The sequence below is a fragment of the Stegodyphus dumicola genome, chromosome 11 (assembly GCF_044657685.1).
Source record: "Stegodyphus dumicola isolate Sdum_Otavi_A_Nest chromosome 11, ASM4465768v1".
NCBI classification, from domain to species: Eukaryota; Metazoa; Arthropoda; class Arachnida; order Araneae; family Eresidae; genus Stegodyphus; species Stegodyphus dumicola.
This window is the reverse complement of record NC_140778.1, coordinates 65,696,432-65,840,610: the sequence shown is the minus strand read 5'-3', so window position 1 is coordinate 65,840,610 and position 144,179 is coordinate 65,696,432. Positions and strand designations below refer to the sequence as shown.

At 31.6% G+C, this 144,179-nt stretch overlaps 2 protein-coding genes across 2 annotated transcripts; both read right to left on the bottom strand.

Moving 5' to 3' along the window:
• Positions 1 to 81,923: 81,923 nt before the first annotated feature.
• Positions 81,924 to 137,104, bottom strand: LOC146994057 (uncharacterized). Its single transcript, XM_085826299.1, has 7 exons — positions 136,153 to 137,104; positions 131,845 to 132,278; positions 131,407 to 131,615; positions 126,898 to 127,225; positions 126,460 to 126,668; positions 121,951 to 122,278; positions 81,924 to 92,504 (listed from the first exon to the last, which is right to left on the bottom strand). The coding sequence occupies exons 1-7, from the start codon at positions 137,067 to 137,069 to the stop codon at positions 91,462 to 91,464; spliced, it is 3,468 nt and encodes a 1,155-aa protein (XP_085682425.1). The 5' UTR covers positions 137,070 to 137,104; the 3' UTR covers positions 81,924 to 91,461.
• On the bottom strand, positions 96,748 to 111,502 carry LOC146994058 (uncharacterized). Its single transcript, XM_085826783.1, has 5 exons — positions 111,459 to 111,502; positions 109,436 to 109,753; positions 105,852 to 106,026; positions 99,925 to 100,014; positions 96,748 to 96,927 (listed from the first exon to the last, which is right to left on the bottom strand). Exons 1-5 carry the CDS (start codon positions 111,463 to 111,465, stop codon positions 96,909 to 96,911), a joined length of 609 nt encoding a protein of 202 aa, XP_085682909.1. The 5' UTR covers positions 111,466 to 111,502; the 3' UTR covers positions 96,748 to 96,908.
• Positions 137,105 to 144,179: the final 7,075 nt, after the last annotated feature.

Sequence of the window (144,179 nt, the reverse complement as noted above, 5' to 3'; positions counted from 1 at the left end):
TGAGATATTGCTGAAACATTTCATGTTATTTCCGATTTTCTGTATTTTTGTCATTAATTAAAAATCTTTAAAACCTTCAGCATTTTCCTATATTCTTCAACTGCATGCAACTAATAATTATTTTAATAATTTCTTTTTTCCTTAATTATTACGTAGTTTTAACAGAGTAATAAGCGAAACATTTGGGTGTTTTTTAACCCACCGGGCGGCTCGCATTCAAATCTATTTACGTCTCGAAAACTGCAGTAAAAATTAACCATGTTTACAATTTTTTTTTTTTTTTTTTTTTCATTTAGAGTTAACCAAAATTGTCCTGAAAACGGCCTTTGTTAGATTTTCTTCCCCCCTCCTTGAAGGGCGATCAACAAGTCGTTTCACTTAAGTGATGGTTTCCTACTGTCCTTTGATTACCGCCTAGAGGGGATTAAGCAGATGGGCTGCTTTTGCCCTTACGGAGGAAGGAATACGTTTTGTGTCCATGGTTTGGTTAGACGAAAAAAGATATTTTTTTCTGGAAATACAAAACAGAAAAGGAAGTTTTGTATTGCCTTGTTACTAATTTTGTGCATATTTCTAATCTTAATTGCTTATCAGAGCCGTGCCAAGATAATTTTTCACCTGAGACAGAAAGGTCAATGCGCGTCCATATAAATATAAAAATAGCTACACTTGTATTAAGCAAAAGTAATTGTATTAAATCAAAATGTCATAACTCTTATAGCATAATTATACCATAATTCTTAAAGTATTTTTAATCGTAGTTTTATAAATTCAGAGAAATAATGTAGTCAATTATTTATAATTTTCAAATGAAAACGTTAAAAAATTCGTTTTTGATAAATAAGAAACAACACTGAAATGCATATTGCATTAATTTCCAGGTTTTCTAGCAATTTTTTTTTTTTTTTTTTTTTTATTGATTTAAGTTTGACGAAGCCTATTTCCCCTAATAATTAAAGTAATTTTCGAATTCGTATAGCCAATTTGGCGCCTCTTCTAGTGATTCACGTGAGCCCGGCTTTGTTGCTTTTTAAGTATAAATTTTATCGATTTTTATTGCGTTTCGTTATTTTAATGTACGTTTATAGAATGTTAATTTGTTTTTATATGCATATTTCAGTAATTTATTTCGTTTATCTTGTTTCATATTTATAAAAGCGGAGTTTACCTTTATCGCATTTATTGGTTGATAGAAGTTATGAAATATTGAATATTTTGAAACAAGTTTCAGTCATAATAACCTTATTAAAAATTTTCTATTTATAGACAAGATGTCACAGATACCTCTCAGTTTCTGAACTAAATTACATGGTACTGAAATTCGGTGATTCGGTGAATTTTCATATGATTATTTTTGACAGAAAGAGTTACCTTACATAAATCACAAAAGAACATTGTTTTAATTCTTAATTAAATATAGCACTTGTATTAAATTGCTAAAATTCATTGTTAGGAAAATCTCGCTCTAAAAAATTAGACACTTTTACCTTTAAAGTGGAATTTTTGTGGTTTTCTCTGTGCATAATGTGGGCGCGAGTAAGTTTCTCTTAGAATGTCCTCCACTGAGGCATTCCTCCCTTTAGGCAGATAGCTCTCGCGTGCTTTGAAGGAAAAATAAAGCAAACCAAAACAAAAGCTTCAAAATTGGTGTTTAACATTTTTTTGGGTTCAAATACGCAAATTACTTAGAGATCTCAATTCACATTATCAAATGTTATTATTTAAATAAATAAAAGCAAGCTGAGGATTTCCATTTAAATTGTTTGTTTTAAAATAAAAAATAAGAACGGTAAGTTTTGAATAAATCTTGTCAACATCAAGCAGGGACAGGAACATACCAATGTAAAATTTAATATTAAGCCAAAAAGAAACGCTTTGAAGTAGATTTTGGATAAAACTTAACCAAATTAGTCAAAGACAGGCCTTTCTTCAGTAGAAAGAAAAAAATGTTTCTGAAGTATTTGTGTATTTATTACATAAATGTTTTAATGCTTCCATAGCACTGCTAATCGATAAAATTTATTTGATGAAAAGTAGGAAGTTTGCTTTTAAAATTCCGATTTTTCAACCTTTTTCAGTGACATATGTGGCATTGAAAAACACGTCTGGCCAGAAGGCAGATTAATGGCTGAAAAATTCTTAGAATTTAAAGAGGCATCGAACAAGAAAATTTAGGTAAGGCGAATTTCTAAGAATTTGGCACTTGACAACGGCAAAAGTTTTAGAATGTAGAGAGCTACAGAATTTAGGCAGGGCAAAATATTTTAAATTTATAGAACATCGATCAGTAGAATTAAGATCCCACAGCGATTGCACTGAAACAAATTGACCTGCTTCTCGATTATGCGGATGGACGTAGATTAACTTCCGAAAGCTCAGTGAAGCAAGAGCTATACATAATGCAGCTATTTACGATTTCTGCTATAATAAACTGAAATTTAATATAATAATTTAGCACTATATATCAGTTTACGAAAACATGATGATACTTTTGAGAAATTTTCTTTAATTCCCCAGTACACTAAAAAAAAAAAAAAAAAAAGTACAATAGATTATATAATGATATTACTAACAAAATGATGCCGATGACGCATTTAATTTTTATCTTTTTATTAATCTAAATAAATATGTCATTGAGTTTTCCATAACTTATAGTTTTGCAAATTAAAAATGTTCAATAATATAATATGTGATTATGGTATTATTGGTATGGTACTATTTAAGGCAAAGCACACGAGGGTTATCTGCCTAAATGGAGGGATGCCTTCGTGGATGACTTTCTAAGGGAAACTGGCTCGAATACACGTTACACATGCGGAAAACCACGAAAACGACCATGCAGCCAGCCCGTTCGCGGGATTCGAACCTCGGACCGAACTACCAGTGTTCAGCGTCTTTACCGCTCTGCCGCTGGTGGGTAATATGTGATTATGAAAGCTGTGTAAAAGAAGAAAAATTCTTGCACATTCGTCAGACAGCATACGATGGGCACCTGCTTGAGGAAAAGGATGCGTTTGTAGATGACTTTTTCAGGGAAACTGGTTTGGTATATTCAACCTAAAATTCACCAAAATACCAAGCAACGAACGCATTCGCCGGAATTCAAACTTAGGCAAAACTGCCAGTGTTCAGTTGCAAAAGAGAGTTAACAACATAAACAGCCAACATGTCTGAAATTAGTATTTATTGCATCCAACAGTGATATGATTTTCTGATATAATTTAATGGAATATCACTGTAAAAGAATGGGAATCTTTTTTTTTTTTTTTTCCTTTTGTAAGGAGATTTTTTTCCGCTTTGTTTTTAACATTTGGTTGAAATGCAAATTAAATAAATATTTACAAATGCAGAATATTGGATAGTTATTGATGATTTCGAGATTCAGTTTCTGAAATCCATTTCATGTGTCATTTCCTTAAAAAGGTGATACTGAAACCAACTTTCGAGGAGTAAAATGATTACTAGAAAAGAGTTTCCGATTTCTTTCATTCTTTTATTTTCATTATAAATTTATCCCGTAGTTCTTAGAACATTCTTCTATCCGTAAGTAATGATTTGCTTTCCGAGAAAATTTTCTGAAAGGAATAAATTACTTAGTCTTCAAACCATGGGAAAATCTTGCCATCGCCGGTACTTAATTCCCTTCATTTACTGAGATAACCTGCTTTGTTATAAGTATGGTACTTGTTTTCTGATTTTTACTGAATTTGCATGCTCAAAGCTATCTAAATAAAGAAACGCTATTTTGAATATCAGGGTATGAGTACATATATGAAAGGGTTATATATTTTTCAGAATTCCCCTATGATGAGCTGTTTATTCTTAGGGCAGAAAGAGGAAAAAGCTTGCATACATCGCCATTCCCGGAAACTAGACAGTACCGAAAACATTACTAGACAGTCCGGTTTACAATAGAGTTTATCTGATTCCTAGTTGTAAAAGCTGACAGTTATAAATTGTTATGTTCATGGCGACCTTCAGAAGGCATCAAATTACTTCAAAAGTTCCGCTGCTATAAATTTTCAGACTGCAATATTGTTCCTTTAAATTTTCGAAAACACCTATTTTTTTTAAGTATTTTTCGGTACTTATATTAATATTGATACAAATAATATAGAAAGCCCCAAACGTAGCTATGATGTATTTCAATTTGTCCTTAGTATTTTCTCACATATAGTATTAACACTTTGTCTACACGTTTCTAATGTTTCACCATAGTAAGCCTTCTCTTTCCGAATGTATTGAGTTCCTTTTCGCTTTCGTTTTCTGCTTCTTCTTTTTTTAAAAATTTTATTTATTTATTTATTTATTTAATGTTCCCATATCCTGAGTTTTACTCTAGCTATTAGCTACAGTAGCTACTAGGTAGCATTTATTATAGTACCTTCATTATATTCATATAGCTACTAGCTAGCATTCATTATAGTACAAAAACTAATATAGCTTGTCAATATCAACACATTTTTATCTTCAATAAAATCCACTAATTCGATTGATGCTGTAAGAATTACAATTTAATACTTTAACCAATTATTCTGATTATAGTGATTTAAATTCGATTTTAGGCAACATATGCATTCTTTCAGAAAACGCGATATATTGAGCACCGCTGTTACAAGTAAATACTGTACATTCAACCATTTCATAATGTGTAATTGTAGCATAACTTCTTTTCGAGTGCTTGCACTGAGAATCTCCTTCAAGTAAACCTTAATGGAATTTTATTTCATGAAAATTTAGTAGAAAATTTAGTAGATTTAGAAGTATTATAAAAGCCTCAGAATTATTTCCACTGCAAACATTTATGAATTATGCAGAAAAATATATAAGAAAAACATCAATGAGAAACTATTATCGAATATACATTTCATGACAGTAGTAAAACATTTTTTTCAGTACCGACGGTATTAAAAAGCTCAATATTGTGATAAGCTAAATAAAATAAAACGGTATTAAAAGTTTAATATTGTGATAAGTAAAAGTATATTAATCTATAACACTCATTTGATATTTTTGCCATTAGAACTATAATGTAATTCTAACCGTTGAAGTAACATTATATTTGTATTAACTAGAATTATAATTATAATTTCAATTAAATTTATCAGTACTCGTTGTTTCCTGCACCTTGAGGGAGACGCATTTTTTTTTTTTTTTTTTTTTTCTATTATATAAAATACTGTCCTCAGAAAAAAATTGTCTCTAGACATGAATCTGTCTCCAAAATTAATGGATGAGGTGAACAGAAATAATCTTGGAACAGCCTTTGGGCAAGTGCTGCGAGTATGCGAAATGTAAGACTGTAATTAAACTTCGACCATCCTGGAGACTACACTTTCTTAGAATATTGCCATTCGACAAATTATAAGACCTTCCATTTATCTTTAAAGTTTAAGCTATCTGTTATTGACTGAGAAAAGCTGGTAATTCATTGTAGTTACTTTGTAGTTAAAACTACAACTAATGCAGTTATAATTGTAATTGTGCCGCCCAGATGGTATAGTGGTTAGGGAAGCCTGACTGCGATACCGAAGGACCTGGGTTCAAATCCCGGAGAAAGCATGGCTTTAACTGTTCGTCCTTTCATAGGAGGCGATAATGGCCCACATATTAGATGCCTCCATAATAAAGTGACTGCAACGTATGGCCTTGTATAGACTAATGGACTGTGTTGCACTGTAACTGTTCCCAATCTGCCATTGGGGAAAAAATAAAATAATAATAATAATAATAATAACAATAATTGTAATACAATGATTGTTCGAATTACAATATAACTTCAAAAGCAATTAGATTTTTCGCTCAGCAGAGTAATAAGTCGTCTTTTGAATACTACTAGTTCAAATCGGATGCCCATTTTGGCAAACAATCTAAATGTTTAGATAGCTCCGTGGATTTCCTTATGTGTAACATGAATACAAATCATTTTATTTTAGAAAGTTCTCTATGAGTGCATCATTCTTCTTAAACGTTTCGTTGCATTCAATTAAATAAAGATCTTTTCCTGCTTTTATTAACGGGTGATGTGAACATGAGCCAGTTTCCCTTAGAAAGTCCTCCACAGAAGCATCTTTGCAGTCTTTACCGTGATCCAAATAATATGACAATCACAGGTGCATAAGAAAATTGTACTTTTATTTGTTCTTACGTGAAACAATGATGGAAAATAGTTCATGCAAGTACTTTCACTTGTAACTGAATAATGCATTTTAACTGTTTAAGGAAAATGTGTGTTATGTTGAATAAAAGACCAATTCGTATTTTTTTTTCCAATGGCAGGTAGTAGCCGTTTATAGACATTGATCACTACTAAGGCCAGTCATGTTATTAAGGAGGGAACTAATACGTGGGCCACCGTTGCCACCTATGAAGAGGACGAACAAATTACATTCATGCCCTATCCGGGATTCGAACCCAGGCTCTTCGGTACGACAACCAGAGTCACGAACCGCTTTACCGTCTGGGCGGTAATTCATAATAAATCGATTTAGTAAAATGTCTAATACACACAGCAATTAAGCATACTGATTGCTGATCAGAATCCTTTTTTACCAGCTAAAGCAATAGGTTGGATAAACTTATGAGACTTAGTTTAGTCCTTGATGATCTCCTTTCTGAAAAGAAAAGGATAAATGTAATTTTTATGATTTATTTCTTGTGTAATGTAATCAAGACAAGCGTCCCGTAACAAATCCTTTGCGAAAACATCCCTTTGCACTGGCATAAACTCTTTGCTTGCTTTCCCTTAATCTTGTAATTTAAGTTCACATGTATATCGTAGATCATAGACATACATATTTGCTTACTAACGTTATGTGCATTTCGGTCTATATAAAATATTTCCTTTAAATAAACTCCTATTTATGCTGGTACCACAAACTACAATATATGTAAGATGATTCAGAAGACATGACAGAAAATATTAATATTTTTCTTATAGGAGATTATCCCGTTGTATTATTTAAAAACTCATTATCCAAAATGCAGAAACATTTCGAATATAATATTATTGATGGTAATTTTCAAATATTATCACGATTTCCTTAGCCTATGTCACTGAAATTATAAGGGCCAGTTGTTTTTCTGATTAAATAGTTACAATCATCTGCTGCGCAATTTTAATTAAGAGGTCATCACAATTGCATTGTAATTTTTATTAGATTATATAATTACAGTTATACTGTTTATTCAATTAGATTTCACAATTAAAATGCAATTATAATTAAAATGCATTTGAGTAAATTGTATATGTAATTAAAAATTGTTACATTGTAATTACAAGATAATTGCATAATATTATTCCAATTACTATGTGTTTTCAATTGCATTCTGCAATTACATTTGCAATTAAGATCATGATTTTCCTGGGCTACGTAACTGCTTTTATCAGAAACAATCGCTATCCTAATTACATTATTATAATTACTTACTGGAGTTACAATGACAGTGTAATTGTAATTAGATTATATGATTGCAGTTGCATTGAATATGAAATTGGATTTCACAAATATAGAGTAATTGTAATTTAAATGAAATTACGTAAATTGTAATTGTAATTAAAAAAGCAGCTACTTTTTAACTATAACTACTTAGTAATTGCATAAGTTTATTACAATTTCATACTACACTTAGAATTACAATTATGATCATAATTTCACTATGTTAAGTAATTCTAATTATCAGAGACAATTACTTTCCTAATTACGTAGTTATAATTACCTACTGCAATTGCAGTTAAAATTACGTTGTAATTAGCTAATATTACCGTAGTTGTGATTAGATGCAATAAAATTTGTAATTGTAATTAGATTATATAATTATAATGTTTGTGATTATCATTGCATTGTAATTGTAAGACTTAAGAATTAAAATGCAATTACATACATTATTGTTGCATTTAAAAAGTACTTACTTTCTAATTATAATTGCGAAGCTAATTGCAATTGCAATATAATTGAAATCACATATTTCAAAATATTGTTGCAGTTTCTTGCAATTTTAATTTTAATTCCAATTACATTTTGCCAAACTGCATCTAAAATTTGGAGAATAATTAGGCTGGAAAATGAAAATTCTCTTTACGAACATAAACATTTAAGTTTACAATAGCTGGTATAAGCACAGAACAGCTGGAAGTTTTGAACGAGCTATTTATTCCGAGGTGTTATTCAAAACCTAAAGATAAAACCCATTTGCCCCTAGCGAATAGATAGTTTCCTCTCCTCAATTACCTCCCGCAGAGAAAAATTATCACCTGTCAGTTTACATTAAGAGCAGAGAGGGGAGAGCACTCTGAGACAGGCCGTATATATGCTGCTTTGCCGTTTCGTGCCAAAATTTAAGTTTACGTATATATGCTGCCTTGCCGCCATGAGGACCAAAATATTTGGACGCATATATGCTGCCTTGCCGCTATGAGAGCCATTATTTTCGAACGCATATATACGGCCTGGCCGCCTGGAATGTTAAGGGTGATAATATTAATATTAAATTTGCATTTTACTTTTTCATATACATTCAAGATATTCAAAAAGGGAATTATAACTTGAAACCGTTTTCAGTGTATCATAAATTTATTGATTCAAATTAAAAATTCTTGCTTTCCTATCCAAGAAACACTAGTAAATTTCATCTGAAATAGGAAAGATGAGACATAGTAATAACAAACAAAGAAATTAATTTGGAAGTCAAAGAACAAAAATCAGCGTTATATTTTCAAATTTTCACAGGACTAGTTTCGATGGTTTTACCGAACCATCATCTTCAGCTGCAAAAGCGCAAATGAACGAGATAAGATATAATGAAAATTAGATTGTGAAAATTTGAAAATATAACGCTGATTTTTGTTGTTTGATTTCCAATTTAATGTTTGTTCGGCTTGTTATTGTATCTTAATTAAACAAAGCAATATTCTTACTTATTAGCTTACAATATAATTTATTCAGTGTGTATGTGTGTGTGAGTATGGCAAAGCCTCGAGGGCTATCTGCCTAAGAGGAGGGATGCCTTCGTGGTGGACTTTCTAAGGGATACAGGCTCGTATACACGTTACACATGGGGAAAACCACGAAAACGCCCATGCAGCCAGCCAGTTCTCGGGATTCGAACCTCGGACCGAACTACCAGTGTTCAGCGACTTTACCGCTCGGCCGCTGGTGGGCCCTATAATTTATTCAATATGGTATTTTTGTAAAGAAAGAGTGTTGCTGTACATTTGGTAAAGTATAAATAAGCATTTCATTTAATAATTATAAAATTTATTAATTATATAATAATTAATCATAAGAATATGAATAATTAAATATTTTTTCGGAGATATATTTTCCGGCGATATTTTTTTTCTAGGGATCCCAGCATACATTTTTGAAGCATTATGCTCTAAATAAATGTCTTGTTTGAACATAGCATTTATTGTTGACAAATTTCCAACCAAAGGAAATACCTTACTAGGGAGGCTATTAAAACAAAAATTTTTATTAGAATAAATATTTTCGTTATTTTAATACTACTAATAATATACAAACATTAGTTTAAGTTCACTATAGTTGAGTGAATAAGATTGCTGGATCTTGGTAGTTTGTTGTTGGCAACCGAACAGTTTAGCTGCTTGTGGTCTTTATGATTTTCCCGATGCGTAACGTGAATTCAAGCTAATTTTATTTAGAAAATTGCCCACGAAGGTGTTCTCTTAAAGCAGATAACCCATGACTTCTTAAAAACTGCAAAATATAATCTGTGGATATTTTCCGTTATACGATAACACGAAGAAGATGATTTCCTATACGAAACATATGATCAGCGCTGTTATTGCGCGCCGTTTAATTAAATGCATCCATCTTATTCCTTACAATTAATTTTCCTTTTTCAAAGAAAGATTGATTTCAGTAAAATGTACTATTTACAATGCGTCATTTTATTTTGCTCGTTTTTTATGCAAATATTCAAATTCAGATAGATATTGCGTAAGTTCAGAAAGCCAACTAGTCTCCAAGCGGTAAGATAGCTGAGCATCGGTAAATTCTAGCGGCTGCATGGGAGGCTTAGGGGTTTTCCATAAGTACAATTGATTGTGAATTAACAGTTTGTTTCCCACAAAAAAAAAAAAAAATCTACACTGAAGACTTCCTTTCCCTTAGACAAATAGGTCCTGTGTGCTTTATCATAATCCAAAATCTTAAGCGTATAAATCTTTTATCTTAGCCGATGATGACCATAAAATATTTTCTATCTGATGTGTCAAGTTAGCACAATTGTATATTTCTAACGAAAATTGTTTGGCTCATGTTACCCTATAATGAAAAAAGATTCAAACCGGTTTTTAGCTTAAACAGTATTTTCATTATTAATTATATCACGAATTTTATCAATAGTATTCTTAGTATTAATTGCAGGCATGTATTCAAGAATATAATATACACAAAGCTGTGTCTAATGATTACGGCTATTTTTATATAAAATTTTATAGTATAAAAATTTAGGTTCATAGGTCAGCCATATTTGAAAGAGTACTTGTGTATTATAAGAAAAGAGAGAGAGAAATTTAAGAATAAAAAAATTTACCACGAAGTAATATAAAAATGCAATAGAATACAAAAGAGTACAATTCTATTTCATGTTTTGTGGATATACTTGAAGACAGAAACATGTTTCAGCTGTATTCGTTCATCGGCAAAAAACTTTTCATATGAATCTATTTTTTTCAAATCTTTCACTATACAAGTAATACAAAAGCAGTATAGGAATTTCTTTTCTTAATACCCAACCGAAGAGCTGAGGGGACGTACAATGATTAACATACAATGGGTGCCTTGAATTATTTTGTTTTACATGCAATTTCCTTATATATGTAAAACAAAATAAATTTTCACCCATTCCAAGATTTCAGGAACTCATAGAGAGAGAGAGAGAAATATCTACAACAAATTTTATTGCTGTCTGACTGATTGCTTCGGGAACAATATATCTTCCAACTCAAGCTTTCAATCTTCAAGCTATTCAAATACGAACGCTTCTCAGCAAAGCCATTTGGACCGAATCTGCTTTGTTAAAGAAAACCTTTTGGGGTAAAATCATCCACTTCATCGGGTTTTTCAAACAAAGCAGTCAGTGGTCCTATTACTACCTGCTGACCTAGAGAAATTTCTCAGAAACTTTTGTTCGAAAAAAACGAGTTTTATATTTTAAGAATTTCCATTCTGACAGCAAGATTTTGTTATTTTTCATATATAGATGAAAAGAAACTAATTTGTTTTTAATAAAGAAGAAAAAAATTAATAAGCTTATTTAAATTTTTTACACAGCACCGAGTAAGGAGACAAAATTTAATTTTCTTTATAAATATTTTTCTCAGACAATACTTTAGTCTTCTTCAAATTACGAGTATAGCGCGTTAGTGCATGCATTTTCAAATCAGATTTATTTAATTAATATATATGGATATGCCGAACAAGCACACTTTCGCACACATACACTGTATACTAGTACATACAGAAAAATGAAATAAAATTTGAAAACAAGCAACTTAAAAACTACTGTATTGAAAAATTATTGAAAATTTGTTTTTACCTTAATTTTGTTTTCGTTATACACATTTACTTAATTTTATTTTCTTATATGCATCTTTTAGTCTTTTTGAAAAATTTTTAGATTTCTTGAGTATGGCGAAGGAAACGAGATATATCAGCTGAAGGCAATGAATGTCTTCATGGACGACTTTCTAAGTAAAACGTACTCATGTTCATGTTACACATAGGAGAAATCACAAAATTCAACCAGTTCGTTTGTTTGGGTTCGAACATGAGTCGAAATAGCGATAATCAGATATCTTAGCCAGGAGGCCATTGATTGGGTTTGACAGATTTGGAAACCTAATAAATAGTATTTAATAAATATAATATTATTAAACGAATCGGCTTTATATAAACCAAAGAAAATTCTTATATCGAACACAACTAAAACTCGATATAACTTGCACTGATAAACTGATGTGTAATAACACTGATAAATTAAAATACTAAACGGAATATACATTAATTCTACATAGATAATTTTTTGTAATGTATTTCGCTGGGAATGTCTGGCTGCAAAATCCTGATTATATATACCCTTATTTTAAGGTTCTCACATATCTGATGGTTTGACTTTTACCTCAAAACACAAAGAATCCACAAAATTCAGTAAAATTAATAACTTTATTTCCCTGTTGAAAATTCTCTGAATCTTTTCAAATATAAAACACACGCGCCAAGCAGTTTGCTTTAAATAAGTATATGCAGCAACGAGAAGATGCGCTTTTGACAGCAACTCGTTTCGAAAATCGAAAATTTTTCTAAATGTAAGAGATGTGTCGCTTAAATTAATTTTTCATTAAACAAAAAAACAAAATGGAATCGCATATTATTAAAAGAATTTTATTGATAATTCAGATTCTGAAAACAAGAACATTGTTGTTATAAAAAACAAAGAAAAAATAAACAACATATTTCATTCAACGGGGCCAAATCTGGCGCATGAACTTTTCAACATACAAATATTTGAAGCATGTTATGGATAAAGGTTTATTTGATTATGGCAAAGTACTCGATGGTTATTTGCCTAAGGTGAAGGATGCCTTCGTTCGTGGACTCCCTAACGGAAATTGGCTTGCATACATGTTACACATATGGAAAACTAAGAATATCATCCTGGCAACCAGCCCGTTTGCCGGGATTCGAACCCCGGACAGAAATACCAGTTGTTCCGTTAGACTCCGCTCAGTCGCTGGTGGGCTGTCCGATAACGGAAAAGTTCAAAATTTCATATTAGATGAAAAGTGGTAGCATAGTATATAATTCGAAGTTATTGCCATTTCAGTGATGTGAAGAGATTTCAAGAATGTTTTATTATTTTATTTAGCTTATGACATACTAAATAAAATAATTAAACATTCTTAAAATCGCTTCTCTTAACATACTGGTAGTTTCACCTGCATTCAAACCCCCGTGAACAAGCTGATTGCATGGGCGTTTTTATGGTTTTAACTTTTTGTAGTGCGAGATTGTTTCCTTTAGAAAATCTGTCACGAAAGCTTACCTCCCCTTAGACAGATCGCCTTTACGTGCTTAATAATCTAACAAGCCAAACCAAACACAACCCGAGCGAGTAAAACAACCAAGCGTAGTCAAGGCACGTTATCATGAAAAGCTAACTAAAATTGGCTCATATTCACATTAAACATGGGCAGCAAAATTTCGCTAAAACTGGTATGCAGGCAATCCATTCGTCAGGATTTGAACCCGCTTCAAACTATTAGTATCCAACGATTTTACCGCTACTTCGTTGGCGGCCTTTTGTAGTATCTATAAGAAAAGTAATCGCAAAGACACAATCATTGCGTACCGACGGATGAATTAAGTTCGGAATTTAAAGAATAACTTTCATTCGTGCTATTGCTGTTAGCACTGACATTTGGACAGATGTTAATTTATTTTAAATTCTTTTAATTTAATTAATTTATATCTTTAAATAATTGATCTTCTGACTGTAATTTTTTGTGCGCAGTATATCTAACCCTTCCGTACACTAACTGTTTTAATTAATTTACACTCCGTTAATTTTAAGGGATTTTATATCGATAGATTTCTTTCCAAAAATGTTTCAAGGATTACATATTTTATTTTTTAGATTTCAAAACATTTTGTATTTAAAATCTTAATAATAAAATTTTTTAAAAAAATATTTCCAGAAATTCCTTCGTCGTATTCATTTATTCCATTTAGTTGAAGTTTCGAGTAGAATATCTTCCTTTCAACATTCACATAATTTTTATATGTCAGTTCGCCATTTCTACGGAGCATAGAACCACACATACGAGTACAAAACTCAGACATGCTGAAAGCACAGTTTTAACATTTAAGAATGTAAAAAAGAAGAATATACCATTATAATAACGCGCATTTGAAATACGAAGGCAAACAAGAAAGCTGGTTGCAACATTTTATATTTTTTCCTGACGAATCAGAAATTGTAATCATTTTTCAATACAAAAATAAAATATTTGATTCTATAACATATAGGCATAAAGGCGTCCTCCGTTACAATTCTTATTTTTTCTTGTTTCTACTAAAATTCGGCAATGTATTATAACAACCTCGGATCCTGTTTGACTTTCATTTGTATAAAGTACCACTAGGCAAACAGTTGTAAAACGATTTATCTTCTTTCGCAAACTTTTAGTCGGCACACAGATAATACATACCTGCTGTCTGACAAAGATACTTCACTCTAAGGACTTTTTCCTAAAGTACTCTTTTCAAAGAGACTTCACACCCTATTAAGACCTTTGTGTCAACTGACAGCCGCCTGCAGAAAGGTAGGGGAAGGAAGACCAGATCGCGTCGTCTAAACACGTCTTAAGCAATCTTCGCGACTATGCGTAATGTATGCTTTACGCATGCACGCATTGAAAGAAATGCGTGCATGCGTAAATTTATGCATGCCATCTTACCAGATTTAAACTGATGATTTATAATCCGGAAAAATCGATAATCCGGAATCGCCGAAGTCCCGACGAGTCCGGATTAACGACTTTTGACTGTATATATATAACCTTCTTCAATTTTTATATGTAATTTATCTTATGAGAAATACGATATTCTAAATATGCTTCATTAAAAAAAAAATCTTGAGGATAAGTAAAAGAGCCTGTATATAATATTTTTCCATTTTGCAGGTGTGAAAGCAGTTACGTGGAAAACAGTACTTACCATACATTACTTTTTTTTTCTAATTTTCAATCAAAAGGAACATGTTTCTGTGCTTAACACTCCTTATTCACTGTCACTGTCAATCACTACAGTAGTTGGCTGCACTACCAGTATCAATTATCACTAGTACTAGCATCCCACAACTGGTCACCATGACCAGCAACCACAACTAGTACAATACTATGAAACGTTCCCCGAAAAATGTATTTTATGCTCAATCATTAAATACATTTTACTGTGTTGCCAGCTGTTTGTATGCATCTATTTCTAATCATTTGTATGTATAAGCCACGTCCCTGAATTTCATATGCTTTTTCTGAAAAAAAAAAGGGAGTTTACGCTCGAGAGACTACAGTACATAGTAAACACTAACTTTCAGGAATTTTTGTGGATAATTCTGCAAACAGTTATGTTTATATCACACGAATAATTCAAATTAAACTCTGCTCTGCTTTGAGATGTCATAGATGCAAATTTTATCCATGTCTATTGTCAGGAGTAATTACTTTTAATGATTTTTCATTTGCTGACAGATTATACCAATTCTTCACTTGCTGGCAAACATGCATATTAAAGAAAAAAAAAAAAAGCTTAATTTCAACATATGCTGTCATTTCTATTTACAACCAATATCTCGAAAGTAATTTCAAATTGACAAATTTTAGGTACCTAAGTCTTCAAATACAACAGAATTATAAACATTCATACTTTATCCAGGAATTTCTACCAGAGAAATAGCATGAATTTAATTATCAAAAGTCCATTCAAATGATATTAATAAAGAATGGATAATAATAATAAATACTATTCATTAAATTATTATCCATGTTATGATTAAGATTTAAAGATTAATTAAGATTTAAACTAATTAAAAGATTAATTAAGATTAAAGATTAATTAAGATTTAAAGATTAATTTTTTATTACTTATACAAAGCTTACGCCATTCAATTGACTATTGTTACTATTTTTAAATAAGTGAAAATAATTTTTTCTTTTTTTTTTAAAGTAATATTTTTACTGGGCCCCTCCCCCTGCAAAAAAAAAGCAGATTCTTGATATTGATTTGATGGTTTCGTAAAATTAATTCGTGAAGTTTGTTTGGAAAGAAAATCAGCATTTGAAGTAAATAGCAATACAATATTTCCAGCTTTTTCAATAAATTTATTCTTAAACACAAAAACAATTAACAGGAAGAAAATGATAGTAATAATTATACAAAAATAATAAACAGAAAGAAATTAATAATTTACACAGAAAAAATAAAATTTTTGCAAGCATGCATTTTAAGAATTTTTACAATAAAATGAAAAATAATGGATGGGATCAATCATCTACAGGATCATACATAGCGTGCATGATCCTGAGCTTAATTTTCACTTTACGAGTTTCATCCATATTTTTCAATTTATTTTGCAAACTCATTAAAAAATGCATGTCATCAATGTAGATTTCTTGCGGGATCAACTCATTATTTCGTTCAGATACGATGTGCTCCATAGTAAAAAAAAAAGTTGCCTTCGATGTACAACGAAATTGTCTGCAGAAAGCCGCTTCGCTCTTACTGGTCAATGCTTATCCCAAACTCGCCATAATGTTGAAAACTTACAACCTTATGCTGCGAGCCTAAACCAGATTTTGTGACTTAGCACAGACTGGTTGGCTTTGGCAATGGAGCTTGGCTTTAACAACTTATGCCCTTTATGCCCCCGTCTCAACGCAGCCTTACAGGCCACACATTAAACAAAAGCTTTTAATGAATGGCAGTTCAACCTGAAGAAAGAAATTAAATCACCATTTAAAAATTAATGATCACAGTAACAATATAAAGGTTTAGCACCCAGCTTATAAATAATCCTGCTCTTTCAGAAAAAATTGTCATGACAATAGATTTAGGTATATAATTTATTTCTGTAAAAAAAATGTTACGCCTTTCTAGCAAAAACATGAACACACATATTTACCGGTTCCCAGACAAAACCCACTGGACGAAAGCGCACGTGACAAAAGCCCACAAATGAAAGCCCACTATGATAATTGCCCACGCGACAAACACCCACAGCGATGAAAGTGCACATTGATTAAAGCCCACATTGATAAAAGCTCGCATAAATATAAACCCACGCTGATAAAAGCCCACACTGATAAAAGCGCACATAATCAAAAGGCACTTATGCTTTTTTAATTATTTTTATATATTTCTAATTTTAATTATAATAAATGGAGTATTCAGATCTGAATTTTAATGTCTCTATGTCTGTATATTCTATCACTACTTTATTTGTTTAATTTATTAGTTTGAAAGCAAACTTTCTACTCTCTGATTAAGTGATTAGCTATAACGTTTCGATGATAAATCTGAAATTGCATTTTATTATTTATTTACTTATGTAACTTTGGTATGTGTATGTAAAAATGAAAAATATCATTGTGGAGTTTCTCACATGCTATTTTTAAGGTAATATGGCTATGTTTCATTATTAAAACTATTAACTTTTTCATTAAAAACACTCGAATTTTATTTTATTTGTTTTTAGTTTTTCCTTTAGTTTCTTTTTAGTTTAGGAATATTAAAACAATTAAACATAATGAAAACTTGGCTAGGAGATATTTTATTCTTTACTTTAGACTGAGCTTAGTATCAAAGTTTAAACATATTTCTCATTGAAAGCTGTTTTGAATGTAACAATTATTCGGTTCACGGTTTTAAAGGATATTGGTTGTAGATATGGTGGCCTTAGAAATGTGATATTCGCTGGCAATTTTCGTTTATGTTCACAAAAAATGCAGGTCTCTTTCAAAAGGTGACGTCTTAGAAATGTCGTCAATAGATATAATTCACTATAATTATTTTCTAATGGATAATGGAATTAACTTAATCTAATGTCAATTAGAGAATGGCTATTTACAATAGGGAAATTTAAAAGCACTATAACTGTAATTTTTCTTTCACACTCAGCTGTTATATAAGATTAGCTGCTTTCTGTGTATTTTTCATGTTATATAACTGATATCCATGCGTCTTGAACAAATATACAGCAAATGCCAGACAAATTATTAAAAAATTTCAATTTGATCTTGATTAGGAGGGATTAAAAAATTGCTGGTATGATACAAAGTGTTTGTCAGCGAGATAGCAGTAAAAATGTTGCACACTGGTAGTTCGTCTTGGAGTTCGACTAACAGATTTCCGCCATTTTAAGCAAATAACCCGCGAGTGCTTTTCTCATTCTAAATAATTCATGTTAGGAATACAATTAATTTATTTTAGAAATTAATTCCAGTTTGTTAAGGCTAGATAAATAACACCCATATACTTAAATATTAAGTAAATAATTTTAAAAATGTGCCCATGCGAACAATACGTTAGAAAAAGATCATACGTTATCTACTTTGTTGTTCTAATTATAAGGGTAATTAATTCATAAGTTCTTTAAGTTATTTAGAAAATAATTTATAAGGTAATTAAACGGCAACTGGGAGCGCAGTATTAATATTATTTAAATAATTATGAATTAATTTGGTAATACTTAGTTATTTAATTTTTAAATCATTAATAATTTTAATAGTAATTTTATTTTCTAAAATGTTTTTAGTATAGCGAAAATAGCATATGGTTTATGGCAACCTGAAGCCCGTCTCCGGTAATTAAATAATTATGATTTTAATAGTATTTAGATGTCTAATAGATTTTAATAGTCTAATAAATAATAATATTTTGTTCTAATAAATAATTAAACAGCGAATGATCATACGGAACAACAAACAGCATATGAGCGTACGCACCACGTCTGCTGACAAAGTTACGTGATCAGCACGACGAATCATTTGCAAAGTCACATGACAGCCAAAGCAAAGTATTTACATATAGAAAGAAAACGTCTTTTCGCTTTTCCCTTTCTCCCTAGCGTAGTGAAGATCTAAACTAGCAACCTAAACTCTCCTCCCACTTTATGGCGCGTATCGCCCAAGTTGGCGAACTCGATTTCAGAAAGTTGGCCAAGTGCAGGTTATCTAAGTATCCCCCCAAAAGCCAATAAATTTGTAAACAGACATTAATTTAAAAATTTACTTTACTATCATGGTTCAACATCCTGATTCGCCGGTTCGTATCACGTGACCCCAAGTTATCTCATCTCACGTAAACTATGCTACAAAAATATAATTCTCTCAGTAATTATCTACATTAATTTCGAGTTAAATCTTAATTTGGAACACAAGTTTAATGCAACAATTATTTCAATTCGTACAAATAACTTACTCAGAAATTATGTAGAACAGCAGTGCTTTACTTCACTAGAGCATTCTCATTAGAACAGTGGCGTAGCAAGGGGGGGCAAGGGGGTGTATGATGCCCCGGACGCCGCTCTCAGAGGGGCGCCAAATGGTCTCCCAACAAGATTTTCATATCACTGTGGTTTTTTTGGGAGAAAAGGGGGCATCAAAAAGGTATTTTGCCCTGGTCACCAGTTATGCTCGCTACTCCACTGCATTAGAATTGATGAATTTAACCGATGATTTTGCCTTTTCTATATTTTCGCCTTTGGGTGAGCGGTGTCATTGCATTTTAATTGACTTAATTACGGCGAATGGTCTTAAGGCATAAAATTTAATTATCTTTAAATATTTTACGTAATTCTATGCCAATATTCAAGAAAAGAATTAATCTGGTAAGAAATGGCTGCAACTTGTTTTGAAAATGAGTAAAAGGTTACTAGCAAAGATATTCCATTTGGCATCAGTTGTATCATAATTAACGACTTTATTGTTTGCACCGGCAAAATGGAAAAGTACCCAAAAAACATAGAAAAGTTTTACATATGGATTTCTTACCTGCATTAAATTTATTTTTCAATGATTCATTCTTCCGAATGTCTTCCTACATACTTTATATGCATGGACGTGTCCCCAATTTCAATGAGAACATTTTAGATCTCATTTTTCTTTTGCAATGCAACATGAGGAAACCCTGTATTATATTTCCAATGTAGCATCAGGCAACCCTTTTGTGAACGTTACGCTCTGCAGCATGGATATGCTACTGTAGCTAGGTAATCATGGTCTTCAGGATATTTACAACAAAAATAAAAGTACCTAATACACTATTTCATCACATGCCCAATCCATCACACTTAAATCAATAAACAGAAAGCTGTGGTAGGTATCTGCATTACATTCAGAAAGTTGTGATAGGTATCTGCATTAAATTCAGAAAGCTGTGATAGGTACTTGCATTAAATTCAGAAAGCAAATTTAACACAAAGCATACATAAGTTACAGTACATATATGGGTGAGTTATTTACCCATGCTTCAGGCAGGATTTCCTTATTAGAAGCATTTTAAAGCAGTAATAAGGATATGATGATATTCTGCATTTTACTAGGTGACAAATATAAAGACTGAACACCTACGAATAAGCAAAAATGTACTGAAATCTATATGCGTACAGCTGTCATAAAGCAAATAGAAAACTTATATGCTCAAGAAACTCTAGTTTTACGTGAAAAGTAAATGCTGCTTCAAATTAGTAGTTACTTAAAATCACTTTGGATTTATTTTGCATATACAAAGTTGTTTTTCTTGTGGAAACAAACAGATGGGCTCTAGTGTAGAAATGGGTGCCCTTCGATCGTCCACAATTTCTTGTAAAATTTTGGCGATAAAATCTCATTCCTGCTTACCATGATAGTTTAACTTTGTTTTAGCCTCCTGATTTTTAAAAATAAAAATAGATTGATGGACAAATTTAAGGCAGTGCGCAATGCCTAGTTTGTGCAATTCTAGGATGTTTCTTTAAGTGAAAACAGATTGATGTGTATATGGACACAAAGTTTGTGCAATTCTTTGTTTTCTTATTTTGGTTTTGTGTAGCGGCCATCTTAAAATTGTCTTCCTGGCGCCGATCTTGGCGTCAAAAAAGAATCGCCAAAAACCAAGGGGCACCCAATTGTAAATTTTTACCAACAGATGGTTTAGTATTTACACTGATCAAATTACAAGTTACCCTCCCTCACACAGGGTCAACTTTATGCCATTTTATTTAATTAATTTAGGATTTGCATATGTATACTGGTTGCCAACTTTATGCCAACCAGTATACATATGCAAATCCTAAATTATCCCACTCAGCACCATTGAAATCTCTATGAATGTTACCAACCCTAAAGTCTGCTCTAGAAGCCTGCCTTGTAGGAATGAACCAAACTTGACTTCACATAAAGAGGCTTCGGTGCTGCATGGACAATTCCTTCCTGCCCTAGTAATTAAAGACTGCTACTAATTTAATACCTCAAAACACACAAGACATCTTCAATACAGAAAAATTGGTTTGTATAAATTCTTTTACCCATATGAGTCTAAGACTTCTCTCCTCTACGGTTATAGATGTTTAAATTACCATTTAGAATAAATAAATCTTTACACACATAAACGGGTTCTCTAAAATATGAGTATGAATATGCTTTTCTTATTATTCTTTCCTCTAAATCACTTGTTAAGATAGGTGACACAGATGTAACTTCTGTCTTACATATAAGCATAAAATACTGCAAAGTATCTTTTTGACTAAATAACTTTTTACATACTTCATATGTATGAAGTTTCTCTTAACTCCAAAACAGCAACTTATTCCGTGATTTCTATGGACAAAAAAGAAACATAGCAAAATTAGCCCATCATGCAATAAAGACGGGTATTCATTTTTTCTTTATGAAAAAAGCATACCAAACTGCTTCAATGTTTAGCTATTAGTAATATATTTTGTGCAGTGTTTAGACTTTAAATTACAATTTCTGTTACAATGAGACTGAGTGCCCCCAAATTTCTAATATTAGCATAAAGCTTGCAAACTTGTATGTGGATTTCAGATATCAAATAAATAATGTACAATTTTTGAAGTGATTTTGTTAAAAAAATTGAGTAGTCAGAGAGTTACCTGTAAAAGCATAAGCTCATTTAAACGATGCTTAACACTACATGAATTTTTAGATGCTACACACACCTAAAGTTTCTCTCCTGTGTGAGTAATTATATGCCTGTTTAAATTATTCTTACAACTAAATGATTTCTTACGTAGTTCACACACATAAGGTTTCTCTCCTGTGTGAATAATCATATGGCTCTTTAAGTTATAATTATGACTAAACGACTTCTTACATACTTTTCACACATAAAGGTTTTTCTCCTGTGTGACAGAGCCTATGGCTGTTTAAATGAGACTTTCAACTAAATGACTTGTTACATATTTCATAAGCATAAGATCTCTCTCTGGTGTGAATAATCATATGCTTGTTTAAACTATCCTTAAGTCTGAATGCCTTCTTACATACTTCACACACATAAAATTTCTCTCCTGTGTGAATACTCAAATGCCTCTTTAATTTATCTGTACGACTAAATGACTTCTTACATACTTCACAAACATAAGGTTTCTTTCCTGTGTGAATGAGCATATGGTTGTTTAAACTACTCTTTTGACTAAATGACTTCTTACATACTTCACATTCATAAGGTTTCTCGCCTGTGTGACTAAGCAAATGCTTATTAAAATTACTCTTGTAACAAAATGACTTCTTACATATTTCACACACATAAGGTTTTTCTCCTGTGTGACAGAGCATATGGCTGTTTAAATGAGACTTTCGACTGAATGACTTGTTACATACTTCACATTCATGAGGTTTCTTGCCTGTGTGAATAAGCAAATGCTTATTACAATTACTCTTGTCACGAAACGACTTCTTACATATTTCACACACATAAGGTTTCTCTCCTGTGTGAATAACTATATGATTGTTTAAATTATGCTTTTGACTAAATGACTTCTTACATACTTCACATTCATAAGGTTTCTCTCCTGTGTGAATGAGTACATGGCTTTTTAAATTAGACTTTTGTCTAAATGACTTCTTACATACTTCACACTCATAAGGTTTCTCTTCTGTGTGATGAAGCATATGTTTGTTTAAACTGTCCTTATATCTAAATGGTCTCTTACATACTTCACACACGCAAACGCAAGGTTTCTCTCCTGTGCAAATGAGCCTATGGTTGTTTAAACTACACTTTTTTGTAAATGACGTCTTACATACTTCACACTCATAAGGTTTCTCTCCTGTGTGTACATGCATATGCCTGTTTAAATGCTGCTTAACATTAAATGATTTCTTACATACTTCACAAACATAAGGTTTCTCTCCTGCGTGAATTGCCATACGGTTGTTAAGCTACACTGTTCAGTAAACATTTTCTTACATACGTCACACAATGCTTCTGTTTTGTATCGAAAACTGCATGCTTGTTTAAAACGGAGTCTCGCCTGAACAACTGATTCAATACCTCATACAGACCAGGTTTTTTTTTTTCCTGTTCCCGATATGCTATGTTGTCAGACGGACACACAAAGTAGACAGATGTCTTTTTTTGCACCCGCTAAGTCTTTCTGCACAGATGGGCGAAAAACCAAGCATAGGTGCAAAGAAAAGGTATATAGAAAGGGGGCAATTTGAGGAGAGTAAAAAGGAACTTCGTACATTTTTTACGAGTTCAAAAGGCCAGAAAGAAAAGATGCGTCAAAATAAAATTTAAAATAAATGGCCCAAAAATAATAAAAAGGGAAAAAAAGGGGGCCTATAGAAAGAAAAGGAAAAGAAGTAGAAAATATCCTAAAATACGATTGTGTCCATGACAGTAGTTAAGGAGTCCATCTGCAAAAATTAGTGTCTTTAAGAAGCAAACTTTAGCTAAGTTTAATAAAAAAATAATAATAAATAAATGAATAAATTCCTACATGGTAATGTGTATGCCCTTATCTTGAGACCTAACTAGAAAAAACATATATCATCACAGAGACAGAGATGTACATAACATTTTAACTAAAGTAACATTAAATATTACCGTTCCCAAAAAATTCATGCATATTTCAGAAAAACACTAATTGACAAAATCATAAATCCATACACAGTGTGAGAGCATTTCAGCAAAAATAAATTATACAGTTTATTTTTCTTAAATATTAGTTAAATATAAAATTAATTTATTAATTTAACCGTTGTAATTTATTATAGTACAAGTTTAACAAATTCCGTCACACTGTATTTTTATTTGCTCATAATTATAAGTTTGAGACCTGAACAAAAAAAAAAAAGTCGGTGATCTTAGTTACAAAAATCACAATCTATAATTATCGATGGTCAAGAGATCCCCATTTTTCCCTCGCAAGAAATTCCTAAGGACGAAAAGGGGGGGGGGCTTCGAAGGGTGTGAGTTGCTGATAAGAACGGACTACTGATAAGTAAGGCTCCTCTAAACCAGGCTGAATCACCAACTTTTCTCTCTTGGCGAGGGAGTGAACGCGCTGCCAATTTTTGCGCGTTTATCGCACACGCTGGCTGAATGTCTGCTATTTTTTTAAAGATTTATTTTATAGACGCGCGGCATTCAGCGCATATAAACTTTTCGGATAATTTATTAATTCTCGAATAGTATATAGACGTTTTCACCTAAATAAAAATTTCGCGTATATTTTGTAAACATATTCAAAATAACTTATTCTTTAGATGTTTCAGTTTCGTTAGCAGACTATAATAAATAAGATATGAATAAAAACTTTCAATAGTGTCAAATGGGGAAATAGTTAAAGCGTAGAGTGTGCAAATAACTTTATCTTAATGACATTTTAACAAAAATATCCATAAAAACACTGTAAATTCATACTAAAAAAATAACTTAAGAATATGTTGTCATTTAAGTCTGAGGTATATGGAAATAATTGTGCAAGATTCTGAAGAAACACTTTCTTTTAAATGTGTGAAATATTTCATAACATATATGGAAGAAGAAAGTACAGCATTCTGTGTTTTGGATGCTTTTCATCAAATGTAATATAAATACGAACTAGAAACCGTAATAAAAAGTCCTTCCTCTTCAATCAGATCACCTTTGTGTTGCATTGTATTTGTAATATTTCTAAAAATCCAATTTTTACCTAAATTAAAAAACAGTTATTCCATAAAAGATAATAACTTTGATCGTATATAGAATGAATTTTGTAATTTGAGTTATGTTACAAAATAATTCATAGTTTATATATTTTATAATTTAGATAAAACCTGTCCAATTTAAGAATGTGTGTTAATCACATTCTTAAATTGTAAAAGGACGACTTAACCACATGTAATTCATTTCAAAGCATAAAAGAAAGCTTATTTTTTATTTTACACAGCAACAGCATTTTCATGCAGTCAAGTGTTTTTAACTGCTAGTTATTATACATAATACTTAATTTTAAATCCATTCTTATTAGAAAGCATAACTAAGAAACTTTTTTTTAAAGCACCACAGTGATTGCAAAGAATGTCGTTAAATTTACAAAAGTATTGAAAATATATTGAACAGCATTATAACAAGAAAGTACTGTACAAAATATGTAAATTTAGCATAACTTCTTTTTTAGTATTTGCATAGTTTCCTCCAAATGAACCTTAATGGGAAGTTATCTTGCGAAAATTTAAAAGTATTAAAATGGCCTCTATTTAAGATGTAACTGCATTTATAATTATTTTGTAATTGTGAATAGATTATATTATTGCAATTAGATTATGCACTTACAATATAATTGCATAAAGTAATGAAATTAAGAGTTCACAGATACAATGTAATATAATTACAATGCAATTACCTAAATTGTAATTATAACCACTTATTTAATACCACAATATTATTACAATCACAATGTAATTTAAATTGGGTACTATATTTGCATACCCTCCACTCAAAAGGAGGTACTGATAAGCCTGGAAGTTATTATCAACAAAAAGCCTGTTCAGGACAGTTTGATGACAATTTCCACCGGGCGAAAAGTACATTCTTAAGCCCAGGCAAATCATGACAATAAAAATCATTTAGTCTTATGATTGACTATATTTTAAACCCTAAATCTGAATTCTGCATTAAATTATTTACCTATATTTTAACATACTTTATGAATTATTAGAAGCGATATGGCAAATATCTTCTAAAAATAACTGTAAAATATCTGTATCCATTAATTGATTCAGATACACACTTTTATTATTTAAGTATATCAAAATAACAGTTTCATGTTCCTGAAATACAAAAATTATGGAAAAAGTTAAAGTAATATTCTTAGAAGCATATGATATTAGTCACCAGATGCAAAATTATAGTTAATTTTTTGTCCTAAATACAATTTTATTACACAGTAGTCAAATGTGTAACTTAATAACATGTTATATAAAAAATTAATGATAATAAGTTTATCAGAAATGAATTAATTCTGCAAATAAACTTTCTGCACTTGAAAATTTTCTACACCTGAGGGGAGGGAGAGATCTAGTAAAATTAGATTTATTATAACTTCAGTTGGACCAAACACCTTCTCTCTATATATATGCATCACTAAAGAAATAAATAAAATTATCATGCTTAAAAAACAGATATACCATACCAGTTTTTTTCCCCTTATTACCCTTTACATTGAGAAATAACAAACAGTACAACACTGAAAAATACTATCCTTGAAATTTTGTTTAAATGAAGAAACACACACCATCTTTTTATTTAAGCATTACACTTCAAAAACAGATACACATACCAATTTATTTTCACTAGCCTTTATACTGATAACATGCCATATAAAAATGAAAAGAATTATCCTTGAAATTTAGATTGAAGTAACGCAATGGGAAAATTTATGCACACGGACATCTTTTTTCTATTGCATGTTGTCTGACATGATCCACAAGTGCCTAAAAATGTACCCAAAGAAACGCATTTCAATATTAACAAAAAATTGTTTACAGATTAAAATTCATTCATTTCATACCAGTATTATAAAGATCATGCATGAAACAAATCTGCTTTCCCATACTTTTAAGTAAAACTTTTATACTGGAAAATAGACTATATTTCTATATATTAGAAACAAGAAAATACTAATTTGAATGTTCTGCATTCATTTCTAAATCTTTACTCCATTGCCAAATTGTATAATACTGTGATTATAAATAAACTTGCACAATCCTTGCAATTATTGAAGTCAGATTATATATATATTGTCTCACACTATTCAATTTATTCTATTGACTTCAGATGTCAATGTCAAAATTCTGGAAGTTATTTTAACCAAGAAACAGTAGTGGGCACCGTGCATAAACAACTCATCTAACTTTTTAACAATAGTGATTATAAAATAAAGAAAAAATTATATATCATTCCAACGATATTGCAACTATAGTATAATGTTACATATATCTTTAGCAAACATTCAGATTTTATCTTGACTTTCCAAATTATTATTTATTTTTTAATAAATTTCAATATGCTAATGATTTTCATGTTACATTAGTATAAATTCCACAATTAGCACAGGAAAACAAAATCCGCGCTTTATATTAGAAGAGAAATTTCTTTTCCACATTCAAAACATCTACATTGGCGATGTTTGGCGACGGGTACATTAACCCTAGACTAATTTAATTATAGCTATTATTACAGAAATTAGCAGATACTCAGGTTATTGTACACAAGAATTTCACTTTACTTGCACATTATAAACATCAGAGAAGATATAAACTCTAAATGAAGGCGTAATTAACATTATACTTACTTCAGCGCCTGGACCAGGTTTCCAATTGTCTCTTCGGCAATTATTTACCCATATTTTTCTTCTTTCTTCATTTTTAGGAAATTTTACCAATGTATGACCTTTCCGTGAATGATTTGAACAAGTAATAGCTGTACATCCGCCCATTTTACACAAAAAAAACACAAAAAATTGTTGCACCGTAACTACAGAGCCGCCATTAAATCTCCCATTTGGGAGCGCGAATGCCTGATGATTCAGCCTGGTATATAGGAGCCTTACTGATAAGGAATGTGGCGTCTCTACGGAATAGTTATGAAGAAAAGAACCACATGACTTGCTACTATTACTAACTATTGTATAATGCTAGAATCTTATGAAAATAATAAATAAAGAAATTTAATGGCACTTTAGTGATAGAGAATAAGATATTGTATAGAGAACAGAATGTTACTTATCTGAATATTCCGTGTCAGGGTTTCTTTTGGATTTCTCGTGTTGATAGTTGTTTCACATGGTTGTGGCTGTGTGCAACAACAAACTATGAGTATTGGAATTTGCCAGTACTTTTAAGGATGAATTCATAACATGCCATAACAGCCAATTTTTAGATAACAAAAACATTTAATCACATCACAATAGTAAAACTTAATTAGTACAGTTGACAGACAATCACGTTAAAGTAAAACGAGCGACCAACCTCACCGACGAGACAGACAGACAAAGTAGACAGATATCTTGTTTTGCACCCGCTAAGTCTTTCTGCACAGATGGGCAAAAAATCAAGCATAGGTGCGAAGGAAAAGTATATAGAAAGAGGGGCAATTTCGTATTTGAGGAGAGTAAAACGAACTTCGTACATCTTGTACGAGTTCAAAAGGTCAGGAAGAAAAGATGGGACAAAATAAAATTTAAAATAAATGGTCCAAAAATAATAGAGGCGGAAAAAGGGCCTATAGAAAGAAAAGGAAAAGAAGTAGAAAATATCCTAAAAACGATTGTGTCCATGAGTGTAGTTAAAAGGAGAAGTAACTGTCTTCATTTACAATAAATATTTACGGTGTTAAAATGCTTCGTATCAAGGTATTTAGCATGGTATAAAGTAATATGTATGCTTGCATCCTGAGATATCAACAAAAGTCATCAAACAAAAGTATATATTAATTTAACCAAAGTAAGTTATGCTACTTTCATTCTCAACATTTTCATACATTTTTCAAAAAACAGCAGCAGACTAACAACATAGAACCATATACAATACAAGACCACAACCGCACACACACACACAATATATATATATATATATATATGTGTGTGTGTGTGTGTGTGTGTGTAAATTACTGAGTATATGTATTAAAAACATAAATTAAACAGTATTTATTAATTTAACTATCATAATTTATTACAAGATTAATTATTTTACTATCATAATTTATTACTAGTTAATTAATGTTAGTATAACACAATGATGAGGCACACTGTTATTTATATAAGCTTATAGTTCTAAGAATTCATTTAAGGCGGTGAAGAATAAACCATCCCTTACATATGAACATTTAACAGATAGCAAAGAACAGTATGAGAAAAAATCAGTGAGGTATAATATTATTTAAAGGCGAAACTATATTCAAGCGATCTAAAAAGAAAAGAGAATCCAGAAGATCCGAGAGGGAAATAGCGCGATGCCCAAATTTTCCCTCTCACGAGATTCCTTAAGGGCTCTGTAAGTGTTGACAGACGTGAACTGATAACGTTGGCGTCTATTTGGAGTTGATACACAAAGGAAGCCACAAGCAATGAGCAATTTCAAGTATTTTTTAATGCTTTAAACTGATGAAAAATTTAGATTTATTGATTTTAAGGCACTTATTTATAGAAATTTGATTTAGTTTAGATTAAAGAAAAGTACTTATCTTAAAATTCCAGGCTTTTGGAGTATATCCTTACATTGTCCGCTGTTTTATTCTCGTCAACATCGGACCCGAAATTCATTGGAATGATATAGGTGTTGTAGAAAAAAACATTATTTCAAATTAATTTAATTGATAATCACCCAAGAGGAAAGAAAACTTTTTTACTTTTTTACGGAGCGCAGCGATCGTGCTGCCGCTTGCCTCGGTGATCACAGCCACCCCTCCCGCACCGACGAGACGAGACGTGTCACCTTCGGTAACAGTTAGTGATAACGGCGCGCAGTTGGCGAGTACAACAGATATTTACAGAGTCGCCACACTACTCCCCCTCCAGTGGCAACGAATTAAAAGTACCGAGGGTTAAATCGGACTCTACGCCCGGAACGTGTATGCTGAGGAGCACTTGTTTTCTGGGATCCGGGCACAAGAACTGACGTAGTAGCAGATGTTGATGTAGACCCAATAGATGAAGGTATCTTCGAAGGAGGTGGGACTGATGTACCAGTCTCGACAGTTTGTGGTGCTAAGATAAAGGCTGGTTTGAGACGATTAAGGCTCACCACTGTCTCTTTGTCGCCGATTAGTATTCGATAGTTCTTGGATGTGCGACTTAGAACTAGGTGTGGGCTTGTATAGGTAGGCTCCAAGCACGTTTTTGATGCATCCCACCCTAAGAACACATGTGAGGATGTAGCGAGTTCTTTAGGAACAAACACAGGTCTTGAAGAATGTATGCTTGTGGGCTTAGGGTATATAGCAGCCATGGTTTCACGAAATTGTTTGAGGAATGCATGGGGATGAACATTGGGTGAGTTTTTTGCGGGATTTATAAAATCTCCCGGTAAACGTAAATTGGTACTATAAACCATTTCAGCACTTGAAGAACCCAGGTCCTCTTTGATAGCCGTTCTAAGTCCTAACAACACAGTAGGAAGGCCATCAACCCAGTGAATAGCAGTATGGCATCTAATGGCCTGTTTAAGAGAGCGACGGAACCTCTCGACAAGTCCATTGGAATTCGGGTGGTACGGTGATGTACGAATCTTTTTAGTTCCCAAGAATTTTGTTAGTGCAGTAAATAATTGAGATTCGAACTGAAGTCCTTGGTCCGTGGTAACGTACTCGGGTACCCCAATCCATACAGAAATCCATACAGAAAAAAGGTTTTTGCCACAGTATCGGCTGACATACCTACAATAGGGATAGCCTCTGGCCAACGTGTGTATCTGTCGACACACGTAAGAAGATATGTATAACTTAGTGATTGGGGTAAGGGTCCAACCAAATCGATATGTACGTGGCTAAAGCGAGCAGATGGTAACTCAAAGCGTTGACATGGAGTTCGAGTGTGCCTGTGAATTTTTGATTTTTGACAGTCTGTACATGACTTTGCCCATGCAGCGATGTCCTTCTGCATACCAGGTCATACAAAACGCTGTTGAATTAACGTGCGAGAAGCACGGATGCCAAAATGGGATAAATTATGGAGGCCGCTGTGTTGTATTTTATACGTGTTGGGTACGTGCTCAGTGATGATTACAAGATGTACACAAACATCGTTTATTCTACATTACTCATCTACTATTCTATATTACAGTTATAGTTAAAGATAATAATAGATACAATTACAGTTACATGTATAACATCTCCCTTTTTTATAAAAAATAATAATAGTAGTAAAATTAAACATATTCTTTTAAATAATAAGGTTTCTTAACAGTCCTACCAGATCGAGTGACGTAGTTATGTCCATTTGAAAAATTTGATGATACTATACCTCTTTCACTATTTGGTGACACAACACTTCTGTTAGATTTTGAAGGACTTACAGGCACATATAAATTTGTAGTGCTCCTACTATTTTCATGTATCTCGGGTTCATCTATAACTTCATTCTCATAGTTGTTTTGTATTGCAAACTCTTCCTGATTAGTTCCTTTAAGAAGGTCTCTTCTGTTCCTTTCTACAATTCTTCCATCTGTTCTTATAATCCTATATGAACGTGGTCTTTCTGCTTCTTCTATAATTTTCCCTCTTTCATTTAGTTTTTTCCCTTTCCTTTTATGTAAACATGATCTCCTGTTTTCAGTGGTTTTAATGGTCTTGCATTCCTATCATAATAACTTTTTTGTAAGGTTTGTCTCTTCAGTAAATGTTGTTTATGGTCTTCATATCGTTTAGCTTGGACAAAATTCTCTTTTATAGGCATCAATCCATTTACTTTTCTTCCAAACATCAATTCTGCAGGTGACTTAATTTCATCTGAAATAGGAGAGTTACGATATTCCAGTAAAACTAAATATGGATCCTTGTTGTCAACTACAGCTTTTTCTAACATTCGCTTGACAGTTTGAATATGTCTTTCAACCATTCCATTAGATTGTGGGTATTTTGGACTTGAAGTTCTGGTTTCAAAATTCCATCTTCTTGCAAAATCTTTAAATTTTCTTCAATTATATTGTGGACCATTATCCGAATATACTATTTTCGGAATACCATGTCTTGCAAAAATTGATTTCAATTGCTTTATCACTGCTACACTTGACAAATCTTCCAAATGTCCAATTTCAACATATTTGCTAAAATAATCTATAACTATTAGATAATCTCTTCCTTGAAAGTAAAAGAGGTCTGTTCCCAATACTTCCCATGGACCATTAGGTATTTCTTTAGATATCATTGGTTCTTTAGTATTAGCTTTTTGTAAACTTAAACATGTTTGACAATTCAGTACCAAATCTTCAATTTCTTTGGACATTCCTGGCCAATATAATATTTCTCTTGCTTTGATCTTGCATTTTACTACTCCTAAATGACCATAATGAATTCTGCTTAACATATCTTTTCGTAAACTTCTTGGTACAACAACACAGGAATTTTTAAATATTAATCCATTTGCTTCTGATAGTTCTTCTCTGAAGTTAAAATATGGTTTTGCCAGTTCTGGAACCATACATTTTTCATCTGGCCATCCAGTTTTAATTAATTTTCTTAAAACTTGTAGTTCTTCATCTTTTTCTGTTTCCAGTTGAAAAACTTCCATTTTACCATTAGACATTGGTATACATTCTACAACTAATCCAACATGAGCTTCTATTTCTCCTTCAAAGAAATCAGATCCTTCATCAGTGAATGATCTTGATAATGCATCCGCTATAAAAAGTTCTTTTCCTGGTTTATATTTTATCTCAAACTGATATGGATGTAATCTTATACGCATTCTTTGTAGTCTTACAGGGCATTTATTTAATGGCTTTTTAAAAATTGATTCCAGTGGTTTATGATCACTTTCCACAGTAATATTTTTTCCAAATATATACTGGTGAAATTTCTCACACGCAAATAAAATAGCTAAAGTTTCCTTTTCAATTTGAGCATAATTCTTCTGTGTATCTGTTAATGCCTTAGATGCATATGCCACTGGTAAATTATTCTGCAGTAAGACTGCTCCTAGTCCTTCTTGAGATGCATCTACAGATAAAACTACTGGTATGTTTATATCATAATACTGTAAAATTGGTTTATTTACCAAGACATCTTTTAGTCTTCTAAATGCTTTTTCATGTGTTGCATTCCAGTTCCAGATAACTTGTTTTTTCAACAAATCTCTTAAACATGATGTCAATTCTGATACATTAGGTATAAATCTAGAAACATATGTAATCATTCCTAGGAAAGTTTCTAATTCTTTCACATTTTTTGGTGGTTTTATATCTAGAATAGCCTTAATTTTGTCTTCATCTGGTTTTAAAGCATCTTTAGAAAATATTTGTCCCATATATTTCACTTCATTCAGCCCAAATTTACATTTATTTAAATTAATTTTTCTCAATTTTTCTCTGGCTCTGTCCAACAACTTCTTTAATCTTGAATCGTGTTCTTTTTTATCATTACCCCAAACTAATAAGTCATCTATATATATTTGAACTCCTTTTAAATCACTAAAAATTTCAGAAAAACTTCTGTGGAAAACTTCTGGTGATGAACTCAGTCCATATGGCAACCTCAAAAAACAATATCTACCAAACGGAGTGTTAAATGTAGTAAATTCACAACTTGAATCTGACAGTTTAATTTGCCAAAATGCTTTGTTTGCTAAAATACTAAAGACCTTTGCATTTGTCATTTGAGATGAAATTTCTTCAAAGGTTGGTATGTGATAATGTTCTCTCAGTGTATTTTGGTTAAGGTGCTGAGGATCTAAACACACTCTTAAATTTCCATCCTTTTTCCTTACTACCACTAATGAATTCACGAATTCTGTTGGTTGGTTAACTTTCTTTATAATACCATCTTTTTCCATTCTTGCTAATTCCTTTTTTAATGGATTTAATAAGCTAAGTGGAATTTTCCTACAAGGTTCTATTTTACCAACAGCTCCTGGTTTTAATTTAATATGATATGTATATCCAGTTAAATTCCCAGTTCCTTTAAACAAATCTTGATATCCTTTTAAAAGTTCTGGTAACCTTTCATTAGAATCAGGATTTACTGTACAAATCCTTTGTATTAGGCTTAATTTTTGCAATGTAGGTAAACCTAAAATAGCTGGAACAGTTTTATCACATGCTACGACTTGAAATTCTACTTCATCCTTGTCCCCTTTTGATGTTTCACATAATAATTTACATTTTCCAACTACATCAATCGTAGTACCATTGTAATTATTTAAAGTGACTTTTGATTTAGTCAAACATTTCTCTCTTAAATTTAGGCAATGGTAGCACATTACACTGAGCTCCAGTATCCAACTTAACAAATAAATATTTAGATATGTTTACTTTTAGTTTTTCAAACCATTCGGTTTTATTTTTAGAAAATGGCTTTATATCTTCTACTGACCCTAAAATATATTCATTACCATTATTATGTAACTCATGCTCTAAATTATTCTGTACAACATTAACATTTTTAAAAGTGCACATTTTAGAAAAGTGATTTTTCTTTTTACAGTACAAGCAAATCTTATTATAAGCAGGACAGTTGTATAACTTATGAAAAGTTCCACATTTTCTACATGGTTTTGGATTATTGTACTTATTTCCTTGATAGTTTGAAGAAGATTTAGTACTTTGTTTTACATGATAGTCTTTCTTACAAGGCTGACTTTTTTCCTCTGAAGGTCGAAATTTATTACGTTTGATAGCTTCTATTTTATTTTCTTCAGTTAAAGTTTTCAGCTGAAGTTCTGCTAATTCAGAAGCTTTACACATTTTAATACATTTCTCCAATGTTAACTGATCTTCCCTTAATAATCTATCTTTGAGATTTTTATTTAGAATTCCACTTACTATTCTATCCCTTATTAAACTATCTTTTAATTCTGCAAATCCACAGTTGCTACTTAATTTCTTTAAATCGGTTAAGAAATCATCAAACGATTCACCTACATGTTGTGTTCGACAGAAAAATATATGTCTATCAACACTTTCGTTTGCTTTCGGTATGCAAAAATTTTCGAAAGCTTCAATTACTTTGTCAACATCCTTCTTATCTTCTTCACTTAAATTAAAAGTATTAAATTTTTGAAGTGCTTTTTCACCAATTATATGCAATAAAATAGCTACTTTAATTTCAGGTGATTTAGTAATACCACCAGACGCTAACATATAAATTTGGAATTTTTGTTTCCATTTCTTCCAATTTTCGCTTAAATTTCCTTCGAAACTTAGATTACTTGGTGGCTTTAATCCATCCATATTTAATTTAGGACTTTAAATACTTTATATATACGTATTTTTAGCCACTTCCAATAATAATAAACAACTCACTTACCAGCGATATAAGTTTCGATTTCACAGTAAACAACTTCCCATGATGTTTTTGTTTAGAACATCTTTACCGAGGCTGCATGGTTCTTCAAAAAAAAATTTTCTTTTTTAATCAACGACGAGCTGCGCCATGTGTTGTATTTTATATGTGTTGGGTACGTGCTCAGTGATGATTACAAGATGTACACAAACATCGATTATTCTACATTGCTCATCTACTATTCTATATTACAGTTATAGTTAAAGACAATAATAGATACATTTACAGTTACATATATAACAGCCGCTAAAAATACCATGCCGGAATTTCAGTGAAATGTATGGCCGCACGACATTACCTTGCACATCGCAGTACAGTGAAAGATATGGTTCTAACTGCATAGGTACTAAATTAAGTCCATGAAAAGACTTGTCAGACAAAACATATTGCAATTCTGGGTCCTGTTTCTGACATTCAGCAATGGCGGAGAAATCTGTTGTTGATGGCAACTGAACCTCTTCAATTCTGGACAGAGCATCAGCAACTGTATATTGAGGGCCTTCCACATGCCTAAAATCGGTTGTAATCAAGATGATGCATTTGCCTGGGAGAAGCCTTGTCAGGCTTTTGTCGAAAAGCGAAAATTAGTGGCTTGTGGTCGGTATAGATAGAAAACACACGACCTTCTATCATGTGACGAAAATGTTTAACAGCCTCATATGCACTAAGAAGTTCGCAGTCGTACGTGCTGTATTTTGATTGCGCTGCAGAAAATTTTTTCGAGAAGAAAGCCAGAGGCTTCCATGCTCCGTCTACCAGTTGCTGCAAAACCGCACCCATAGCCGTATTAGATGCGTCAACCATTAATGCTAAAGAGTGCTTAGGAGGATAGCTAAGAGCTGTTGCCGACGCTAAGTCATTCTTGCATTGTACAAAGGCTGTACTGGCATCATCAGACCAAATAATTGGCCGTGTAGCTTTCTTTTTACTCCCAACCAAATATGTGTGCAAAGGTGCCTGCTTTTCAGCGGCATGAGGAAGAAAGCGACGATAAAAATTTAACATGGCCAGAAAACGACGCAGCTCCTGAACAGTTTTTAGCTCTGGGAAATTTTGAATTGCAGTGATTCTGCACTAAGTGGGCGAACGCCCTCCGAAGAAACTTCGTGACCAAGAAATGACACTTTAAATTTCCCGAGAACACATTTTGATGGATTAATGACACCATAAGACTGAAATCGGCCAAGGACTATGCAAAGGTGTTCAAGGTGCTGGTTTTCAGTTGTCGAGGCTACCAGAATGTCATCGAAATATGGGACACAAAAATCTAAATCTCGAAGGATTTCATTAATAAAGCGCTGAAACGTTTGCGCAGCGTTACATAACCTGAAAGTCATGACAGGAAATTCGAATAATCCAAAAGGTGTTATTACAGCAGTTTCTTGTATATCAGGTGGATTGACAGGGATCTGGTGCTAAGCACGAGTCAAATCTAACGTAGAAAAAATATTTTTGCCTTCCAAGACTTGCATGCAGTCCTGAATATGAGGAACCGGATATCTATCAGGCAAAGTAACTGAATTAAGACCGTTAGGCTATTGCTCAAGTAGTTTGTGGAAAGGAGAATTACCGGAAATTAATTTAATTCCAAAATTAGTGGCATTTCCAAAGCTACCTACCGCGGACAATTGTGTGATGAAATCTGGCCTTAAGCCACGACTACTAAGGGCATGCTTCCCCTAGAGTCGGTGTCCTAGCTCTAGTGTAGAATTGGATGCCCCTTCGATTAGCGACAAATTTTTTTTAATTTTGGCGATGAAACCTCACTTCTGGTATCATGATAGTTTTAACTTCCTGATTTTAATTAAATAAAAATAGATTGATGTGTACATGGACAAATTTAAGGCAGTGCGCAATGCCTAGTTTGTGGAATTCTAGGATGTTTTTTTAAGTGAAAACAGATCGATGTGTACATGGACGCAGAGTTTGTGCAATTCTTTAACTTCTTACTTTGGTTTTGTGTAGCGGCCATCTTGAAATTGTGCTTTCCTGACGTCAAAAAAGAATCGCCAAAAAACAAGGGGCACCAAATTGTAAACTTTTCCCAACGATTTAATGTTTGTTTCGGAATATTAAGGATTACTCTAATGTTTCAATACAAAATTTGATCTAGTCGGATATAAGTTACTGATGACTGGAAGATGCATGTAAAGTGCGGTTTACAAATTATTCTGCATATTGATAATCAGAAACTTTTAAGTGATTATGACTTAAATCATCTAATATATAAAATGTACTCGCGGGAATTAAACCGAGTGAAGTTAATGTTAGGTTAGTGAAACCAAGTGCTAATTTGTGTCAGTAATTAATGTAGTAAATATTTTTAATCAAAATGCCACCAACTACCATTTCAATGGATTAACATAGTGTGTGTCAAGAAATCCTTAAAATACACGTCATATATATCTATCCGAATATTTACAGCATTGTTAACTGTGATTTGATTTCTTTACTGGATTCAATATGCTTTCTTAAATAAACTTCACTTTATTATTAGAACGTAAAGAGTATAAAGATGAAAAAGTGTGTCCAATCTAATGAACATATTGAAATGTAATTTAGCTGTGAAACTACTGAAGTTAAATGATGAAAACCTTATTTAATAAGAATTGAATATATTTAAGATATGTTACCAGCTCTGATATTTCAAGATTATTCGATATGCTTATCTATGAAGATTAAATCACTATTAACTGACAATTATGCTTCTGGTAAAGCATATATCTGGAATTTTCATTGTTCAGTATGCATTCTTAGAAAAAAGTTCATTGTTTTCCTGAAATATAAAGAAAATAGTACTGAATAACTGTAAGTGCTTAGTGTAATAGACCTACTGAAATTTAATTTAGCTATAAAACTGCAAATGCTAAATGATGCTGAACATGATTTAGCTAGAACTGAATTTAGTAAGATATGTTACCAGTTATGATATTTCAAGACTATTGAAAATGCCTAACAATGAGATATCATTACCAGTTCTAAGGTGTAATGTTGAATTGAATCCAATAAGTATACTTTTATTTCCAGGAAACATACTTTCAAGTGAATTGCTTGAATGTGTGTTTATAGTTCTTTACATCTAGTTAAATACAGTAAAACTTACATAAGCCAAAATTGAACAGATTAAGAAAAAAATTTAACTTAAAGCAACATTTCAAATTTTACATTTTGACATAATGAAGACTGATTACCCAGAGTTCCACTGATGATTGGACTCTATAAAATATGTCTTGAACCGACAATTATATATATATATATATATATATATATATATATATTTCTTTTTGAAAAAAAGCATTTAATAATTATTTTCTTACATTAGTATGTATTTTTAACTGTTAAGTTTGTGCATTTCAAAAATCTAATCACATGCAGATTATTATATTTCCAGTTATTTCCAAATTCATTAAAAGTATTTTTTTACAATTTACTGCCTGATTTTGTACTTTAATTATTGTAAATATGCTATGTAACTTATATTATGATCTTTATTGGCAATTGAAATTAAATTATTAGTAAGAAATTAATGATAAGATGCATTACTGATGTATCTAATAAGATATATTATTGATGACAGTACATAAAAATAATCAAAACTGTAAGATATATGGTTAAAAGGTACTATTCTATTTTCGGGACTAGATTCAGAAATGTATGTATGTATGCATGTATTGTACATGTGGGTATACATTCACACTTACTTATACACACATGCATAGGCTCACCAGTGGCCGAGTGGCAAAATCTCTGAACACTGAGTTCAAATCCAAGTAAATTGTCTGGCTTCATAGGCGTTTTCGTGGTTTTCCCCATTTGTAAAGTATATACCAACCAGTTTCATTTGGAAAGTTCTCCCTTTCTACAGGCAGTTAGCCCTAGTGTGCTTTGCTATACTAAACTAAAATGAAGCCAAAACCACTCATAGATACATACATTACATCTCTGAATCCTCTCCCAATAACAGAAGAGTACCAGTTAAAATTGGGCTTTTAAAGATATGTGAAAAGAGTTTTGAATTAAAATCCAGACTACATTTCATTATCTTGTAATAAATATATTGGACTTAAGATCACATTGTAACTATTTAAAATTAGTTCCACTAAGCTGTCAGTAATGCTCTATATTTACATTAAATACTGAAATCAAGATCAGAATGTTATGAATTAGTATTATTGTTGTTCACATAATTGCTTCACAGAAGTCCATTCTATTATCCGTAATTGGTTAGAGTTGACTTTAAAGTACCCCTTGTATTATCGCGAAGTTGTTGTTTCGTTTATCGCCAAGTTGTTGTATTATTTATGGTAACCTGAGGAGTTGGATGTTATGGAAACCCTGTTATGACGTAATCATTTGTATTATTCTGGGAAATTTTGAATCATGGGATGTTTCGCAAGGGCTTTTGTGGTATGTGTTGCTTAGGAAGTACATTGCTTGTTTCATTGTTTAGACGGTACAATGGCTGAATGTAGTAGGATTAATTTGAAGTTTCTGTACGATTTGGAACGAAAGGGGAAAAGTGCATTAATTGACTGGTGTGGAACATGAAGGTTTACTTAATAGCCATAGTCTGGAACTACGTAGTATATTTTTATGAATTTCTGTGGCGACGCCGATATACAGATTGTAGTTCAGATAATTTTAGGAAGTTTTTGGATGCTGTTAAGGAATTTTGTGTGCCACAGACTGAAGATAAACGAATTTCTAAATAAGGTAAGGGAATATTTGCTTTGTGTAGTGCTAAAATACATAATAGGTTTTTCCTTTTTTGTGTTATTTTATTGTTTGGTTTAAAATGTAGTTTATTCGATTATGTATTTTTGTTTGCCTCTACTGTAGAAGTATTTTTGTTTGCCTCTACTGTAGAATTGGGTGCTTCTTTGACTTTTTAAGTGAAAAATCTATCAATGTGTACATGAACAAACTCAAGGGATTGCGTAAAGCATAGTTTTTGCAATTCTCTGATTTTTTTTAAGTGAAAATAGGTTGATGTGTACATGGATAAAGTCAAGGGAGTGCACAATGTCATTTTTGTGCAATTCGGGGATTTTTTTTAAAGTGGAAATAGGTCAATGTGTACATGGATACTGAGTTTATGCAATTCTTTGACTTGTTATTTTGGTTTGTGTAGTGGCAATTTTTGCGCCAAAAATCACCACTATGCAGGCCAAAATAACAAGTCAAAGAATTGCACAAACTCGGTATCCATGTACCGCCAAAAATCGCCAAGGCGTACCCAAAATATACTTTTATCCCGTAATTTAATATCCGTTCTTAACAAATAAGAACAATGAGATACTAATTATCACATTTATTTATTTACAAGTTATATGAATTGCAATAATTTCCTTTTCCGATATCTTCTTTTACAAAATACTTTCAGTCTATAATTCATTTTTTAAATGATAATTTCACTTCATCATAAGTAAAATATAAGCACACATTATTGATGAAAAATTATTTAATTAAAATGTTCAAAGTGTATGTTACAGAAAACATATTGACATTTATTAAAACTTATTTATTTATTATAGTGAAATCATCAAATTCCCAGATTAATAGTTTTGCTGAGTTTGAAAAGCAGAGGTCTAAGATATCATGTAACATTTATTTACATAAGAATGACTGGTACTTTTCCTTTCGCCAACGCAGATCTCGCCAAGCAGACTTTATTGGCGACAACACACAGTATACACATAAAAAATGTTAACAAATGTTAGTTTTAAGAAATTTTTATTTTGAAGGCATAAACATTTTAATATCGTTTAAAATTTTGTAAAAAGACATTACCGTAATTTCCGGAAGAAAGGCCGCATCAGCTTAAACGCCGCACTCGAGAAAAATGGCGGGAAAAAAAATTAAAATTACACAGAAACGCCGCAATAGATTAAATTGCGCGTGACATCGTCGTGGGCCGTATAGATGCAAACTCAACCTAAGTCCTGATATATGATATACCAGTTAAGAAAAGTGCATGAAATGAAACCATAACTGAAAAAGAAATTAAAGGTAAGAAATGTTTAGCTTCTGTGCCGTTTAGAGACATTTTCAAAAATTTCCCGCTCCCTTCTTACTTAAAAACTATTCAACAAGTACTTGTACCCAAACTGATGGGATCTGTATTTGGCAGAATGCCAAGATAAATCCATTCATGCTGAAGGGGAAATACGTCAGAGTTCGTTATTGCGAGGCAGGTGAAGTCGTGTCCGCCTTTGAAAAAAATTGCAGAAAAGGCAGGGGTGGGGAGAGGATGGGTCCTGGAATCGAATGGCAGAGGAGAGAGACTATTCAAACTGATGAGAATGTTGATTTGAAAGGGGGAAGAATGTTATTGTTCTGAGATCTCGTTTAGGGTGAATAAGGGATGCAGGTCCGTTCAAGGGAAAGAACGTAAACAAAATAACGTTCGCAAAAAGCAACTGAGAGGTCTTTTGTGTGGGAACAGCACCAGTCTATGCACAATGACAAGGCCATCCAAACTATGTACAATGACCATCATAGGAAATATTTTATTTTTAGTGCACCTAAACGCCGCATGGGTAGAAACGCCGCACCCGCTGAAAATTTAAGTTTTAAACACGTAAACGCCGCGACGTTTCTTCCGGAAATTACGGTAATTTAAGAATTTACTATGTTTTCATGGTACTTCATCCTGATTCGCGATCTCATCTCATGTAAACTATGCTACAAAAATATAATTCTCACAGTAATTATTTACATTAATTTCAAGTTAAATCTTAATTTGAATTACAAATTTAAATGCAAGAATTATTTCAATTTGTACGAATAGCTTATTCAAGAATTATGTGAAACCGCAGTGCTTTACTTCGCCAGTGCATTCTCATTAGAATTGATGAATTATCCTTCAGGTGAGCGGTGTGATTGCATTCTAATTGACTTAATTACTGCGAATGACCTTAGGGCATAAAATTGACCTATCTGGTAAAAATTCTATGTAACTGTATGCTAGTATTGAAAGAAACAATCAATTTGATAAGGAATGGCTGCGACTTGTTTTGAAAATGAGGCGTAAAAGGTTACCAGTGAGGAAATTCCATTTGGCATCAGTTGTACCATTTTTAGTGACTTTATCGCTTTCGCAGGCAAAATGGAAAAGTACCCAATGACTGTATGTACATAATGATTACAAGTTATCTTTTACTCAGACATTTCATGCTAACCTGCTTTTATTGCATTGGAGTTTTAAAAATAAGTATTTTTAATGATTTTTCTACTACTGTTTCGAAATTCTGATTTTTATGCCATTCAGAAATGATTTTCTTCCAGTATACAGAATTAAATTATTTATTTCTGGAATCATCATCGAGTAATTTAAAACATAATATTTAGTACTATTACAAAATTTAAGAACCCCAAAATATTCGTTTTAAAGTTTTTAACGTGCTGCTTTTCATCACGTTAAAAAAAAAAAAAAAAATTCCAAAACGTAAGCTTGTAATATTGAAAAATTTCTATCTTAAGTAAATTTATTGTCACTACATAATTTCTGCACAAACTAAATATTACAGTATATAAAAGAATACAGTATACTGCATGTAAAATTAATGGTACGTATTAGCACAACCACCCTGGCTTAATTTGGATTTAACATATGAAAAGGTAAAAGTTACTGATGATGGTTTTCTCAACTTTTCTTAAACAGATACTCAAATTATTGATATTTATCATAAGTTGGCTTACCAAATGCATTTCCTTTTAGAAATTTTTTGGCAAAATTTTGTATTCCTGTAGAATTTTCACTGTAGTTTTTTCCATTGTTGGCAAATTCCAAAGTGCATATTTTAAAATTAAATTTGTTCATAAAAATTGTTGAAACTTGGAATACAACACAAAGAATGTATACAAAAGCGGCGACATTGCCCTATTTAAAGGATTATGAGCATGATTGCCAGAGTTTGGCATATTTAAAAAATTTGACGAGTTCTACCAAGTTGGTTGCGAGTAATGAATTAATAACTTTGAAATATGTGCATTTTTACTGTTAGGAATATAAAATTTTGGTACTTACGTATTATCGCAACCAGGTTGGCGCTATTTCTAAGTTTGAGTAAAAAAGTATGAATAGAAAGAAAATGTACATTTATTAATTACAGATAATTTTTAATACAGTTTTTTATATTATTTTGTTTTAAAATATAAAATAGCAATTAAACCCTTCCGGTTTCGAATTTGAATAAGTTGCAGAATTATTTTTTCGGCGGAAATCTTTTGGCTGTTGCTTTTAGCACTGATTGAAAACCGTATTCGCCATAACCATGTACACGTCGACTTATTTTTACTTAAAAAAACATTCCAGAATTGAACAAAAATGGCATTGCGCACGCTCTTGACTTTATCCATGTACACTGCTATTTTCTCATAAATTACAAATTTTGCACGAAAATGCAGGAAAATTTTGCGAATCTCCACATGCTCTTTTTACAAAACTACGTATAACACGTAGGGTTGTCGTAAGTAGAGTCGCCAAATTTCGCAATTTTTGCGAATTTTGGCCTGGTTGCGTTAATACGTAAGTACCAAAATTTTTACTTGTAATTAAAATCTGAATATGCTAATTATTTATTTGCCCTCTTATGTAATTTTGATAAATTAGCCACTATTTATTTTACATCAGTAATCTTCAGACTAATTTTAAATTTAGTTTCAGTGTAAATTTCTTTTGTTCTCTGCTTTCTTATGTTTAAATTGACATCATGTAAAGCAAAACTGTTAAAAAATATATGAAAAGCAAACAAATGAAAGAGACAGATATGAAAATTTATAAGTTCAGTTTCATATATATTCTGTACAGTAATACCCTTAAATTAATTAATAGGTGAGACTAATGAAAAGTGCAACTTCACTTACAGGATGTGTGAGAAAAATACATACAAACTTTCACAAATGATATCTATATATTGGTTTCAAAGTTGAATTATCTTTATAATATATAGTATATTTCCTTATCATGTTGGTACTCTCACATATATGTGACACATGACAGTGAACCAAAATGGATTTGGAGGACTTTGACGGATGTTGTGTAGTACAGAAAATGGGTTAGGCTAGAGGTCCTTCATCAAAAAATTATGGCAGAATGTGCTAAACATTGTTCAAATAACTGCTCAGTATTGTGCTATGTGTCTAGCTGTTAATGGCTACCGCTGTAACACTTTGAGCAATTTAAGTAACTGTACAGGTTCATATTCAGGAATATTATATTAAACTTTTCTCATGGTTTTCCTCAAGTGTAATGTGTATAAGAGCCAGTTTCTCTTTGAAAGGCCTCCACGAAAGCATCCCTCCTGTTAAGCCTATGTATTATTCCACCTATGCATTATCCGAATGTATTACGAATTACGCCAAAGCTCTGAACAACACCCAGTACACCTTACCCACAGCACAGAGTGAGGCTGAGTTAGACGCATTAGTAGAAGAGTTCACTGACACCTTAAAAACTGCTCTATCTAATAACAGTAAAGAAGTTCCTCATAGGAAACGTCCCAGAGATCCTCAAATCCAAGCTCTGATTATACGAAGAAATAGAGCGAGGAAGGAATGGCAAAGATCGCGTTGCCCTAATGACAGAAGGATCCTTAATCAAATAAATCAGGAGGTCAGGTCCCTTACTAATTCACATGCACAAATAGACTGGTTTAATTGTTTGGATTCTCTTTCCACTGATGACCAATCAATTTCGAAAGCAGTTTCCAAATTTAAAAGATGCTACACCACCATTCCGCACCTTAACAGCCGTAACGGAATCGCCTACACCAAAACTGAGAAATCTGAGTCACTAGCTGATAATTATGCATCTCAGATTTGCACTCATAACATCTCTAACCCACATACAGAACTCACAGTTAGCTTTACAAACAATCAGTACTTCTCAAAAACAAACACAGACAACATTTGTCTAGTTAAACATTTGGAAGTTATTAGATATATCGAGAAAAGAAAAGTTAGAAAAAGCCCAGGCTTGGATAGCATTAGTACGAAGATGATTCGCCAGATGGGTCATGTGATGCCGTTCAAGTTCACCAACATCCTAAATCATATGCTGACTCTAAACTACTTCCCCAAAAGATGGAAAACTGCTGTGATAGTTTCGATGGAGTTTGGCTAGACGGTTTAATCTACAAACTTATCACCATGGGCTTCCCAGGATACATCATAAACATCACTAAATCTTATCTCTATGAGAGAAACTTTGTAAATGAACTACAAATATGCATTCATGCACCTGAGGCTTGGCTTAAAAAGTGGAAAATTCTAATCAACGTGGACAAGTTGGAAGCCGTCCCGTTTACGAAGAAAAGAATAATCACAAAAGATAACTATGTATGGAACTGTTATCCTGTGGGCTAAGATGCTTAGTTGAGATGCTTAACTGTGCTAGCTTATACGAGTAAATAGTGGGAATTAGTTAATCTCTTGGTCTTTTTGCGCTTTTCATTGTTTTTTTCGCCTAGCTTTGGATTTTTGCTGCGTGTACTCTTCTTGTTACAAATATGTCGTAGTCGGCTTTTTCGTAGTTGGCATTTCTTCGCCCTCTTTTCAGTTAATGAAGTAAGCACTATTATATTATGGTATTACTACTGGAGATGTTTTATGTACCAAACAAAAAAAAAGTAATGACAGCTGCCGTTATTTTCCAAATTCGAGAGACAGCCCCTATACTTTTCTTTTTTGAGTATGTTTGACTTTTTGTCCCACACTTACCATAAGAGAGATGTTGAATGTTGTTAATGAAGGCTGTCAAAATGCACAGGAATACAAATTTTTTAGGTACCAGGAGGGATTCTACTGTGGCGGACTTCATACAATCAATATGGAGCAAAGTCTGACGAGAATTGATAAATAAACAGTCTTTTGAAAATGTATCCAGGACTCCTGCTTCTTTTCCTATTATTGGACAGCTCACCATGACATGGCAAATAGCATGATCCTACCTTGGGTAAGCCACTGTACTACTGAAGTATTCTCTTAACACGCACCACGTTAATGACCCCACAAAATTTCCTACTCAGACCAATCCTTAAAATTGAATTATGATTCTAGGCTATAAACTGTTTGCAAATATTACTGAATAAAATTTCCAATTCAATCTGTAAATCTAGTTAATTAAAATTTTTCTTTTATGCAATCATTTTTTAGATGTTATGCAATAGATAATGATATATGAATACTCTGATACTATATCCAACTTTCGAATACAGTCAAAAGTCGTTAATTCGGACACCCATAATCCGGAATAATCTATAATCCGGACCTCAAAACTAAAAAATTTCTGCGCATGCGCCGCGTTGGCACATGCGCACAGGCGTTTTACCAACACCGACTCTACTACAAGCCAGATGGCGGTTTTGTGACGTCACAATTTGTGGTCATCGGGGATTTGATGCGTCGTCCGTTGTAACGAACGAAGCATGCTTGTTGCTATCGCTATTTTACAGTGTCCTTTTGTTGACATATTTGTTGGTCGATTCCGACTTAATTTTGACAAATATGGGTGGATGTGTTGCATCAAATTGTTCCAATCATTCAAAAAATAAGTTTAGGACGTTTCGCCAAAAATGAAGAAAGATGAAGAAAATGGATAATTAATTCTCGTCAAAATCAATGGATTCCGGTCTCAAAAGCATGTTTTTGAGGTAAGTTCAGCTTCGAATTCTCTCATAGAATGTTAGAATAAATTACTGTTCGTATTTCTTTAAAACGTGCATTTTCGTTTAACTATCATTTATTAATGATCAAATGATTTTATAAATACAAAATAAACTGCGGAATGTGTGTGTGTTTGTGCAGTAAATTATAGCCGATACTGTTTGTGATGTTTCTTTTATTATCGTTTGTAAAATTGTACACTACATTTCATGTAAATTTTGTGCTTGGTTAGAAATGTGATACGACTTTTCGTGTTTCAATTTTACTCTACGATTGGTAATTTAAAGTCGCATGCTATATTTTGATGTATTGTCACCAAACCTATTGGTTTGCACCTTTGTTAAAAATTGGATACATAGTTATGATCTAAATTATAAATTATTTAGGTTTTTCGTTATATTAAGATAAATAAATAGTGTATTTGTCTAGGCATTTTGAAGAAGTATTAATTTAAATATTCTATGCATCATTTTGATCCTATTATCATGCTTTTATGTTATAGTAAACCTTCATGTTGTATTTCTAACTATAGTTACTTTAAATTTATTTTCAATGTGTGAACAGGAAATATGTTTTAATTAGCAGTATTAATTAATTAATTTTGCAAATTTAGGGGGGATTTAAAAGTCCTCCTGAAATTTTTAAATTATGCTTTCTATGTGAAAAAATAATTCAAAATTTTCGAGACAAAATAATATGTGGAAATATAACTATGGATGAAAAATTTATAAATATGCAAAAGCAGAGGAGGTAAATATTCCCTCCTGTTACAATATCAAAACAAAGATCACAAAATGTTTGACTGCATGTGGAATTTTTTTTTTTTTTCAAGAAGCTTATTCAAAATAAAAAGCAGCATGAGGAAAGTTTTGAAGCTCCTGCTTTTAAAAGGAAGAAACTAAATTAGAATCTGAATCGGCAGTTTAAGAAGTTTTTACTGTTCAGTTCTGTCTGTGAAAAAGTACATTAGTTATTGCTGAAAAATTGTTGCTTATCTCTTAGAACAATAGTTAGACCCACGAGTAGCTGAATGGTTAAGGTTACTGAATGCTAAGAGTACATTTTCTGTTCTTTTTCTGAACATGTTGGCTGCATGGTTTTTTTTTTTTTTTTAGTTTTTTTTACGTATAATGTGAATACAAGCCAGTTCTCATTAGAAAGTCCTTCACCATGAGCAGATAGCACTTTTGAGCTTTGTGATAGTCAACTAACCAAACTGTTATGAATATTAGATAATAAGCTTAACATTGGTGAAGATCTTTCTCGTAAATTTGACATGGAATATCTCTTGGTCTGCTAAATCAAATTTACTTTTGTGTGACCTTAAATTAGAGGCACCAATCGTGAATCTGTTTTGGCATGTTTTTAAGAATTATAAATGAAAAATTATTGCTACTGTGGAAGAATGCTCAACTAATGTTACTTACTTTAATCAATTCTTATAGTATTGTAATAGCTTGCTCTGTTGCAAATTTTTCGCTAACCAGAAACTTTCAGTAGTGCATTTCCTTTAATTGTGTTTTTGTTTATGCCCTTTCAGTTATAATTCTTATAATCATAGGGACAATGAAAGTATTTAATTACTTTATATTTAAGAAATAATTAAGTTTTTTTTATTTATGGTAATATTTTGCACAGATTATAAAGTAAACATTTCACACAAGAGAGCATATATTTTCGGGAATATTGTTTAAAGTAAAAATGATTTCAGTTTTTAAACATTATATATATATATATTAAGAAAATAAAATCAGGCTTTAGTGTAGAATTGGGTGCCCCTTTGATTAGCGACAGTTTTTTTTTTTTTTTTTTGGCGATGAAACCTCGTTTCAGGTTACCATGATAGTTTTAACTTTGTTTTAGCTTCCTTATTTAAATGAAAATAGATTGATGTGTACATGGACAAATGTAAGGCAGTGCACAATGCCCAGTCTGTGCAATTCTAGGATGCTTTTTTAAGTGAAAACATATCGATGTGTACATGGACACAGAGTTCGTGCAATTCTTTTTTCTTCCTTTTACTTACTACATGCTCCGCCTTTAGGCACTACAGGAAAAGGAGGAATGCCCCGTGGAGGTCTTGGTAAAATCCTAGTATATGGTGCAGCCTTGGTGCAATTTTGAAAATTATCGCCAACACCAAAATGACCCGTTTAACTACTCATCGTATATGTCCCGTTTACTGCTCATCATAAAGTGGGCAAAAGTAGCCAAATCCCTTGTGCACGAGATACTAGGATTAAACTGGTAAAATCCTAGTATACGGTGCAGCCTTGGTGCGATTTTGAAACTTATCGCCAACACCAAAAATGACCCAAAGAACGTCTATGTATATACTATACACTATATACATAGTATATGCTATGTATAACTATATATATTCTTTGAATGACCCATTTACTACTCATCACATATGTCCCGTTTTTACTGCTCATCATAAAGTCGCCAGAAGTAGCCAAATCCTGTGTGCACCGGATACTAGGATTAAACCGAGGTCTTTTTAAGGTAAACTGGCTCATATCTACGTTACACATGGGGAAAGCCATGAAAACGCTCATGCAGCCAGCCCATTTGCCGGGATTCGAACCCTGGACCGAACTACCAGTGTTCAGCGGCTTTTACCGCTTGCCCACTGGTGGGCTTGTGCGATTCTTTGACTTGTTATTTTGGTTTTGTATAGCGGCCATTTTGAAATTGTGCCTTCCTGACGCCGATCTTGGCGTCAAAAATGAAGCGCCAAAATACAAGGGACACCCAGTTGTAAACTTTTACCTAAAATCACTACTCATCATGACACCAAATTTTTTAAAATGAATTTAGATCAGTAAAATATTCAAGACTATGCAAATTGTAAACAAAAACCAATGCACGTATAAAGAATTCTTTATTTGATTGCAGTCTTAATGTGACATGTCAGAATACTTTTCATATTTCACATTTTATTTATTCATTAAAAATTAAGTTTGTTTTCATTTTAAACTTAGTTTTGGAAAGGCATAATAAATTATTATCCAGAATATAATATCTGTTGTAATGTCCATAGATGGATTTATATTAAAATATAAAATTTTATTTGTTAGAAAATAATACAAATTTTCATAAATTCAACTGCTAAAGAAAAATACACAACAGTACATTTATAACAAATTTTATTACAGCATCTTTACACCTATCATTATAACTGAAATCCGACACAATTTATTGTGTGTTGACACAAAAGAAATACAATGCAAGAATATAAAACTCGATCATTATAAGAAATGAACATTCGTAATATGAATCATTTATTATCTTCATAATAAATGGTTTTCTCTCCTTTTAATGCAATATTCAGATATAGAATCCCGTACAGTTCTGTTATGGAGAAGCCATCGGCAAATTTTTTGCTAAACTCGCCATGAGACTGGTTCATATGAAGTCGCCAATGTTTACTTCTAAAGTCATTATAATGTTAACTGTGTTGTATTTTATATGTGTTGGGTACTGCTCAGTTATGATTACAAGTTGTACACAAACATCGTTTATTCTACATTACTCATCAACTATTCTATATTACAGTTATAATTAAGATAATAATAGATACAGTTACAGTTACATATATAACATCTCCCTTTTTTATAAAAAATAATAATAGTAGTAAAATTAAACATATTCTTTTAAATAATAAGGTTTCTTAACAGTCCTACCAGATCGAGTGACGTAGTTATGTCCATTTGAAAAATTTGATGATACTATACTTCTTTTGCTATTTGGTGACACAACACTTCTGTTAGATTTTGAAGGACTTACAGGCACATCTAAATTTGAAGTGCTTCTACTATTTTCATGTATCTCGGGCTCATCTATAACTTCATTCTCATAGTTGTTTTGTATTGCAAACTCTTCCTGATTAGTTCCTTTAAGAAGGTCTCTTCTGTTCCTTTCTACAATTCTTCCATCTGTTCTTATAATCCTATATGAACGTGGTCTTTCTGCTTCTTCTATAATTTTCCCTCTTTCATTTAGTTTTTTCCCTTTCTCTTTTATGTAAACATGATCTCCTGTTTTCAGTCGTTTTAATGGTCTTGCATTCCTATCATAATAACTTTTTTGTAAGATTTGTCTCTTCAGTAAATGTTGTTTATGGTCTTCATATCGTTTAGCTTGGACAAAATTCTCTTTTATAGGCATCAATCCATTTACTTTTCTTCCAAACATCAATTCTGAAGGTGACTTAATTTCATCTGAAATAGGAGAGTTACGATATTCCAGTAAAACTAAATATGGATCCTTGTTGTCAACTACAGCTTTTTCTAACATTCGCTTGACAGTTTGAATATGTCTTTCAACCATTCCATTAGACTGTGGGTATTTTGGACTTGAAGTTCTGGTTTCAAAATTCCATCTTCTTGCAAAATCTTTATATTTCCTGCAATTATATTGTGGACCATTATCCGAATATACTATTTTCGGAATACCATGTCTTGCAAAAATTGATTTCAATTGCTTTATCACTGCTACACTTGACAAATCTTCCAAATGTCCAATTTCAACATATTTGCTAAAATAATCTATAACTATTAGATAATCCCTTCCTTGAAAGTAAAAGAGGTCTGTTCCCAATACTTCCCATGGACCATTAGGTATTTCTTTAGATATCATTGGTTCTTTAGTATTAGCTTTTTGTAAACTTAAACATGTTTGACAATTCAGTACCAAATCTTCAATTTCTTTGGACATTCCTGGCCAATATAATATTTCTCTTGCTTTGATCTTGCATTTTACTACTCCTAAATGACCATAATGAATTCTGCTTAACATATCTTTTCGTAAACTTCTTGGTACAACAACACAGGAATTTTTAAATATTAATCCATTTGCTTCTGATAGTTCTTCTCTGAAGTTAAAATATGGTTTTGCCAGTTCTGGAACCATACATTTTTCATCTGGCCATCCAGTTTTAATTAATTTTCTTAAAACTTGTAGTTCTTCATCTTTTTCTGTTTCCAGTTGAAAAACTTCCATTTTACCATTAGACATTGGTATACATTCTACAACTAATCCAACATGAGCTTCTATTTCTCCTTCAAAGAAATCAGATCCTTTATCAGTGAATGATCTTGATAATGCATCCGCTATAAAAAGTTCTTTTCCTGGTTTATATTTTATCTCAAACTGATATGGCTGTAATCTTATACGCATTCTTTGTAGTCTTACAGGGCATTTATTTAATGGCTTTTTAAAAATTGATTCCAGTGGTTTATGATCACTTTCCACAGTAATATTTTTTCCAAATATATACTGGTGAAATTTCTCACACGCAAATACAATAGCTAAAGTTTCCTTTTCAATTTGAGCATAATTCTTCTGTGTATCTGTTAATGCCTTAGATGCATATGCCACTGGTAAATTATTCTGCAGTAAGACTGCTCCTAGTCCTTCTTGAGATGCATCTACAGATAAAACTACTGGCATGTTTATATCATAATACTGTAAAACTGGTTTATTTACCAAGACATCTTTTAGTCTTCTAAATGCTTTTTCATGTGTTGCATTCCAGTTCCAGATAACTTGTTTTTTCAACAAATCTCTTAAACATGATGTCAATTCTGATACATTAGGTATAAATCTAGAAACATATGTAATCATTCCTAGGAAAGTTTCTAATTCTTTCACATTTTTTGGTGGTTTTATATCTAGAATAGCCTTAATTTTGTCTTCATCTGGTTTTAAACCATCTTTAGAAAATATATGTCCCATATATTTCACTTCATTCAGCCCAAATTTACATTTATTTAAATTAAATTTAACATTCTTTTCTCTGGCTCTGTCCAACAACTTCTTTAATCTTGAATCATGTTCTTTTTTATCTTTACCCCAAACTAATAAGTCATCTATATATATTTGAACTCCTTCTAAATCACTAAAAATTTCAGAAAAACTTCTGTGGAAAACTTCTGGTGATGAACTCAGTCCATATGGCAACCTTAAAAAACAATATCTACCAAACGGAGTGTTAAATGTAGTAAATTCACAACTTGAATCTGACAGTTTAATTTGCCAAAATGCTTTGTTTGCATCTAAAATACTAAAGACCTTTGCATTTGTCATTTGAGATGAAATTTCTTCAAAGGTTGGTATGTGATAATGTTCTCTGAGTATATTTTGATTAAGGTGCTGAGGATCTAAACACACTCTTAAATTTCCATCCTTTTTCCTTACTACCACTAATGAATTCACGAATTCTGTTGGTTGGTTAACTTTCTTTATAATACCATCTTTTTCCATTCTTGCTAATTCCTTTTTTAATGGATTTAATAAGCTAAGTGGAATTTTCCTACAGGGTTCTATTTTACCAACAGCTCCTGGTTTTAATTTAATATGATATGTATATCCAGTTAAATTCCCAGTTCCTTTAAACAAATCTTGATATCCTTTTAAAAGTTCTGGTAACTTTTCATTAGAATCAGGATTTACTGTACAAATCCTTTGTATTAGGTTTAATTTTTGCAATGTAGGTAACCCTAAAATAGCTGGAACATTTTTATCACATGCTACGACTTGAAATTCTATTTCATCCTTGTTCCCTTTTGATGTTTCACATAATAATTTACATTTTCCAACTACATCAATTGTAGTACCATTGTAATTATTTAAAGTGACTTTTGATTTAGTCAAACATTTCTCTCTTAAATTTAATTGTTTAAATTTAGGCAATGGTAGCACATTACACTGAGCTCCAGTATCCAACTTAACAAATAAATATTTAGATATGTTTACTTTTAGTTTTTCAAACCATTCGGTTTTATTTTTAGAAAATGGCTTTATATCTTCTACTGACCCTAAAATATATTCATTACCATTATTATGTAACTCATGCTCTAAATTATTCTGTACAACATTAACATTTTTAAAAGTGCACATTTTAGAAAAGTGATTTTTCTTTTTACAGTACAAGCAAATCTTATTATAAGCAGGACAGTTGTATAACTTATGAAAAGTTCCACATTTTCTACATGGTTTTGGATTATTGTACTTATTTCCTTGATAGTTTGAAGAAGATTTAGTACTTTGTTTTACATGATAGTCTTTCTTACAAGGCTGACTTTTTTCTTCTGAAGGTCGAAATTTATTACGTTTGATAGCTTCTATTTTATTTTCTTCAGTTAAAGTTTTCAGCTGAAGTTCTGCTAATTCAGAAGCTTTACACATTTTAATACATTTCTCCAATGTTAACTGATCTTCCCTTAATAATCTGTCTTTGAGATTTTTATTTAGAATTCCACTTACTATTCTATCCCTTATTAAACTATCTTTTAATTCTGCAAATCCACAGTTGCTACTTAATTTCTTTAAATTGGTTAAGAAATCATCAAACGATTCACCTACATGTTGTGTTCGACAGAAAAATATATGTCTATCAACACTTTCGTTTGCTTTCGGTATGCAAAAATTTTCGAAAGCTTCAATTACTTTGTCAACATCCTTCTTATCTTCTTCACTTAAATTAAAAGTATTAAATTTTTCAAGTGCTTCTTCACCAATTATATGCAATAAAATAGCTACTTTAATTTCAGGTGATTTAGTAATACCACCAGACGCTAACATATAAATTTGGAATTTTTGTTTCCATTTCTTCCAATTTTCGCTTAAATTTCCTTCGAAACTTAGATTACTTGGTGGCTTTAATCCATCCATATTTAATTTAGGACATTAAATAGTTTATATATACGTATTTTTAGCCACTTCCAATAAAAATAAACAACTCACTTACCAGCGATATAAGTTTCGATTTCACAGTAAACAACTTCCCATGATGTTTTTGTTTAGAACATCTTTACCGAGGCTGCATGGTTCTTGAAAAAAGATTTTCTTTTTTAATCAACGACGGGCTGCGCCATGTGTTGTATTTTATATGTGTTGGGTACTGCTCAGTTATGATTACAAGTTGTACACAAACATCGTTTATTCTACATTACTCATCAACTATTCTATATTACAGTTATAATTAAGATAATAATAGATACAGTTACAGTTACATATATAACATTAACTTTTTTAAGAAAATGTAAAAGAATGTCTTTTCAAAATTGGCAATGAGAATGCAAATTCCAAAGACGTAATGGTCACTTGTATTTCAATCAACAGGCCTTCAACACAAGTTTCCCATATTCTATTATAAAATCTCTGGTTTCAATGATAATTGTAAGAGAATACATGTCAATATAGAATAATGACAATACACCAATGGCATTTTAGGAAAAAAAAAAGTTTGCTTATTATCAATAATTAAATTCACAATTATATGAAATAAAATAAATATACCCATTACATGCATCACAAGGTAATTTGTTTAAGAAATATTTTTCCATTCTTATGATACTCAGTTTCATAATATCCACAATTATCTGGGACTATTTTACTTCTTCAGCACATAAAGCTCTTGCAATAACCAAAGATCTTTCCATCTATTTTATAATACTGACGATTTGTTACACAAGACACCACACTTGACAACAAATTTATATTACCAAATGAAGAGTTTTTGTTGAAAATAAGGAGGATGAATTATTCCAATACTTATATTTGGAATTAAATCATGCACACAATCAAGTTCTAGATATTCCTTTGTTAATCATTTTCTTTATCATTCAGGACTGATCGATATTCTTGAACAGAGTGGTGTGACAATGGATATTGCACATATTTTTTAGTCCACAAAGCACCAATTCTTAACTTCAACATACTAAGATATATCCTATGCATTTTTACACCTGAGAGCCATTTCATGATAAAAACACTCCTTTCTTCGTTATGAATATCTGAAACAAACAAAGAAAAACAGAACAAATTTATTTTTTAGTCTTTAAAATCATATATCATATAACTATTATACAGGTGAAATGTTATAAAGACCTATGTATGTAACTTTGTAAAGACTTATAAATTAATATCATAATACAGTCAAAAGACGTTAATCCGGACTCGTCGGGACTTCGGCGATTCCGGATTATCGATTTTTCCGGATTATAGATCATCAGTTTAAATCTGGTAAGATGACATGCAGAAATTACAAAATTAAAAATATGAAACCGGTAATTTTTGAAATAAAGAACAATTATGATCTAAAGGGTATCAAAATTTACAAAAAAAAAAAAAAAAAAAAAAAAAAAACTAAACATTTATTTGATACTTTATTAAACATTTCTTTCAATGTAAGTTGCTTCGTTTCATGTGATAATACTTTCTCTTTAATTCTATTAAACAGACATAATTTCTTGTTTAGTTACAAAGTTCCGCTGTTCAAGTCCTATAATTGCTGTGTTGAGAATACCGACTAATTTGTCAATCGAAATGTTTTCGTTTTCAATAACCTCTGGGTCACTTTCTTCACTATCGGAAGCGAATTATGACGAGGAACTTGATTTAAATCATATCAAAGACGGAGTACATCGAGATGAAATACTACACTTCGTAAGGAATTATAAGCCAAATAAAATAAAAACATCTGCCCTAAAGATAAGGATAGTGCTGACAGATCAACTTCCAATTCGCTAAGTGAAATTGATAAACAGATTTCGGATTTCAAAATATACTTTCGCTTTGTAGATACAAATTACATATTAGTAAATATATATCGGAAATTCTATTTGACATAATCGAAAGTTCAAGCTTACTTTCATGAAATTGCTCTAACAGTCTGCAAAAAATAATAAGCCGGATCCAATTCGTAGATTAAGGAACAACGCAATCTGCAACATTAACTGAATTAGATAATTTTAGCTTACCTCCGTTCCACATTACACGCGCATGCGCACAAACATATTTGCAGCCGTAAAGGTCTTACGCGCACTCGTAAATGCCTGTGCGCATGCGTGAACGCAACGCATGCGCAGAAAGTTTGTAGCTTTGAGGTCCGGATTATAGATCATTCCGGATTATGGGTGTCCGAATTAACGACTTTTGACTGTATATTTATAGAGCTTGGGTCAAAATTATTCTTATGAAATATAATTATTGCTGTATGTCTCTTTTTCTTTTTAATAAACAACAAGGTGTTAGCCGAGGTTTCCAAGCCTCGTTACCAAAGTGTACGTGGTAGAGCCTTATCATGTCAGGAAAAGTGCAATGACAGAAAAGGATACCGGGCATCCCTTGCAGTCACACTTCATCATTCTTTATTTAATTATTTCAATAACTTTTCAAACTTTTAGTCTGTTTGCTTATTTTTCATGTTCCAAAACGAAAATTCCCTAGGCCATTTCCAAGTCGTTTTCCAGTAGAAGCAGTCCGGCTAATTCTATCTTTGGATTTCTTAACAGTGAGATTTTTCATGGGGTGGGGTAGTTAGCCCAACACCCAACCCACAACCTGGAGGACCAGTTCCCTGATATAATCCCCAGGGGCAGGATGCCCGGCTATACCCCAGACGCTGGGTACCCACTTTAGTCGCCTTTTACGACATGTATGAGCTACATTGGGACTATTCTTTCACACCCGGTCACCACACGGGTATATTAGTAGATTGATTTGTGCTTATTCACTGTGAATAATGTGAAGAGCAAATATTACTTGAGCTGAACATGTAGTACTATCCAGAAAGAGTCCATACAATTATTGCATAAATAGAAATATTAGAGTTAGATTGTGCAGAAAGAAGACATTATGGAATTTGTCTTCTTTCTACACTACTGCACTATGCCATGTAATATGTTCTTTCTACACTACTACACTATGATTACACTATGCCATGTAATTGCAGGATACAAAATCTTAAATAATGACGAACATTTTAAGAAACACATTTGAAATACAAAATAGAAACTTTGGGAATTTGAGAAGTAACTGAGTATAACGAAAATTTTAAATAATATAAAATCTTCAGTAATACCAAAAACTTGGTTAAATAACTAAATAACCAAAGAATAATATCTACAAGTCCAGAATAAATTATGATATTTAGCATTTAAATGTATAATAAATATGCTTCTTAAATCTCAGCTGCTCAGCAACGATGACACGTAGATATTTAGCAAAGGCGCTTGTGTAAATACAATATAGAAATTTCAGGACCTTGAGAAGTAACTTAGTATAAAACAAATTAAAAATTATATAAAATCTTGAGTAATATTAAAAACTTGGTTAAATAACCAAAGAATAATATATACAAGTCCAAAATAAATTTTGGTATAAAGCAATTTAAATGTATAACAAACATGCTTTTTAAATCTCAGCTGCTCACCAAAGATGACACGTAGATATTTAGCAAAGATGCAGCTTGAGAGAACTTTAAAAATTACTTTTAAAGACAGCATCAATGTTACTTTGCAAGTGTCTGAAGTTTTTTTTTTTTTTTTCTTTATTGGACTTAATATCGTCATTTTTCCTATTGCAAAGATTCTTGAGCATGATATTTGTTGATATCCAAATTATCAGTTTGCTTATACTTTTGTATGACCATTATCACAAATAATATCATCAAAGAGCATTTCTTTTAATTCTAAAATTTTTAAAGTCAAATTTGCTACAATTTTCCTCTGATTTTGTTCCAACAAAAAATCTTTATATTCTTCACTACACAGCTTATTTACAATTAAATAATTATACATAATTATATTTACAATAAATGGTTTTGGCCACCTGAGTCCACCACGATCAAGATTCTTTATAAGATCATACGTTTGATCATGATTAACTGTGGAATTTATTGTAATGTTTTGTTTGCAGTTACAGCATTTTACTTTCTTTAAAACTGCATGACAACAGTAACCACCCAAATAAGTCAGAACTGGCAGATGGCTACTAATTCCCTTCACATCACATGATGGGTAATATACTGTATTATCTAATTCTATAATATCATGAAGATTATCATCATATTCAAATGATGTTAAAGGGACAGTAGTATTTTTAACAATCAATTCTAACTTAATACTTGATTGTATTCTTAATTTTTTTTCACATTCTAATAACTGTCTCATTGAAATATGATACTGAGAACCAGAAAGTTGTCTGTATTTACCAAACCGGGCTTCAAGAGCATCAGTCTGAATTTTGACTGGAAGTATATATTTCATTCCAAGCTCTTCAACACAATATCTAGTCAACTCCAGTATACCATAAGTAGTTTGTTTAAAAGCTGCATGAGTTTCTTTTGTAAGCATGCCTGTTGAACATTTCATTGATTCCCATGCATCTAACCAGTTAAGAAACTGATTGAGGAAAATTACTTTTGGATCAGAATCATCTGCTGTTAATGGCTTCATAAATTCACTCTTTTGATGTATACCTTTAAACATAGTTTTAACATTCATAATATCCCACCATTTGCATATTATGGATATAAACTCAGATGTATCTGAATAGTGTGGTATTTCATGCAAAGGACCCAAATGAATCAGACCTTCAATAGTAAATTTATTGAAAATCTTAAGAACCAGTTTAATGTTTTGTTTCTCTAAATTAAAAGGTGAAAGACATTCTAGAGTTAAACCATTAGAAAATGTAATCAGTTGGTCATTTTCAATTTCATGTAGCCTTCTCAAAGACATAAACGAAGCAGTTTTGAAGTGCTTATTTGAAAGACCTTCAATATTTGGAAAAAACATACATGTACCAGGATTTTTCTGGTTCAGCCAATTGTTCCTTATATTTTTAAATAAATGAACTGCATCTATTATGTAGAAAAGAGGCCTATTCCCATTCATTGGATGTTTGTAAACAAATGAATTACGTGGTGGATTTGAAAACAAACTCATGGCTTTTCTATTTATTGCATTGTTGTCTGTAATAACACAAATAACAATAATTCCCATATTTTCAAGACCTCTAATCACTTTTTTAATTACATAATGTAATGTTTCAAAATTTATTGTGTTAACAGGCATAATATGTACTACCTCTTTGAATGAAGATTCCAAACTGGATATCATAAAAGCAAATGCACTGGTTGCCAGACTGGAAGAATCAAATGCAGCCCCAACGACAGAGCCTCCTTTGTAATCAAAATATGGCTGAACATAAATTTCATCTACCAAAAGAATCACTTTTCTTTCTCGATCCTCAAGGAAAGTTACACGATTTTTTATATATTTAAAAAAATTTTCATCAATAGTTTCATTACACGGCGACAATACTAAATTGCTACAAATTTTTTTTTAAAGTAGAAGGATGAGGCATAATAATACTGCCACTATCCCTTAAAAATTTATATGCATGTGGTGATATAGTATTTAACAAGCATGCTAACACTAGGACATCAGGATTGTATGTAAAATTATTTTTAGGGCAAAGTAAAAGATTCATCAGGTCTTGCAAAAATTTAATAATGCTCTCATTTTTGTCGTTAGAGATAGTTTGCAGTAATTCATTAATTATATCAATTGTTATGGTTAATTTTGAATTTAACTCTTTGGTTTGAAGATTAGCCAATTTATCTAAAACAGTCCTAATTTCATTAAAATTTGTAACTTTATGTGGGAATGTGTAAGGAGATAATTGCATAATCGATTTTTATTTAATAAATACAGACATTTCTTGATTGTCATTCACAACTACAGAATAATCAAATGATGGCCCAGGACTAAAAACAATATGAATAAAGCAAACAGTTGAGGTATCTGGAACTGTGTATACATGCCAAAATGCTGATATTCCATAGCGATCAATACATGACAAAATATCATTAGAACAATTAATTTTCAAATCATTATTATACATTTCATATTCTTTAAGGCTTTCACGCAATGCTTTCTGTAAATTATGGCACTCGCGGGCAGTTTTTTTTGCATCAGGATCTTCTCGTACAATGGTGCTACTTTTTGAACTGTATACAGATGGATAGTCCTTAAATATTGATGGCACTGTATTTTCTTTTAATCTACGCATCTGAAGTGGAGCAGAAATTAAAATTCCATTCTTAGAATCAATAGCTGAAGCTTCAACTTTAAAATCACTTTCCTTGAAATGCAATTCACAAACCTTTAGAGAAAATTAAAAAAAAAAAAAAAAAACCTTATGTTAATAGTAATAGTTTAAAAATCAGAGGGTTCATTCTGAGCATTTGTAGTAAAGAATATTCATTTCACAGATAGAACCAGAGAATATTTGCAGTGATTAAAGCTCTATTTCAATCCTTTATTTCTGTATATCCTGGTTTATGTAACAAAATATTATCAGTTAAAAATTTCTGAATGAACCCTTATATGTAATTAGAATCTACACTATTAATTAATAACTCTACTTTACTTACCTTTGAACTCTTTTTGGGTGAAAAGTCTTTCCGTTGGATTGCAGAAAGCCACTCTCTCTTCAAATCTTCATTTTTAGGAAAGAAGAATACAGACACTTTTGGTCCTGTTGGGTAGTTTCCCTTACATAATGGTACACAGCATCTACCCGGCATTTTAATAACTGAAATGTTTTTATTTAAATTAATATATAAAAGGGAGTAAATAGTTATGTATAAAATATAAATTAATTATTTCTAAATATAAAAGGGAGTAAATAGTTATAGTGTATAGCTAATGGCATGTAAAATTTTAAGAATAAGCTGTGTTAGCTTATATTATAAAATCAAATTTATACAGGTCCATAAAAAAATTTTTATTCTGAAACAGATCAGGTAATATAATTAGGCAAAGCCCGTTTATTCTACGATGGGCTGACACAACATTATTCAAAAAGAAATTATACATAGCACAGCAGCCTTGTCTCTACCAGAAATAACACATGTATACTAGAACATACGCCTAAAAACGTTGATATAATTAGAAAAATATAAATTTACAGAAGTAAAGTAATGTATTCTTACCTCTCTAAAATACATCCAACCTTAAAACCATAAAAAAATCAATGTATTCTGCTTGAGCGTTCGCACAACGTAAGAAGCTTCAGCAATCAGCAAAGAGCCACTGCATGCGTTCCGAAGTTTATTATGACCAGAAGTCGTGACGTCACACGAATTTTCGAACCGCGCGCTTAGGCTTGAAGTAGAGTCGGTGTTGGTTTTACGCGTGCGCGTAAGACCTTGACTACTGCGCATATGCGTGTGCGCAACTGCATAATACGTTTTCGCCTGCGCGTTTAATGTATAACCAAGGCCATCTTATACTCAAGGCCTGCCAGTGTGAAAATATTCTTTTGTGTTTTCGGTTGCCTGCGTGATATTCCTACTGACCGCAAGATGGCGGTACAATTCTGCTACACTTTGCGATGTTTACAAAGATCGGAAAAGTACCAAAAACGAATTCTGTCTTGTTATATGCAAAGTTTAAAAACGATTAATCCATAGTAGTCAGAAATTGTTGATTTCTTATTAGTAAAAATATTTTAATTAGAAGGAAAGCATGGAATTTTAAGCTATCTCACCTTTTTTTTTTTTTTTTTTTTCACACATAAACACCAGCTATTTGATCTCGATTTTAATTCCTGCTTTGATCTAGACATGCGCTATTCTGAATTGTACGCATTACAACTACTTATTCTAATTTAAAGGTAATTCAGAGTATACACCTTATTTTTTAATTATGTATATACTAAGAAGTTAACAGATAGCTTCAGATCATGTACTATTTCAGTGAAAAATCTTCAAAATATTTCTATCGGCTGTACTGGGCCTAAAATTAATTTAGTATCCCCTATCAAAGATGTAATTAACATATTAATACACCGTGATCTAAAATTTGTATATCTGTTTCCACGACATTGGAGTAAAAATATTATTTAAAGAGATTAAAGTAAGAATATTACTTAAAGAGATTAAATTTTACATACTGAAGAATTTTTTTTAATTATTAAATAACTGTTTTTAGGAAATCTTAAACAATAAAAGTTTAAATAATGCAGATTTTGATCTCTGTGCAGTATTTGCATTGCAGATATTCAAAGACATTATAAAATTATTAGTCCCCCCCCCAAAAAAAAGGTCTTACTGTCACATAGATTTTGAATGAAACTCAAACCCAAAGTTGCTTTTTTGACTAATTTTAATATTACACAGGTGTGTTTCTCTTCACTTTCATTTGTATTCTAAATTTCATTGATGTTAACATTAAGAAACTAGTAATTGAATTAAGTGCATTGCAGCAATTTACATTTTCAGTGTTAGAGAAACTTCAATTTTTTCAAATGAAAATAATGAAATTTTTGATAAAGCTATTGATCAAATCAATCTGTTTGTTATAAATAAAAGAGACACAGGCATCATAAAATATATCTTACCAGCACACAAAAAAATAATAACTCTCATAATCACAGTATATACTTAAGAAAAGTTCAGTTCTGTATATCAAGGATAAAATTTGAAAACTTGCAATGGCTGAATATAAATAATATATTCATCCCACAATGCTAAGTAGAATGAGGTATATACACAATTTTAGATATATATGCATTTAAAGTTAGGCAAAAAAACAAGCTTATTAAATGCATCACTTAAGTATACAGCAGGTAGACATTTTTACACACATACAACATTTATCAGAATGACATGTGTACAAAATTTTATTTACAAAATTTATTTATTTACACGCTGGCAGCTTGAGATACTGATATAGTTCATTATCAAGAATAATGTATACATGAAATAAAATTACTGAATTTCACAAAACAATATTATCGCTATTAAGAACACATACACATGAGTGCCATCTTGATACATTACCTACATGACATAAATCCATGTGTAGCATTCCCATTCCAGATTAATCAGAAGAAAGTTCCACACAGAGTTTTGAAAATAACAGCATTAGATGCACAGAGATTTCAGAATTAAATAAGCAGAATGAGGAATTTCAGAACTGAGTTCGATGAGGTATATGCACAATTTTAAACCTATGTGCATATATAGTTAGACAAAAAAACAAGCTTATTAAGTATAGCCCTTAAATATACAGCAGTTAGACATTTTTACACACATACAACATTAATCAGAATGACATGTGTACAAAATTTTATGGCTGGCAGCGTGAGATGCTGATATAGTTCATTATCAAGAAAAATGTATACATGAAATAAAATTACTGAATTTCACAAAACAATATTATCACTATTAAGCACACATATACATGAGTGCCATCTTGATACATTACCTACATGTAACTACCTGACATAAATCCATGTGTATTATTCCCATTCCAGATTAATCAGAAGAAAGTTACAAACAAAGTTTTGAAAATAACAGCATTAGATACACAAAGATTTCAGAATTAAATAAGCAGAATGAGGAATTTCAGAACTGAGTTCAATGACGTATATACACAATTTTAAACCTATATGCATAAAAAGTTACCCAAAAAAACCAAGCTCGTTATGTTATAGCCTTCAAATATACAGCAGCTAGCCATAAAATACACTTTTTGTTAATAACGAACCACGTTACAAATAGTGAGCGTATAGCAAAATTGTAGCAGAATGCGAGCGCCACCTAGTGATGAATTTCGCGAAAGCCACTGAAAACTGGGAACCGGAATTTCATTCAGTCTGGCAGGCCTTGAGTATAAGTTGGCCTTGGTATAACGGACGGTGTAAGCTAAAATTATCTAATAATCTATTTCAGTTAATGTTAATGATTGCGTTGTTCCTTAATCTTCGAATTGGATCCCGCTTATTATTTTTTGCAGACTGTAAGAGCAATTTTATAAAAGTAAACTTGAACTTTCGATTATGTCAAATAGAATTTCCGATGCTGGAACTTCCAAAGGATCTACAAAATGAAAGTATGTTTCGATGTCCAACAAACAAAATGTGGAATTGCTGCAAAAAATGGATAAAGACATGAAGAATGTGACAGAGAGGTTAGTGAAAATGAAAAAATTTCGATTGACAAGTTAGTCGGTATTCTCGGCACAGCAATTAACGGGACTTGAACAGCGGAATTTTGTAACTGAACAAGAAATTATGTCTTTTTATAGAATTAAAGAGAAAGTATTATCACATAAAACGAAGCAACTTAAACAACTTACATTGAGAGAAATGTTTAATAAAGTAAACAAATAAATATTAAGCCTTTTTTTTTTTTTTTTTTTGTAAATTTTGATACCCTTTAGATCATAATTGTTCTTTATTTCATAAATTACGGTTTCATATTTTTAATTTTAGAATTTCTGCATGCCATCTTACGAGATTTAAACTGATGATCTATAATCCGGAAAAATCGATAATCCGGAATCGCCGAAGTCCCGACGAGTCCGTATTAACGACTTTTGACTGTATATGTAATTCTGACATTCATTAATGTTATTTTTAAAAAAATATATTGTTCAGCAGTATACCCTTAGTAAAACTTCAGGATATGCCTGAATACTGCACATTCTACTTACAATAATATGTTAATTAAAAATCTTGAAGACACATTATTTAAATGTCTGTTGTTTTCAGCATGCTGATTTGAATCTTGAAAATATTGCCTTCCCAATAGTTCAATTCAGAGTAAATTGCAATTAAATGGGTTTTTTAAAATAGTTTTCGATATCAATTCGAACCGTTATAAAATTATATAGACATGTACACATTCAGCAGAAGTACTTTTAAGCCACAAACAAAAAGAAAAGGTTTGGTTTGCTGTATTTAATTACACCAAACAACTTGCGAGCTATCTGCCTAAGGTTAAGGATACCTTAGTTCTGAAGGAAAACTGGCTTGTATATATGTTTCACGTGGAAAAACCAGGAAAATGCCCATGCAGCTAGCCTGTTGCCGGGATTAAAACCCAGGACCAAACTGGCAGTGTTTGGTGTCTTTTGCTGCTCAACTGCTGGTGGGAAAGAAAAAGGTGCTTGCGAATTGAACACTAATTTAACGAATAACTCTAACTTCCTATAGCTCACCCCTGTGTGTAACAATATAAAACAATGCTGTTAAGATTGTTTCGGGATTATTTACATAATTACTGTTACATTCTTATTAAATTTTTGTTATTTAATTGAACTTATTTCTTTCACAGCAAGTCTTTAATCGTTGAAAAAGGGATATTAAATTGAGAATAAACAAGTGAATAATTACTGCAAGAGAAAACAGACTTTAGTTTTACATAGGTAACAATATTTTTTAAATACCGCAGCAAGCATACCTTAGGTATTTTGGTATTAAACTGGTAGTTTTGCAACAAATGTAATTAGAGTCTATTAGTAAATAATCAGTTCAATAAATGAAAATAAAAAATAGGGGATCTTTTCTAGTAAAAGATAACACATGCAAAACCTTTTTTTTTTTTTTTTTTTTGTTTCTTCAAAAAAGCTACATGTACCAATTTGAAACTTAACTGCGAGAAAATATCATCTCATTATAACTGTGATAAAATTTTTCTAAATATAAGAAATTCATCTTTTAGGCTATTGAATGGGATAGAATGTTTTACTTTGAAAACTTATTAACTACACTTAATTTTTTTTTGGGGTGGAACACTATTGTAGGTAATGAGAGTAATATATAATTTAACCATGACCAACAGCTCAATGTCTTCATATACTATATCCTTTGAAGGAAAAGAGCACATGTACTTTTAAAATAAAAAATATCTCCATTATATGTTTAGTTAAAATACTGCATTTATTGGTTAGAAGTTAGTTCAAGCAAGACAAAATTAAAGATAGATTGAATTAGTTTCAATATTTTTTACTCTATATTTAATTATGAATAATATGCAATTCAGCATAACCAAGTGTTCAGAATACTTAATTGAATTCAAATCAGATTTCTATTTTAAAATCTTATGAAATCAATTTGAAACATATTTCTCAAATAACAAAGATATTCAAATTTTTAACAGAAAATGATAAAATATCAAAATCAAAACTGACATCTGATTCATAAAAAAGAATAACTCATTATGATTGTAAAGAAAATTTACTGACTGAAGCAAAAAATTCTATAAGCTTCATTAAAATTTCGCCATAGTTTATATCAAGCTGTGTATCTAAGCATTTTACAAAATGAGAGACGCGAAGAACCTATTCTAATTAAATTTAACATATATACAGCAAGTATTATTACTAGTAATATGATTATTTTTCTAAGCGGGAGGGACTGAAAAATATCTTCAAATTAATCATTCATAAAAAGTACTACTACAAGCCTTACAGCATGAAAGCTGTAAACCAATTTTATAATTTGAGGAATAAAATAGAATCATTAGTGAGCAAAACATTATAACATTGATAACACAATCCATCACATTAAAAACATAAAAATTTTTTCATCCACTAGTAATCTTAGCCGCCTGGCTACTCAATAAATGTTTACATTTGGAACCGCTAAGATGGAAGAGCAGCGCTATCTAGTAAACGTGACATTTTAGGGCCCGTTTTTCTACTAGGCAGTTTCCCCTCCTTTATTACACTCCATGGTCCAGTCACATTTGCAGAAAACCTTGTTGTCTGCTTGTCTGTTGCTGCTGGACATATGTTCTACATGCCTGATGTCTTTTTCTAATGTACACCGATCCATGCGCTGCCACTGAATCTTGTATCGCTGCTGATGACTGCTCTTTCGAACACCTATTTTAAATTGTTAGTAATTTTTTTTTTCTTTACTTATCTTTTCGGTTTCCTGTGATTCATACTGCTTTATGTGTGCTAGCGCTGTAATGCGTCATTACCGCACACACATTTCTATACGAAATCTGCTCGTTCAGGTTTTCTCTACCTGCCTTTACATTTTTGAAATATAGTTTGAACCATCCTGTATGCTAGGTAGAGCCATCTCATGAATGTAGCTTATTATTAATAAATCATCATTTTGAGGAAGTGGATTGAAATTTTATGTTTCTTTCCATTGATATCATTCTGGCATTCAATTTATGTTATGTGGTGATCATAATAGTATTTTGTCTGAGGACATTGAAACAGTTTATTAGACCAAGCTATTTAGACTTTTCGGTAGATATGTAGAGGCATTAGGTATTTTTTAAAAGCAGGAGAGATGAAAAACGAGCAATACCCTTGCCGAGACTCTCGAATACGCACCGAGTGTGCTGACCACTACAACACGAAAGCATGCTAAGAAGGCTGGAGAAATACCTTATAGATATTCACAGAATATCATAAAATTTGGGCATGAGAACGGGAGATCATTAGAACAAAAAGGGAAGAAAAAAAAGCAATGGAAAAATGTCTTACTAGTAAAAAAATATTATGGAATACAGCCCTTAGAATAATTAGAACTATCTCTATGGTCTCTCATTCTTCAATGTTCAATGGTATAATTTTTTTTTAATATGAAAGATGAACGCCATAAGAGATAAATAATTTTAAAAAAGCATTCTTAAATATTCGATTGCTTGTATAAGACGACTGTATTAATGAATTTATAGTGTAACTATATTTTTTTCTTTTAGGTAAATCATAAATGTTTTTTTTAAACATTCTACTTCAGCAGTAGTGATATTTTTAACCCTTAGAATAATTTGTAAAATACTTTCAAGTTGCCCCACACCCACCCACCTGTAATTTATTGTGTTTTGCAGATTTTATGCCCTTTTCTTCCTTTTTATTTTGTTCTGCAGATACTGTGTTCTTTTACAATCCAGCAAAGAATAAGCAGATCAGCGATATTTTGTTAGTAAACACTGCTTGTTTCACGTCTCTGAGTCCCATCGCATTTGTGTTTTTTCATACTTTATGTTTTGAAAATGTGTTTACTAGAGCATTTCAAGCTCTCTTTATGATAATTATGAAATTAATTCAATTAATAATATTACGAATATAATATTTTGCAATCATATGTATAATTTGCAATTCCGATTTTACAAGAAATTAACAATGTCCACAAGATTTTGCAAGAAAATATATGATTTAGTACTTTGCAGCTTAGTCGCACTTGATCAAACAAACTATAGGCTTGTAAACAATCGTTCACGAGTAATTTAGTCAGGTAATTTTTTTAAATATTAACATGCAAAATATAGTACTGATGTTAAATAATGCATAAATTTTAGACTTGATTTTGTTTTAATTAGGTAAATAAAGAAATTTCTGACTTAATATACATTTACCTTTTTTTATCTCATAAATTTAATCATAAACAATTGTTCAAGAGTAATTTAGTCAGGTAAGTTTTTTAAATATTAACATGCAAAATATAGTACTGATGTTAAATAATGCATAAATTTAAACTATCCAATAGTTTATCGATCCAATAGAATGGTGTCCTCACACCTGGGTTCAAAGACCCTACCCCCTGTAGAACAAAAGTATCTTCGAATTTTGAGAGGAAAGAAAAACATACATATATAAAGCATTACAACATACATAATTATTATTATTATTATGAGTTTTTTTTAATAATAATAAAAAAATTAATTATATATTTTTTATATTTATAAATATATATAAATATTTTTTTACACACATATATATATAGAGAGAGAGAGTAATAGAGTTCACTGAGAACAAACAAGAATTGCAAAACTCTAATAGAATGGGTTAGTGTGAGTCTCTGTGTGCCAAGTGAGATACGTACAATTACATTGACATAAATACAAATACACAGACATCAAAACAGAAAAGTACACATTACATATCCATACATTTAGAATGGCAAGTGGCTGATTTAAATTATCAAGATCATTATAGTCATATATACAGATTTTGATTGCAGGATTGTCAATATTATTTTGCATCTCATGAAAATTCTTCGCAATGTTATAATAAAAAGATCTTAGTTGAACAATTTTTAGTTCCTCATGAATTCTATTATTTCTAACATACCATGGGGAGTTAGTAATTTGCCGAAGTACTGCGTTTTGTGCAGTTTGGAGTTTTTTACGATGGGTTTTTGAAGCAAATGCCCATGTGAGAGCATTGTTGAAGATCACGCGAAGGTAAGGGACCTGTTTAGACCAAGGGATGTCAGTGCCATAGAATTTTAGGTGACAGTTGATTTTCTTCTTTTTGGTGAAAAGCACAGCTTTAGTTTTCTGAACGTTGACTTCAATTTTCCATTGTTTAAGCCAACCCTCTAGTGCTTGTATGTGTTCTTGCACGTGTTGGACTACTGGACGAACAAATGCACTTCGTGCTAGGATCGCTGTGTCGTCAATGTACATAGCTAATGTTGTGTTTGGTGTTGTAGGGATGTCGTTCACATAAATATTGAAAAGGGTAGGTCCAAGAAGATTGCGGCCCAACAGCGGCCGAGCGGTAATGTCGCAGAACACTGGTAGTTCAGTCCGAGCTTTAGATTCCACGAACGGGCTGGCTGCATGGGTGTTTTTGTGGTTTTCCCCCTGTGTAACGTGTATACGAGCCAGTTTCCCTTAAAAAGTCCTCAACGAAGGCATCCCTCCCTTATGACAGACAGCCCTCGAGTGCTTTACCATAATCTAATAAATCAAACCAAACCAAGACTACCTTGTAATTATGTAAATAAAGAAGTTTCTGACTTAATTTACATTTACCTTTTTTTTTATTTCATAAATTTAATCATAAACAATCTTTCAGGAGTAATTTAGTCAGATAAGTTTTTTAAATATTAACATGCAAAATATAGTACTGATGTTAAATAATGCATACATTTTAGACTTGATTTTATTTTAATTATGTAAATAAAGATTTTATTTTAATTATGTAAATAAAGAAGTTTCCAACTTAAAATACATTTACTTTCTTTTATCTCATAAATTTTGCAGGGGAAAAGTTTTACATTAAGCTCGACATAAGGTTTATGTATTCTGCATTAAATATTTACATTCGCTCATATAATGATTTATGTTTATTGAAAATTGTTTTTTTCATTTTATGAGGCAAAAGTGAATTTAGAGAATTTCAGCATTGGTTACAATTTTCACCCTTCTGCAGAGATTGGTATAAAAGCAAAACACATTTTGTCGAATGTCGAATTACAGTATTGGCGTAGAACAGTGTACGTTTATTTACTAAATGGCATTCCCATCATTAACTTTTGCTAACTTTTTTAGGATCTTAACGTGTTCAAAAATTTACTGTACTATTACAGTAATTTACGTAATAGTATTTACTGTACTATTATGGAAATTACATCTTTATATGTTACATGAAGGTGATTAAATTGAATACAAACTCAACCAAAATACTTACATGTCTTTTTACTAATATTTCTAGTAATTTTATTTTTATGAAAAATGGAACCAGGCTTTGATGATATAAAAGGACTGAAGGTCATTTGTGCTCTAAATTCATTAAGCATGATATATAATGCAGCCCATTAGTTCTACAGCGGTAATGTCGCTTAACAGTGATTGTTCGACCGTGGTTCAAATCGCAGCAAACGAGTTGGTTCCAAGAGAAATTTCATGATTTTCCTCCACATGTAAAGTAAATGCGAGACAGTTTCCCTCAAAAGTCCTCCATGAAGACATCCCTTCTCTTAGACAAATAGCCCATATGTGTTTTATCATGATACAAGTAACCTAAGAAGAAATGAAGGGAAAATGCAGTAGACATAAGTTGATCAAGGGATAGAACAATTATTAATAGATGTAGCAGAACAATTTTGAAATCATTTCTTGGGTACAAATTTCTGGGAGTTCTAAATCGGCGAGAGTTCTTAAATGTTAAATAACTTCAGTGCCTTTATTGAATTTTAAAACTGGGTGGACTGAGTTGGATTTATTGAATCTTAAAATTTGTGATTTTAAGATTCAATAAATACGAATCATTTACAGTAGTGCTTGAACAATTCTGAAAATTCAAAATTCGCGAATCCATAGGCGACGTGCATGATTAATTACATCAAACGCTTCTAATAATTAAAGTAAAAACTCTAAACTTGGGGAGGGGACTGTACAAAATCTATGCATATTTAGAAATACAAGAAGATTTGACAGTTGAGGAAAATTGAAAAATATAGTAATTGTCACAAAATATGAACAGAAAATAATTATAATGCATAAATGAAAAATTTGCTCCTTTCTTTTTGTTTATTTTCACAAATTTTAAAAAATGATATAAATCTAAAATTTTGTTACTTGGGAAAACTGCTATAAATTAAGTGTATAACATGCGAGAATGGTTTTGCATACGAAAATGAGATTGCAACATGTTTCAACCAGTTTTAACAAGCTTCAGGCATTAAACAGTTCCATAATTATGATTTTCTCATTGTAAATGCACTAAGTTTAAATCTGTCATTAAATAACTTTGGCATTTACAGCCTGAATATTGAAAATTACCATAATTAAGGATTTTGAATTTTTGCTATAACGTACGTGCAGAATAATGATCAAATATTGACTCAACGCTTTAATACGAATACAATAATCTGAATGGACTGTAAAAGATTATTACTATTCTTATTTGTATTGAAAGTTGTTATACGACCTTGAAAAACCAATATTATAATTTATAAGGCAGACATGTTAAATAAACTGAAATTATTAAATGCCACAAAAATACAAATATAATGAGACTTTTCTAAGGCGACCACTAACGGCTTTAAGCGTTTCGAGCCACTTATATAGGTGGTTGTATTAGTGAGGCAAATGTACAAAAGCCTGTTTATTTATGTTGTAGCCAGAAGCGTAGCTAGGGTTTTCAGCACCCAGGGACAACTGAAGATTTTGCACCTTTTTTTGTGTACCAAGAATGTAAAACATTTAACTCTAAAATTTCATAACATCAATTTGGCACCCCCTGGATGCTGCGCCCGGGGGCAGCTGTCCCTCCTTGCCCCACCCTAGCTACGCCACTGGTTGTAGGAAACACTTTTAAGAGTTAGTCGTCATGAGATTCTCTGTACTTACATATAAAACAGTTACAAATAATATGTCTTAGTAAAACGATCGGACATATTTAGGCTTTTAAAATGATGTCAAAAATTTTAAAAAGGAAATCTAACAGAAAAGTTGTTGAAGTGGTTAATTTAAAGCAGTTACACAATTTACAATAAATAAAACATTCATTAAAGCAACACAGGCCTCAGTGTGAAAGTAGATTAGCATGATCATCAAATCAGATTTTTTAGGTTATGTCAAAGTAGCTAAGATTATCTGCCGTTGCTAGTGATCGAAGGTCATCAAAGTTATTCTTTGAATTTCTAGTCTATTTTATTACATGATTATTCATGCTCAGATTTTTGGAAACTAGGGATAAACTAAAAATTGAAATTCTGCATAACCAAGTTAAATAATTAAATTTATTTAATTTTCCGTTCTGATACGTTTTAGGTTCGGCATATGAAAAGCTCAAACGTATGATTTATTTGGAGCCCAATTTAGAGAGTAAAATGAATTTCTTTAATTTGGTTTGGTTTATTTGATTATAACAAAGTGCACGAAAGCTATCTGCCTAAGAGAAGGGCTGTCTTCGTGGAGGGCTTTCTAAGGAAAACTGGTTCGTAACCACATTATAGGTGGGAAGAACCATGAAAATGCCCATGCATCCAGCCTCTTTGTTAGAAATCAAACCCATGTCTAACTGCCAGCATTCAACAATTTAACCACTCAGCCGCTCATAACTTTCGTTAAGCTTTACATGTAATTGTAATGAATGTAACTACTATGAGTAAAAATCCTTTCTAAGATACCTATCCATATCTCTTGTTGATTTTGGTATTCTGTGGAGGTGATCATCTTCGAGAGAGATCATGTTCAGTACAAGTGCTTGTTTATATTTTTAGAAATGCTAGTCACTTTTGGAAGTCATCGTCTTAGGAAGGTGGTCGCCAACCATGTATGGGCTACTAGATGGTCCGGATCTGGGTGGATCACGCACTGGATCATTGTAAAAAAAATTCTAAAATGTTTAGATATAAATTTAGCAAATCCATAAAAATAATTTGACTTCCACTTCATGTTATGTCCACTGCCTTGAGATTATTTTACCCCTAATTCTTTTATAAATCAGCCTAAAAGGTGCAGCACATATTCAAAGTAGTCAAATCTAGCTTGACTAATTTATCTATGTTATTGAATATGTACTGCCCCTTTTAGGCAGATTTTGAGGGTAAAATAATGTCAAAGTAACGGACTTCACATGAAGTGGAAAACAAAATTTTTTTTAAATTGATTTGGTAAAGAAAAAAGTTCGATAATTAATTTTTATAATGAATATAACACATTAAGAGTTCATATTTAAAATAATTAAACTTCTTCATTTAAAAAAATAAATTAGTATGCAAAACAAACAGGTTGAATAACATAAAATTTGAAAGGGCAACCTTTTTTCCCTACGGCCACATTTTTTTAAAGATATATATCTAAAACATTTCAACTGATTTTTTTTATATTTTAAATTGTGGAAATATATTTTTATAGTCATTTTTATGCAATACATAGCTTAAATTAAACTTGAAATTCTTTCTTTTCTTCTGGGATAGCATATGTATGCAAAATTTGAAAATGGGCCAATATTAATATTATTGGAATATACATTTCTTTAAATTAATAATATTGGTACTTACTGGTAATTTATCCGTGAATATTTTTCATTTGCCATGTTTTTATGGCAATTCCATCCCTCAGAAGTGAAATAACTTGCATAATGTTTGATGAAATTACTAAAAAAAGGGGCAAAATATTAGAGTGGACAATAGTATATTTATCAACCAATATAATACATATTTAACATATGTCCATTTGATTGGTCCTGGGGAAATGAAAGCAATATTGTGTTTGCTAGCCTTAACTGAAAACAATAGTAAATTGATTAGCTTTATCTCAAGCAATGTGAGAAAATGTATTATTATTATTTTTTCCCCCAATTCTAGAGCACTGTATAAATATCCAAGATAAACTTTCAGTTACTCAAAATTCTACGTTAATTTACTTAGCTTTGATGAGATTTTTTGTTCAAAAACTAAAAACAAAAATTAATGGAAATAAGTTTTAAGGGTGCTAAAAGAATATTTAGATTTGGTGTATTGGTATATCTTTAATTATGGCAAAGCACACTAGGGCTATCTGCCTAAGGGGAGGGATGCCTTCGTGGAGGACTTTCTAAGGGAAACTGGCTCGTATACACGTTACACATGGGGAAAACCACGAAAACACCCATGCAGCCAGCCCGTTCGCGGGATTCGAACCTCGGACCGAACTACCAGTGTTCAGCGACTTTACCGCTCGGCCGCTGGTGGGCAATATTTATATTTGATTTGAATGCGTGAATATCCATGTTGCTATCTGATTTTACACAACCCTTTCAAAAATTCAGCAACTGTTGGTGACAATATTTCCTTAAACTAAGATGATAAAGACAACAGCCATTTTCAAAAATAGTGACATAATAAAAATTACATAAAACAGCAACCAACAAAATTAAAAATCTAAGAAATACCGATAATAATCAGATACACAATTTTTTTCCTCGACTCTTCTGCCCATGCATACAGTGATCTGCTTTAGCTTCAAAATACAGCAGACAATTGCAGAAACTTGACATAGTGCACAAATTGGCACACTTTATTATTACCCCATATACCATTACATGCTTTCATTTTTAAAAAAATCTGAAAATTGAACCAATTTGTACTGCACATGCCTTTGTTTTCTCACGTTATATTTCAATCTGCTTTTGTTTTAAGGAAAAACAGAATAGAATAAGTTGCAGCATCTGCATACAAATCTGATCATTTCTAAAATACCACTTCATAGAGCGTGAATTTTTGCATTCTCCAATATCAGGCAAAATGTCATATTTGTGAAGTTCATCACCCCGTTTACTTCTCAGTCTTTTTATAATTCCCTAAAATATAAAAATTTGCTATTTCATCAAACACTAATAAAAAGAAGTACTGATGAAAAAAAAAAAAAAAAAAAGAGAGAGAGAGAGAGAGAGGATGATTTAAATTAAAAATCCAAAACACGCACCTTATGTTCTGCTTGCATCTATATACTTGGGTGGCCAGATAATATCTCTTTTCTATATAGTGGGTTGTATAGCTTGGTACTATAGCCTGTTGCCTAGTGAATTCTTTTCAGATTTGGGCAGATAATCAGAAGTGTCCTATTTATTGAACATGTAGATGTGTTTTCAATTATATTAAAGAACCAAATTAAAAAATAAACTATTATTTAAACCCAGATAGCAGCCAGGACGTAGTAATACCCATAATAACCACATATTATTTTACTTTTCTAACAGCACTGGAGCAATTGTTGAAGTTATTTTGGTTTCTCCTAAGAAAGAAACAATTTTAAACCAATCTTTTTGCATAACAATATATAACAAATCATTTCATGTGGAAAGATATATGTGTCGCCAGGCCTAAAGTATGTGTGTTGACATTAGCTGTTATAACATTGTTTATGTTGTCAAGGAACATATTATTAATAAAAAGCCTGTAAATTGTGTCAACATACATCACCTTCTTTTTCCAAAATAACCAGATGCATTTCTTTTATTTAGAAAGATTTTACTACAGGCAAACTTACTTCTTGGTGAATGCATGTTTTCTTGCTAGAAATAAGCTGGCACACACATCTTTCTAAAAAATACTGTTTTAACTGAAGGGTAATAAAATGGAAAAATCTTTATTTTTTAATTATTTATTTATTTTTTTCATAAGGAGATGGGATCCCTTCTACTATAGACAACAGTTGGCAAACAATTTTCTACATAATGATGTATGTGCCAATGTCGGCTATTGGCTACATGAAAAATTAAATCTTATCAATTGTAGTAATTTTTTAAAGTATCGCAGTTCTTATCACTTACCGTAGTATTTTTTTAAGAAATACCATTAATAAGTAGTTATTAATTAATAAAGTCTCATTTTATTTGGCTCTTCTCTGTTAAAGTAAAGCTGCGTTCAAACTCGTCTGTTGGCAAGAAAAGCATGGGAAAAAAATAACACTTTACAAGTGCACCAATTTGCACCAGGGCTGAAACTTTTCCTTTAAGATATTTCATACCTCTCCAGTAGATGGTTCTGCATATTCGAAACTTCACAGAAACTGTGTATTTTTGTGTGTATTTTAGCTTCCTATAGTTATATTTTTTTTTAATTAAAATCGGTTCAATTTCTGATATATCAATACTTATTTAATTTCTTGTTTTACGCGCAAAAAGAAGCAGAAAGTGATAGGTTATATTAATATGCAAGAGATGACTTGACAGAAATTACTTTTAAGAGGGGAGTAGACGACACGAAATGCTTTTCTTTTAATTAGTTTAGCATGATGCATCATCAATCTGAAAACTAATTTTCATCAGAATATACCATAAAAGCATCGTTTGAAGGGCAGAAAAAGCATATAAGAGAAAAGAATCATTGTCTTCACCTAACTTATTTTATTTGTGAATTTTTTCGAATGATAGTTAAAAAATTTTAACTGCATCTTTCAGTTTCAGGGAGTGAGGTTTTCATGGATTTCAAGACACTACAAAATTTATTTCATGATATTATCATATTGTTACGTTCTTTAATGAAACTGTTTACTTAGTGTAATAAAAAATTATACATTTTATACTGTCTTTAGTACAATGTTATAAGGTTACCAAATATCACACTCGGGAAAAAAAAAGGATCAGTTCCAAATAATAGTAACAATAATAATAAATAAAAATTTCAAAATTTTCTAAAACATATTTTCTGCCTTATGTACACATTTTTACCCTTAAATGTAATTGCAATTGCTTCCTTCGTATATTAATAAGGAGTCACTGCCTAAAGTTTCATTTTATAAAATCGCTTTAGTCTAAAAACTCATTGAAGTAACTGCTTTTATATAATATTTCTTCTGTTCCGAGAACTAAATTCATTCTACAGTTAGCAAATTTCCTGATGTTTATTAAACTAATGAAAAATTATTACCAAAATTAAACCTTTGGCTTGATTAAAGTCTGTGGAAAACAAATGGTCATGAACTTTAAGAAAAACAAACATAAAGCTATTAAAATGCCTAAAATTATTGAATAATATCAGCTTTAATACTTAATGTTGAATTTTTTTCTAAATTTAAATGACATATACCAGAAAGTTTTCTTTCCATATAAATAATAGTTTTCCTAAATTTTGAAATAAATGATTTAGTTGTTACCAATGGTTTAAAACTAAGAACTTACTACATTTTTAAAGTTAGATAAAGAAGCAATCTTATACTCATATTGCTTCTGCTAGTATGGTGTAATCCAAAAAGGTTTTTACACAGATCAACTTGTGATTTGTGAAAGAGGATCGTTGTTATAAGAAAATGAACATAGAACCGAAAGTCATCTTTGTAGTAAAAGATGGGGAAAATCAAGGCCCGAGCTTAACACTATGTGGTATCTGCTGAATTATACTCTCTGCAAGTTACCTCAGAACCGAAGGGGGGGGGTCATCAGTAGAAAACTTGTTTTTAATCTTCCTCTTCAGAAAACAGAATAAGTATCAGTGATGTTTTGACGTTAACCATAAACTTTAAATATATTTTTTTAAATTATAATTCCACTGAAAAGCCGCCCTCATGGGACTTGAATCAACATTGTTCGCCACTGGAGGCCCATGTGGCAGACAACAGATGGATCTAAAAACAACCTTCAATTAGTGCAGTTTTTAGTAAAGTGCAAAGTCCAGGATTTTGAAATCTACCATTTTCACATGACAAACTATTGCCCTAGGTTATTATCAACCATATCTCATTTATGGTTGATAATTATGGTGAAACATACTTAATGAACATCAAAATTTTCTTTTAAATAATAAATTTAATTACAGTATTAACTTTTAAATTAGAATTCTTAATATCTATAATTCTAATTAACTGATAATTATGATTATCCACACCCTACAGAAAAGTCACAACAAAGTATTGAGGTAATGCAGGATGTTGCAAATAAAGATTTATTGGTATTCTACAAATTAGCTGCACATGTGGACATATTACCTGTGTAAATAGAATCTACATATTATCTGACCCTGATGCTTGCAGATTAATATTGCTTCAGTGAAACTTAAGTATTTTAACATGACAATGGACAGCATACTGTTGCTCAATTAAAATCTTCATGCATGGCATTTCTTCTTATTATTTTAGGAATACAGTGTCAAGTTTGTGCACTTCTCTTACAGTTCTTGGAGCAGTCATTTGTCATTTCAAGAACAACAATGCAAAAAACCAAGAAGTATGTATATCTTGTATGGAAACAGAAGAACGTAAAAGATAGGCAGCACTGAATATATTATTAAAATAGATGTAAAGATAACCAAAAAATATTTCTCCCCAAAGTTACCAATAACTGACGAATGCTTTTCAGTGTCACTGAAGACTTTTCAGCGACTTTTCGCTTGGAGTGTGGATAATCAGAATATAGCACATATTTTTATAATTCTGCAGCTATACATCTGATGCACTGTTCTGAGTATTGGTGCAGAGTTATTTCTTCAGAAAAGCTTGCACAATAAAATGTAGGGTTGACAGTAAACAGTAAAGAAAATTCTCTAATTCTCAGAAAATCCAATAAAAGGGTCTAATTTCCACAGTATCTTTTCTAAGAGTGAAACTATACAAAAGTAATTTTCAGAAAGAAAATCCAGCAGATAATTTATAGGAATACTTTTTTCGGCATGAAAATAAACATAATGACCATGATCCATTCAGGGAGATTTTAAATGTGTTTGTTTCCCGAAATTCCATAACACATTGTTAAAGAAGATTTACCTAACTTTGTGACAATTTGATACAAACAGATTTTTTTTTTCTTTCAGGTTAAAAGTACTTAGCAAACATTCGAAGGGTTTTCAAATGGTGTCTTGTGGTACTTCTGCCGTTCTGAAGAACTCAATTAGCACTCTATATTTTGTGTACGAATTCCTGTGATGTGGAAATTGGAACACTTACACTTACTCAGCATCATATGATACTCTTTAAGAAACTAACAGCACAGTCTTCATTGTTTGATAGATCTTAGGTCTACTAAAACCCAACATAGAAATACAGACTCTGAATAAAGAACCCATTCTGGTTAATCTTTGGATTATGTTAACTTGGCGATTTTTTGGCGAAAATTTGGCGAAGAACTCTGCTACAGCAGCCCTCTATATTTTTTTTCGCCACCATTTTGTCTTCACGAAGTAAATACATGTTTCTTTTCTTTTTATTTACTGAACACTTTTTCCAACAATCTGCTATCCGAATTACACTTATGCTAGAAATTTTATGGAACAAAACTGCTTAATCATGACAAATAATCAACAAATAACTGCAAAATTCGGAAAAAGTGCAGAATCGCAAACTCCTTGCCGCGCTTTTCAAAATCGCACATACACATAAACCATGTACACGTCAACTTATTTTTACTTAAAAAAACATTCCAGAATTGCACAAAAATGGCATTGCACACACTCTTAACTTTATCCATCTACACTGCTATTTTCTCATAAATTACAAACATTTGCACAAAAATGCAGGAAAATTTTGTGAATCTTTAAACTCGGTAAAAAGCACATATATGAAATTATGAAATTACCTGATCGCGAAAAAGTATATACCCTTTCCACGGATGAACATTTCCACGTATAAAATAAATAAAATATCCAAAAACTTTTACCTCTAAATTATCTATTATATTATAAACGTCATCAACAAATTCATACCGCAAACATTACAAATGGTTACAAATATTTAGTGTCAAATATTTAAATTATTTCCATGCACGTTTACTTCAACTGAAACGTATACCAAATTGCTACAAACATAAAATTCACAAAATAACTATCATTTAATTAAAATATAACTAAACCATGTACACGTCGACTTATTTTTACTTAAAAAAACATCCCAGAATTGCACAAAAATGGCATTGCGCAGACTCTTCACTATATCCATGTACACTGCTTTTTTCTCATAAATTAGAAAAATTTCACGAAAATGCATGAAAATTTTGTGAATCTTTAAATCCGGTAAAAAGGACACATATGAAATTACCTTATCGCGAAAAAGTATATACCCTTTCCAAGGATGAACATTTCCACGTATAAAATAAATAAAATATCCAAAAATTTTACCTCTAAATTATCTATTATAAACGTCACCAACAAATTCATAACGCAAACATTAAAAATAGTTGCAAATACTTTGTGTCAAATACTTGAATTATTGCCATGCACGTTTACTTCCACTGAAACGTATACCAAATTCCTACAAACATATAATTCACAAAATAACTATCATTTAATTAAAGTATAATTAAATTAAAAAACACTACTTAAAATATAAATAAGCACATACATTAAATTAATAAAAATTAGCTTACAATCCTAATTACTTTAAACTAAATCATTGCTAATAACGATTTTCCAATAATACCATATTACTTTATTTACTCCTTACATCCTACAAATAATGCATAAAAATAATATCCTCAAATAATTAAGAATACTAACTTACCTAATCTTTTTCAGAATCTTGATTACGTGGCGGATAAACTTTTCTTATTTCCTCCGCTAAATAAAGAGCAATCGTATGTGTGCCTGTTTCAGGATCTTTAAAATCATACTTATAGTTCATAGCAAGATGTTGAAAACCTGCATCCTCCAAACAGACTTAATAAAACTTAATAAGCAATCTTTACTTCCATCTCGCACAACCTTAAAAAAACACTTATTACTGCCCCTTTCAATCCCACTAAATACCCATTTCGAATTCACTTTAGATAGGGCCATGGGATCCAAAAATTAACCAACACTGTTTCACACAACACAGAATAAAGCTAAATACAAAATTTCCAGATTTCCCTTCTTTTCCGATTAAAGAACTGTAATTCGTCCATTAATGTCACATGACATATCTCATGATCTCTCATTTCCCTTACACAAAATAATGCGTAATCGGAACTGAGTACTTCTCACATTATTCCCAAAGTCCTAGGTAGTAACCTTTATCGCCTCCAAAATGTCGCCAAACTACCTGTTGCCATATTCCAAAGATTAGCCGCATTCTTAATACTGTGGCTTGTAGGCATACTTAAAAGTTGTGATATCATATGGTTGCAATGATGATTAATCTGTGTTAACAAGCTGAATATATTTTCCTACAAGCTTTAATTCATATACACTAAGTAGCATGCTTAATTAGCTAAATTTGACTTATATCATGACTTTTCTGTTAAGTTTACATATAACATCATGTTCAAACAGCTAATTTGTATTTATATAGGCTTAAATATTTTATTCCCTCTCTTCCATAAGAATAAATTAAACTTAAATATGTTTAATGTCATGCTATTTTGCTACCTATTGTAACTTCTTGTGTAGTTTGTTGAATTTAATTACTTCTGTACTTTAAAAGAAGACTCAATTAATGAGTATAACTCAAGAATTCAAAACTTTTATTATTACATTTTTAAACAGTTCACATGACATTCAGCTAGCACAGTAACACGTGCATCAATGCTAAGTTAAAGTTATTTTTTTTAGTTACAGTTGTAGTTAATTTAAATATACATCGCATCCCTTCCTCCAGTTTATAAACAATAATAAAAATACCAAATAATATCAATACAAGTATATTTACAATATGACATACAATAACAAAAAAAAAAGTTACATAAAAATGATATATGCAATACGTTACATTATTTTATTCCATGATAAAGTCTCTATATCTTGAAGGTTGTCTAATCAACCGTCCACTTCTTGTTATTGTACTATTGGATAGATTATTCTGTTGATTTCCTATATTAACAGGCACAGAAACATTCTCAGGGCTTCCATTTGAATTTTCCTCTTTATCTAATACTATATCATCATAATCATTATTGACTTTGTAAGGTGATTTTGAAAATTTTATGTGGCGTCTGTTTCTTCGCAATATTTCCCCATTTGAATTTCTTACAATATAGGATCTAGGAGCTTTATGTTTTGAAATTATTTCACCTTTATCCCATTGCCCAGTTCTAAAGTTGAACAAGGTTATACTATCTCCAGGTTTTAACTCAGGTAGTTTCTGTGCGGTTCTATCATAATAATACTTTTGCCTAGCTTGAAGTGCACGAAATTTAGAATAAGGTTTGTTTATCTTAGTATTTAACAATTTATTACTGATAGGTAATTTTGTCCTTAATCTTCTATTAAGTAACAGTTGTGCAGGAGACAAATTTATTCCACTAATTGGAGTATTTCGATATTCCATTAAGCCTACACTTATATCTTGCACTTTCCTCATGATATTTTTCACTATTCCTACAGCTTTTTCAGCCAACCCATTACTTTGAGGATATCTGGGGCTACTAAATTTAAGTTCGAAATCCCAATCTTCAGCAAATTTCTTAAATAAGTAGCTATTACAGGGATTATTGTCGCAAACGACTTCATTTGCAATACCATACCTGGCAAAAATGCACTTTAACTTTATCATAATTTCATTTGCTGTCTTATCTTTTATGCTAAAAACCTCAATCCATTTAGAGTAATAATCGATAACTACTAAGTAATTTTGATTACCATATTGCAAGATATCAAGGGCAATTTTTTCGAATGGTTTAGTTGGAATTTCATGTTGCATTAGAGGTTCTTTTTGATTTCTATTTCTGAATTTTTCACATATTTCACATTTGGAAACAAGATGCTCAATGTCATTTGTCATACCTGGCCAGTAAAAAATTTCACGGGCTCTACTTTTACATTTCTCAATTCCAAAGTGCGCTTCATGAATTAATTGCAACATATCTTTTCTCAAACCATAAGGTACAACTAATTTTTCATTAATAAATAACAAGTCGTCATTAACATAAAGATCTTTTTAACTTTAAAGTATGTTTTTACACTACTATCTACTTTTTTGTAACATTTAGGCCAACCCTCTTTAATATATTTCATAACTATTTGCAAATCTGGATCTGATTCAGTTTCTTTCCTAAATTGCACCACTCTTCTGTCACTCATAGGCAAATATTTTGAAATAATGTGAACAACATTTAGAATTTCAGGATCATCACTAATAGTTTCATTCACAGGATATGCTCGTGACAAAGTGTCAGCAAAAAGCATTTGATTACCTGGAACATAATTTATCTCAAAATCATATTTTAGTAACTTTAAGATCATCCTTTGCATTCTAGACGAAATTTTATGCAATGGTTTCTTAACAATTGCCATTAACAGTTTATAATCACTTTGTACTGTGACTTTCCGTCCATAAACAAAATTGTGGTACTTTTCAAAAGAAAATACTATGGCCAATAGCTCTTTTTCGATCTGTGCATAGTTTTTTTCACTGTTAGTCAAGCTGCGAGACACAAATGATACTTTAGATACATTAGGTATAAATTTTGACAGAAAATTTAACATTCCTAACAACCTCCTTACTTCAGTTTTTGATTTTGGTGTTGGCATATCAATAATTGCTTTAATATGACTAGGATCGGCTTTTACACCTGACTCAGAAATAATTTGGCCTACATATTTGACTTCCGGTACCCTATATTGTAATTTATCAGGATTAAATTTTATATTTAGAGACCTAGCTCTTTCAAGAACCTTAGAGAAAATTATATCATGAGTAACCTCATCAGATCCTGCAATTATGATATCATCAAAATAAACTTCCACACCCTCAATATCACCAAATAATTTTTGGTTTCTTTTCTGAAATATTTCTGGGGCGGAGGATATTCCAAATGGCATTTTATTAAATTTATATCTTCCATAAGGCGTATTAAATGTACATAGTTCAGAACTAGCTTCATCTAGTGGTACATGCCAAAATCCATCTACTTAAATCTACAACTGAAAATACTTTTTTACCTTCTAACCTACTAATTATATCATCTGGAGAATGAATTTGATAGTACTCCCTTTTAATTACTTTATTTAGATCTCTAGGATCCAAGCATAATCTCAGACTCCCATTAGGTTTTTCAACTATAACCAAACTTTGAACCCAATCAGTTGGTTTATTTACTTTCGATACTATCCCTTCTCTTTCAAGTTTATCTAAAGTATCTTTTAATTTAGGCTGTAAAGCCTGAGGAACACGTCTTGGGGGGTGTATTACTGGTATTGCATCATCTTTAAGGGTTATATGATATGGTTCATCAGGAAATTGCCCTGTGCCTATAAATACATCTTGATACTGAGCAATTAAATCATTTTTATTAATGATATTGCATTTTAAAGAATCAATCCTTTCAATTAGCTTTAATGCAGAACAAGCTGTTAACCCTAATATAGGCTTAGATCTTACATCAAGAACATAAAATTGTAGATACATTCTTAAGCCTTTCAGTTGAACAATTAATTATAAGAGTACCTTCTGGTTTTAACTTAAAATTACCATATGCAGTTAAGAACAAATCAGTTTCATTAAGTTTAGGCTTAAGTTTAACATTATTTAAAACATACAAAGGCAAAATATTTACTTCTGCACCAGTATCTAACTTAAAATCAACCTTGAAATACTTATTATTTACATACATTGTAATACTTTTCACCCATGTTTCACTTATCTTGTGAATATCCTTATTTACTTCATCAATAGAATTTGTTAGATCTTTAATTGATTTTGCACTTATTTTAAATTCAGTATGCCCGTTTACTGGTGGATTCATCATGTCAACAAATACACTATGTTCATTATATATACTAAGTTCATTATTTGGTATTCCAACTTCATAAATGTTCTTGGGACACCTCGCGGCAAAATGGTTCTTTACTTTGCATTTCGCACATGTTTTTCCGAAAGCTGGACAGTCCCGATATTTGTGCCTTCTTCCGCACTTCTTGCAGTCATATTCTAGTGCTGATTGCTTCTGCTGAGACGATAATTTCGGTGGCACTGACTGTTTTGATTGATGCTGCTGTTTTCTATATTTCTTCACGCTGTTCACAGTCGCTGGATCATCTTTCATGTTCCGGAGTTGCTCTTTGCTTGTTTCAGCGGCACGGACTATTTCTATAGCTTTTTCTAATCCTAGGTTAGATTCTCGAAGCAAACGTTCGGTCAGACTCCTATCCCGAATGCCTAATACAATATGGTCGCGAATCAATCCATTTTCTTGTTCAGCAAACTCAAAAGTTGACGCTAAAGTCTTTAACTAAGTGACATAACATTCAATTGTTTGTCCTTCTTGCTGGCTACACGAAAAGAATTTGTAACGTTCATATACGACATTCTGCCGTGGTGAACAATAATCTTCAAAAGACTTCAAGACCTCTTCGTATTTCTCCTTATTCTCAGGTGGTTCAAATCAAAACGTGTTATAAATTTCGAGTCCTTCAGTACCGAGTAAATTCAAAAGGATTGCAATTTTAGTCTTATCTGGCTTGGCATCTTTTTCCATTGCAAGTAAATAGTTTTCTAACTCTTGCTTCCATTTTTTCCACTTTTCTTTAACATTTCCAACGGAGAATGTTAGCGGAGCAGGTGGTCTGAAATCCATTTTGCTCCTGACACCATGTAACTTCTTGTGTCTTCTTGTGTAGTTTGTTGAATTTAATTACTTCTGTACTTTAAAAGAAGACTCAACTAATGAGTATAACTCAAGAATTCAAAACTTTTATTATTACATTTTTAAACAGTTCACATGACATTCAGCTAGCACAGTAACACGTGCATCAATGCTAAGTTAAAGTTATTTTTTTAGTTACAGTTACAGTTGTAGTTAATTTAAATATACATCACACCTATCATGTTTAAGAACGTATGCTTGACTTATGCATGCTTAATATAGTGCATTTTTAGCTAAACTGTGTTGTCAAGATTGATGATAAAAAAAGCAACATCACCAAATGTTCTCTGCAATAGTTAACAAAAGAAAAATTATCTTCGCTTTAATGATGTTCACAGAGATTAATCCTAATTTTATATGGGTACTACTTTGGTAGACGGTTGCACGGATTTTTGGCGATTTACGTTGCCACGATTTTTGGTGTGATTTTTACAAACGTCAGCCAACTTGAAAAATGCTGTTTTTACGCACAGTAAAGTATCCGAAACTTAAAATAAATAAATATCATTAAAAGTAATGGATTAATTTTTTGTTGAAAATGTCGTTTTTTAGGATGGCAGGCAAGTGTAAATAAATACATTTACTATGAGTATAAAATAATAAAGTAAGGTTATCATTACTTTCATATAGCAAAGAAGAGAATAAAAACACCGCTATAAAAACATTGCGCCAACATTTAAAAGAATTAGAATTCGGAATGATCTATAATCCGGATCTCAAACCTAAAAACTTTCTGCGCATGCGCCGTGTTGACACATGTGCATAGGCGTTTACGCACGCGCATAAGACCTTTTACGACTGCGCATATGAGTGTGCGCAAGCACAGAATACGTTTTCGCGTGCACGTTTTATGTATAACGGATAGTATAAGCTAAAATTATCTAATTCAGTTAATGTTGATGATTGCGTTGTTCCTTAATTTTCGAATTGGATCCGGCTTATTATTTTTTGCAGACTGTAAGAGCAATTTTATAAAAGTAAACTTGAACTTTCGATTATGTCAAATAGAATTTGCGATGCTGGAGCTCCCAAAGGATCTACAAAACGAAAGTATGTTTCGATGTCCATCAAACAAAAAGTGGAATTTCTGCAAAAAAATGGATAAAGACATGAAGAAGGTCACAGAGAGGTTAGTGAAAACGAAAAAATTTCGATTGACAAGTTAGTCGGTATTCTCGGCACAGCAATTACGGGACTTGAACAGCGGAACTTAGTAACTGAAGAAGAAATTATGTCTGTTTATAGAATTAAAGAGAAAGTATTATCACATAAAACGAAGCAACTTAAACAACTTACATTGAGAGAAATGTTTAATAAAGTAAACAAATAAATATTAAGCCTTTTTTTTTTTTTTTTTTTTTGTAAATTTTGATACCCTTTAGATCATAATTGTTCTTTATTTCATAGATTACGGTTTCATATTCTTAATTTTAGAATTTCTGCATGCCATCTTACGAGATTTAAACTGATGATCTATAATCCGGAAAAATCGATAATCCGGAATCGCCGAAGTCCCGAAGAGTCCGGATTAACGACTTTTGACTGTATAGGATATAATTAACATTAAAACATATGGACAATATATCTCAGCAATTTTTTAAAATAGTGCATTAATTTTTTTAACAAAAACTGAAGTATACAATTATAAAATAAAAGAAAAATATGTAATTACATTTTTTTTAGTCATTTAACCTGTTGTTTATTGATAAGTACCACAAAAAAAATCAAAATCATAATTTAGATAACATCTTTCAAGACATCTCTGAAAGAGTTCGAAGATATGAATTAAATTTTAAAACGGTGCGGAAATGCACAAATTTTTAGTAACCAATCAGGGAGCTGATTACAGCTCGTTAATGCACAAATATTGGGGATGTTTCTATAACCAATCAGAGAGCTTATTACATCACGCCTAGAATTAAAATTATTAAAAAATTCATACATAATAAAATCATTTTTTTTTAAAAAGCCAAAATTAAATTGTATTTTAATATTTAACAGCCATAAAAAATGTTTAAAACATGAGATTAAATTTATACCTATTAAAACCAATTACTTTTAAAGTAAGGTGACGTCATTGATTACATAATCCACACCATAAAATTTCATAAAATATGATAAACAAAAAAATTTTTATTTCAAATAAAAATGCAAAATTAAATTGATTTTTAATATTTAGAAGCCATAAATAATATTTAAAACATGGAATTTATGCACAATAAAACACATTATTTTTTAAATAAAATGACAACAAAATATCGGTTATCATAAATAAATTATCCAGCAATGGGTTTACCATAAGTTATATTACTCGCCAAAATCCGTGTAACTGTCTACCAAAGTAGGACCAATAACTTAAACTTGCATTGCCGTTCTAAAAAAACAACCTGATAGGAGCTGCAAAACAGGCTCTACGTCAGCTGCACGAAAGACGCTCTTGTGACATACAATTCGGCAAGAAAGTGATCGCTTCCAGAAGTAGCTCAAAATTTCTTTTTTTTTGGATCGATGTTGTCCAATACGTCTTTTAGATTTGATTAATAAAAATATCAGTTAAAATGAATTAAGTGGGAGTAAAAATAAACTTATATGTACTAATTTTAAAAATTACTGGTTCAACATTTTTATATTTATGCTTCATATACAGTCAAAAGTCATTAATTTGGACACCCATAATCCGGACCTCAAAGCTACAAACTTTCTGTGCATGCGTCGGGTTGATGCACGCGCATAGCCGTTTATGCGTGCGCATAGCATTTATGGCTTGAATATGTGTGTGCACATGCGTATAAAACATTTACGCATGCGCATTTAATGTATAATGGACGGTATAAGCTAAGCTAAAATTATCTAATTCAGTTAATGTAGCAGACCACGTCATTCCTTAATCTTCGAATTGGATACGGCTTATTATTTTTTGCAGACTGTTAGAGCAATTTTATAAAAGTAAGCTTGAACTTTCGATTATGTCAAATAGAATTTCCGATTTATATTTACTAATATGTAACGGATCTACAAAGCGAAAGTATGTTTTGGAGTCCATTAAACAAAAAGTGGAATTGCTGCAAAAAATGGATAAAGGCATATCCTTTGTTTCTCTAACCATTCCGAAATCTGTTTATCAATTTCACGCTGCTCTGCGGGTGTGTGTGTGTGTGGGGGGAGAACGCCGCGGCACGCAATGAATTGAAAGTTGATCCATCAGCACTCTTCTTATCTTCAGGGAAAAAGTTTTTATTTTATTTGGCTTATAATTCCTTACTAAATGAAGTATTTCATCTCGATGTACTCCGTCTTTTATATGATTTAAATCAAATTCCTCATCATTATAATTCGCTTCCGATAGTGAAGAAAGTGACACAGAGGTTATTGAAAACAAAAAAATTTTGATTGACAAATTAGTCGGTATTCTCGACACAGCAATTATAGGACCTGAACAGCAGAACTTCGTAACTAAACAAGAAATGATGTCTGTTTAATAGAATTAAAGAGAAAGTATTATCACATGAAAAGAAGCAACTTAAACTTACATTGAAAGAAATGTTTAATAAAGTAAACAAATAAATATTAAGCTTTTTCTTTTTGTAAATTTTGATACCCTTAGATCATATTTGTTCTTTATTTCATAAATTATGGTTTCATATTTTTAATTTTATAATTTCTGCATGCCATCTTACCAGATTTAAACTGATGATCTATAATCCGGAAAAATTGATAACCCAGAATCGCCGAAGGCCCGACGAGTCCGGATTAACGACTTTTAACTGTATTAAATATTAACAAAAAGTTAATTATCATGGCATTCACAAAACTCATCCCATAATCCATATTTCACATATATGTTAATTATCATTTGCTTTTGGTCTCAATAACTTTTTCAAATAAAATAAGGGAACAATACATCTCAATATAAAACCTCAAATGTTTATATTAAGATAACATTAGACTTAAATTTAATTATATATACTGATGATTTCAATGTTTTTCTACCTATGTCACTGTTCAGAGTGTAAGTAATTTATAAGAAAGCATTTCATGTTATAATTTTTTAAAAATGAAAATTTATTAAATAAAATAAACAAAAATACATAGAACAGTTTTGGATAAATATGTAATACATATGGATTTTTTACCTGTATTAAACTTTTTTCAATGATTCATTCTTCTAAATGTCTTCATATATACTTCATATACATCGGTTGCTCTGCTTGGCATGTCCAACATTTGAGATCTGATATTTCTTTTGCAATGCAAGATGAGGAAAACCTGTATTTATTTCCAATGTAACATCAGGCAACCGTTTTGTGAACGTTATGCACTCCAGTATGGATTTGCTACTGTAGCTAGGTAATTATGGTCTTCAGGATATTTTCATCATAGATAAAAGTACCTAATACACTATTTCATAACATACACAATCCATTACACTTATATCAATAAATAGATAGCTGTGATAAGTATCTGCATTACATTCAGAAAGCAAATTTAACACAACCATCACACTTAAATCAATAAACAGAAAGCTCAGATAGGTATCTGCTTTAAACTGAGAAAGCAAATTTAACACAAAGTATACATAGGTTAATGTACACGTATGGCTGAAACATTCAGCCATGCTTCAGGATTTCATTATTAGAAGCATTTTAAAGCGGTAACAAGCATATGATCACCATAATGCATTTTACTAGGTGACAAATATAAAGACTGAAAACTTACGAGTAAACAAAAATGTACTGAAATCTATAAGGAAACAGCTGTTATAAAGCAAAAAGAAAACTTATATGCTCAAGAAGCTTTAGTTTTACTTGGAATAGTAAATCTTCTTCAAATCAGTAAATCCTTAAAATGACGGGATTTACTTTGTTTTGGGTTTTTCTTTTGGGGAAACAAATAGATGCTTTATTATTTATACTGACCAAATTACAAGTTACCTCCCTCACACAGGGTCAGTTGTCACATTTATACCACCCTGCATAACACATGGAAATCCTAAATTCTGCCACTGAGCATTACTGAAATTTCTATGAATGTTAACGACCCTAAATTATGTCCTACAAGCTTGCATCGTAGAAATGAAACAAAACCGACTTCACATAATGAGGCTTCATTGCAGCATCGACTATTCCTTCCGGCACTATTAATTAAAGACCGCTATAAATTTAACATCTCAAAACACCAAGACCTCTTCAGTATAGAATAGTTGCTTTGTATAAATTCTGCTATCCATACGAGTCATGACATTTCTCTCCTCTGTAGCTATAAATATTTAAATCACTCTTTAGAATCTCTGTAGCTATAAATATTTAAATCACTCTTTAGAATAAATAAATTTTTACCTATATAAACAATTTCTACGATATATGAGTACGAATATGCTTATTTAAATTACTCTTTCCTCTAAATCACTTGCTAGATAGGTGACATAGATGAGACTTACCCTTACAACTTAATGATTTCTTACATACTTCACACACATAACGTTTCTCTCCTGTGTGAATAAGCATATGCCTGCTTAAATTCTGCATAATTCTAAATGCTTTCTCACATACTTCACACACACAAGGTTTCTCTCCTTTGTGAATGAGCATATGGTTGTTTAATCTACACTTTTCACTAAATGACTTCTTACATACTTCACACACATAAGGTTTGTCTCCTGTGTGAATAAGCAAATGCTTATTTAAATTACTCTTTTCACGAAAGGACTTTTTACATACTTCACACACATAAGGTTTCTCTCCTGTGTGAATAAGCATATGCCTCTTTAAATGTTGCTTAACATTAAATGATTTCTTACATACTTCACACACATAAGGTTTCTGTCCTGTGTGAATGATCATATGGTTGTTCAAATTAGGCTTTTGCCTAAATGACTTGTTACATACTTCACACTCATAAGGTTTCTCTCCTGTGTGAAGGTACATATGACTGTTTAAACTACACTTTTGAATAAATGACTTGCTACATACTTCACACACATAAGATTTCTCTCCTGTGTGAATAAGGAGATGCATGTTTAAACTTGCCTTTTGATTAAATGACTTCTTACATAGTTCACATACATAAGGTTTCTCTCCTGTGTGAATAAGGAGATGCATGTTTAAACTTGCCTTTTGATTAAATGACTTCTTACATAGTTCACACACATAAGGTTTCTCTCCTGTGTGAATGTGTAAATGGTTGTTTAAATAACACTTTTTTCTAAATGACTTCTTACATACTTCACACTCGTAAGGTTTGTCTCCTGCGTGAATAAGCAAATGCCTATTTAAATTACTCTTTTCACGAAAGGACTTTTTACATACTTCACACACATAAGGTTTCTCTCCTGTGTGAATTAGCATAGAGTTGTTTAAACTACACTGTTCAGTAAACATTTTCTTAAATACGTCACACAAGGCTTCTCTTTTTGTATGGAAAATAGTATGCTTGTTTAAAACGTAGTCTCATCTGAGTAATTGATTCAATACCTCTTGCACATGAAGTCTTTTCCTGTTCCCGATGTATGCCGCGCTATGTTGTTCGAGATGATGCGCTATGTTGTTAGCTACTGTGGTTCCGAGTTTTGAAAGAACTAACCGTTCTCCTAATAAACTAAAAATAAAGGAGTTGAAATTGTATGCTTGTTTAAAATGGAGTTTCGCCTGAATAACTGATTCAATACCTCATGTGCATGAACTTTTCTTCCCGTTCTCCATGTATTCTGCGCTATGTTGTTGCCAAATCCAATGGTTTTTAGAGCTGGAGCAAACAGCATGTATTCGTTACTGAGTAACGGGTACATCGGTTGACTCGAAGTACCGATTCGGTACTCAAAAATTCATTTCGTTACTATACGATATCGTTCGTCGTACGATGCAGTTTATTCGAGTACGAATCAAAGAATCTCTAAGAGTACGAATGATGACGGGCGGCTAAAACCCGCCGGGAACTGGAGAAATTCAACCAATCAGAGAGGACCATTGCGCCAGGAACTTTTGGCTTCATTTTCCGATCGCCAAACACAATTTTTGTGCAAAACTAGCATACAAGAAAGCACTTGTTAATGTTATGGTAACTTGTTTGTACTTCTTGGGTAGAAGTAGTTTATTTGTTTTTGTTATTTTGTGGTACGCTGATATGATTTCATATTTAATTTATTGTAGGGGCGATAAGTGAAGTATGTAACTCTTAATTTCGGAAACAAATACAAATTTATATTCCACTCAATTTGCTATCTCGATACCGAATAACTTTCTGATATGCTATAATAATTGATAAAAATTATTCTATTGCGAAATTTCATGGCTCTTTGTGTATTTCAAAATGCTTGGTGATATCTAGGTTCTTATTATTTCATGTACTGTAAACATCGTAAAATTCAATAAAGAAAAATATTTTAAGAATACGACTTTTTTTTATTTAAACTACTTTTAAAACTTTAAGAAATCTATCTTTTGTGTATTTTTCCGTAGGCAAAACTATACTAACAAAAGCTCCTAGTAAAATATAAAAAGTATAATGATTATTCAGAGAATCAATACAGTCAAAAGTCGTTAATTCGGACACCCATAATCCGGAATGATCTATAATCCGGACCTCAAAGCTAAAAACTTTCTGCGCATGCGCCGCGTAGGCACATGCGCACAGGCGTTTTACGCGTCAGCGTAAGACCTTGACTACTGCGCATATGCGTGTGCGCAAGTGCAGAATACGTTTTCGCCTGCGCATTTAATGTATAACGGACGGTGTAAGCTAAAAATATCTAATTGTCTATTTCAATTAATGTTAATGATTATGTTGTTCCTTAATCTTCGAATTGGATACCGCTTATTATTTTTTGCAGACTGTAGGAGCAATTTTATAAAAGTAAACTTGAACTTTCGATTATGTCAAATAGAATTTCCGATGCTGGAACTTCCAAAGGATCTACAAAACGAAAGTATGTTTCGATGTCCAACAAACAAAAAGTGGAATTGCTGCAAAAAATGGATAAAGACATGAAGAATGTGACAGAGAGGTTAGTGAAAACGAAAAAATTTCGATTGACAAGTTAGTCGGTACCCACATAGCACAAAAACATCCTTGGGATATCCCAAGGATGTTGCTCGCGGGATATGCGCACATCCTCGGGACATCCCGGAATATCCCGCGAACCTCCTAAACACCTCCTCCCGAGTGCTTAATGTCACATCCCGGGATATCCTCAGGACATCCTAACCAAGTCCCATCGACAGCGTGCGGGATGTTATTAGGATATGAACTCCTACTTACTACATCCTCAGGACATCCCGGGATATCCCACAAACCTCCTAAGCACATCCCATTATATCCTAAAAACATCCTATCTATGTCCCATCGACAGCATATGGGATGTTATTAGGATTTAAAGTCCTACTTACTACATCCTCAGGACATCCTGTAATATCCCTGTTTCCTCCTAAACTCATCCGCCCGAGTGCTTCATGTCACATCCCAGTATATCCTTAGGACATCCTATCTAAGTCCCACCGACAGCGTATAGGATGTTATCAGGATTTGAAACACTAGTTACAATATCCCTTTAACCTCTTAAATACATTCTCTCAACTGCTTAGTGTCACATCCCAGTATATATACAGAGGAAAATTCCAGTGAAAGTATGTGAAGGTGTGATGATCTAAAACCTACTTTTTTTTACACAGATAGTCTCAAATCGTTCTCCTATGGTTACTATGGAAAAATCAGAAATGTTGAAAATATTTATACAACTTATTTTGTTTTTAAATCTGAATTTGTGACTATATTAAAACTGAGCAAGGAAATTAAAATGAATTATTAATACAACATATTAAAACTGAAAATTTTGGTCTTATTTTTAAGATATTAAAAATCTTTTGATCATTTTTAAACATCCAATAGCCCCCAAATTGAATTATTCATAATTAAATTATCTTACAAAATCAGTTTCTAATTTCAGTTAATTTGTATTAAAAATTGAATAATAAAATTACCCATTTAATAATCTTTACATAAATGAATCATCTTTCTTTAAAACATGTAAGGAATTTATAGTGTTTTGATGACACTGTTGGGAAATTGTTAAAAGGAATAAATTGTATTTTTAAAACTAAATCAATTCCTAGCCTCAGAATAAATAAATATGTTTTCGTAACATGAGAATGCTGCAGGCTTTTTTATATATTTAATATTTAGTTGTAAAAATTTGACATTATGTTAACAATTCTTTATATCATTCAAAAGGTAGCTCAAGAAGCTCTTCTAAAATTCTATCTTTCTGCTCACACAATTAAAAAAAAAGTCTTAAAGGCCTCAGAATTTAGCAGTCACTCAAAGAGGCTAAAAGTTCATGAATGCATAGATTATCAATACAGATGGAGCAGTGGAAATAGCAAAACATTTTATAAGATACTGACACCAGAAAGTTATATATCTTCTATATATTTGAAAAATGAAGAAACATATCATGTAATTATGTAGAAATACTAAAATGTTTTCAATTAGATATATCATGAATTAAATGCATTTTAAATCAATCAGATTAAAAATTTAAAAAAGCATTGTTAAGAACTGTGTGTAATGCTTTTAAATAGCTTGGCTTGTTAGTCAATAATATATTAGATTTTAAAGGTAAATATGTTAAATTTTGCCAAATGGCAAGACTTGAATGAAAAGCGAAACAAGTTTACGACTGACGATATGAAGTCACATTTCAAAACTAATAGCCCTTTTAGATTAAAAAAAAAAAGTTCTGAAAATAATTTGCAATGGTTCATTGGTATTATTTTACGCAAAATTCAGTAAAATGAAATTTACCCATTGAAATCAGCACCAAATTAAACTTTGTAAATTCTAGCGCATGTTAAAGGTTGTCTCATCCAGAATTTTATTACTAACCATTCATTTCAGAGCAAAATAAAACAGTAATTGCCATTTATATGACAATCAATATCAAAAATTTAAATCTGCATTTTACACAACATAGAAAAACTTCAAAAGATCTACTGTTTACCATGCAATTAAGCCATTTTATTCTGCTATCAACTCTACCAATTATTAATTCCATTAAGTATATTGAGTTTACTCTTTCTGCTCAATATATGCAATGTAAAATTTTCCATAAATTTATTAATTCATTTTATTTTGAGGTGAGCTTTTATTCAACTCTCAATGTCAACGAGAATGTTTAGTTCATTTTTTATTCGGTCTCAAAAGAGAAATCAAAATACGTGCATTTATGAATCAAAATACATGAGAAATCACAGTGAGAAAAGCACTGCTACCTTAAACTGTGATTATATATAACAAATGCAGTGAATTATAGTTAAAAAAATAGTGAAAATATTTATATTTCTGAACTATTTCATACATAACATTTTCAGTTTCGCATATGTGGCAATTTAAGAACTTTTTTACGTATACCAATTTTTTGAAATATCTGCAAATTTTTGTATCTTCAAGGAAAGCTTATTCTTTCACCTTTAGTATATAAGTAATGATAATTTACCAGATAAAATTACTTAATGGGGAATACAGAAAAATATCTAACCACTTACCTTTGTGACTTCATCTGCAAAGAGACTAAAAAAGTAGTTCAGCTAAATCTGCTATAATAAATATTTATAATAATGCTAAATTATGCAATACCTATTAATATAACAAATTTTTGTAAAGCTATTTATTTGGATGAAAAATAATACATTCAGAAATTTATGGCACTATACTATGATTAACAGAGGAAAAACACTTTTCAAAATTCAAAATAGTTTTTATTAATCCAATTTATCACATTTTATTTGAATTCATGAAAAACAATCTTATATCCATGTATTCTTATGTATATAAGAACTCTTGATAAATTGGATCTCTGTCATTGCCTTTCACAGCACCTAAAATAAAAAAACATTCACAATTACTATATGTGAATATAATTCATAATTAAATTTAAACAAATGACTATTAGAATGCAAATTAAAGGAAGCATTTAAAATATTTTAACATTTAGTACCTATAAACAGAGTAGCAATTATTTGATTTTTCGATTATAGTAAAATAAACATGGGGGATGCCTTTTAAAATTTTTTATGTCAGAAAATAAACTCAAACCACCAGCTGAACATATGAGCAGTTTTATCAATCAGCCACTGGTAGGTAACCTGGATACTGAATCAACATATAAAGTTGCCAAGATAAAGAGAGAAACAAAATTATGATAATCACATCTTACCTATTCATAAAACTATTTTAAATTTAATGTGTAGGCAAGTCCAAAAAGAGTGAGAATGAATTTATTTTGCAACACAAAGTAAAGTCTTGCAGGAGCAAAATAAAACTTGTCTCATGATATTGGCAAGTAAAAAATAATTAACTGCATCTGGTAACATTTATCTGACAACACATAAGTAATTGTTAGCTATGTGCAGAAAATAAAATCTGATCAGGGGCATAGCTAGAGGGGGGCATCTGTCCCCGGGTGCAGAATCCAAGGGGTGCCAAACTGATGTTAGAACATTTTAGAATTAAATGTTTTCCATCCTTGGCAAGCAGTAGGGGGCGCGAAATCTTCAGTTGTCCCTGAGCGCTGAAAACCCTAGCTATGACTCTGAATCTGACCATGTTAATGCAATTTTAAACTTTTGAATTTAACCGCAGAAATTTACCAAAGAAGTACTTGTAACAGTAGTAAATGAAGGTGTGGCTAATCTTTACTGTATGGTACACCTTGGTTTCTGTCTGAAAAAAAATCGCAAAGTGGTATTGGTTGTTTGTGAAATGTGGAAGCCCATTGCGTCAAATAAGTTTTTCGGTAACCCTAATGTTGATAATGTTGGCGAAAGTAGCCTTTGGGAAAAAAAAAAAAACTTTTTTTTGTCAATAAAAAGGAGTTATTTCTGCAAATATTGCCAACGTGTTGTGATAAATTTAGTTTTGGGCTACTTTTTTTAATAGTAAACCTTTTGTACGGTCCCAGGTTTTTGGTTCTTACCATTCTTTTCAATTGCTGTGTTTTGTTGCACGGAAGTGGTATGGTCTTGTATTTTGAACATGCTATTTATTATTTTGGTGTGGGTACCATCGTTTGAGTATGTCTGAGGTGACTAAGAGACGAAAAATTTAATTGAATTGCTTACCTGGAGGATGGTGGTGGGAAGCCTAAACATATGCATGTGAAAAAGGTATGTTAAAAAAATGACGTTTCATTTATTTTTTTGTCTCTGTGTGTTAATTTTTGTTAGAAGATTTGTTGTTTAATGTTTTTATGTTAGAAAATATGTATTTTTGGTAACTTATTCCTCTCTGTGTATTTTTGGTTGTCTGTGTGTTAAGACAGTGGCGAATTTTTTCTGGTAACTATGATATTTTTAACTTTCTGATTTTCTTAAAGTGAAAATAGATCAATGTGTACATGGACAAAGTTAAGGCAGTGCACAATGCCCAGTTTGTGCAGTTCTCTGTTTTAATAGGCCGATGTGTACATGGACACAGAGTTTGTGTATGTCTTTGACTTCTTATTTTGGTTTTGTGTAGCGGACACCTTGAAATTGGTGCCGATCCTCTCAGGTGACGATCTTGATATAAAAAAAAGAAACGATTCGCCAAGGGTTACAGTAGAGTAAATTTTCACCAAAGATGTTCTACCATAATCACCATTTCAGTGGTTTAAACACTAGTGGAGCAGTATGCAGAGATGAAGATTTGAGTTTTGTTTACACAGCATGATGGTTTAGGCACTCCAGCCATTACAGTGAACAAAATTATAATAAACATAGCCACAATAATTGTCTACAAATATTGATGTATAACACTGCATTAACTAATATATTTCTTATGCTAGTATATACAGAATCCTTAATCGAAGGGAAAATCAGAAGACTGTGCATGAATTTTCCTTTAACTGAAACATGGATTTGACCATACAAATCTCAGTCTTACAGGACATGCCACACTATGCAGATAGACAGTAAAAAGTGCTTGTGTTGTTTTTATTTGTTAGAGGTATGAAATAAATACACTTCTAGATTTTAATTTTTTCTTTTCTTGTTTTACATTTGGATTACCTATCAAAAAGTAAGGAATTTTGATATTATTACAATATCAGAGTTAAAATAACAATTATTGGACATGTTAAAGTAATGAAAATTTTAAATTAGGTTAAAAAGTAACCCTTAATGTGGCATATTTTTGAATTAAACTCTATCGACATTAAAAACAACAAAACATCCTTCTTTATTAAGGACTTTAATTAACTAATTTTAAATACGGAGCTATGAATGAATATTTTTCCCTTGCATGTTATAATAACTGAAACAAAATAACTCTGATACAGTCAAAATTCCTAAATGCAAGTACATAAAATTTACTTTAGCAATTTAAAGAGATGAGACACACTGAACACATGAATAAATTTCTATCAAAGAATAATTTATTAAATTTGGCCCATTCCATAGTAAACTTTAACCATTAGATTACATTATTACACCATGTTATCAGTTTGAAAAGCAAGTCATATGCCAGATCTTGGATGTAAAAGAAATGCACAAAATAATATACAGATTATTGAAAAATGATGTATACCAATGCTTATAAATATGATTAAATGTAACAGAAAATTTACTGTCACAACCACATTTTTAAGTGAAATGTATTATTTTAACATTTTACAATATTTAAGGTATGGCATTAAATGCAACATTATGTGCCTGGATATAAGTTAGTAAATTAAAAAATAATAATAATAATAATAATAATCAAAGAATGAATGTCATGAAAAATTTCAAAAACAAGCAGAATTTAATTTAGAAGACCTTTAGACACTTATGATAAATAAATTTGAGAATTCTTCACCCAAAATTAAATTATAATTAACTAAAACCAGTTTGACTGACCTTCTACAAAATCCTTCAGCTGCAATTTTTTCTAGCTTGAAAACCAAATTCTTCTCCACATGGTAATAACATCTTAACCAGTTGAAATTCCTGCAGAAAGTTTGATAACACAGTAATAGAATTAATAGAATAGAACAATTAACACAAAAGTATAGAACATCATTTAAACTTAACATTATTACAAATTTTGGTGCTTTCTGACTATCTGCAAAGCTGTGAAAATTGGCAAAATGGTTAGTTTATGGTTCATATCTACTGCTCTGTTCACAAGTAGTAATTCAAATAAGCACTTTATAAGAAACAAGAAATTTTAGGATGCACACACACAAAAATATATACATTGGGTCAATATTCACATATTTTTCATTCAATGGAATACTATTCAGAAATAAAGATTAAATATAAAGCATGTAAATACATGTGTGTGGTATGCATATTCATAGTTTGCTATTATCGTGTGCATACTCTTGCTGTTTTAGCATAAGTTGAAGCTGTGAGGGCAGATGATAAGAAAGTATCAGAATTTTTCATGTATAAGAAAAGATTGCCCTGACAATAGTATCTCAATTGTTTAGCACTGACATTTACATAGCGCATTAGAAATATATAGTAATATATGTAGAATAAAAAGATAATTGCATATTATTAATTCATTTTTTTAAATGCCAAACTTTAACAATTCTTTCACATATAATTAACAGAATTCTTTCACATGAACATCTAAAATCCATTCTTAACTAAAGAATAAATAATAAAAACATGTAAATTTCTTATCAAGCCCATCATTTCCGAAATGTCTACTTCTGAAAGTTCCCAGCATTTCTCAATATATTATTAAATTACTAAACTAAGCATCAATGATCGTCATGTTCGCTAATGTGGCAATATCTTTCACACTTCTTTGTTACCACAAGTAACAAGTAGGCTTCAATAAATCTTTAACTGTTACATGCTACTTTTGTCTAAAATTTGTACAAATAATAAAATTAAATGAGCTCTTTATAATATGCTCAAAGAAATAATTTTGTATGAAAATTTGTAAGTTATATATTGGCCTGATTAATGATTCAGGAAATAATTCGGGTTTTCAAAGTGCTTCCAATAATTCAAATTTCAGCTTGTGTCAAAATAAAATCTATAACACAAAGATAAGCAAATTTCCTTATGAACAATGCATTTTAACATTATTCAATCACTGGCAATCACACAATACTGATTGCTTCAATAAACATTACTGTAACTGTATTATTTAAAAGACTGTAATGTTTTAATTATTTCCTTAATTAAAACATTACAGTCTTTTCCTCCTTCTAACACCATAAGAAAACCCAGATAAGAAATATAAATATATCAGTAAAAATAAATTATATTATTGAATGACACTTTACATTAATTACACTTATGCATATATTATTTTATTATAAATTATTTCAAAATCAAAGAAGAGAAGGGGGAGAAACTTTAATATTGACATTTCTAAAATGATATAAACATTAATCATTTAGTACAGTTTGTTATTTCAGGCAAAAAGAATTCACTTTTCTGGATAGCATTTATATTTCCATCTCACTTTCAATGAAACATTAACAGAAATGTATATAATTTAAACACCAGTTTTTTTTTATTTATCAGACAGATTATGTCAACTCGAAAAAACCTATCAGTAAAATTCGGTAGTAATAATTCTGAATGTTAGGCAACTTGCAAGATTCAACAAAAATTATCAATACTTTTATTATAATGACAATACTACAGTAACAAGAACATAAAATTAAAGTGCATATAACTATAAAATAAGCCAGCATATAATAATGGTGCATTGGTTTCTAAAACAATGGGAAAAAAGACATGTATTATGGTAGCTATTCATATTCTTCAGCTTTCCTAATATTCTCATGTTCACTTTACATAACTAAAGTATCTAAAATACAATAAAAATGCAAACAATATTTATGAGAAAATGTTAAAAGCAATCATAAGCATTTGATTGAATGACCATATTTTGTCTTCCTGCAAGTCGAATCTTAAAATGATATGCAGTTTGAAAAATGCTTAATCCTTTTATAAAATATTCAAAAAAGATTAAAAAAAGGTACTGTTCTGTTATCAGGACCGGGTTCAGAAATGTATTTATGTATGCTTGTATATTTGTATGTTTGTGTGTCTACATATACACATCTATGCACATACTTACGAACACAGGTTCATACATTTCCGATTCTGGTCCCAATAACAGAACAGTACCCCCAAAAAAACTTGAATTACAAACTAGATTAAGATAATGTTTCAACCATACATATTTTGGACAAAACAATGCAAACTCTTATTTTTATACAATTTTTCAAACTATTTAACATAAATTTATTGCTGCAATAAAATAATAAGCAATCTGATCACACATATTATTCTGAAACTGAATGCATAAACTAGACTAAAAAAAATTCAGTCATAAACATTTGGATAGCAGGGCAAATTAGATATTTGAAAAGACAGCCAGCCATTGAGATACACGTAATTCACGACAGAATGGTAACAATTCATAAAGCTGTGAAACATTTAACTGTAATTAGAGGGAAAAAATTTTCCTTATGAGGTATTTCTCCCGCTGTCCTAGCGTGCCTTCGTGGTGTAATCGTTCTGCACGCTGGGCCGGTATTTCAGAGGTCCGTGTTTCGATTCACGGCGAAGGCGGTTGCTAATTTTTCATCTCTACGTCTTCCCAAAAAAATCCTAATGTCTCTACAGTGGCGCCCGAATTAAAAAGGTGTTGGATGAGGTATATCCACACCCAGGATTTAGTGATTGGATTCCCTTAAAAAAAAAAGTCGGCCTTTAAAAAGAGAAGTAATATAAGGTATTTCTCCCGCTTTCCTAGCCTGTCTTCGGCCCACCAGCGGCCGAGCGGTAAAGTCGCTGAACCCTGGTAGTGCGATCCGAGGTTCGAATCCCGCGAACGGGCTGGCTGCATGGGTGTTTTTGTGGTTTTCCCCACGTGTAACGTGTATACGAGCCAGTTTCCCTTAGAAAGTCCTCCACGAAGACATCCCTCCCCTTAGGCAGATAGCCCTAGTGTGCTTTGCCATAATTAAATACACCACCACCACACCTAGCGTGTCTTCGTGGTGTAGTGGTTCTGCACACTGGGCCGGTATTCCAGAGGTCCATCCTTCGATTCCCGGCGAAGGCAGTTGCTAATTTTTCATGTTTCCTGCTTCCAAAAAAATACCTAATGTCTCTATACCCAAATTTAAAAAAAAAATTCGTTTCCGTAATTAAATATATATATATCTAATTTTATCTATATTTGTAGTAGGGTTTGTAATCTGTAAGTAATTATACATGTAATTTATACATTTTTTATAAAAAAATATATGTTATTTAGAATTTTGCAAATATTCTAGAAAATGCTAATCCATTGAAAAAAATCTTTTCCATGACTAAATAAATTTTTAAAAACGTCAGAAAAAATAGCAGTTAAAATTAATAACAAAATAACAAGAATAAATCATCAATCATATCAATATTTTTAATGTACAGCATTTAGAAACAACTTAGTAAAATACATATGAAAAATAAAATAATGTGCAAGTTTCAGATGTGCAATGTCAAAAAATTAAAACTGGTAAATTTGAGAACAAATATCCTCAAAATGTTTGACAACGAAAGTCCTCCGGACAATGCAGAATGAATGTCCTCAGGATGTGGAATTGGTGAACTCCTCAGGACATCTGAGAATCAACATCTTCAGGACATCCTGTCATATCCCGGGACATAGCGACTTAAATAAGACATCCTCAGGATGTTAAATTACGATCTCCTCAGGACATCTGAGAATCAACATCCTTAGGACATCCTAACTATGTCCCGGGATATTGCGACTTAAATAGGACATCCTGAGGATGTTTTGTGCTATGGGGGTATTCTCGGCACAGCAATTAACGGGACTTGAACAGCGGAACTTTGTAACTGAACATGAAATTATGTCTGTTTATAGAATTAAAGAGAAAATATTATCACATAAAACGAAGCAACTTAAACAACTTACATTGAAAGAAATGTTTAATAAAGTAAACAAATAAATATTGAGTTTTTTTTTTTGTAAATTTTGATACCCTTTAGATCATAATTGTTCTTTATTTCATAAGTTACGGTTTCATATTTTTAATTTTAGAATTTCTGCATGCCATCTTACGAGATTTAAACTGATGATCTATAATCCGGAATCGCCGAAGTCCCGACGAGACCGGATTAACGACTTTTGACTGTATATTAAAATGTTGATGTGGGATAACTCATAAAATAACCCAGTAAACCCATAATCAGGTAACCCAGTAACTCCCAAAAGAAAAAATAATTCAGAAATTAACATGAAACTTGTTTATGCATTATTCTTCATCTAAATAATTCTATTTCATTTCATTGTGTTATGTAAAAATAAAGATGTATTTTTTTAAGTTTTGCAACATTAGCGTAATCAAGTAATTTGTATTCATGACGAGTCTGTGGAGCATTTTACACTTGTATGTGTTGCTATATACATTATTTTCTTTTACTGTCAAGATTTTTCTGAATAATATGCCATAATTTATCACCTTAACTAGTCCCCAGAGTTTGTAATTATATTTTAAGAAATCACACAGTCTTTAATCTGCAATTTTAATTCCATTTCCTTATGATTTCAGATGTCATGTATTAATCCCTAGCCGAAATTCTGTAAGTTTTCTTGAAATCCAAAGCATTTTCTTTTTCTATATAAATAAAATATTCCAATAACAGCTACCAGCATTGGATGCCTCTAATTTTTATTTTGTAAGGAGTAACAAATTTTATACTGTTGCCTACACATCTACTACCTATGTTCCTATAATTTGGTATCATTTCCGATTGTGGAATTATGGTGAGTTTTCATGATTCTGTATTCTTTCAGTAGAAAAATATCAAAAAATAAATTTGTTGTTTTTTGATAAATAAATTTTTTGTACTCATAAATCAGAATATGCATAAAAATATTACAATTAATAAGAGACTGTACGATTTTTTAAAAAGATTCTTGAGTTTTATACCAATGGTAGTAAATGAGAATGTTTTTTTATCTACTTAATTGATTATTACAAAGCATAAAAATAGTATCTTCTTGAGGGTAGAAGACTTTCATGAAGTATATTTAACAGAAATTGACTTTTGTTCATGTGACACACGAGAAATATCCCATGCAGCTAGCCTGTCCACTAGTGTTCAAACTACCAATGCTCCTTAGTCTTATCCACTTGTCTGCTTATAAATACTAATTATGAAAGATGGTAATAATTTTTCTCAGTGTGAAATCTTATCACAAAGAATAGGCTAAACAGATTTTACGGTACTCTTCTGTTTTCGGGATTGGATTCAGAAATGTATGTGCGTTCATGTCTGCATGTATATATGTATGTGTATACACACTTGCATATATACATACATTTCTGAATATGGTCCTAATAACACTAAAGTACTGATTTTACTTATACAGTCAAAAGTCGTTAATCCGGTCTCGTCTGGACTTCGGCGATTCCGGATTATCGATTTTTCCGGATTATAGATCATCAGTTTAAATCTCGTAAGATGGCATGCAGAAATTCTAAAATTAAAAATATGAAACCGTAATTTATGAAATAAAGAACAATTATGATCTAAAGGGTATCAAAATTTACAAAAAAAAAAAAAAAAAAAAAAAAAAAAAACCTCAATATTTATTTGTTTACTTTATTAAACATTTCTTTCAATGTAAGTTGTTTAAGTTGCTTCGTTTTATGTGATAATATTTTCTCTTTAATTCTATAAACAGACATAATTTCATGTTCAGTTACAAAGTTCCGCTGTTCAAGTCCTATAATTGCTGTGCCGAGAATACCGACTAACTTGTCAATCAAAATTTTTTCGTTTTCACTAACCTCTCTGTCAGGTTCTTCATGTCTTTATCCAATTTTTGCAGCAATTCCACTTTTTGTTTGATGACATCGAAACATACTTTCGTTTTGTACGATCCTTTGGGAGCTCCAGAATCGGAAATTCTATTTGACATAATCGAAAGTTCCAAGTTTACTTTTATAGTATTGCTCTTACAGTCTGCAAAAAATAATAAGCCGGATCCAATTCAAAGATTAAGGAACAATGCAATCATCAACATTAACTGAAATAGAGAATTAGATAATTTTAGCTTATACCAGCCGTTATACATAAAACGCGCACACGAAAACGTATTCTACACTTGCGCACACGCATATGCGCAGTTGTAAAAGGTCTTACACGCACGCGTAAACGCCTATGCGCATGTGTCGACGCGGCACATGCGCAGAAAGTTTTTAGCTTTGAGGTCGGGATTATGGATATCCGAATTAACGACTTTTGACTGTATATACATATACATGAGAAAGAAATTTTGCATTTATATAGAAAACGAGAAAAAATGTAATCAGTTTTTTAAATGCTTAGAACGCACTTTCATTTAACATCGAACTTTCTTTCCAATTCAAAATATGTGAATCCACTCCTTTCTTCATTTTGCTATCTTGTTTGATATTTTTTGAGCCAAAAATGCGATGCAAGCATAACTCAGGTTCCTTCTAAGCTCATGAATTACACTGGGATACACAACAAAACGTGTGGTCTGTATTTCTAAGTTATACATAATGCCCACAACAATAAAAAATAAGTGTTTAATTACTTTTCATCACAACACGCTTCGCAAACTACATAGTACTGTCAAACATAAATACCATTTTTTTATGTTTCCACCTTTTAGCCACTAGATGGCGTATCAGAGTGCTGGAACCGCAGATTGTCTGTAAAAAGGTAACTATCAAGCCAATAAATATTTTTATTTTCTCAAATTTTAATTTTCAATATTTGCTATGAGATCTCTCTCACATCTGTTAATTTAGACAGATGATGAAATAGATTTTCTGTTCATACCAATAATAAAAATAACAAAATTATTCAGAAAGATGACAGGGGGGCAAAATTTAAATAAAGAAAATAAAAATCTTAAAAATTGAGTCTACATCACCATAAAAACAGTGTGGCATGCTAGCTATACAAAAGCCTGATAGCCATCACTAATCCACCATTTACTTATTTCAGATGCTGTTTCTAGTACTGCCATAAAATACAGTACTGGACAAAAAAGCAGTACAGCAAGATATCCTTCACTGATGACACCCAGAATTATAGGATAGCGGTTAATGTAAACGACAGTTCTGGATATTGACTTATCTGGTAAGAGACAGGAATGCATAATCATCTCACAAATATCCCTGATTATGATTACTTTTATAGGAGGTGCATCATGCTGCAAGCATATATGGAAAATCAGATACAGTAATTCATGAGTAGTATTGTAACCTCCTACACAGCTGTTAAAAAATAAAGATACTGGAATGGCCTATGCATGTATACATATGTAGAAAGGCCTACATATTATCAAAATCTAAATCTGACTGAACACATATAAGATGCTGGAAATGTCTTGTGGTACGTATCAGAGTCGTAGCTAGGGTTTTCAGCATCCGAGGACAGCTGAAAATTTCGTACCACCTTGGGTTTACCAAGAATTAAAACATTTCATTCTAAAATTTTGTTATTTCAATTTGGCGTCCCCTGGGTACTGCACCAGAGCATAGATGTTCCCCTCTAGCTATGCCATTGGTCTAAATCAGTCACGAAATGTTCAGCAGTTCAAGATGGTATTGACGGAGGAATGGGAAAGGATATCATAACTTATTGACAACATAACATTCTAAGGTGACAACATCCTTTACTGAATGTTATTTTATTGGTTTATTCTACATTTGGACATACAGCGTCTGTATACTAATATGGACCACTCATGTATGAAAGTACCATTCTTTTATTTATGTATCTTTCGTGCTTTATTGAAATATAATATGACATTCATTTACCTAGACAACCTTTATTGGACACCACTTGTGTTAACTTTAACAGACCAATGTATATATTATATATTGCTTTGAAATATATAAAAAGAGTCCTGTTATGAAATTTAAATTTACTTATACACTCACGTTTGTGAAAATTGCAACACCAAGAAGGAATCGTCATAATTGAATGCAATTTAATACACAGTTGAGTGGTAGTGGTACAAATAAATGATTAAATGTTCAAAGCAAACAAACAAGAACAAGAGATCAGAATCGGTATTTTGTGTGGCCACCACGCGCCGCAATAAGTGCTGCTACACGACGTGGCATGGAGTCAAACAAAGTTTGAATGTCTGACTGAGGAAGAGCATTCCATATCGTTTGTACGTTGTACCAAAGTTCGTCTGCAGACGCAACAGGACGAGGATCACGAGCAAGACGCCGACCAATTGCCACACATGTTCAATTGGCGACATATCCGGGGAACACGCAGGCCAAGGAAGAAGCTGTACCTGCTGCGCTGCAAAGAAGGATTTAACAATCCGAGCAGTATGAGGGCGGGCATTGTCCTGTTGAAATACAGCGCCTGGCAAGCTTTGAAGGAAGGGAACAGCTTCGGGCTGTAGAACTTCACGGATATACCGGTTGCTGTTCAGATTGCCCACAATTCGTAGCAATTGAGATCGTCTATGATATGCTATGGCGCCCCAGACCATAACTCCGGGTGTTCGTCCACTGTGGCGTTCGATAATGCACTCCGGAAGGTGGCGTTCACCGGCATAGCGTCTGACACGAATGCGGCCATCATGGTACCACAAATTAAAGCGGGATTCGTCAGAAAACACGACATGCTGCCAATCAGCACGCCAGTCTCTATGCTGATTGGCCCATTGTAGCCGCAGGCGGCGATGGTCGTGCGTTGGGGGATCCTGTATAAAGGAGTCCGTGCGCGCAGTCCACACTGCAGCAGACGTCTACGAATTGATGAAGCACACAATGAAACACCTGTAGCTATTGACCACAGTGCTGCCAATTGTCTAGAGGAAGCTGTACGGTCCGTCCACGCCATGCGGACCAGGTGTCTATCATCGCGAGCTGACGTCACATTTCGGGGTCCACTCCCGGATTTCCGAGTTGTCCGACACTCGTCCGTCCACTGCTTCCAAACGCGCATCACTGTGCTGCTGTTACGCTGCACACGAGAGGCTACTGCACGATACGACAATCCAGCTTCACGAAGGCCGATGATTCTCCCTCGTTCAAACTCTGTAAGTTGTTCAAATCTCGCTCTCTTTCGTCGACGAGGCATAAGTACAGATTGAGTTAACGTTTACCACTAGCAGATAACCACCGATAACCATACACGCCTCGCTACAGCCGTCTATTTATTCGGATCCATCAGCCGTTCAGAGGGCGCTGCTCAGCATACGCATACGCATGCGCTACGGATTTGCAATTCTAATCATTTGCATATCATGCGCTACTTTGCATTTCCTGAAAATTTCAGCTCACTCGCGTAAGTCCTTCATGGTGTTGCAATTTTCACAAACGTGAGTGTATATATATAATTTATAAAAACAAGTGAAACATTTTCTTACCAGCAATTGCTTGTTGATCTTGCTCTGCAATTGGTAAGTGGCCCAGAAGATTATCATGCTTGTAGTGACATTTATTATAAATGACATCAACATGCATGTCAAAAATTTTCGCTGTTATACCAGCCGTACAATAAAAGCCAAATTTCCTTGTACCTTGAAATTTTAACTGGCGTTTACCAGTACTCCCAGATATGTATACCCCACTTCTGTTGCAAATAAATTTAACTGTTGAATGATTTTTGAATTTTTCTTCTCCTCTAGGCAATATATATGAAGAATTTGTTGCTTTTTCTTCTTCAGCAAGCCATTTATAAAAATCTAGAAATAAAAATTTTCATTCAAAATATTTTTTAGTTTCTTGTAATACACAATTTTCAGAATTAACATATTCCTAGCTTATACCATTCATCAGAAAACACTGTTAATTTTAATATTTATAGAGAAGTTTTGTACAACTCAGTATGAATGATTATTTAAAATTTATTCATTAATATATTCAGTACTATTAATGAGAGTTAAAATTTCATTCTTATATTAATACACTACAAATGCTAAATACTGTGTGACAGAACAGGAACAAGTGGGCAGGACACCATAATTTTATCAACAGTTCACAGCTATAGTTCCATCTCACTCTGCCCCAGTTTTCATGGACACAGCTCTGCCCCAGTTTTCATGGAGAACACGCTGGGGGTCAAATCAGACAAATCCACATAATCTTTTAAAAGAACTTTTGGCTCCTTTCATATTTGCAGTACACATAGGGAAAATCTTGAAACCTGTCACTCAAACAGTACATTTGCTAGGATTTAAACCAAGTCTCATTAACAGTGTTACCGCTCATGAGACTCTTTTTTTTTTTTTTTTTTTCTTTTCATGAGTATAAATTCCTAGATATAATAAGTTACGAGGTAGTTTTCACATTTTGCATTCCTCACATTACGCTACTGATATTTTTAAAAAAAACGTCTACCAAACCCATGACATATATTAATCACTGATACATCTGCTATGTTTGCAAAAATATTGTACCTAGTCCTCTGTGAGAAAATATTATAATTGTGAAAAAGAAATGTGATACACTTCTGTTATCAGGACTGGATTCAGAAATGTATACACACATGCATGTATGGATGGATGAATGTGTTTCATATGTGCATGTATGTAGTGCATATGCATATATATATACATTTTTTATTCCAGTCAGAGCTGTAGATAGGGTTTTCTGAACCTGCGGACAACTAAAGATCTTACTCCCCTCTTGTTTGCCAAGAATGGAAAACATTTCATTCTAGAAATTCATACAGTTCGGTGCCTCCTGGATGCTGCGCCCAGGGACAGATGTTCCCCCTTGCTCCCACTCTAGCTATGTGCCTGAAAACATTAAGAGTACCAGCAATATAAATCAAGTATTTTAATTACATTAAGATTTAAATATAAAAGTTGATAGATATAAGTATAAAAGTTGATAGATTTAAATATAAAAGTTGATAGATATAAAGATTTAAATATAAAAGACTTTTTGAACACACTATGCACATTTGTTATGAGTTAAAATTGGAAGGGTGTTCTGAATATTATTAGATAAATAATAAAATTTTTAAAAATTATACCGTAAACTTTTCAGCCCACTAGGGTCAAAGTGGTAAAGTTATTGAATACAAATAGTTCGGTACGAAATTCGAAACCCAGTGAACGGGCTGGCTGCATACATGGTTTTGGGAATTTCTCCATGTGTAATGTGTTTATGAGCTAGTTTCCCTTAGAAGGTCCTCCATGAAGGCATCCCTCCCCTTAGGTAGATAGCCCTAGTGTGCTTTGCCATTATCAAACAAAGCAAACCATACCAGTGAACGTTTCAAAAGAACAATATACTGAAATTTTGCTATCATGTTATTCATAAGGGATAAAATTTCTTCAAAACTCAACAGCATAAAAAAATGAAAATTAAAAACATAATTTATTAGTATTTGGAAACCTTCTGAAATAATTAAAAGTTTATTAAATTAATAAAAATGCTAACCTTCCATAGACGTAAACTTTAAAATGACTTTTTCGTGTGCATTTGCTACGTCTTGGTCAGAAAATAAATGTTGTCTGTAAATTTCAACACTAAAAAATGAAGAAGAACATTCGATTCATCGAACAGTTTTTGATTTTTCTGATGAAACACCGTGAACAAGTCGCAAGTGTTTCACTTGTATCTTTTTTGTCTTAAAACTTTTATCACACATTTCGCATTTTACACGAGTATCCTCCGAATTCTCCATATTCATTCTGCTGCCTTTAAAAATAAAGATTGCAAAATTATCGCTGATCTAAACAAATGAGATAATATCAGCACAAATATAAACAAAAACTTGCTTTGTTTTTGAGCGCTTGAGAAATGAACAACTTTTTCGATTGTTGGCGTAAAAAATTGATCGCCAAAAACAGTCTCCAGCGGTGTCTAATTCTGATTGGTTGAATTCCTTCAGTTCCCGGCGGGTTTTAGCCGCCCGTAAAGCATATCAGCTATTCGTCATCGATGGGGAAAATAAAGTCTGGGCCATCTGAAAAAGCGGCGACCTTTAAAATTAATTCATATCTTCGAATTCCTTCAAAGATGTCTTCAAAGATGTTATCTAAATTATGATTCAGATTTTATTTGTGGTACTTATCAATAAACAACAGATTAAATGACTCAAAAAATGTAAGTACATATTTTTCTTTTATTTTATAACTGTATACTTCAATTTTTTTAAAAAAAATTAATACACTATTTTCAGAAATTGCTCAGATAATTATTGTCCATATGTTTTAATGTTAATTATATTCTATATAACGTATTTTAAAGTATTTGAATTTAATAATATTCTAATTCTTTTAAATGTTGGTATGATGGTTCTTAATTCTATATTCAATTTCAGTAATATTTTAATCTAATTAAACGTTGGCTCAATGTTTTTATAGCGGTGTTTTTATTCTCTTCTTTGGCCCACCAGCGGCCGAGCGGTAAAGTCGCTGAACACTGGTAGTTCGGTCCGAGGTTCGAATCCCGCGAACGGGCTGGCTGCATGGGCGTTTTCGTGGTTTTCCCCATGTGTAACGTGTATACGAGCCAGTTTCCCTTAGAAAGTCCTCCACGAAGGCATCCCTCCCCTTAGGCAGATAGCCCTCGAGGCTTTGCCATAATCACACACACACACACATTATTCTCTTCTTTGCTATATGAAAGTAATAGCAACCTTACTTTAGTATTTGTACTTAGAAAATACTTTAGTATTTGTACTTAAAACCTTACTTTAGAAATGTGGTAAGTTTTTTAATCGTATAAAAGTTTGTAAATAATTTATACTCATAGTAAATGTTATACTCATATAATTTTATACTCATAGTAAATGTATTTATTTACACTTGCCTGCCATCTTAAAAAACGACATTTTCAACAAAAAATTAATCCATTACTTTTAACAATATTTATTTTTTTTTAAAGTTTCGAATACTTTACTATGTGTAAAAACAGCGTTTTTCAAGATGGCTGACGTTTGTAAAATCCGCGCCAACGTAAATCGCCAAAAATCCGTGCAACCGTCTACCAAAGTAGGCTGCAAAATGCAAATAAGCTCTGTTGTTGATCGTGGAAATTTTACGTCATCTGCAATTATTATTTTTGGTGGTTCGGCATATGTAACTGAAAGTTCTAATCCAAATGTTTACTTCTATTTACTTATAGTAAGTATGTTTCATACAGATGCCCTTAAAGGAACTAATAGTTGTATGAAAGATATTAAAAGTAAGCATTTAAAAATTTGTGAAGTTTGTAAGAGGTGTTATACTTCAAAGCAATCTTTTTGTACTCATAAGAGTAAATGTAAAGGTTCATCTGGTTCAGTAGAAATATCGGGTACTAAACAGTCTGATGTTGGAACAATTATAATAAATGTGTTAATGATGATGAGGTTGAACTGTCTAGCAGAGTTAGTGGTAGTTTCCAAGTAAAGTGTGTGTAACATGTGAACTGTGTATGAAATCCTAAATTTCATTTGTAATAAATGTCACAAAAATTGTGAAATGTGGTAAGTTTTTTAATCGTATAAAAGTTTGTAAATAATTTATCAGACTTTCAGTTGTGGTTAGAAAGTGCTAATTCATTCAATTCATTTAAGAAATGTTGTGGCAAGAAAATTAAGCCACTAAAACCTATCACTATTACTGTTGTCAGTTTTACATAACACAGACTAAACCAACAAGGCTGTCAAGAGAAAAATGTTAAAGGCACTATACCTGTAGATATCAATTGTCCTTCAAGAATTTTAATAGGGAGCTAATTTCATTAATGTTTTTTTTTTATTCAAGTCATAATCACGATCTGTGTTTTGAAAATACAAAATTTCAGCAATTAAGTTGTCATGATCAGATTAAAGCATGTGTGCAGTTAGGTGTCCATGGTAAAAAGATTCAGGATATTATTACAGATGGGCTGTGTTCTTGGCAAAATAGAGATAGCTAGGATGTTATAATGCAAAAGTGCATAAATTGTTAATACAAAATCATTAGCATCATCATTGCATTCGCATAGTGATGTTATTTCAGTTGCCATTATGATTGAAAATCTTAAGAAAGAATCGTACAATTCTGTACTTCTTTATGTACTTATATAATTTATTCATAATGTGTAATGAAACATTATAAACAGAAATGTCTGCTGTGTGTATCTCTGTTAGCATTTATTGCAAAAAAAGAAAAATTTTGAAACTTTTTTCATATAACAAATTAATTACAATCTAGGAAAGCCAGTCAGCGGCTACAGAATACTTACAGTTTAACCTAAATCATCTTCCTAGGGATTGAAAAAAAACTGGCTGCATGAGGCTTTTGTGGTTTTCCCCATGTATAACATGAATATGAGTCAGTTTCCCATAGAACGTTTTCCATAAAGATGACCCTTTTAAAATAGATCTAACAGTTAGATGGATAGAAAGGCCAATAGGATCAAAGGCATAATTATTCCTACTATGCAAAAGAGCTGCTTTAAGGCAAACTTTGAGAAAAAGAAATTTAAATTCATAATACTTAGCAAAGTTAGTAAGTTTAATGCACTGGCATATGTATTCTTATTATGCAAAAGAACTCCTTTAAGGAAAATTTTAAATGAATTATGCTATAAAAATTAAGAGTAGCTCATTAATCTTAATTCACTTTTGTCACAAGATTAAAAAAGGTTACATGACACTTTTTAATACTATTCGTTAATTTGTTGTCCCAAGTAAAGTTGAGAATGACTAAAAACTAAACAATGTTCTGGTTATTCACCTATTTTATACTGTAAATCATATAATATTAAGATAATAAATAGTGTGAAATCAAACAAAGAAAACAACCTTTAACAGGAATTTTAAATAAAACTCTCAGCTTTGAGCATTACTATATAAAAAAATTTTGCTTCTGTGTCAAATTCCCTCAAAGTTTGTAGTTTTATTTAACATTCAATCTATGACTGTTTCTTTGCCTAATATTGCATTATAGAAGTATAACATTTTTAAAGTATAATAAATCATATATAATGTAATAAATTAGAAAAAGCACACAAGTAATTAGACGCATTTTCAAGAAAAGAGGGACTGAAAAATGTTAGAGCTGGCATGTGAGAATCAATTTTATTAGATATGTCCTGACTGTATCTTGGACAGCTCTGTTCAATATTCAGTTTTCTACTGATGGCCCACTTAGCTCAAAGAAAGAATTTCATATGTATAGTAATGTAATGCAGTGATACTATGTTGATTGAAAATAAATCACGAAAAAGTATGCATTTTGATTTTTATTCATATCTTTATGTATGCACAGAATAAAGAACTTTTCCTCCCAAAAGGGATTTTGTTCATGGCGTCTGTACATACATATGTATTTATCTCGCATAACACAAAAAGATTAGCCACAAAATATAAAAATTTTCTATATGGAACGGCTATAACGCCTAGTTGTGCATCTCCCTTTTTTATTGTAACTGCCAGTATCAAACATATACTTATCATTGAAATGATGAAAATATTCGCATTTTGGCAATGTTAAATTTTTTTTTAATTAATTTTCGACAAATATCACACCGGTACACAAGAAATCTAACTTTTAATGCACTCTCCAAGTCTGGAAAAATTGGCAAAATATTAAAATTCAAAATTTGCAGTTTTGTTATATCATTTTCAACTTTCTTTAAGAGATCAGTTAATTTAGACTAATCTGAGGAAATAAGTTTAAATGAAGTGCGGCAAACAATGTGTATAAATTAATAGGAAGTCGTGGTGTCTATGTGAATTAAATTTTATTATATATATATATATGTTTCTGATGATATATTTATTTAAATGTTTGAATTTGTGCTGAGCCAGAATACATAAAGCAAAAAGTGCATATACCTGTGAGAATCTCTGTTAAAGGTTTAAAATGCCTTTTTTATTGCAATAAAAAATTTGGATTATGGTAACTTGGCGAAAATTTGGCGACCAACCCTGGTACAGCAACCTGCTAGTTTTTTGGGGGGGATGAAATTTTGTTTTCACGAAGTAAAGACATGTTTTTTTTTTTTTTTACTCAAAATTTTTTTCCAACAATCTGCTAGCCGAATTACGCTTATGCTAGAACTTTTCTGGAACAAAAGTGCTTAATCATGACGAAGATTAGGTGCAAAATTGGGAGAAAGTGCAGAATCGCAAACTGCTTGCCGCGTTTTTAAGAACTGCACATACACAGTATCAATGTACACGTCGACCTATTTTCACTTAAAAAAACATCCCAGAATTGCACAAAAATGGCATTGCGCACACTCTTGACTTTATCCATGTACACTGCTAAAGTCCTAGCTAGTAACCTTTATAGCCTTACCAAAATGTCACCAAACTACCTGCTACCATATTTCAAATATTAGCCAAAATTTTAACTGCATCTTTCAGTTTCAGGGAGCGAGGTTTTCATGGATTTTAAGACACTATAAAACTTATTTCATGATATTATCATGTTGTTACGTTCCTTAATGAAACTGTTTACTTAGTGTAATAAAAAATTATACCTTTTATACTGTCTTTAGTACAATGTTATAGGGTTACCAAATATCACACTCGGAAAAAAAAGGAACAGTTTCAAATAATAGTAACAATAATAATAAGTAAAAATTTCAAAATTTTCTAAAACATATTTTCTGCCTTATGTACACATTTTTACTCTTAAATGTAATTGTGATTGCTTCCTTCGTATATTAATAAGGAGTCACTGCCTAAAGTTTCATTTTATAAAATCGCTTTAGTCTAAAAACTCATTGAAGTAACTGCTTTTATATAATATTTCTTCTGTTCCGAGAACTAAATTCATTCTACAGTTAGCAAATTTCGTAATGCTTATTAAACTAATGAAAAATTATTACCAAAATTAAACCTTTGGCTTGATCTGTGTCTTGACCTTTGGCTTGGTCTGTGGAAAACAAATAGTCATGAAATTTAAGAAAAACAAACATAAAGCTTATAAAATGCCTAAAATTATTGAATAATATCAGTTTTAATATTTGAGGTTGAATTTTTTCTAAATTTAAATGACATATACCGGAAAGTTTTCTTTCCATATAAATAATAGTTTTCCTAAATTTTGAAATAAATGATTTAGTTGTTACCAATGGTTTAAAACTAAGAACTTACTAAATTCTTAAAGTTAGATAAAGAAGCAACCTTATACTCATATTGCTTCTGCTAGTATGGTGTAATCCGAAAAGGTTTTTACACAGATCATCTAGTGATTTGTGAAAGAGGATCGTTGTTATAAGAAAATGCACATAGAACCTAAAGTCATCTTTGTAGTAAAAGAGGGAGAAAAACGAGGCCCGAGCTTAACACTATATGTTATCTGCTGAATTATGCTCTCTGCAAGTTACCTCAGAACCGAAGGGGGGATGTCATCAGTAGAAAACTTGTTTTTAATCTTCCTCTTCAGAAAACAGAATAAGTATCTGTGATGTTTTGAAGTTAATGATAAACTTTCCTGTAAATATATTTTTTAAAATTATGATTCCATTGAAATGCTGCTCTCATGGGAATTGAATCAACATTCTTCGCCACTGGAGGCCCATGTGGCGACAACAGGAGGATCTAAAAACAAGCTTCAATTAGTGCAGTTTTAAGTAAAGTTCAAAGTCCAGGATTTTGAAATCTACCATTTTCACATGACAAACTACTGCCCTAGGTTATTATCAACCATATCTCATTTATGGTTGATAATTATGGTGAATCATACTTAATGAACATCAAAATTTTCTTTTAAATAATAAATTTAATTACAGTATTAACTTTTAAATTACAATTCTTAATATCTATAATTCTAATTAACTGATAATTATGATTATCCACACCCTACAGAAAAGTCACAACAAAGTATTGAGGTAATGCAGGATGTTGCAAATAAATATTTATTGGTATTCTACAAATTAGCTGCATATGTGGACATATTACCTGTGTAAATAGAATCTACATATCATCTGACCCTGATGCTTGCTGATTAATATCCCTTCAGTGAAACTTAAGTATTTTAACATGACAGTGGACAGCATACTGTTGCTCAATTAAAATCTTCATGCATGGCACTTCTTATTATTATTTTAGGAATACAGTGTCAGGTTTGTGCACTTCTCTGACAGTCCTTGGAGCAGTCTCATGTTGACAACATTTGTAATTTCAAAAACAACAATGCAAAAAACCAAGAAGTATGTATATCTTGTATGGAAACAGAAGAATGTAAAAGATAGGCAGCACTGGATATATTATTAAAATAGATGTAAAGATAACCAAAAAAATTTCTTCCCAAAGTTACCAATAACTGACGAATGCTTTTCGGTGTCACTGAAGAGTCGATGACTTTTCGCTTGGAGTGTGGATAATCAGAATATAGCACATATTTTTATAATTCTGCAGCTATACATCTGATGCACTGTTCTGAGTATTGATTGCAGAGTTATTTCTTCAGAAAAGCTTGCACAATAAAATGTAGGATTGACAGTAAACAGTAAAGAAAATTCTAATTCTCAGAAAATGCGATAAAAGGGCAGTTCATAGGTTGCAACTATTTCTCTAGCACTGACATCGCTTTGTTTTATTGATCTCAGCAATTTGCACATTGTATGATACTCATCAGTGCCTTTACACATTTAATTTAATCATCTGTTATGTGTTACTACTTTGTCTAATTTCCACAGTATCTTTTCTAATCTATCCAAAAGTAATTTTCAGAAAGAAAATCTAGTGGATAATTTATAGGAATATATTCGTGGCATGAAAATAAACATAATGACCATGATCCATTCAGGGAGATTTTAAATGTGTTTGTTTCCCAACAGGGTAATATCCATAACTCATTGTTAAAAAAGATTTACCTAACTTTGCGGCAATTTGATACAAAGATTTTTTTTTTTTTTTTTTCTTCTTTCAGGTTAAAAGGTACTTAGCAATCATTCGAAGGATTTTCAAATGGTGTCTTGTGGCACTTCTGCCATTCTGAAGAACTCAATTAGCACTCAATATTTTGTGTACGAATTCCTGTGATGTGGAAATTGGAACACTTACACTTACTCAGCATCATATGATACTCTTGTAAGAAACTAACAGACTAAAAGGCTTAATTGTTTGATACATTTTAGGTTTATTAAAACCCAGCATAGAAATACAGACTCTGAATAAAGAACTCATTCTTGATACTGTGGCTTGTAAGCATACTTAAAAGTTGTTATATCATATGGTTGCAATGATGATAACAAGCTAAATATATTTTCCCCCAAGCTTTAATTCACGTACACTAAGTAGCATGCTTAATCAGCTAAATTTGATTTTTATTTGCTTAATATCATGCCTTTTCTGTTCAGTTTACATTTAACATCATGTTCAAACAGCTAATTTGTATTTATATAGGCTTAAATATTTTATTCCCTCCCCCCCACACATAAGAATAAATTAAACTTAAATATGCTTAATGTCATGCTATTTTGCTACCTATTGTAACTTCTTGTGTAGTTTGTTGAATTTAATTACTTCTGTACTTTAAAAGAAGACTCAATTAATGAGTATAACTCAAGAATTCAAAACTTTTATTATTACATTTTTAAACAGTTCACATGACATTCAGCTAGCACAGTAACACGTGCATCAATGCTAAGTTAAAGTTATTTTTTTTAGTTACAGTTGTAGTTAATTTAAATATACATCGCATCCCTTCCTCCAGTTTATAAACAATAATAAAAATACCAAATAATATCAATACAAGTATATTTACAATATGACATACAATAACAAAAAAAAAAGTTACATAAAAATGATATATGCAATACGTTACATTATTTTATTCCATGATAAAGTCTCTATATCTTGAAGGTTGTCTAATCAACCGTCCACTTCTTGTTATTGTACTATTGGATAGATTATTCTGTTGATTTCCTATATTAACAGGCACAGAAACATTCTCAGGGCTTCCATTTGAATTTTCCTCTTTATCTAATACTATATCATCATAATCATTATTGACTTTGTAAGGTGATTTTGAAAATTTTATGTGGCGTCTGTTTCTTCGCAATATTTCCCCATTTGAATTTCTTACAATATAGGATCTAGGAGCTTTATGTTTTGAAATTATTTCACCTTTATCCCATTGCCCAGTTCTAAAGTTGAACAAGGTTATACTATCTCCAGGTTTTAACTCAGGTAGTTTCTGTGCGGTTCTATCATAATAATACTTTTGCCTAGCTTGAAGTGCACGAAATTTAGAATAAGGTTTGTTTATCTTAGTATTTAACAATTTATTACTGATAGGTAATTTTGTCCTTAATCTTCTATTAAGTAACAGTTGTGCAGGAGACAAATTTATTCCACTAATTGGAGTATTTCGATATTCCATTAAGCCTACACTTATATCTTGCACTTTCCTCATGATATTTTTCACTATTCCTACAGCTTTTTCAGCCAACCCATTACTTTGAGGATATCTGGGGCTACTAAATTTAAGTTCGAAATCCCAATCTTCAGCAAATTTCTTAAATAAGTAGCTATTACAGGGATTATTGTCGCAAACGACTTCATTTGCAATACCATACCTGGCAAAAATGCACTTTAACTTTATCATAATTTCATTTGCTGTCTTATCTTTTATGCTAAAAACCTCAATCCATTTAGAGTAATAATCGATAACTACTAAGTAATTTTGATTACCATATTGCAAGATATCAAGGGCAATTTTTTCGAATGGTTTAGTTGGAATTTCATGTTGCATTAGAGGTTCTTTTTGATTTCTATTTCTGAATTTTTCACATATTTCACATTTGGAAACAAGATGCTCAATGTCATTTGTCATACCTGGCCAGTAAAAAATTTCACGGGCTCTACTTTTACATTTCTCAATTCCAAAGTGCGCTTCATGAATTAATTGCAACATATCTTTTCTCAAACCATAAGGTACAACTAATTTTTCATTAATAAATAACAAGTCGTCATTAACATAAAGATCTTTTTAACTTTAAAGTATGTTTTTACACTACTATCTACTTTTTTGTAACATTTAGGCCAACCCTCTTTAATATATTTCATAACTATTTGCAAATCTGGATCTGATTCAGTTTCTTTCCTAAATTGCACCACTCTTCTGTCACTCATAGGCAAATATTTTGAAATAATGTGAACAACATTTAGAATTTCAGGATCATCACTAATAGTTTCATTCACAGGATATGCTCGTGACAAAGTGTCAGCAAAAAGCATTTGATTACCTGGAACATAATTTATCTCAAAATCATATTTTAGTAACTTTAAGATCATCCTTTGCATTCTAGACGAAATTTTATGCAATGGTTTCTTAACAATTGCCATTAACAGTTTATAATCACTTTGTACTGTGACTTTCCGTCCATAAACAAAATTGTGGTACTTTTCAAAAGAAAATACTATGGCCAATAGCTCTTTTTCGATCTGTGCATAGTTTTTTTCACTGTTAGTCAAGCTGCGAGACACAAATGATACTTTAGATACATTAGGTATAAATTTTGACAGAAAATTTAACATTCCTAACAACCTCCTTACTTCAGTTTTTGATTTTGGTGTTGGCATATCAATAATTGCTTTAATATGACTAGGATCGGCTTTTACACCTGACTCAGAAATAATTTGGCCTACATATTTGACTTCCGGTACCCTATATTGTAATTTATCAGGATTAAATTTTATATTTAGAGACCTAGCTCTTTCAAGAACCTTAGAGAAAATTATATCATGAGTAACCTCATCAGATCCTGCAATTATGATATCATCAAAATAAACTTCCACACCCTCAATATCACCAAATAATTTTTGGTTTCTTTTCTGAAATATTTCTGGGGCGGAGGATATTCCAAATGGCATTTTATTAAATTTATATCTTCCATAAGGCGTATTAAATGTACATAGTTCAGAACTAGCTTCATCTAGTGGTACATGCCAAAATCCATCTACTTAAATCTACAACTGAAAATACTTTTTTACTTTCTAACCTACTAATTATATCATCTGGAGAATGAATTTGATAGTACTCCCTTTTAATTACTTTATTTAGATCTCTAGGATCCAAGCATAATCTCAGACTCCCATTAGGTTTTTCAACTATAACCAAACTTTGAACCCAATCAGTTGGTTTATTTACTTTCGATACTATCCCTTCTCTTTCAAGTTTATCTAAAGTATCTTTTAATTTAGGCTGTAAAGCCTGAGGAACACGTCTTGGGGGGTGTATTACTGGTATTGCATCATCTTTAAGGGTTATATGATATGGTTCATCAGGAAATTGCCCTGTGCCTATAAATACATCTTGATACTGAGCAATTAAATCATTTTTATTAATGATATTGCATTTTAAAGAATCAATCCTTTCAATTAGCTTTAATGCAGAACAAGCTGTTAACCCTAATATAGGCTTAGATCTTACATCAAGAACATAAAATTGTAGATACATTCTTAAGCCTTTCAGTTGAACAATTAATTATAAGAGTACCTTCTGGTTTTAACTTAAAATTACCATATGCAGTTAAGAACAAATCAGTTTCATTAAGTTTAGGCTTAAGTTTAACATTATTTAAAACATACAAAGGCAAAATATTTACTTCTGCACCAGTATCTAACTTAAAATCAACCTTGAAATACTCATTTATGGTTGATAATTATGGTGAATCATACTTAATGAACATCAAAATTTTCTTTTAAATAATAAATTTAATTACAGTATTAACTTTTAAATTACAATTCTTAATATCTATAATTCTAATTAACTGATAATTATGATTATCCACACCCTACAGAAAAGTCACAACAAAGTATTGAGGTAATGCAGGATGTTGCAAATAAATATTTATTGGTATTCTACAAATTAGCTGCATATGTGGACATATTACCTGTGTAAATAGAATCTACATATCATCTGACCCTGATGCTTGCTGATTAATATCCCTTCAGTGAAACTTAAGTATTTTAACATGACAGTGGACAGCATACTGTTGCTCAATTAAAATCTTCATGCATGGCACTTCTTATTATTATTTTAGGAATACAGTGTCAGGTTTGTGCACTTCTCTGACAGTCCTTGGAGCAGTCTCATGTTGACAACATTTGTAATTTCAAAAACAACAATGCAAAAAACCAAGAAGTATGTATATCTTGTATGGAAACAGAAGAATGTAAAAGATAGGCAGCACTGGATATATTATTAAAATAGATGTAAAGATAACCAAAAAAATTTCTTCCCAAAGTTACCAATAACTGACGAATGCTTTTCGGTGTCACTGAAGAGTCGATGACTTTTCGCTTGGAGTGTGGATAATCAGAATATAGCACATATTTTTATAATTCTGCAGCTATACATCTGATGCACTGTTCTGAGTATTGATTGCAGAGTTATTTCTTCAGAAAAGCTTGCACAATAAAATGTAGGATTGACAGTAAACAGTAAAGAAAATTCTAATTCTCAGAAAATGCGATAAAAGGGCAGTTCATAGGTTGCAACTATTTCTCTAGCACTGACATCGCTTTGTTTTATTGATCTCAGCAATTTGCACATTGTATGATACTCATCAGTGCCTTTACACATTTAATTTAATCATCTGTTATGTGTTACTACTTTGTCTAATTTCCACAGTATCTTTTCTAATCTATCCAAAAGTAATTTTCAGAAAGAAAATCTAGTGGATAATTTATAGGAATATATTCGTGGCATGAAAATAAACATAATGACCATGATCCATCCATTCAGGGAGATTTTAAATGTGTTTGTTTCCCAACAGGGTAATATCCATAACTCATTGTTAAAAAAGATTTACCTAACTTTGCGGCAATTTGATACAAAGATTTTTTTTTTTTTTTTTTCTTCTTTCAGGTTAAAAGGTACTTAGCAATCATTCGAAGGATTTTCAAATGGTGTCTTGTGGCACTTCTGCCATTCTGAAGAACTCAATTAGCACTCAATATTTTGTGTACGAATTCCTGTGATGTGGAAATTGGAACACTTACACTTACTCAGCATCATATGATACTCTTGTAAGAAACTAACAGACTAAAAGGCTTAATTGTTTGATACATTTTAGGTTTATTAAAACCCAGCATAGAAATACAGACTCTGAATAAAGAACTCATTCTTGATACTGTGGCTTGTAAGCATACTTAAAAGTTGTTATATCATATGGTTGCAATGATGATAACAAGCTAAATATATTTTCCCCCAAGCTTTAATTCACGTACACTAAGTAGCATGCTTAATCAGCTAAATTTGATTTTTATTTGCTTAATATCATGCCTTTTCTGTTCAGTTTACATTTAACATCATGTTCAAACAGCTAATTTGTATTTATATAGGCTTAAATATTTTATTCCCTCCCCCCCACACATAAGAATAAATTAAACTTAAATATGCTTAATGTCATGCTATTTTGCTACCTATTGTAACTTCTTGTGTAGTTTGTTGAATTTAATTACTTCTGTACTTTAAAAGAAGACTCAATTAATGAGTATAACTCAAGAATTCAAAACTTTTATTATTACATTTTTAAACAGTTCACATGACATTCAGCTAGCACAGTAACACGTGCATCAATGCTAAGTTAAAGTTATTTTTTTTAGTTACAGTTGTAGTTAATTTAAATATACATCGCATCCCTTCCTCCAGTTTATAAACAATAATAAAAATACCAAATAATATCAATACAAGTATATTTACAATATGACATACAATAACAAAAAAAAAAGTTACATAAAAATGATATATGCAATACGTTACATTATTTTATTCCATGATAAAGTCTCTATATCTTGAAGGTTGTCTAATCAACCGTCCACTTCTTGTTATTGTACTATTGGATAGATTATTCTGTTGATTTCCTATATTAACAGGCACAGAAACATTCTCAGGGCTTCCATTTGAATTTTCCTCTTTATCTAATACTATATCATCATAATCATTATTGACTTTGTAAGGTGATTTTGAAAATTTTATGTGGCGTCTGTTTCTTCGCAATATTTCCCCATTTGAATTTCTTACAATATAGGATCTAGGAGCTTTATGTTTTGAAATTATTTCACCTTTATCCCATTGCCCAGTTCTAAAGTTGAACAAGGTTATACTATCTCCAGGTTTTAACTCAGGTAGTTTCTGTGCGGTTCTATCATAATAATACTTTTGCCTAGCTTGAAGTGCACGAAATTTAGAATAAGGTTTGTTTATCTTAGTATTTAACAATTTATTACTGATAGGTAATTTTGTCCTTAATCTTCTATTAAGTAACAGTTGTGCAGGAGACAAATTTATTCCACTAATTGGAGTATTTCGATATTCCATTAAGCCTACACTTATATCTTGCACTTTCCTCATGATATTTTTCACTATTCCTACAGCTTTTTCAGCCAACCCATTACTTTGAGGATATCTGGGGCTACTAAATTTAAGTTCGAAATCCCAATCTTCAGCAAATTTCTTAAATAAGTAGCTATTACAGGGATTATTGTCGCAAACGACTTCATTTGCAATACCATACCTGGCAAAAATGCACTTTAACTTTATCATAATTTCATTTGCTGTCTTATCTTTTATGCTAAAAACCTCAATCCATTTAGAGTAATAATCGATAACTACTAAGTAATTTTGATTACCATATTGCAAGATATCAAGGGCAATTTTTTCGAATGGTTTAGTTGGAATTTCATGTTGCATTAGAGGTTCTTTTTGATTTCTATTTCTGAATTTTTCACATATTTCACATTTGGAAACAAGATGCTCAATGTCATTTGTCATACCTGGCCAGTAAAAAATTTCACGGGCTCTACTTTTACATTTCTCAATTCCAAAGTGCGCTTCATGAATTAATTGCAACATATCTTTTCTCAAACCATAAGGTACAACTAATTTTTCATTAATAAATAACAAGTCGTCATTAACATAAAGATCTTTTTAACTTTAAAGTATGTTTTTACACTACTATCTACTTTTTTGTAACATTTAGGCCAACCCTCTTTAATATATTTCATAACTATTTGCAAATCTGGATCTGATTCAGTTTCTTTCCTAAATTGCACCACTCTTCTGTCACTCATAGGCAAATATTTTGAAATAATGTGAACAACATTTAGAATTTCAGGATCATCACTAATAGTTTCATTCACAGGATATGCTCGTGACAAAGTGTCAGCAAAAAGCATTTGATTACCTGGAACATAATTTATCTCAAAATCATATTTTAGTAACTTTAAGATCATCCTTTGCATTCTAGACGAAATTTTATGCAATGGTTTCTTAACAATTGCCATTAACAGTTTATAATCACTTTGTACTGTGACTTTCCGTCCATAAACAAAATTGTGGTACTTTTCAAAAGAAAATACTATGGCCAATAGCTCTTTTTCGATCTGTGCATAGTTTTTTTCACTGTTAGTCAAGCTGCGAGACACAAATGATACTTTAGATACATTAGGTATAAATTTTGACAGAAAATTTAACATTCCTAACAACCTCCTTACTTCAGTTTTTGATTTTGGTGTTGGCATATCAATAATTGCTTTAATATGACTAGGATCGGCTTTTACACCTGACTCAGAAATAATTTGGCCTACATATTTGACTTCCGGTACCCTATATTGTAATTTATCAGGATTAAATTTTATATTTAGAGACCTAGCTCTTTCAAGAACCTTAGAGAAAATTATATCATGAGTAACCTCATCAGATCCTGCAATTATGATATCATCAAAATAAACTTCCACACCCTCAATATCACCAAATAATTTTTGGTTTCTTTTCTGAAATATTTCTGGGGCGGAGGATATTCCAAATGGCATTTTATTAAATTTATATCTTCCATAAGGCGTATTAAATGTACATAGTTCAGAACTAGCTTCATCTAGTGGTACATGCCAAAATCCATCTACTTAAATCTACAACTGAAAATACTTTTTTACTTTCTAACCTACTAATTATATCATCTGGAGAATGAATTTGATAGTACTCCCTTTTAATTACTTTATTTAGATCTCTAGGATCCAAGCATAATCTCAGACTCCCATTAGGTTTTTCAACTATAACCAAACTTTGAACCCAATCAGTTGGTTTATTTACTTTCGATACTATCCCTTCTCTTTCAAGTTTATCTAAAGTATCTTTTAATTTAGGCTGTAAAGCCTGAGGAACACGTCTTGGGGGGTGTATTACTGGTATTGCATCATCTTTAAGGGTTATATGATATGGTTCATCAGGAAATTGCCCTGTGCCTATAAATACATCTTGATACTGAGCAATTAAATCATTTTTATTAATGATATTGCATTTTAAAGAATCAATCCTTTCAATTAGCTTTAATGCAGAACAAGCTGTTAACCCTAATATAGGCTTAGATCTTACATCAAGAACATAAAATTGTAGATACATTCTTAAGCCTTTCAGTTGAACAATTAATTATAAGAGTACCTTCTGGTTTTAACTTAAAATTACCATATGCAGTTAAGAACAAATCAGTTTCATTAAGTTTAGGCTTAAGTTTAACATTATTTAAAACATACAAAGGCAAAATATTTACTTCTGCACCAGTATCTAACTTAAAATCAACCTTGAAATACTCATTTATGGTTGATAATTATGGTGAATCATACTTAATGAACATCAAAATTTTCTTTTAAATAATAAATTTAATTACAGTATTAACTTTTAAATTACAATTCTTAATATCTATAATTCTAATTAACTGATAATTATGATTATCCACACCCTACAGAAAAGTCACAACAAAGTATTGAGGTAATGCAGGATGTTGCAAATAAATATTTATTGGTATTCTACAAATTAGCTGCATATGTGGACATATTACCTGTGTAAATAGAATCTACATATCATCTGACCCTGATGCTTGCTGATTAATATCCCTTCAGTGAAACTTAAGTATTTTAACATGACAGTGGACAGCATACTGTTGCTCAATTAAAATCTTCATGCATGGCACTTCTTATTATTATTTTAGGAATACAGTGTCAGGTTTGTGCACTTCTCTGACAGTCCTTGGAGCAGTCTCATGTTGACAACATTTGTAATTTCAAAAACAACAATGCAAAAAACCAAGAAGTATGTATATCTTGTATGGAAACAGAAGAATGTAAAAGATAGGCAGCACTGGATATATTATTAAAATAGATGTAAAGATAACCAAAAAAATTTCTTCCCAAAGTTACCAATAACTGACGAATGCTTTTCGGTGTCACTGAAGAGTCGATGACTTTTCGCTTGGAGTGTGGATAATCAGAATATAGCACATATTTTTATAATTCTGCAGCTATACATCTGATGCACTGTTCTGAGTATTGATTGCAGAGTTATTTCTTCAGAAAAGCTTGCACAATAAAATGTAGGATTGACAGTAAACAGTAAAGAAAATTCTAATTCTCAGAAAATGCGATAAAAGGGCAGTTCATAGGTTGCAACTATTTCTCTAGCACTGACATCGCTTTGTTTTATTGATCTCAGCAATTTGCACATTGTATGATACTCATCAGTGCCTTTACACATTTAATTTAATCATCTGTTATGTGTTACTACTTTGTCTAATTTCCACAGTATCTTTTCTAATCTATCCAAAAGTAATTTTCAGAAAGAAAATCTAGTGGATAATTTATAGGAATATATTCGTGGCATGAAAATAAACATAATGACCATGATCCATCCATTCAGGGAGATTTTAAATGTGTTTGTTTCCCAACAGGGTAATATCCATAACTCATTGTTAAAAAAGATTTACCTAACTTTGCGGCAATTTGATACAAAGATTTTTTTTTTTTTTTTTTCTTCTTTCAGGTTAAAAGGTACTTAGCAATCATTCGAAGGATTTTCAAATGGTGTCTTGTGGCACTTCTGCCATTCTGAAGAACTCAATTAGCACTCAATATTTTGTGTACGAATTCCTGTGATGTGGAAATTGGAACACTTACACTTACTCAGCATCATATGATACTCTTGTAAGAAACTAACAGACTAAAAGGCTTAATTGTTTGATACATTTTAGGTTTATTAAAACCCAGCATAGAAATACAGACTCTGAATAAAGAACTCATTCTTGATACTGTGGCTTGTAAGCATACTTAAAAGTTGTTATATCATATGGTTGCAATGATGATAACAAGCTAAATATATTTTCCCCCAAGCTTTAATTCACGTACACTAAGTAGCATGCTTAATCAGCTAAATTTGATTTTTATTTGCTTAATATCATGCCTTTTCTGTTCAGTTTACATTTAACATCATGTTCAAACAGCTAATTTGTATTTATATAGGCTTAAATATTTTATTCCCTCCCCCCCACACATAAGAATAAATTAAACTTAAATATGCTTAATGTCATGCTATTTTGCTACCTATTGTAACTTCTTGTGTAGTTTGTTGAATTTAATTACTTCTGTACTTTAAAAGAAGACTCAATTAATGAGTATAACTCAAGAATTCAAAACTTTTATTATTACATTTTTAAACAGTTCACATGACATTCAGCTAGCACAGTAACACGTGCATCAATGCTAAGTTAAAGTTATTTTTTTTAGTTACAGTTGTAGTTAATTTAAATATACATCGCATCCCTTCCTCCAGTTTATAAACAATAATAAAAATACCAAATAATATCAATACAAGTATATTTACAATATGACATACAATAACAAAAAAAAAAGTTACATAAAAATGATATATGCAATACGTTACATTATTTTATTCCATGATAAAGTCTCTATATCTTGAAGGTTGTCTAATCAACCGTCCACTTCTTGTTATTGTACTATTGGATAGATTATTCTGTTGATTTCCTATATTAACAGGCACAGAAACATTCTCAGGGCTTCCATTTGAATTTTCCTCTTTATCTAATACTATATCATCATAATCATTATTGACTTTGTAAGGTGATTTTGAAAATTTTATGTGGCGTCTGTTTCTTCGCAATATTTCCCCATTTGAATTTCTTACAATATAGGATCTAGGAGCTTTATGTTTTGAAATTATTTCACCTTTATCCCATTGCCCAGTTCTAAAGTTGAACAAGGTTATACTATCTCCAGGTTTTAACTCAGGTAGTTTCTGTGCGGTTCTATCATAATAATACTTTTGCCTAGCTTGAAGTGCACGAAATTTAGAATAAGGTTTGTTTATCTTAGTATTTAACAATTTATTACTGATAGGTAATTTTGTCCTTAATCTTCTATTAAGTAACAGTTGTGCAGGAGACAAATTTATTCCACTAATTGGAGTATTTCGATATTCCATTAAGCCTACACTTATATCTTGCACTTTCCTCATGATATTTTTCACTATTCCTACAGCTTTTTCAGCCAACCCATTACTTTGAGGATATCTGGGGCTACTAAATTTAAGTTCGAAATCCCAATCTTCAGCAAATTTCTTAAATAAGTAGCTATTACAGGGATTATTGTCGCAAACGACTTCATTTGCAATACCATACCTGGCAAAAATGCACTTTAACTTTATCATAATTTCATTTGCTGTCTTATCTTTTATGCTAAAAACCTCAATCCATTTAGAGTAATAATCGATAACTACTAAGTAATTTTGATTACCATATTGCAAGATATCAAGGGCAATTTTTTCGAATGGTTTAGTTGGAATTTCATGTTGCATTAGAGGTTCTTTTTGATTTCTATTTCTGAATTTTTCACATATTTCACATTTGGAAACAAGATGCTCAATGTCATTTGTCATACCTGGCCAGTAAAAAATTTCACGGGCTCTACTTTTACATTTCTCAATTCCAAAGTGCGCTTCATGAATTAATTGCAACATATCTTTTCTCAAACCATAAGGTACAACTAATTTTTCATTAATAAATAACAAGTCGTCATTAACATAAAGATCTTTTTAACTTTAAAGTATGTTTTTACACTACTATCTACTTTTTTGTAACATTTAGGCCAACCCTCTTTAATATATTTCATAACTATTTGCAAATCTGGATCTGATTCAGTTTCTTTCCTAAATTGCACCACTCTTCTGTCACTCATAGGCAAATATTTTGAAATAATGTGAACAACATTTAGAATTTCAGGATCATCACTAATAGTTTCATTCACAGGATATGCTCGTGACAAAGTGTCAGCAAAAAGCATTTGATTACCTGGAACATAATTTATCTCAAAATCATATTTTAGTAACTTTAAGATCATCCTTTGCATTCTAGACGAAATTTTATGCAATGGTTTCTTAACAATTGCCATTAACAGTTTATAATCACTTTGTACTGTGACTTTCCGTCCATAAACAAAATTGTGGTACTTTTCAAAAGAAAATACTATGGCCAATAGCTCTTTTTCGATCTGTGCATAGTTTTTTTCACTGTTAGTCAAGCTGCGAGACACAAATGATACTTTAGATACATTAGGTATAAATTTTGACAGAAAATTTAACATTCCTAACAACCTCCTTACTTCAGTTTTTGATTTTGGTGTTGGCATATCAATAATTGCTTTAATATGACTAGGATCGGCTTTTACACCTGACTCAGAAATAATTTGGCCTACATATTTGACTTCCGGTACCCTATATTGTAATTTATCAGGATTAAATTTTATATTTAGAGACCTAGCTCTTTCAAGAACCTTAGAGAAAATTATATCATGAGTAACCTCATCAGATCCTGCAATTATGATATCATCAAAATAAACTTCCACACCCTCAATATCACCAAATAATTTTTGGTTTCTTTTCTGAAATATTTCTGGGGCGGAGGATATTCCAAATGGCATTTTATTAAATTTATATCTTCCATAAGGCGTATTAAATGTACATAGTTCAGAACTAGCTTCATCTAGTGGTACATGCCAAAATCCATCTACTTAAATCTACAACTGAAAATACTTTTTTACTTTCTAACCTACTAATTATATCATCTGGAGAATGAATTTGATAGTACTCCCTTTTAATTACTTTATTTAGATCTCTAGGATCCAAGCATAATCTCAGACTCCCATTAGGTTTTTCAACTATAACCAAACTTTGAACCCAATCAGTTGGTTTATTTACTTTCGATACTATCCCTTCTCTTTCAAGTTTATCTAAAGTATCTTTTAATTTAGGCTGTAAAGCCTGAGGAACACGTCTTGGGGGGTGTATTACTGGTATTGCATCATCTTTAAGGGTTATATGATATGGTTCATCAGGAAATTGCCCTGTGCCTATAAATACATCTTGATACTGAGCAATTAAATCATTTTTATTAATGATATTGCATTTTAAAGAATCAATCCTTTCAATTAGCTTTAATGCAGAACAAGCTGTTAACCCTAATATAGGCTTAGATCTTACATCAAGAACATAAAATTGTAGATACATTCTTAAGCCTTTCAGTTGAACAATTAATTATAAGAGTACCTTCTGGTTTTAACTTAAAATTACCATATGCAGTTAAGAACAAATCAGTTTCATTAAGTTTAGGCTTAAGTTTAACATTATTTAAAACATACAAAGGCAAAATATTTACTTCTGCACCAGTATCTAACTTAAAATCAACCTTGAAATACTCATTTATGGTTGATAATTATGGTGAATCATACTTAATGAACATCAAAATTTTCTTTTAAATAATAAATTTAATTACAGTATTAACTTTTAAATTACAATTCTTAATATCTATAATTCTAATTAACTGATAATTATGATTATCCACACCCTACAGAAAAGTCACAACAAAGTATTGAGGTAATGCAGGATGTTGCAAATAAATATTTATTGGTATTCTACAAATTAGCTGCATATGTGGACATATTACCTGTGTAAATAGAATCTACATATCATCTGACCCTGATGCTTGCTGATTAATATCCCTTCAGTGAAACTTAAGTATTTTAACATGACAGTGGACAGCATACTGTTGCTCAATTAAAATCTTCATGCATGGCACTTCTTATTATTATTTTAGGAATACAGTGTCAGGTTTGTGCACTTCTCTGACAGTCCTTGGAGCAGTCTCATGTTGACAACATTTGTAATTTCAAAAACAACAATGCAAAAAACCAAGAAGTATGTATATCTTGTATGGAAACAGAAGAATGTAAAAGATAGGCAGCACTGGATATATTATTAAAATAGATGTAAAGATAACCAAAAAAATTTCTTCCCAAAGTTACCAATAACTGACGAATGCTTTTCGGTGTCACTGAAGAGTCGATGACTTTTCGCTTGGAGTGTGGATAATCAGAATATAGCACATATTTTTATAATTCTGCAGCTATACATCTGATGCACTGTTCTGAGTATTGATTGCAGAGTTATTTCTTCAGAAAAGCTTGCACAATAAAATGTAGGATTGACAGTAAACAGTAAAGAAAATTCTAATTCTCAGAAAATGCGATAAAAGGGCAGTTCATAGGTTGCAACTATTTCTCTAGCACTGACATCGCTTTGTTTTATTGATCTCAGCAATTTGCACATTGTATGATACTCATCAGTGCCTTTACACATTTAATTTAATCATCTGTTATGTGTTACTACTTTGTCTAATTTCCACAGTATCTTTTCTAATCTATCCAAAAGTAATTTTCAGAAAGAAAATCTAGTGGATAATTTATAGGAATATATTCGTGGCATGAAAATAAACATAATGACCATGATCCATTCAGGGAGATTTTAAATGTGTTTGTTTCCCAACAGGGTAATATCCATAACTCATTGTTAAAAAAGATTTACCTAACTTTGCGGCAATTTGATACAAAGATTTTTTTTTTTTTTTTTTCTTCTTTCAGGTTAAAAGGTACTTAGCAATCATTCGAAGGATTTTCAAATGGTGTCTTGTGGCACTTCTGCCATTCTGAAGAACTCAATTAGCACTCAATATTTTGTGTACGAATTCCTGTGATGTGGAAATTGGAACACTTACACTTACTCAGCATCATATGATACTCTTGTAAGAAACTAACAGACTAAAAGGCTTAATTGTTTGATACATTTTAGGTTTATTAAAACCCAGCATAGAAATACAGACTCTGAATAAAGAACTCATTCTTGATACTGTGGCTTGTAAGCATACTTAAAAGTTGTTATATCATATGGTTGCAATGATGATAACAAGCTAAATATATTTTCCCCCAAGCTTTAATTCACGTACACTAAGTAGCATGCTTAATCAGCTAAATTTGATTTTTATTTGCTTAATATCATGCCTTTTCTGTTCAGTTTACATTTAACATCATGTTCAAACAGCTAATTTGTATTTATATAGGCTTAAATATTTTATTCCCTCCCCCCCCCACACATAAGAATAAATTAAACTTAAATATGCTTAATGTCATGCTATTTTGCTAACTATCACGTTTAAGAGCATATGCTTGACTTATGCATGCTTAATATCGTGTATTTTTTGCTAAATTGTGTTGTCAAGATTGATCAGTAAAAAAAGCAACATCACCAATAGGTTCTCTGCAATAGTTAACAAAAGAAAAATTATCTTCACTTTAATGATGTTCACAGAGATTAATGCTAATTTTCAATGCTGTCTAATGTCTTTTAGATTTGATTAACAAAAATATCAGTTAAAATGAATTAAGTGGGAGTAAAAATAACTGGTTCAACATTATATTTATGCTTCATATATTAAATGTTAACAAAAAGTTAATTATCATGCTATTCACAAAACTCATCCCATAATCCATATTTCACATATATGTTAATTATCATTTGGTTTTGGTCTCAATAACTTTTCCAGATAAAATAAGGGAACAATACATCTCAAAACCTGAAAATTTTATATTAAGATAACATTAAACTTGAATTTAATTATATATTTTGATGATTTCAATGTTTTTCTACCTATGTCACTGTTTAGAGTGTAATTTACCAGAAAGCATTTCATGTTATAATTTTTTTAAATGAAGATTTATTAAATAAAATAAACAAAAATACTTAGAACAGTTTTGGATAAATATGTAATACATATGTATTTTTTACCTGTATTAAAATTTTTTCAATGATTCATTCTTCTAAATGTCTTCATATATACTTTATATACATCGGTTGCTCTGCTTGGCATGTCCAACATTTCAGATCCGATATTTCTTTTGCAATGCAAGATGAGGAAAACCTGTATTTACTTCCAATGTAACATCAGGCAACCGTTTTGTGAACATTCTGCACTCCAGCATGGATTTGCTACTGTAGCTAGGTAATTATGGTCTTCAGGATATTTTCACCATAGATAAAAGTGCCTAATACACTATTTCATTACATGCACAATCCATTACACTTAAATCAATAAACAGATAGCTGTGATAAGTATCTGCATTACATTTAGAAAGCAAATTTAACACAACCATCACACTTAAATCAATAAACAGAAAGCTGTGATAGGTATTTGCATTAAACTGAGAAAGCAAATTTAACACAAAGTATACATAGGTTAATGTACACGTATTTCTGAAACATTCAGCCATGCTTCAGGATTTCATTATAGAATCATTTTAAAGCGGTAACAAGCATATGATCACCATAATGCATTTTACTAGGTGACAAATATAAAGACTGAAAACTTACGAGTAAACAAAAATGTACTGAAATCTATAAGGAAACAGCTGTTATAAAGGAAAAAGAAAACTTATATTCTCAAGAAGCTCTAGTTTTACTTGGAATAGTAAATCTTCTTCAAATCAGTAATTCCTTAAAATGACCGGATTTATTTTGTGTATACAAAGTTTTTTCTTTTGGGGAAACAAATAGATGCTTTATTATTTATACTGACCAAATTACAAGATACCTCCCTCACACAGGGTCAGTTGTCACCTTTATACCCTGTATAACACATGGAAATCTTAAATTCTGCCACTGAGAATTACTGAAATTTATATGAATTTTAACGACCCCAAATTATGTCCTAGGAGCTTGCATTGTAGAAATGAACCAAAACAGACTTCACACAATGAGGCTTCATTACATCATCGACAATTCCTTCCGGCACTAGTAATTAAAGACTGCTACCAATTAAACATCTCAAAACACACAAGACCTCTTCAGTATAGAATAGTTGGTTTGTATAAATTCTGCTATCCATACGAGTCATGACATTTCTCTCCTCTGTAGTTATATTTAAATCACTTTAGAATAAATAAATTTTTACATATATAAACAATTTCTACGATATACGAGTACGAATAAGCTTATTTAAATTACTCTTTCCTCTAAATCACTTGTTAGATAGGTGACACAGATGAGACTTAACCTTACAACAAAATGCTTTCTTACATACATCACACACACAAGGTTTTTCTCCTGTGTGAATGAGTATATGCTTGTTTAAACTATGCTTAAGTCTAAATGCCTTCTTACATACTTCACACACACAAGGTTTCTCGCCAGTGTGAATGAGCATATGGTTGTTTAATCTACACTTTTGACTAAATGACTTCTTACATACTTCACACATATAAGGTTTGTCTCCTGTGTGAATAAGCAAATGCTTATTTAAATTACTCTTTTCACGAAAGGACTTTTTACATACTTCACACACATAAGGTTTCTCTCCTGTGTGAATAAGCATATGCCTTTTTAAATGTTGCTTAACATTAAATGATTTCTTACATACTTCACACACATAAGGTTTCTGTCCTGTGTGAATGATCATATGGTTGTTTAAATTAGGCTTTTGATTAAATGACTTGTTACATACTTCACACTCATAAGGTTTCTCTCCTGTGTGAAGGAACATATGGCTTTTTAAACTACACTTTTGAATAAATGACTTGCTACATACTTCACACACATAAAATTTCTCTCCTGTGTGAATAAGGAGATGCATGTTTAAACTTGCCTTTTGATTAAATGACTTCTTACATAGTTCACACACATAAGGTTTCTCTCCTGTGTGAATGAGTATATGGTTGTTTAAATAGCACTTTTTTCTAAATGACTTCTTACATACTTCACACTCGTAAGGTCTGTCTCTTGTGTGAATAAGCAAATGCTTATTTAAATTACTCTTTTCACGAAAGGACTTCTTACATACTTCACACACATAAGGTTTCTCTCCTGTGTGAATTAGCATACAGTTGTTTAAACTACACTGTTCAGTAAACATTTTCTGCCTAAATCGCAGAATAGGCTGCATCAGTCGATGCTGTGTTTACTTCTCTTATGCTTGGACACGCCTTATTATGACGTAATATTGGTTACGCCTCTTCTTCAAAACAAGTTATAAGTATGCTATAGCTTCGTATTTAAAGAAAACTTATATTTTAACTGAGTTGAAATGGTAGGTTTATAATGTTCTGTGCGAGATTTTTTAAATTGTAAATCTAATTTTGTGTGTTGTGTGGTATTGTTAGCATTTAACGCAACGAATTATCTCTCACAAATGTATTATTAAGATACCAAACGATTGAAAACGATCATTAGCAAACGATTGAAAATATTGAATGCATGAATTAAAAATATAACCGTAACTTCTGAAAATACAGAAAAGAACAAGGAGGTTAGAATAGAAGGAGGGAAGGTTCAACTCAAACGGTGAAGCTTGGCAGCCATGTTACTGTTATCGCTGTGACTTGTGCAAGGAAGTCCGTAATTACAATATTTTTTCTTCTTTTCTTTTTGAAGCATGTCAGCTTGTGTTGTATATGAATGCACAAACAGATTTTCGAAAAAGGTTCCTGGGATTACTTTTCCCGCGTAAGTATTGATTTTCTTTTCTTTTTTTTTTTTTTTTTTTCTTTTTTTTTTTATGTAATTTGATAAGTTAGGTAAAAAAATATCACAATGTCATGTTGTTTTCTTTCCAGATGTGAAAAAAAGGGGTTAATAATAGTCAAAATATGTTAAATACATTTTAATGTTTCTGTTTATAGCTGGCACCTTTGTTCCTTACCATACAATGATGTATGCTAGAATTTAAACTATATAATTTGAACGTTTTAGGTAATTCGTTTGATAATTTTCATGAAAAGTAAGACACCAATTGTTACTATTTTTATGAATTGTAAAGGTTTTAAACAAAGTAATGCTTTTATGTATTAATTATTATTAATTTTTAAGTTTTGTGAACTGTTAGGAATATAATTTGTGCATTTGATCAAGATAAACTAACTTTTCTGTTGTTAAAAAAAAATTTTTTTTGCATAAATATACAAATTTGTGGACAGTATAGCGATAAAAGTAAGTAAAATATTTACACAACTGAACATGTGGAAAGATGTATCCAAAAATATAGGTATATTTCTGTAATTCAGCTTAATTCAAGGCAATATCTTTGAGATTCATAAATATGAAACGCGCATAAACTGAAATCACTGAATTCACATAAATCTGTTTTATTTTATTAATATTTATTTTCTTGATGTTATAAGGTTGTTGGTTGTGAAAAGAATCTATTTAAACTTTCATTTTAAAAAAAGCAACTTGTGATTATTTTTTTAGAAAATTATCTGCTATTAATTTTAGGTTAAAATTATTTTAAATGATTCTTTAATAAATTACAATATTGTGAATAAATCAGAAATACCACTTCTTAAAGGAAAAGTTGGAAAGTACACCCAACAGGCTGCTAATAAAACCTAAACAAATTCTTGAAATATGCAGAAACATTATTTTTAAAGCCTTTAATGTTATGCACATGCATTTAGATTTCGACCTATTTCTTAATGATTTTCTGTACGTAGTAAATTACGGATATCATCTTTATAACTTTAAAACAAAAAACTAATAATAGCGAAGCATTTCATTATAAATTTTACATATTTTTAGTGGAAAATACATGCACGGAACAGCTTAAAAACACGTATGTTTCACTGCCGTAATGCAATATTTTGAAGTTACAAACATGGACGCCGCTTGTTCGGTGAAGTTTCATTTTCCGATAGTGGAGGAAATTGCGAACCCTCCCTCCTTCTATTCTAACCTCCTTGGAAAAGAACTTGATCGGCGCTGCGATCACGAAAGCTGGAGGCAGTGTCTAAACACAGCTCCGAAATTTTTTAAATAAGTGTTTCAAAAATGTTTTCAACTCTCTAAAATAGTTAAATGCACCTTTCCTATGCAATATCTCATTCATCAAATTGAGAAAGGAAACTTCGCTTCTTCGAAACTTCAGGTGTTTTGTTAGCTGTTCACTATGAACACGAGAAATCCAAAAGAGGCCCTGACACGGAATATTCAGATAAGTAACATTCTGTTCGCTATAAAATATCTGTTTCTCTATCACTAGAGTGTCATTAAATTTCTTTATTTATTATTTTTCATAAGATTCTAGCATTATACAATAGTTGCTAATAGTAGCAGGTCATGTGGTTGTTTTCTTCGTAACTATTCCGTAGAGACGCCACATTCCTTATCAGTAGTCCGTTCGTATCAGCAACTCACACCCTTCGGAGGCCCCCCTTCTCGTGCTTAGGAATTTCTTGTGAGGGAAAAATGGGGATCTCTTGATCATCGATGAGTATAGATTGTGATTTTTGTAACAAAGATCCCCGACTTTTTTTTTTTCAGGTCTCAAACTTAAAATTACGAGCAAATAAAAATACAGTGACGGAATTTGTTAAACTTGTACTATAATAAATTACAACGGTTAAATTAATAAATTAATTTTATATTTAACTAATATTTAAGAAAAATAAACTGTATAATTTATTTTTGCTGAAATGCTCTCACACTGTGTATGATGGATTTATAATTTTGTCAATTACTGTTTTTCTGAAATATACATGAATTTTTTTGGGAACGGTAATATTTAATGTTACTTTAGTTAAAATAGTATGTACATCTTTGTGATGATATATGTCTTTTCTAGTTAGGTCTCAAGATAAGGGCATACACATTACCATGTAGGAATTCATTCCTTTTTTTTTTTTTTTAACTTAGCTAAAGTTTGCTTCTTAAAGACACTAATTTTTGCAGATGAACTCCTTAACTACACTCATGGACACAATCGTCTTTTAGGATATTTTCTACTTCTTTTCCTTTTCTTTCTATAGGCCCTTTTTTTTCTCCTCTATTATTTTTGGGCCATTTATTTTAAATTTTATTTTGTCCCATCTTTTCTTTCTGGCCTTTTGAACTCGTAAAAAATGTACGAAGTTCCTTTTTACTCTCCTCAAATACGAAATTGCCCCTCTTTCTATATACCTTTCCTTCGCACCTATGCTTGATTTTTCGCCCATCGGTGCAGAAAGACTTAGCGGGTGCAAAACAAGACATCTGTCTACTTTGTCTGTCTGTCTGATTATTCATGAGTGTGTTTAATTCGGTGCTTACTGCAGAATGGATGAGTATTTGAATCTGGATTTCTTTTATCAGTTGGAGCGAAGAGATAAAAAATGTGTTATTGAGTGGTGTATGGAAAAAGGTTTGATTGCAATATCGTATAAGTGCCCAATTTGTGGAACAAATATGAAACTAGTAGAGCGAAAAAACCGTATAGACGGTTTTGAGTGGATGTGCAGAGTTATTGGAGGCGAATGTAGGCATCGAATTTCAAGATCAGTTCGAAAGAACTCCTGGTTTGCGAAGAGTAAATTGAGCATGTGTGATGTTTTGCGAGTTACCTATATGTGGTTGGGTAAGTGCGGGAATGATTTTATACGAACGGAATTACGTATTGCTAAAAATACGGTGACAGATTGAAAAAGTTTTTGTAGAGAAGTATGCATGGAGTTATGTTTGAAGGAGAACGTTAAGTTGGGTGGGGAAGGTGTCATTGTCGAAATCGACGAAAGCAAGTTTGGCAAGCAAAAGTATCATAGAGGGAAAAGAGTCGAAGGAAAATGGGTTTTTGGTTTGGTTGAGAGAGGAACAGATAAATGCGTCTTTAAGAGTTGTTGAAAACAGAGGTGCCGAAACATTGCTAGAAATCATTAAAGAGAATGTTCTACCAGGATCGATTATTATATCCGATTGTTGGAAAGCATACGACTGTCTCGAGTTCGAAGGCTATGCGCACCTGAAAGTCAATCACAGCTTGAGTTTTAAAGATCCAGAAACAGGTGCGCATACCAATAGTATTGAAGGAACTTGGGCGGCAATCAAAAGAAGTTTCCGTGGCTCTAGTAAGGCAAAAGGACAGTTTGATTCCTATCTTGCGGAATATATTTGGAGAAGGAAGCACAAGAAATCCGACGCCAGCCAACTGATGCGTATACTTCTCAGTGAGATCACAGCCATATATTCTGCAAAAGGAGAGGACTGAAGGTAAGTTTCATTTATTATTATTGACTTAAGTAAAATATTGGGTGCTTTTCTTAATTTGGATGTTTGGTAGTTGCTTTATTCTGGCAGCTTTATTTTTCTTTTGTATCATTTTTCTGGACACATTTTTTGCAAACTTCTCTGATTTCTTTAAGTGAAAGCAAATTTCTGAGTATATGAGCAATAGAGAATTTATTTGATGTCTGATTTTTTTAAGTAAAATAGATCGATGTTCACATGGGGAAAGCCAATGTGGTGCGCAATGCCTTGTTTGTGCAATTCTGGGATGTTTTTTAAGTGAAAATAGGTTGATGTGCACATGGGCAAAGCCAATGTGGTGCGCAATGCCGAGTTTGTGCAATTCTGGGATGTTTTTTTAAGTGAAAATACGTTGATGTGCACATGGGCAAAGCCAATGTGGTGCGCAATGCCGACTTTGTGCAGTTCTGGGATGTTTTTTAAGTGAAAATAGATCGATGTGCACATGGGCAAAGCCAATGTGGTGCGCAATGCCGAGTTTGTGCGCGATGCCGAGTTTGTGCAATTCTGGGATTTTTTTTAAGTGAAAATAGGTCGATGTGCACATGAGCAAATCCAATGTGGTGCGCAATGCCGAGTTTGTGCAATTCTGGGATTTTTTTAAGTGAAAATAGATCGATGTGCACATGGGCAAAGCCAATGTGGTGCGCGATGCCGAGTTTGTGCAATTCTGGGATGTTTTTTTAAGTGAAAATAGATCGATGTGCACATGGGCAAATCCAATGTGGTGCGCAATGCCGAGTTTGTGCAACTCTGGGATGTTTTTTTAAGTGAAAATAGATCGATGTGCACATGGGAAAAGCCAATGTGGTGCGCAATGCCGAGTTTGTGCATTTCTGGGATGTTTTTTTAAGTGAAAATAGGTCGATGTGCACATTGGCAAATCGAATGTGGTGCGCAATGCCGAGTTTGTGCAACTCTGGGATGTTTTTTTAAGTGAAAATAGATCGATGTGCGGATGGGAAAAGCCAGTGTGGTGCGCGATGCCGAGTTTGTGCAATTCTGGGATGTTTTTTTAAGTGAAAATAGATCAATGTGCACATGGGCAAATCCAATGTGGTGCGCAATGCCGAGTTTGTGCAACTCTGGGATGTTTTTTTAAGTGAAAATAGATCGATGTGCACATGGGAAAAGCCAATGTGGTGCGCAATGCCGAGTTTGTGCATTTCTGGGATGTTTTTTTAAGTGAAAATAGGTCGATGTGCACATTGGCAAATCGAATGTGCTGCGCAATGCCGAGTTTGTGCAATTCTGGGATGTTTTTTTTTAATGAAAATAGATCGATGTGCACATGGGCAAAGCCAATGTGGTGCGCAGTGCCGAGTTTGAGCAATTCTCTGATTTTTCTTTAAGTGAAAATAGATAAATGAGCACAAGGACACCGAGTTTGTGGAATTCTTTAATGTTTTTCGAGCGAATACTGATCGTTGTGTAAAAGGGAAAACGAGGTTGTGCGTGATGTCGAGGAGTAATGTAACTTTATTTATGTGCAATTTTTAACATATCGTTTGTGTATTTTAATTTTGTATTGTTGTTTTAATTGTGAATTATATTTAAGACATTATTTTTCATTTAAATTGTATTTTTAATTTTTTGTTTTTTGATATGTTTATAACGCTTTCCGACTTATATATATGGATAGTCCGACGATCGACTCAACAGTAGCAAAACTATAAACTAACCCTTGAAGTAACGTTTACCTCATATTTTAATACGTAGTGTTTGGTATCGTAATTGCAAATAATATGTGTGTGTGTGCGTATGTGAAGCATTGCTTAGCGTTCCAAGTTTGTAGTATTTATTTTATTATATTATTTTCTTTCATTCTGAGAAATTAGATTTTTTTATTTATTAATGCGTAGAATTCTAGCATGCCTGCACAGAATATAGCGTGATTTAGGAATTTTAGAAACTGATATGAAAGCTGTGTAATGATGTTCATATGCAATAAAAAATATTCTTTTTTTATTAACGTAAAGTTTAAAATTTTTAGAAATAATGAAAATTGTCTAATTATTGGTATGTAAGGAATTATGTCGTTACGTAGCAAGAAGGTAATTTGTAAAAATGATAAAATTGAAATTTTCCACAATATGAATTTAAATTAAAAAAAATAGTTTATTTGTATAAATAAAAAATTAATAAAAAAAATAATAATTTAATATTGAAGCTCTACAACTATTAGAGACTGCGACGTTGTTTATCGTTTTAATAACTGGTAGAATTCGCTCACTGTATCATGGTAATTTTAAATATAAACGATTTATTATACTTATTATCAGTAACGTCTAAACTTAAATGTTATAAATGTAAATTAAAAGTAAAGAATTTGATATTAATTTATAATAATAAACAATTTATTATTGTTATTTTTAAGAGAAAATAGAAAGTACACGTAGTGTAAATGCGAGACTACATTGTGACGTCATAAGCTTAGTCCCACCCATTTAATGACGTCACGCAGCTCCTCATACTGAACTTTGTTGATGCAGCCTATTCTGCGCTTTTACCCATTTTCTTAAATACATCAAACAAGGCTTCTCTTTTTGTATGGAAATTTGCATGCTTGTTTAAAACGTAGTCTCACCTGAATAACTGATTCAAGACCTCCATAACAAGAGGTCTTTTCCTGTTCCCGATGTATGCCGCGCTATGTTGTTGGAGGTGATGCGCTATGTTGTTAGCTACTGTTGTTCCGAGTTTTGAAAAAACAAACCGTTCTCCTAAGAAACTTAAAATAAAGGCGTTGAAATTGTATGCTTGTTTAGAATGGAGTCTCGCCTGAATAGCAGATTCAATATCTCATATTTATGTGCTTTTCTTTCTATTCTCCATTTATTCCGCGCTATGGTGTTGCCAATGCCAATGATTATAACAAGAATCTCTAGTGCAGCCACTTGCCTCGGTGATCGCAGCGCCCTCATCCCACTACGCTCTTTTAAACATCGATGAAAATAGAATGTGATTTTTGTAGCTAAGACAAAGAATTTCTATTAGAGATTCT

Coding starts and splice junctions, on each gene's coding strand:
- LOC146994057 (XM_085826299.1), bottom strand. CDS start 137,069: ATGCAGCCTATTCTGCGATTTAGGCAGAAAATGTTTACTGAACAGTGT. Junction 127,226..131,406: donor CACCAAAATCAAAAACTGAA/GTAAGGAGGTTG, acceptor TTAATTGCTCAG/TATCAAGATGTATTTATAGG. Junction 122,279..126,459: donor CACCAAAATCAAAAACTGAA/GTAAGGAGGTTG, acceptor TTAATTGCTCAG/TATCAAGATGTATTTATAGG.
- LOC146994058 (XM_085826783.1), bottom strand. Junction 106,027..109,435: donor AGATCAACAAGCAATTGCTG/GTAAGAAAATGT, acceptor TATTTTTTGCAG/ACTGTAAGAGCAATACTATA. Junction 100,015..105,851: donor ATGAAGAACCTGACAGAGAG/GTTAGTGAAAAC, acceptor AACTTTCTGCAG/GAATTTCAACTGGTTAAGAT.